This window comes from Balaenoptera borealis, assembly GCF_965194805.1.
Source record: "Balaenoptera borealis genome assembly, contig: HAP1_SCAFFOLD_339, whole genome shotgun sequence".
Taxonomy (NCBI): Eukaryota; Metazoa; Chordata; class Mammalia; order Artiodactyla; family Balaenopteridae; genus Balaenoptera; species Balaenoptera borealis.
Genome location: NW_028123853.1, coordinates 421,545 through 565,723, shown reverse-complemented (window position 1 = coordinate 565,723; position 144,179 = coordinate 421,545). Strand labels below are relative to the sequence as shown.

Genomic DNA, 144,179 nt, shown 5'->3' with positions numbered 1-144,179 from the left:
AAGGTGCTGATTCTCCAAGGAGGGAGATTGCTAGTAAAGCGGCTGGAATGACGAACCCGAGCACAAGGAGATGAGAAATGAGGTGCGTTTTAGAAACCTTTCCCGATCACACGGTGCACCATCTTCTGGGTTTCTCATGCATGTTTTCGAAGTAGGAAGATGCCCTTAAACCTGTAGATTTGGGACCCATGGGATGGGAACCACGCAGTATTACTTTAAAGGGTCTGCGTTTGCTCACCCAACCTCACCAAACCTCTCAGCCGCAAGAGTGTCCACCCTTATGTCTCTATCAGCTGTGGGTGTAGATATGGTCAATCCAGGTGGCATCACAGCCCCTGAACGAATTTCGTAAGAATTTCTCTATCTTTCACTGTCTTTGTTTCACGGGTTTTTAAAAGTGATTGATTTTTATAAAGGGGTTTAGCTGCTTTTCACTGCTGTGTTTATGCCGCTTTACACCCACTTGACTCACTTACAGAGAGATATCAATACATAGGTTTTAACATTCTTACTAGTCAGATATATTCTTGGGCGGGGAATAGGGGGTGTTGAGTCCAGTTCACTGAGCAAGGAGTAGGTCGTGTCTATTACATATTGGGTTTATGGAACGGTCTCTGAGCTAATTTGAAACCCTTCTTTTATGCATCACCCCACCTCACCTTTCCCGTTAAGCAGCCATAGTGTGTTTTCTAAACGTGTGACTCTGTTCTGTTTTGTAATTCAGTTCAAGGGTAGCGGTTTTTACATTCCCTCTATAAGTGATATCTTATGATAAGTGTCTTTTTCTGTGTGACTTATTTCACTTAGAATCGTCGTACCTAAATCCACTCATCATGCTGCTACCAGCCTTATGACGTTGATTTCATGGCTGAGTGATATTCCATTGTACATAAGGACCACAACTTCTTTATCCAGTTTTCTCTTTCCTGGGATATTTAGGGTGTAACGAAGTGGAGGTTCTTGTCAACAGAGCAGCCCTAAACTTTGGGGTGCCTGTGTCTTGCTGATTTTTAGTTTTCCCAATTTATACGCCCATGAGTGGAAGTGCCCTATGCTCTCTAAGCTGAGTTTTTTCGATGTTTCAGGACACACCGTACACTTCTCCAGAGTGGCTGTTGGCAATTTACATCCCGCCCATCAGCGTAGCAGGGCTCCCGTTTCTCCATGGCCTGTCCTGCATTTCTGGTTTTGACACTTTATTCAGCATGGCCCTTTTGACCGATGGGAAGCGAGACTTCTTTGTAGCGCTGATTTGCCTTTCCAGGTTGCTTGGTTGGCCAAAAAGGGCGTATGCGTTTTTTCCTGAATATATTCAGGAAAAAACGCATACGCCCTTTTTGGCCAAGGGCATCATTGTCGAGGTTTTGCCGCTTTTCCCATGCTATAAAAGCGATTCGAATCTACCTCCTGAAATCTGTTTCCTGCAATTCTGCCTTGCTTTCAAATCCTCTTCGTTGCCTTCCGTCAATATATTTGTGGACGAGAGTTATCATTTATATCTCTGCAGGTTTGTGAATTGCAGTGCCCCTGAGCTCCATTTTTCAACTTGCTTTCTTGGGAGCTGGCCGCAAAAGCGCAGGATTGCTTCAGGCACTATTCTGCTTCCGGGCGGAAGGCTGAGCCTGTGGTTAATTCTTCTTCCTGATGGGAAAATAGAGTGACCTGTGCCTGTCCCAACACCTAGAGCTAGTGTCTCATTGGTTCCCCCTCTTCCCGTTCATCCTCAGGACAAATTGCAACCTGTACGGAACAGGAGGTTAAAGGTGCTGATTCTCCAAGGAGGGAGATTGCTAGTAAAGTGGCTGGAATGGCGAACCCGAGCACAAGGAGATGAGAAATGAGGTGCGTTTTAGAAACCTTTCCCGATCACACGGTGCACCATCTTGTGGGTTTCTCATGCATGTTTTCGAAGTAGGAAGATGCCCTTGAACCTGGAGATTTGGGACCCATGGGATGGGAACCATGCAGTATTACTTTAACGGGTCTGCGTTTGCTCACCCAACCTCACCAAACCTCTCAGCCCCAAGAGTGTCCACCCTTATGTCTCAATCAGCTGTGAGTCTAGATATGGTCAATCCAGGTGGCATCACAGCCCCTGAACGAATTTAGTAAGAATTTCTCTCTCTTTCACTGTCTTTGTTTCACGGGTTTTTAAAAGTGATTGATTTTTATAAAGGGGTTTAGCTGCTTTTCACTGCTGTGTTTATGCCGCTTTACACCCACTTGACTCACTTACAGAGAGATATCAATACATAGGTTTTAAGATTCTTACTAGTCAGATATATTCTTGGGCGGTGAATAGGGGGTTTTGAGTCCAGATCACTGAGCAAGGAGTAGGTCTTGTCTATTACATATTGGGTTTATGGAACGGTCTCTGAGCTAATTTGAAACCCTTATTTTACGCATCACCCCACCTCCCCTTTCCCGTTAAGCAGCCATAGTGTGTTTTCTAAACGTGTGACTCTGTTCTGTTTTGTAATTCAGTTCAAGGGTAGCGGTTTTTACATTCCCACTATAAGTGATATCTTATGATAACTGTCCTTTTCTGTGTGACTTATTTCACTTAGAATCGTCGTACCTAAATCCACTCATCATTCTGCTACTAGCCTTATGACGTTGATTTCATGGCAGAGTGATATTCCATTGTACATAAGGACCACAACTTCTTTATCCATTTTTCTCTTTCCTGGGATATTTAAGGTGTAACGAAGTGGAGGTTCTTGTAAACAGAGCAGCCCTAAACTTTGGGGTGCCTGTGTCTTGCTGATTTTTAGTTTTTCCAATTTATACGCCCATGAGTGGAAGTGCCCTATGCTCTCTAAGCTGAGTTTTTTCGATGTTTCAGGACACACCGTACACTTCTCCAGAGGGGCTGTTGGCAATTTACATCCCGCCCATCAGCGTAGCAAGGCTCCCGTTTCTCCATGGCCTGTCCTGCATTTCTGGTTTTGACACTTTATTCAGCATGGCCCTTTTGACCGATGGGAAGCGAGACTTCTTTGTAGCGCTGATTTGCCTTTCCAGGTTGCTTGGTTGGCCAAAAAGGGCGTATGCGTTTTTTCCTGAATATATTCAGGAAAAAACGCATACGCCCTTTTTGGCCAAGGGCATCATTGTCGAGGTTTTGCCGCTTTTCCCGTGCTTTAAAGGCGATTCGAATCTACCTCCTGAAATCTGTTTCCTGCAATTCTGCCTTGCTTTCAAATCCTCTTCGTTGCCTGCCGTCAATATATTTGTGGACGAGAGTTATCATTTATAACTCTGCAGGTTTGTGAATTGCAGTGCCCCTGAGCTCCATTTTTCAACTCGCTTTCTTGGGAGCTGGCCGCAAAAGCGCAGGATTGCTTCAGGCCCTATTCTGGTTCCGGGCGGCAGGCTGAGCCTGTGGTTAATTCTTCTTTCTGATGGGAAAATAGAGTGACCTGTGCCTGTCCCAACACCTAGAGCTAGTGTCTCATTGGTTCCCCCTCTTCCCGTTCATCCTCAGGACAAATTGCAACCTGTACGGAACAGGAGGTTAAAGGTGCTGATTCTCCAAGGAGGGAGATTGCTAGTAAAGCGGCTGGAATGGCGAACCCGAGCACAGGGAGATGAGAAATGAGGTGCGTTTTAGAAACCTTTCCCGATCACACGGTGTACCATCTTCTGGGTTTCTCATGCATGTTTTCGAAGTAGGAAGATGCCCTTGAACCTGGAGATTTGGGACCCATGGGATGGGAACCACGCAATATTACTTTAAAGGGTCTGCGTTTGCTCACCCAACCTCACCAAACCTCTCAGGCCCAAGAGTGTCCACCCTTATGTCTCAATCAGCTGTGGGTCTAGATATGGTCAATCCAGGTGGCATCACAGCCCCTGAACGAATTTAGTAAGAATTTCTCTATCTTTCACTGTCTTTGTTTCACGGGTTTTTCAAAGTGATTGATTTTTATAAAGGGGTTTAGCTGCTTTTCACTGCTGTGTTTATGCCGCTTTACACCCACTTGACTCACTTACAGAGAGATATCAATACATAGGTTGTAAGATTCTTACTAGTCAGATATATTCTTGGGCGGTGAATAGGGGGTGTTGAGTCCAGTTCACTGAGCAAGGAGTAGGTCGTGTCTATTACATATTGGGTTTATGGAACGGTCTCTGAGCTAATTTGAAACCCTTCTTTTACGCATCACCCTACCTCACCTTTCCCGTTAAGCAGCCATAGTGTGTTTTGTAAACGTGTGACTCTGTTCTGTTTTGTAATTCAGTTCAAGGGTAGCGGTTTTTACATTCCCTCTATAAGTAATATCTTAGGATAAGTGTCTTTTTCTGTGTGACTTATTTCACTTAGAATCGTCGTACCTAAATCCACTCATCATGCTGCTACTAGCCTTATGACGTTGATTTCATGGCTGAGTGATATTCCATTGTACATAAGGACCACAACTTCTTTATCCATTTTTCTCTTTCCTGGGATATTTAAGGTGTAACGAAGTGGAGGTTCTTGTCAACAGAGCAGCCCTAAACTTTGGGGTGCCTGTGTCTTGCTGATTTGTAGTTTTCCCAATTTATACGCCCATGAGTGGAAGTGCCCTATGCTCTCTAAGCTGAGTTTTTTCGATGTTTCAGGACACACCGTACACTTCTCCAGAGTGGCTGTTGGCAATTTACATCCCACCCATCAGCGTAGCAAGGCTCCCGTTTCTCCATGGCCTGTCCTGCATATCTGGTTTTGACACTTTATTCAGCATGGCCCTTTTGACCGATGGGAAGCGAGACTTCTTTGTAGCGCTGATTTGCCTTTCCAGGTTGCTTGGTTGGCCAGAAAGGGCGTATGCGTTTTTTCCTGAATATATTCAGGAAAAAACGCATACGCCCTTTTTGGCCAAGGGCATCATTGTCGAGGTTTTGCCGCTTTTCCCGTGCTTTAAAGGCGATTCGAATCTACCTCCTGAAATCTGTTTCCTGCAATTCTGCCTTGCTTTCAAATCCTCTTCGTTGCCTGCCGTCAATATATTTGTGGACGAGAGTTATCATTTATAACTCTGCAGGTTTGTGAATTGCAGTGCCCCTGAGCTCCATTTTTCAACTCTCTTTCTTGGGAGCTGGCCGCAAAAGCGCAGGATTGCTTCAGGCACTATTCTGCTTCCGGGCGGAAGGCTGAGCCTGTGGTTAATTCTTCTTCCTGATGGGAAAATAGAGTGACCTGTGCCTGTCCCAACACCTAGAGCTAGTGTCTCATTGGTTCTCCCTCTTCCCGTTCATCCTCAGGACAAATTGCAACCTGTACGGAACAGGAGGTCAAAGGTGCTGATTCTCCAAGGAGCGAGTTTGTTAGTAAAGCGGCTGGAATGGCGAACCCGAGCACAAGGAGATGAGAAATGAGGTGCGTTTTAGAAACCTTTCTCGATCTCACGGTGTACCATCTTCTGGGTTTCTCATGCATGTTTTCGAAGTAGGAAGATGCCCTTGAACCTGGAGATTTGGGACCCATCGGATGGGAACCACGCAGTATTACTTTAAAGGGTCTGAGTTTGCTCATCCAACCTCACGAAACCTCTCAGCCCCAAGAGTGTCCACCCTTATGTCTCAATCAGCTGTGGGTCTAGATATGATCCATCCAGGTGGCATCACAGCCCTTGAATGAATTTTGTAAGAATTTCTCTCTCTTTCACTGTCTTTGTTTCACGGGTTTTTAAAAGTAATTGATTTTTATAAAGGGGTTTAGCTGTTTTTTACTGCTGTGTTTATGCCGCTTTACACCCACTTGACTCACATACAGAGAGACATCAATACATAGGTTTTAATATTCTTACTAGTCAGATATATTCTTGGGCGTTGAATAGGGGGTTTTGAGTCCAGATCACTGAGCAAGGAGTAGGTCTTGTCTATTACATATTGGGTTTATGGAACGGTGTCTGAGCTAATTTGAAACCCTTCTTTTACGCATCACCCCACCTCACCTTTCCCGTTAAGCAGCCATAGTGTGTTTTCTAAACGTGTGACTCTGTTCTGTTTTGTAATTCAGTTCAAGGGTAGCGGTTTTTACATTCCCTCTATAATTGATATCTTATGATAAGTGTCTTTTTCTGTGTGACTTATCTCACTTAGAATCGTCGTACCTAAATCCACTCATCATGCTGCTACTAGCCTTATGACGTTGATTTCATGGCTGAGTGATATTCCATTGTACATAAGGACCGCAACTTCTTTATCCATTTTTCTCTTTCCTGGGATATTTAAGGTGTAACGAAGTGGAGGTTCTTGTCAACAGAGCAGCCCTAAACGTTGGGGTGCCTGTGTGTTGCTGATTTGTAGGTTTCCCAATTTATATGCCCATGAGTGGAAGTGCCCTATGCTCTCTAAGCTGAGTTTTTTCGATGTTTCAGGACACACCGTACACTTCTCCAGAGTGGCTGTTGGCAATTTACATCCCGCCCATCAGCGTAGCAGGGCTCCCGTTTCTCCATGGCCTGTCCTGCATTTCTGGTTTTGACACTTTATTCAGCATGGCCCTTTTGACCGATGGGAAGCGAGACTTCTTTGTAGCGCTGATTTGCCTTTCCAGGTTGCTTGGTTGGCCAAAAAGGGCGTATGCGTTTTTTCCTGAATATATTCATGAAAAAACGCATACGCCCTTTTTGGCCAAGGGCATCATGGTCGAAGTTTTGCCGCTTTTCCCGTGCTTTAAAGGCGATTCGAATCTACCTCCTGAAATCTGTTTCCTGCAATTCTGCCTTGCTTTCAAATCCTCTTCGTTGCCTGCCGTCAATATATTTGTGGACGAGAGTTATCATTTATCACTCTGCAGGTTTGTGAATTGCAGTGCCCCTGAGCTCCATTTTTCAACTCGCTTTCTTGGGAGCTGGCCGCAAAAGCGCAGGATTGCTTCAGGCGCTATTCTGGTTCCGGGCGGAAGGCTGAGCCTGTGGTTAATTCTTCTTCCTGATGGGAAAATAGAGTGACCTGTGCCTGTCCCAACACCTAGAGCTAGTGTCTCATTGGTTCCCCCTCTTCCCGTTCATCCTCAGGACAAATTGCAACCTGTACGGAACAGGAGGTTAAAGGTGCTGATTCTCCAAGGAGGGAGATTGCTAGTAAAGCGGCTGGAATGGCGAACCCCAGCACAAGGAGATGAGAAATGAGGTGCGTTTTAGAAACCTTTCCCGATCACACGGTGTACCATCTTGTGGGTTTCTAATGCATGTTTTCGATGTAGGAAGATGCCCTTGAACCTGGAGATTTGGGACCCATGGGAGGGGAACAACGCAGTATTACTTTAAGGGGTCTGCGTTTGCTCACCCAACCTCACCAAACCTCTCATCCCCAAGAGGGTCCACCCTTATGTCTCAATCAGCTGTGGGTCTAGATATGGTCAATCCAGGTGGCATCACAGCCCCTGAACGAATTTAGTAAGAATTTCTCTCTCTTTCACTGTCTTTGTTTCACGGGTTTTTAAAAGTGATTGATTTTTATAAAGGGGTGTAGCTGCTTTTCACTGCTGTGTTTATGCCGATTTACACCCACTTGACTCACTTACAGAGAGATATCAATACATAGCTTTTAAGATTCTTACTAGTCAGATATATTCTTGGGCGGTGAATAGGGGGTGTTGAGTCCAGTTCACTGAGCAAGGAGTAGGTCGTGTCTATTACATATTGGGTTTATGGAACGGTCTCTGAGCTAATTTGAAACCCTTGTTTTATGCATCACCCCACCTCACCTTTCCTGTTAAGCAGCCATAGTGTGTTTTCTAAACGTGTGACTCTGTTCTGTTTTGTAATTCAGTTCAAGGGTAGCGGTTTTTACATTCCCTCCATAAGTGATATCTTATGATAAGTGTCTTTTTCTGTGTGACTTATTTCACTTAGAATTGTCGTACCTAAATCCACTCTTCATGCTGCTACTAGACTTATGACGTTGATTTCATGGCTGAGTGATATTCTATTGTACATAAGGACTACGACTTCTTTATCCATTTTTTTCTTTCCTGCGATATTTACGTTGTAACGAAGTGGAGGTTCTTGTCAACAGAGCAGCCCTAAATTTTGGGTTGCCTGTGTCTTGCTAATTTTTAGTTTTCCCAATTTATACGCCCATGGGTGGAAGTGCCCTATGCTCTCTAAGCTGAGTTTTTTAGTTGTTTCAGGACACACCGTACACTTCTCCAGAGGGGCTGTTGGCAATTTACATCCCGCCCATCAGCGTAGCAAGGCTCCCGTTTCTCCATGGCCTGTCCTGCATTTCTGGTTTTGACACTTTATTTAGCATTGCCCTTTTGACCGATGGGAAGCGAGACTTCTTTGTAGCGCTGATTTGCCTTTCCAGGTTGCTTGGTTGGCTAAAAAGGGCGTATGCCTTTTTTCCTGAATATATTCAGGATAAAACGCATACGCCCTTTTTGGCCAAGGGCATCATTGTCGAGGTTTTGCCGCTTTTCCTGTGCTTTAAAGGCGATTCGAATCTACCTCCTGAAATTTGTTTCCTGCAATTCTGACTTGCTTTCAAATCCTCTTCGTTGCCTTCCCTCAATATATTTGTGGACGAGAGTTATCATTTATAACCCTGCAGGTTTGTGAATTGCAGTGCACATGAGCTCCATGTTTCAACTCTCTTTCTTGGGAGCTGGCCGCAAAAGCGCAGGATTGCTTCAGGCCCTATTCTGGTCCCGGGCGGCAGGCTGAGACTGTGGTTAATTCTTCTTCCTGATGGGAAAATAGAGTGACCTATGCCTGTCCCACCACCTAGAGCTAGTCTCTCATTGGTTCCCCCTCTTCTCGTTCATCCTCAGGACAAATTGCAACCTGTACGGAACAGGAGGTTAAAGGTGCTGAGTCTCCAAGGAGGGAGATTGCTGGTAAAGCGTCTGGAATGGCGAACCCGAGCCCAAGGAGATGAGAAATGATTTGCGTTTTAGAAACCTTTCCCGATCACACGGTGTACCATCTTCTGGGTTTCTCATGCATGTTTTCGATGTAGGAAGATGCCCTTGAACCTGGAGATTTTGGACCCATGGGATGGGTACCGTGCAGTATTACTTTAAAGGGTCTGCGTTTGCTCACCCAACCTCACCAAACCTCTCAGCCCCAAGAGTGTCCACACTTATGTCTCAATCAACTGTGGTTCAAGATATGGTCAATCTAGGTGGCATCAAAGCCCTTGAACGAATTTTGTAAGAATTTCTCTCTGTTTCACTGTCTTTGTTTCACGGGTTTTTAAAAGTAATTGATTTTTATAAAGGGGTTTAGCTGTTTTTTACAGCTGTGTTTATGCCGCTTTACACCCACTTGACTCACTTTCAGAGAGACATCAATACATAGGTTTTAAGATTCTTACTAGTCAGATATATTCTTGGGCGGTGAATAGGGGGTTTTGAGTCCAGTTCACTGAGCAAGGAGTAGGTTGTGTGTATTAAATATTGGGTTTATAGAACGGTATGTGAGCTAATTTGAAACCTTTGTTTTATGCATCACCCCACCTCACCTTTCCCGTTAAGCAGCCATAGTGTGTTTTCTAAACGTGTGACTCTGTTCTGTTTTGTAATTCAGTTCAAGGGTAGCGGTTTTTACATTCCCTCTCTAAGTGATATCTTATGAGAAGTGTCTTTTTCTGTGTGACTTTTTTCACTTAGAATCGTCGTACCTAAATCCACTCATCATGCTGCTACTAGCCTTATGACGTTGATTTCATGGCTGAGTGATATTCCATTGTACATAAGGACCACAACTTCTTTATCCATTTTCCTCTTTCGTGGGATATTTAAGGTGTAACAAAGTGGAGGTTCTTCTCAACAGAGCAGCCCTAATCTTTGGGATGCCTGTGTCTTGCTGATTTTTAGTTTTCCCAATTTATACGCCCATGAGTGGAAGTGCCCTATGCTCTCTAAGCTGAGTTTTTTCGATGTTTCAGGACACACCGTACACTTCTCCAGAGTGGCTGTTGGCAATTTACATCCCGCCCATCAGTGTAGCAAGGCTCCCGTTTCTCCATGGCCTGTCCTGCATTTCTGGTTTTGACACTTTATTCAGCATGGCCCTTTTGGCCGATGGGAAGCGAGACTTCTTTGTAGCGCTGATTTGCCATTGCAGGTTGCTTGGTTGGCCAAAAAGGGCGTATGCGTTTTTTCCTGAATATATTCAGGAAAAAACGCATACGCCCTTTTTGGCCAAGGGCATCATTGTCGAGGTTTTGCCGCTTTTCCCGTGCTTTAAAGGCGATTCGAATCTACCTCCTGAAATCTGTTTCCTGCAATTCTGCCTTGCTTTCAAATCCTCTTCGTTGTCTTCCATCAATATATTTGAGGACGAGAGTTATGATTTATAACTCTGCAGGTTTGTGAATTGCAGTGCCCCTGAGCTCCATTTTTCAACTCGCTTTCTTGGGAGCTGGCCGCAAAAGCGCAGGATTGCTTCAGGCCCTATTCTGTTTCCGGGCGGAAGGCTGAGCCTGTGGTTAATTCTTCTTCCTGATGGGAAAATAGAGTGACCTGTGCCTGTCCCAACACCTAGAGCTAGTGTCTCATTGGTTCTCCCTCTTCCCGTTCATCCTCAGGACAAATTGCAACCTGTACGGAACAGGAGGTTAAAGGTGCTGATTCTCCAAGGAGGGAGATTGCTAGTAAAGCGGCTGCAATGGCGAACCCGAGCACAAGGAGATGAGAAATGAGGTGCGTTTTAGAAACCTTTCCCGATCACACGGTGCACCATCTTCTGGGTTTCTCATGCATGTTTTCTAAGTAGGAAGATGCCCTTGAACCTGGAGATTTGGGACCCATGGGATGGGACCCACGCAGTATTACTTTAAAGGGTCTGCGTTTGCTCACCCAACCTCACCAAACCTCTCAGCCCCAAGAGTGTCCACCCTTATGTCTCAATCAGCTGTGGGTCTAGGTATGGTCAATCCAGGTGGCATCACAGCCCCTGAACGAATTTAGTAAGAATTTCTCTGTCTTTCACTGTCTTTGTTTCACGGGTTTTTCAAAGTGATTGATTTTTATAAAGGGGTTTAGCTGCTTTTCACTGCTGTGTTTATGCCGCTTTACACCCACTTGACTCACTTACAGAGAGATATCAATACATAGGTTTTAAGATTCTTACTAGTCAGATATATTCTTGGGCGGTGAATAGGGGGTGTTGAGTCCAGTTCACTGAGCAAGGAGTAGGTCGTGTCTATTACATATTGGGTTTATGGAACGGTCTCTGAGCTAATTTGAAACCCTTCTTTTATGCATCACCCCACCTCACCTTTCCCGTTAAGCAGCCATAGTGTGTTTTCTAAACGTGTGACTCTGTTCTGTTTTGTAATTCAGTTCAAGGGTAGCGGTTTTTACATTCCCTCTATAAGTGATATCTTATGATAAGTGTCTTTTTCTGTGTGACTTATTTCACTTAGAATCGTCGTACCTAAATCCACTCATCATGCTGCTACTAGCCTTATGACGTTGATTTCATGGCTGAGTGATATGATTTATAACTGCAGGTTTATGAATTGCAGTGCCCCTGAGCTCCATTTTTCAACTCGCTTTCCTGGGAGCTGGCCGCAAAAGCGCAGGATTGCTTCAGGCCCTATTCTGTTTCCGGGCGGAAGGCTGAGCCTGTGGTTAATTCTTCTTCCTGATGGGAAAATAGAGTGACCTGTGCCTGTCCCAACACCTAGAGCTAGTGTCTCATTGGTTCCCCCTCTTCCCGTTCATCCTCAGGACAAATTGCAACCGGTACGGAACAGGAGGTTAAAGGTGCTGATTCTCCAAGGAGGGAGATTGCTAGTAAAGCGGCTGGAATGGCGAACCCGAGCACAAGGAGATGAGAAATGAGCTGCGTTTTAGAAACCTTTCCCGATCACACGGTGTACCATCTTCTGGGTTTCTCATGCATGTTTTCGATGAAGGAAGATGCCCTTGAACCTGGAGATTTGGGACCCATGGGATGGGTACCACGCAGTATTACTTTAAAGGGTCTGCGTTTGCTCACCCAACCTCACCAAACCTCTCAGCCCCAAGAGTGTCCACCCTTATGTCTCTATCAGCTGTGGGTCTAGATATGGTCAATCCAGGTGAGCAAGGAGTAGGTCGTGTCTATTACATATTGGGTTTATGGAACGGTCTCTGAGCTAATTTGAAACCCTTGTTTTATGCATCAACCCACCTCACCTTTCCCGTTAAGCAGCCATAGTGTGTTTTCTAAACGTGTGACTCTGCTCTGTTTTGTAATTCAGTTCAAGGGTAGCAATTTTTACATTCCCTCTATAAGTGATATCTTATGATAAGTGTCTTTTTCTGTGTGACTTATTTCACTTAGAATCGTCGTACCTAAATCCACTCATCGTGCTGCTACTAGCCTTATGACGTTGATTTCATGGCTGAGTGATATTCCATTGTACATAAGGACCACAACTTCTTTTTCCATTTTTCTCTTTCCTGGGATATTTAAGGTGTAACGAAGTGGAGGTTCTTGTCAACAAAGCAGCCCTAAACTTTGGGGTGCCTGTGTCTTGCTGATTTTTAGTTTTCCCAATTTATACGCCCATGAGTGGAAGTGCCCTATGCTCTCTAAGCTGAGTTTTTTCGATGTTTCAGGACACACCGTACACTTCTCCAGAGTGGCTGTTGGCAATTTACATCCCGCCCATCAGCGTAGCAAGGCTCCCGTTTCTCCATGGCCTGTCCTGCATTTCTGGTTTTGACACTTTATTCAGCATGGCCCTTTTGACCGATGGGAAGCGAGACTTCTTTGTAGCGCTGATTTGCATTTCCAGGTTGCTTGGTTGGCCAAAAAGGGCGTATGCGTTTTTTCCTGAATATATTCAGGAAAAAACGCATACGCCCTTTTTGGCCAAGGGCATCATTGTCGAGGTTTTGCCGCTTTTCCCGTGCTTTAAAGGCGATTTGAATCTACCTCCTGAAATCTGTTTCCTGCAATTCTGACTTGCTTTCAAATCCTCTTCGTTGCCTTCCCTCAATATATTTGTGGACGAGAGTTATCATTTATAACCCTGCAGGTTTGTGAATTGCAGTGCACATGAGCTCCATGTTTCAACTCTCTTTCTTGGGAGCTGGCCGCAAAAGCGCAGGATTGCTTCAGGCCCTATTCTGGTTCCGGGCGGCAGGCTGAGACTGTGGTTAATTCTTCTTCCTGATGGGAAAATAGAGTGACCTATGCCTGTCCCAACACCTAGAGCTAGTCTCTCATTGGTTCCCCCTCTTCTCGTTCATCCTCAGGACAAATTGCAACCTGTACGGAACAGGAGGTTAAAGGTGCTGAGTCTCCAAGGAGGGAGATTGCTAGTAAAGCGGCTGGAATGGCGAACCCGAGCCCAAGGAGATGAGAAATGATTTGCGTTTTAGAAACCTTTCCCGATCACACGGTGTACCATCTTCTGGGTTTCTCATGCATGTTTTCGATGTAGGAAGATGCCCTTGAACCTGGAGATTTTGGACCCATGGGATGGGTACCACGCAGTATTACTCTAAAGGGTCTGCGTTTGCTCACCCAACCTCACCAAACCTCTCAGCCCCAAGAGTGTCCACACTTATGTCTCAATCAACTGTGGTTCAAGATATGGTCAATCTAGGTGGCATCAAAGCCCTTGAACGAATTTTGTAAGAATTTCTCTCTCTTTCACTGTCTTCGTTTCACGGGTTTTTAAAAGTAATTGATTTTTATAAAGGGGTTTAGCTGTTTTTTACAGCTGTGTTTATGCCGCTTTACACCCACTTGACTCACTTTCAGAGAGACATCAATACATAGGTTTTAAGATTCTTACTAGTCAGATATATTCTTGGGCGGTTAATAGGGGGTTTTGAGTCCAGTTCACTGAGCAAGGAGTAGGTTGTGTGTATTAAATATTGGGTTTATGGAACGGTATGTGAGCTAATTTGAAACCTTTGTTTTATGCATCACCCCACCTCACCTTTCCCGTTAAGCAGCCATAGTGTGTTTTCTAAACGTGTGACTCTGTTCTGTTTTGTAATTCAGTTCAAGGGTAGCGGTTTTTACATTCCCTCTATAAGTGATATCTTATGATAAGTGTCTTTTTCTGTGTGACTTATTTCACTTAGAATCGTCGTACCTAAATCCACTCATCATGCTGCTACTAGCCTTATGACGTTGATTTCATGGCTGAGTGATATGATTTATAACTGCAGGTTTGTGAATTGCAGTGCCCCTGAGCTCCATTTTTCAACTCGCTTTCCTGGGAGCTGGCCGCAAAAGCGCAGGATTGCTTCAGGCCCTATTCTGTTTCCGGGCGGAAGGCTGAGCCTGTGGTTAATTCTTCTTCCTGATGGGAAAATAGAATGACCTGTGCCTGTCCCAACACCTAGAGCTAGTGTCTCATTGGTTCCCCCTCTTCCCGTTCATCCTCAGGACAAATTGCAACCGGTACGGAACAGGAGGTTAAAGGTGCTGATTCTCCAAGGAGGGAGATTGCTAGTAAAGCGGCTGGAATGGCGAACCCGAGCACAAGGAGATGAGAAATGAGCTGCGTTTTAGAAACCTTTCCCGATCACACGGTGTACCATCTTCTGGGTTTCTCATGCATGTTTTCGATGAAGGAAGATGCCCTTGAACCTGGAGATTTGGGACCCATGGGATGGGTACCACGCAGTATTACTTTAAAGGGTCTGCGTTTGCTCACCCAACCTCACCAAACCTCTCAGCCCCAAGAGTGTCCACCCTTATGTCTCTATCAGCTGTGGGTCTAGATATGGTCAATCCAGGTGAGCAAGGAGTAGGTCGTGTCTATTACATATTGGGTTTATGGAACGGTCTCTGAGCTAATTTGAAACCCTTGTTTTATGCATCAACCCACCTCACCTTTCCCGTTAAGCAGCCATAGTGTGTTTTCTAAACGTGTGACTCTGCTCTGTTTTGTAATTCAGTTCAAGGGTAGCAATTTTTACATTCCCTCTATAAGTGATATCTTATGATAAGTGTCTTTTTCTGTGTGACTTATTTCACTTAGAATCGTCGTACCTAAATCCACTCATCGTGCTGCTACTAGCCTTATGACGTTGATTTCATGGCTGAGTGATATTCCATTGTACATAAGGACCACAACTTCTTTTTCCATTTTTCTCTTTCCTGGGATATTTAAGGTGTAACGAAGTGGAGGTTCTTGTCAACAAAGCAGCCCTAAACTTTGGGGTGCCTGTGTCTTGCTGATTTTTAGTTTTCCCAATTTATACGCCCATGAGTGGAAGTGCCCTATGCTCTCTAAGCTGAGTTTTTTCGATGTTTCAGGACACACCGTACACTTCTCCAGAGTGGCTGTTGGCAATTTACATCCCGCCCATCAGCGTAGCAAGGCTCCCGTTTCTCCATGGCCTGTCCTGCATTTCTGGTTTTGACACTTTATTCAGCATGGCCCTTTTGACCGATGGGAAGCGAGACTTCTTTGTAGCGCTGATTTGCATTTCCAGGTTGCTTGGTTGGCCAAAAAGGGCGTATGCGTTTTTTCCTGAATATATTCAGGAAAAAACGCATACGCCCTTTTTGGCCAAGGGCATCATTGTCGAGGTTTTGCCGCTTTTCCCGTGCTTTAAAGGCGATTTGAATCTACCTCCTGAAATCTGTTTCCTGCAATTCTGACTTGCTTTCAAATCCTCTTCGTTGCCTTCCCTCAATATATTTGTGGACGAGAGTTATCATTTATAACCCTGCAGGTTTGTGAATTGCAGTGCACATGAGCTCCATGTTTCAACTCTCTTTCTTGGGAGCTGGCCGCAAAAGCGCAGGATTGCTTCAGGCCCTATTCTGGTTCCGGGCGGCAGGCTGAGACTGTGGTTAATTCTTCTTCCTGATGGGAAAATAGAGTGACCTATGCCTGTCCCAACACCTAGAGCTAGTCTCTCATTGGTTCCCCCTCTTCTCGTTCATCCTCAGGACAAATTGCAACCTGTACGGAACAGGAGGTTAAAGGTGCTGAGTCTCCAAGGAGGGAGATTGCTAGTAAAGCGGCTGGAATGGCGAACCCGAGCCCAAGGAGATGAGAAATGATTTGCGTTTTAGAAACCTTTCCCGATCACACGGTGTACCATCTTCTGGGTTTCTCATGCATGTTTTCGATGTAGGAAGATGCCCTTGAACCTGGAGATTTTGGACCCATGGGATGGGTACCACGCAGTATTACTCTAAAGGGTCTGCGTTTGCTCACCCAACCTCACCAAACCTCTCAGCCCCAAGAGTGTCCACACTTATGTCTCAATCAACTGTGGTTCAAGATATGGTCAATCTAGGTGGCATCAAAGCCCTTGAACGAATTTTGTAAGAATTTCTCTCTCTTTCACTGTCTTCGTTTCACGGGTTTTTAAAAGTAATTGATTTTTATAAAGGGGTTTAGCTGTTTTTTACAGCTGTGTTTATGCCGCTTTACACCCACTTGACTCACTTTCAGAGAGACATCAATACATAGGTTTTAAGATTCTTACTAGTCAGATATATTCTTGGGCGGTGAATAGGGGGTTTTGAGTCCAGTTCACTGAGCAAGGAGTAGGTTGTGTGTATTAAATATTGGGTTTATGGAACGGTATGTGAGCTAATTTGAAACCTTTGTTTTATGCATCACCCCACCTCACCTTTCCCGTTAAGCAGCCATAGTGTGTTTTCTAAACGTGTGACTCTGTTCTGTTTTGTAATTCAGTTCAAGGGTAGCGGTTTTTACATTCCCTCTATAAGTGATATCTTATGATAAGTGTCTTTTTCTGTGTGACTTATTTCACTTAGAATCGTCGTACCTAAATCCACTCATCATGCTGCTACTAGCCTTATGACGTTGATTTCATGGCTGAGTGATATGATTTATAACTGCAGGTTTGTGAATTGCAGTGCCCCTGAGCTCCATTTTTCAACTCGCTTTCCTGGGAGCTGGCCGCAAAAGCGCAGGATTGCTTCAGGCCCTATTCTGTTTCCGGGCGGAAGGCTGAGCCTGTGGTTAATTCTTCTTCCTGATGGGAAAATAGAATGACCTGTGCCTGTCCCAACACCTAGAGCTAGTGTCTCATTGGTTCCCCCTCTTCCCGTTCATCCTCAGGACAAATTGCAACCGGTACGGAACAGGAGGTTAAAGGTGCTGATTCTCCAAGGAGGGAGATTGCTAGTAAAGCGGCTGGAATGGCGAACCCGAGCACAAGGAGATGAGAAATGAGCTGCGTTTTAGAAACCTTTCCCGATCACACGGTGTACCATCTTCTGGGTTTCTCATGCATGTTTTCGATGAAGGAAGATGCCCTTGAACCTGGAGATTTGGGACCCATGGGATGGGAACCACGCAGTATTACTTTAAAGGGTCTGCGTTTGCTCACCCAACCTCACCAAACCTCTCAGCCCCAAGAGTGTCCACCCTTATGTCTCTATCAGCTGTGGGTCTAGATATGGTCAATCCAGGTGAGCAAGGAGTAGGTCGTGTCTATTACATATTGGGTTTATGGAACGGTCTCTGAGCTAATTTGAAACCCTTGTTTTATGCATCAACCCACCTCACCTTTCCCGTTAAGCAGCCATAGTGTGTTTTCTAAACGTGTGACTCTGCTCTGTTTTGTAATTCAGTTCAAGGGTAGCAATTTTTACATTCCCTCTATAAGTGATATCTTATGATAAGTGTCTTTTTCTGTGTGACTTATTTCACTTAGAATCGTCGTACCTAAATCCACTCATCGTGCTGCTACTAGCCTTATGACGTTGATTTCATGGCTGAGTGATATTCCATTGTACATAAGGACCACAACTTCTTTTTCCATTTTTCTCTTTCCTGGGATATTTAAGGTGTAACGAAGTGGAGGTTCTTGTCAACAAAGCAGCCCTAAACTTTGGGGTGCCTGTGTCTTGCTGATTTTTAGTTTTCCCAATTTATACGCCCATGAGTGGAAGTGCCCTATGCTCTCTAAGCTGAGTTTTTTCGATGTTTCAGGACACACCGTACACTTCTCCAGAGTGGCTGTTGGCAATTTACATCCCGCCCATCAGCGTAGCAAGGCTCCCGTTTCTCCATGGCCTGTCCTGCATTTCTGGTTTTGACACTTTATTCAGCATGGCCCTTTTGACCGATGGGAAGCGAGACTTCTTTGTAGCGCTGATTTGCCTTTCCAGGTTGCTTGGTTGGCCAAAAAGGGCGTATGCGTTTTTTCCTGAATATATTTAGGAAAAAACGCATACGCCCTTTTTGGCCAAGGGCATCATTGTCGAGGTTTTGCCGCTTTTCCCGTGCTTTAAAGGCGATTCGAATCTACCTCCTGAAATCTGTTTCCTGCAATTCTGCCTTGCTTTCAAATCCTCTTCGTTGTCTTCCATCAATATATTTGAGGACGAGAGTTATGATTTATAACTCTGCAGGTTTGTGAATTGCAGTGCCCCTGAGCTCCATTTTTCAACTCGCTTTCTTGGGAGCTGGCCGCAAAAGCTCAGGATTGCTTCAGGTCCTATTCTGGTTCCGGGCGGAAGGCTGAGCCTGTGGTTAATTCTTCTTCCTGATGGGAAAATAGAGTGACCTGTGCCTGTCTCAACACCTAGAGCTAGTCTCTCATTGGTTCCCCCTCTTCCCGTTCATCCTCAGGACAAATTGCAACCTGTACAGAGCAGGAGGTTAAAGGTGCTGATTCTCCAAGGAGGGAGATTGCTAGTAAAGCGGCTGCAATGGCGAACCCGAGCACAAGGAGATGAGAAATGAGGTGCGTTTTAGAAACCTTTCCCGATCACACGGTGTACCATCTTCTGGGTTTCTCATGCATGTTTTCGAAGTAGGAAGATGCCCTTGAACCTGAAGATTTGGGACCCATGGGATGGGAACCACACAGTATTACTTTAAAGGGTCTGCGTTTGCTCACCCAACCTCACCAAACCTCTCAGCCCCAAGAGTTTCCACCCTTATGTCTCAATCAGCTGTGGGTCTATATATGGTGAATCCAGTTGGCATCACAGCCCCTGAACGAATTTAGTAAGAATTTCTCTCTCTTTCACTGTCTTTGTTTCACGGGGTTTTAAAAGTGACTGATTTTTATAAAGGGGTTTAGCTGCTTTTCACTGCTGTGTTTATGCCACTTTACAGCCACTTGACTCACTTTCAGAGAGATATCAATACATAGGTTTGAAGATTCTTACTAGTCAGATATATTCTTGGGCGGTGAATAGGGGGTGTTGAGTCCAGTTCACTGAGCAAGGAGTAGGTCGTGTCTGTTACATATTGGGTTTATGGAACGGTATCTGAGCTAATTTGAAACCCTTCTTTTATGCATCACCCCACCTCACCTTTCCCGTTAAGCAGCCATAGTGTGTTTTCTAAACGTGTGACTCTGTTCTGTTTTGTAATTCAGTTCAAGGGTCGCGGTTTTTACATTCCCTCTATAAGTGATATCTTAGGATAAGTGTCTTTTTCTGTGTGACTTATTTCACTTAGAATCGTCGTACCTAAATCCACTCATCATGCTGCTACTAGCCTTATGACGTTGATTTCATGGCTGAGTGATATTCCATTGTACATAAGGACCACAACTTCTTTATCCATTTTTCTCTTTCCTGGGATATTTAGGGTGTAACGAAGTGGAGGTTCTTGTCAACAGAGCAGCCCTAAACTTTGGGGTGCCTGTGTCTTGCTGATTTTTAGTTTTCCCAATTTATACGCCCATGAGTGGAAGTGCCCTATGCTCTCTAAGCTGATTTTTTTCGATGTTTCAGGACACACCGTACACTTCTCCAGAGTGGCTGTTGGCAATTTACATCCCGCCCATCAGCGTAGCAAGGCTCCCGTTTCTCCATGGCCTGTCCTGCATTTCTGGTTTTGACACTTTATTCAGCATGGCCCTTTTGACCGATGGGAAGCGAGACTTCTTTGTAGCGCTGATTTGCCTTTCCAGGTTGCTTGGTTGGCCAAAAAGGGCGTATGCGTTTTTTCCTGAATATATTCAGGAAAAAACGCATACGCCCTTTTTGGCCAAGGGCATCATTGTCGAGGTTTTGCCGCTTTTCCCGTGCTTTAAAGGCGATTCGAATCTACCTCCTGAAATCTGTTTCCTGCAATTCTGCCTTGCTTTCAAATCCTCTTCGTTGTCTTCCATCAATATATTTGAGGACGAGAGTTATGATTTATAACTCTGCAGGTTCGTGAATTGCAGTGCCCCTGAGCTCCATTTTTCAACTCGCTTTCTTGGGAGCTGGCCGCAAAAGCGCAGGATTGCTTCAGGGCCTATTCTGTTTCCGGGCGGAAGGCTGAGCCTGTGGTTAATTCTTCTTACTGATGGGAAAATAGAGTGACCTGTGCCTGTCCCAACACCTAGAGCTAGTGTCTCATTGGTTCCCCCTCTTCCCGTTCATCCTCAGGACAAATTGCAACCTGTACGGAACAGGAGGTTAAAGGTGCTGATTCTCCAAGGAGGGAGATTGCTAGTAAAGCGGCTGGAATGGCGAACCCGAGCACAAGGAGATGAGAAATGAGGTGCGTTTTAGAAACCTTTCCCGATCACACGGTGCACCATCTTCTGGGTTTCTCATGCATGTTTTCGAAGTAGGAAGATGCCCTTGAACCTGGAGATTTGGGACCCATGGGATGGGAACCACGCAGTATTACTTTAAAGGGTCTGTGTTTGCTCACCCAACCTCACCAAACCTCTCAGCCCCAAGAGTGTCCACCCTTATGTCTCAATCAGCTGTGGGTCTAGATATGGTCAATCCAGGTGGCATCACAGCCCCTGAACGAATTTAGTAAGAATTTCTCTCTCTTTCACTGTCTTTGTTTCACGGGTGTTTAAAAGTGATTGATTTTTATAAAGGGGTTTAGCTGCTTTTCACTGCTGTGTTTATGCCGCTTTACACTCACTTGACTCACTTACAGAGAGATATCAATACATAGGTTTTAACATTCTTACTAGTCAGATATATTCTTGGGTGGTGAATAGGGGGTGTTGAGTCCAGTTCACTGAGCAAGGAGTAGGTCGTGTCTATTACATATTGGGTTTATGGAACGGTCTCTGAGCTAATTTGAAACCCTTCTTTTACGCATCACCCCACCTCACCTTTCCCGTTAAGCAGCCATAGTGTGTTTTCTAAACGTGTGACTCTGTTCTGTTTTGTAATTCAGTTCAAGGGTCGCGGTTTTTACATTCCCTTTATAAGTGATATCTTATGATAAGTGTCTTTTTCTGTGTGACCTATTTCACTTAGAATCGTCGTACCTAAATCCACTCATCATGCTGCTACTAGCCTTATGACGTTGATTTCATGGCTGAGTGATATTCCATTGTACATAAGGACCACAACTTCTTTATCCATTTTCTTCTTTCCTGGGATATTTAGGGTGTAATTAAGTGGAGGTTCCTGTCAACAGAGCAGCCCTAAACTTTGGGGTGCCTGTGTCTTGCTGATTTGTAGTTTTCCCAGTTTATACACCCATGAGTGGAAGTGCCCTATGCTCTCTAAGCTGAGTTTTTTCGATGTTTCAGGACACACCGTACACTTCTCCAGAGTGGCTGTTGGCAATTTACATCCCGCCCATCAGCGTAGCAAGGCTCCCGTTTCTCCATGGCCTGTCCTGCATTTCTGGTTTTGACACTTTATTCAGCATGGCCCTTTTGACCGATGGGAAGCGAGACTTCTTTGTAGCGCTGATTTGCCATTCCAGGTTTCTTGGTTGGCCAAAAAGGGCGTATGCGTTTTTTCCTGAATATATTCAGGAAAAAACGCATACGCCCTTTTTGGCCAAGGGCATCATTGTCAAGGTTTTGCCGCTTTTCTCGTGCTTTAAAGGCGATTTGAATCTACCTCCTGAAATCTGTTTCCTGCAATTCTACCGTGCTTTCAAATCCTCTTCGTTGCCTTCCCTCAATATATTTGAGGCCGAGAGTTATGATTTATAACTCTGCAGGTTTGTGAATTGCAGTGCCCCTGAGCTCCATTTTTCAACTCGCTTTCTTGTGAGCTGGCCGCAAAAGCGCAGGATTGCTTCAGGGCCTATTCTGTTTCCGGGCGGAAGGCTGAGCCTGTGGTTAATTCTTCTTCCTGATGGGAAAATAGAGTGACCTGTGCCTGTCCCAACACCTAGAAATAGTGTCTCATTGGTTCCCCCTCTTCCCGTTCATCCTCAGGACAAATTGCAACCTGTACGGAACAGGAAGTTAAAGGTGCTGATTCTCCAAGGAGGGAGATTGCTAGTAAAGCGGCTGGAATGGGGAACCCGAGCACAAGGAGATGAGAAATGAGGTGCGTTTTAGAAACCTTTCCCGATCACACGGTGTACCATCTTCTGGGTTTCTCATGCCTGTTTTCGATGTAGGAAGATGCCCTTGAATCTGGAGATTTGGGACCCATGGGATGTGTACCACGCAGTATTACTCTAAAGGGTATGCGTTTGCTCACCCAACCTCAACAAACCTCTCAGCCCCAAGAGTGTCCACCCTTATGTCTCAATCAGCTGTGGGTGTAGATATGGTCAATCCAGGTGGCATCACAGCCCCTGAACGAATTTAGTAAGAATATCTCTCTCTTTCACTGTCTTTGTTTCACGGGTTTTTAAAAGTGATTGATTTTTATAAAGGGGTTTAGCTGCTTTTCACTGCTGTGTTTATGCCGCTTTACACCCACTTGACTCACTTACAGAGTGATATCAATACATAGGTTTTAACATTCTTATTAGTCAGATATATTCTTGGGTGGTGAATAGGGGGTGTTGAGTCCAGTTCACTGAGCAAGGAGTAGGTCGTGTCTGTTACATATTGGGTTTATGGAACGGTATCTGAGCTAATTTGAAACCCTTCTTTTATGCATCACCCCACCTCACCATTCCCGTTAAGCAGCCATAGTGTGTTTTCTAAACGTGTGACTCTGTTGTGTTTTGTAATTCAGTTCAAGGGTTGCAATTTTTACATTCCCTCTATAAGTGATATCTTAGGATAAGTGTCTTTTTCTGTGTGACTTATTTCACTTAGAATCGTCGTACCTAAATCCACTCATCATGCTGCTACTAGCCTTATGACGTTGATTTCATGGCTGAGTGATATTCCATTGTACATAAGGACCACAACTTCTTTATCCAGTTTTCTCTTTCCTGGGATATTTAGGGTGTAACGAAGTGGAGGTTCTTGTCAACAGAGCAGCCCTAAACTTTGGGGTGCCTGTGTCTTGCTGATTTTTAGTTTTCCCAATTTATACGCCCATGAGTGGAAGTGCCCTATGCTCTCTAAGCTGAGTTTTTTCGATGTTTCAGGACACACCGTACACTTCTCCAGAGTGGCTGTTGGCAATTTACATCCCGCCCATCAGCGTAGCAAGGCTCCCGTTTCTCCATGGCCTGTCCTGCATTTCTGGTTTTGACACTTTATTCAGCATGGCCCTTTTGACCGATGGGAAGCGAGACTTCTTTGTAGCGCTGATTTGCCTTTCCAGGTTGCTTGGTTGGCCAAAAAGGGCGTATGCGTTTTTTCCTGAATATATTCAGGAAAAAACGCATACGCCCTTTTTGGCCAAGGGCATCATTGTCGAGGTTTTGCCGCTTTTCCCGTGCTTTAAAGGCGATTCGAATCTACCTCCTGAAATCTGTTTCCTGCAATTCTGCCTTGCTTTCAAATCCTCTTCGTTGTCTTCCATCAATATATTTGAGGACGAGAGTTATGATTTATAACTCTGCAGGTTCGTGAATTGCAGTGCCCCTGAGCTCCATTTTTCAACTCGCTTTCTTGGGAGCTGGCCGCAAAAGCGCAGGATTGCTTCAGGGCCTATTCTGTTTCCGGGCGGAAGGCTGAGCCTGTGGTTAATTCTTCTTCCTGATGGGAAAATAGAGTGACCTGTGCCTGTCCCAACACCTAGAGCTAGTGTCTCATTGGTTCCCCCTCTTCCCGTTCATCCTCAGGACAAATTGCAACCTGTACGGAACAGGAGGTTAAAGGTGCTGATTCTCCAAGGAGGGAGATTGCTAGTAAAGCGGCTGGAATGGCGAACCCGAGCACAAGGAGATGAGAAATGAGGTGCGTTTTAGAAACCTTTCCCGATCACACTGTGCACCATCTTCTGGGTTTCTCATGCATGTTTTCGAAGTAGGAAGATGCCCTTGAACCTGGAGATTTGGGACCCATGGGATGGGAACCACGCAGTATTACTTTAAAGGGTCTGTGTTTGCTCACCCAACCTCACCAAACCTCTCAGCCCCAAGAGTGTCCACCCTTATGTCTCAATCAGCTGTGGGTCTAGATATGGTCAATCCAGGTGGCATCACAGCCCCTGAACGAATTTAGTAAGAATTTCTGTCTCTTTCACTGTCTTTGTTTCACGGGTTTTTAAAAGTGATTGATTTTTATAAAGGGGTTTAGCTGCTTTTCACTGCTGTGTTTATGCCGCTTTACACTCACTTGACTCACTTACAGAGAGATATCAATACATAGGTTTTAACATTCTTACTAGTCAGATATATTCTTGGGTGGTGAATAGGGGGTGTTGAGTCCAGTTCACTGAGCAAGGAGTAGGTCGTGTCTATTACATATGGGATTTATGGAACGCTCTCTGAGCTAATTTGAAACCCTTGTTTTATGCATCACCCCACCTCACCTTTCCCGTTAAGCAGCCATAGTGTGTTTTCTAAACGTGTGACTCTGTTCTGTTTTGTAATTCAGTTCAAGGGTCGCGGTTTTTACATTCCCTCTATAAGTGATATCTTATGATAAGTGTCTTTTTCTGTGTGACTTATTTCACTTAGAATCGTCGTACCTAAATCCACTCATCATGCTGCTACTAGCCTTATGACGTTGATTTCATGGCTGAGTGATATTCCATTGTACATAAGGACCACAACTTCTTTATCCATTTTTCTCTTTCCTGGGATATTTAGGGTGTAATGAAGTGGAGGTTCCTGTCAACAGAGCAGCCCTAAACTTTGGGGTGCCTGTGTCTTGCTGATTTGTAGTTTTCCCAGTTTATACACCCATGAGTGGAAGTGCCCTATGCTCTCTAAGCTGAGTTTTTTCGATGTTTCAGGACACACCGTACACTTCTCCAGAGTGGCTGTTGGCAATTTACATCCCGCCCATCAGCGTAGCAAGGCTCCCGTTTCTCCATGGCCTGTCCTGCATTTCTGGTTTTGACACTTTATTCAGCATGGCCCTTTTGACCGATGGGAAGCGAGACTTCTTTGTAGCGCTGATTTGCCATTCCAGGTTTCTTGGTTGGCCAAAAAGGGCGTATGCGTTTTTTCCTGAATATATTCAGGAAAAAACGCATACGCCCTTTTTGGCCAAGGGCATCATTGTCAAGGTTTTGCCGCTTTTCTCGTGCTTTAAAGGCGATTTGAATCTACCTCCTGAAATCTGTTTCCTGCAATTCTACCGTGCTTTCAAATCCTCTTCGTTGCCTTCCCTCAATATATTTGAGGCCGAGAGTTATCATTTATAACTCTGCAGGTTTGTGAATTGCAGTGCCCCTGAGCTCCATTTTTCAACTCGCTTTCTTGGGAGCTGGCCGCAAAAGCGCAGGATTGCTTTAGGCCCTATTTTGGTCCCGGGCGGCAGGCTGAGCCTGTGGTTAATTCTTCTTCCTGATGGGAAAATAGAGTGACCTGTGCCTGTCCCAACACCTAGAGCTAGTGTCTCATTGGTTCCCCCTCTTCCCGTTCATCCTCAGGACAAATTGCAACCTGTACGGAACAGGAGGTTAAAGGTGCTGATTCTCCAAGGAGGGAGATTGCTAGTAAAGCGGCTGGAATGGCGAACCCGAGCACAAGGAGATGAGAAATGAGGTGCGTTTTAGAAACCTTTCCCGATCACACAGTGTACCATCTTCTGGGTTTCTCATGCATGTTTTCGATGTAGGAAGATGCCCTTGAACCTGGAGATTTGGGACCCATGGGATGGGAACCACGCAGTATTACTTTAAAGGGTCTGCGTTTGCTCACCCAACCTCACCAAACCTCTCAGCCCCAAGAGTGTCCACCCTTATGTCTCAATCAGCTGTGGGTCTAGATATGGTCAATCCAGGTGGCATCACAGCCCCTGAACGAATTTAGTAAGAATTTCTCTCTCTTTCACTGTCTTTGTTTCACGGGTTTTTAAAAGTGATTGATTTTTATAAAGGGGTTTAGCTGCTTTTCACTGCTGTGTTTATGCCGCTTTACACCCACTTGACTCACTTACAGAGAGATATCAATACATAGGTTTTAACATTCTTACTAGTCAGATATATTCATGGGCGGTGAATAGGGGGTGTTGAGTCCAGTTCACTGAGCAAGGAGTAGGTCGTGTCTATTACATATTGGGTTTATGGAACGGTCTCTGAGCTAATTTGAAACCCTTCTTTTATGCATCACCCCACCTCACCTTTCCCGTTAAGCAGCCATAGTGTGTTTTCTAAACGTGTGACTCTGTTCTGTTTTGTAATTCAGTTCAAGGGTAGCAATTTTTACATTCCCTCTATAAGTGATATCTTATGATAAGTGTCTTTTTCTGTGTGACTTATTTCACTTTAGAATCGTCGTACCTAAATCCACTCATCATGCTGCTACTAGCCTTATGACGTTGATTTCATGGCTGAGTGATATTCCATTGTACATAAGGACCACAACTTCTTTATCCAGTTTTCTCTTTCCTGGGATATTTAGGGTGTAACGAAGTGGAGGTTCTTGTCAACAGAGCAGCCCTAAACTTTGGGGTGCCTGTGTCTTGCTGATTTTTACTTTTCCCAATTTATACGCCCATGAGTGGAAGTGCCCTATGCTCACTAAGCTGAGTTTTTTCGATGTTTCAGGACACATCGTACACTTCTCCAGAGTGGCTGTTGGCAATTTACATCCCGCCCATCAGCGTAGCAAGGCTCCCGTTTCTCCATGGCCTGTCCTGCATTTCTGGTTTTGACACTTTATTCAGCATGGCCCTTTTGACCGATGGGAAGCGAGACTTCTTTGTAGCGCTGATTTGCCTTTCCAGGTTGCTTGGTTGGCCAAAAAGGGCGTATGCGTTTTTTCCTGAATATATTCAGGAAAAAACGCATACGCCCTTTTTGGCCAAGGGCATCATTGTCGAGGTTCTGCCGCTTTTCTCGTGCTTTAAAGGCGATTTGAATCTACCTCCTGAAATCTGTTTCCTGCAATTCTGCCGTGCTTTCAAATCCTCTTCGTTGCCTTCCCTCAATATATTTGAGGACGAGAGTTATCATTTATAACTCTGCAGGTTTGTGAATTGCAGTGCCCCTGAGCTCCATTTATCAACTCGCTTTCTTGGGAGCTGGCCGCAAAAGCGCAGGATTGCTTTAGGCCCTATTTTGGTCCCGGGCGGCAGGCTGAGCCTGTGGTTAATTCTTCTTCCTGATGGGAAAATAGAGTGACCTGTGCCTGTCCCAACACCTAGAGCTAGTGTCTCATTGGTTCCCCCTCTTCCCGTTCATCCTCAGGACAAATTGCAACCTGTACGGAACAGGAGGTTAAAGGTGCTGATTCTCCAAGGAGGGAGATTGCTATTAAAGCGGCTGGAATGGGAAACCCGAGCACAAGGAGATGAGAAATGAGGTGCGTTTTAGAAACCTTTCCCGATCACACGGTGTACCATCTTCTGGGTTTCTCATGCATGTTTTCGATGTAGGAAGATGCCCTTGAACCTGGAGATTTGGGACCCATGGGATGGGAACCACGCATTATTACTTTAAAGGGTCTGCGTTTGCTCACCCAACCTCACCAAACCTCTCAGCCCCAAGAGTGTCCACCCTTATGTCTCAATCAGCTGTGGGTCTAGATATGGTCAATCCAGGTGGCATCACAGCCCCTGAACGAATTTAGTAAGAATTTCTCTCTCTTTCACTGTCTTTGTTTCACGGGTTTTTAAAAGTGATTGATTTTTATAAAGGGGTTTAGCTGCTTTTCACTGCTGTGTTTATGCCGCTTTACACCCACTTGACTCACTTACAGAGAGATATCAATACATAGGTTTTAACATTCTTACTAGTCAGATATATTCATGGGCGGTGAATAGGGGGTGTTGAGTCCAGTTCACTGAGCAAGGAGTAGGTCGTGTCTATTACATATTGGGTTTATGGAACGGTCTCTGAGCTAATTTGAAACCCTTCTTTTATGCATCACCCCACCTCACCTTTCCCGTTAAGCAGCCATAGTGTGTTTTCTAAACGTGTGACTCTGTTCTGTTTTGTAATTCAGTTCAAGGGTAGCAATTTTTACATTCCCTCTATAAGTGATATCTTATGATAAGTGTCTTTTTCTGTGTGACTTATTTCACTTTAGAATCGTCGTACCTAAATCCACTCATCATGCTGCTACTAGCCTTATGACGTTGATTTCATGGCTGAGTGATATTCCATTGTACATAAGGACCACAACTTCTTTATCCAGTTTTCTCTTTCCTGGGATATTTAGGGTGTAACGAAGTGGAGGTTCTTGTCAACAGAGCAGCCCTAAACTTTGGGGTGCCTGTGTCTTGCTGATTTTTACTTTTCCCAATTTATACGCCCATGAGTGGAAGTGCCCTATGCTCACTAAGCTGAGTTTTTTCGATGTTTCAGGACACATCGTACACTTCTCCAGAGTGGCTGTTGGCAATTTACATCCCGCCCATCAGCGTAGCAAGGCTCCCGTTTCTCCATGGCCTGTCCTGCATTTCTGGTTTTGACACTTTATTCAGCATGGCCCTTTTGACCGATGGGAAGCGAGACTTCTTTGTAGCGCTGATTTGCCTTTCCAGGTTGCTTGGTTGGCCAAAAAGGGCGTATGCGTTTTTTCCTGAATATATTCAGGAAAAAACGCATACGCCCTTTTTGGCCAAGGGCATCATTGTCGAGGTTCTGCCGCTTTTCCCGTGCTTTAAAGGCGATTTGAATCTACCTCCTGAAATCTGTTTCCTGCAATTCTGCCGTGCTTTCAAATCCTCTTTGTTGCCTTCCCTCAATATATTTGAGGACGAGAGTTATCATTTATAACTCTGCAGGTTTGTGAATTGCAGTGCCCCTGAGCTCCATTTATCAACTCGCTTTCTTGGGAGCTGGCCGCAAAAGCGCAGGATTGCTTTAGGCCCTATTTTGGTCCCGGGCGGCAGGCTGAGCCTGTGGTTAATTCTTCTTCCTGATGGGAAAATAGAGTGACCTGTGCCTGTCCCAACACCTAGAGCTAGTGTCTCATTGGTTCCCCCTCTTCCCGTTCATCCTCAGGACAAATTGCAACCTGTACGGAACAGGAGGTTAAAGGTGCTGATTCTCCAAGGAGGGAGATTGCTATTAAAGCGGCTGGAATGGGGAACCCGAGCACAAGGAGATGAGAAATGAGGTGCGTTTTAGAAACCTTTCCCGATCACACGGTGTACTATCTTCTGGGTTGCTCATGCATGTTTTCGATGTAGGAAGATGCCCTTGAACCTGGAGATTTGGGACCCATGGGATGGGAACCACGCAGTATTACTTTAAAGGGTCTGCGTTTGCTCACCCAACCTCACCAAACCTCTCAGCCCCAAGAGTGTCCACCCTTATGTCTCAATCAGCTGTGGGTCTAGATATGGTCAATCCAGGTGGCATCACAGCCCCTGAACGAATTTAGTAAGAATTTCTCTCTCTTTCACTGTCTTTGTTTCACGGGTTTTTAAAAGTGATTGATTTTTATAAAGGGGTTTAGCTGCTTTTCACTGCTGTGTTTATGCCGCTTTACACCCACTTGACTCACTTACAGAGAGATATCAATACATAGGTTTTAACATTCTTACTAGTCAGATATATTCATGGGCGGTGAATAGGGGGTGTTGAGTCCAGTTCACTGAGCAAGGAGTAGGTCGTGTCTATTACATATTGGGTTTATGGAACGGTCTCTGAGCTAATTTGAAACCCTTCTTTTATGCATCACCCCACCTCACCTTTCCCGTTAAGCAGCCATAGTGTGTTTTCTAAACGTGTGACTCTGTTCTGTTTTGTAATTCAGTTCAAGGGTAGCAATTTTTACATTCCCTCTATAAGTGATATCTTATGATAAGTGTCTTTTTCTGTGTGACTTATTTCACTTTAGAATCGTCGTACCTAAATCCACTCATCATGCTGCTAGTAGCCTTATGACGTTGATTTCATGGCTGAGTGATATTCCATTGTACATAAGGACCACAACTTCTTTATCCAGTTTTCTCTTTCCTGGGATATTTAAGGTGTAACGAAGTGGAGGTTCTTGTCAACAGAGCAGCCCTAAACTTTGGGGTGCCTGGGTCTTGCTGATTTGTAGTTTTCCCAATTTATACGCCCATGAGTGGAAGTGCCCTGTGCTCTCTAAGCTGAGTTTTTTCGATGTTTCAGGACACACCGTACACTTCTCCAGAGTGGCTGTTGGCAATTTACATCCCGCCCATCAGCGTAGCAAGGCTCCCGTTTCTCCATGGCCTGTCCTGCATTTCTGGTTTTGACACTTTATTCAGCATGGCCCTTTTGACCGATGGGAAGCGAGACTTCTTTGTAGCGCTGATTTGCCTTTCCAGGTTGCCTGGTTGGCCAAAAAGGGCGTATGCGTTTTTTCCTGAATATATTCAGGAAAAAACGCATACGCCCTTTTTGGCCAAGGGCATCATTGTCGAGGTTTTGCCGCTTTTCCCGTGCTTTAAAGGCGATTTGAATCTACCTCCTGAAATCTGTTTCCTGCAATTCTGCCTTGCTTTCAAATCCTCTTCGTTGCCTTCCCTCAATATATTTGAGGACGAGAGTTATCATTTATAACTCTGCAGGTTTGTGAATTGCAGTGCCCCTGAGCTCCATTTTTCAACTCGCTTTCTTGGGAGCTGTCCGCAAAAGCGCAGGATTGCTTCAGGCCCTATTTTGGTCCCGGGCGGCAGGCTGAGCCTGTGGTTAATTCTTCTTCCTGATGGGAAAATAGAGTGACCTGTGCCTGTCCCAACACCTAGAGCTAGTGTCTCATTGGTTCCCCCTCTTCCCGTTCATCCTCAGGACAAATTGCAACCTGTACGGAACAGGAGGTTAAAGGTGCTGATTCTCCAAGGAGGGAGATTGCTAGTAAAGCGGCTGGAATGGCGAACCCAAGCACAAGGAGATGAGAAATGAGGTGCGTTTTAGAAACCTTTCCCGATCACACGGTGCACCATCTTCTGGGTTTCTCATGCATGTTTTCGAAGTAGGAAGATGCCCTTGAACCTGGAGATTTGGGACCCATGGGATGGGAACCACGCAGTATTACTTTAAAGGGTCTGCGTTTGCTCACCCAACCTCACCAAACCTCTCAGCCCCAAGAGTGTCCACCCTTATGTCTCAATCAGCTGTGGGTCTAGATATGGTCAATCCAGGTGGCATCACAGCCCCTGAACGAATTTAGTAAGAATTTCTCTATCTTTCACTGTCTTTGTTTCACGGGTTTTTAAAAGTGATTGATTTTTATAAAGGGGCTTAGCTGCTTTTCACTGCTGTGTTTATGCCGCTTTACAACCACTTGACTCACTTACAGGGAGATATCAATACATAGGTTTTAACATTCTTACTAGTCAGATATATTCTTGGGCGGTGAATAGGGGGTGTTGAGTCCAGTTCACTGAGCAAGGAGTAGGTCGTGTCTATTACATATTGGGTTTATGGAACGGTCTCTGAGCTAATTTGAAACCCTTCTTTTATGCATCACCCCACCTCACCTTTCCCGTTAAGCAGCCATAGTGTGTTTTCTAAACGTGTGACTCTGTTCTGTTTTGTAATTCAGTTCAAGGGTCGCGGTTTTTACATTCCCTCTATAAGTGATATCTTATGATAAGTGTCTTTTTCTGTGTGACTTATTTCACTTAGAATCGTCGTACCTAAATCCACTCATCATGCTGCTACTAGCCTTATGACGTTGATTTCATGGCTGAGTGATATTCCATTGTACATAAGGACCACAACTTCTTTATCCATTTTTCTCTTTCCTGGGATATTTAGGGTGTAATGAAGTGGAGGTTCTTGTCAACAGAGCAGCCCTAAACTTTGGGGTGCCTGTGTCTTGCTGATTTGTAGTTTTCCCAATTTATACGCCCATGAGTGGAAGTGCCCTATGCTCTCTAAGCTGAGTTTTTTCGATGTTTCAGGACACACCGTACACTTCTCCAGAGTGGCTGTTGGCAATTTACATCCCGCCCATCAGCGTAGCAAGGCTCCCGTTTCTCCATGGCCTGTCCTGCATTTCTGGTTTTGACACTTTATTCAGCATGGCCCTTTTGACCGATGGGAAGCGAGACTTCTTTGTAGCGCTGATTTGCCTTTCCAGGTTGCTTGGTTGGCCAAAAAGGGCGTATGCGTTTTTTCCTGAATATATTCAGGAAAAAACGCATACGCCCTTTTTGGCCAAGGGCATCATTGCCGAGGTTTTGCCGCTTTTCCCGTGCTTTAAAGGCGATTCGAATCTACCTCCTGAAATCTGTTTCCTGCAATTCTGCCTTGCTTTCAAATCCTCTTCGTTGTCTTCCATCAATATATTTGAGGACGAGACTTATGATTTATAACTCTGCAGGTTCGTGAATTGCAGTGCCCCTGAGCTCCATTTTTCAACTCGCTTTCTTGGGAGCTGGCCGCAAAAGCGCAGGATTGCTTCAGGGCCTATTCTGTTTCCGGGCGGAAGGCTGAGCCTGTGGTTAATTCTTCTTCCTGATGGGAAAATAGAGTGACCTGTGCCTGTCCCAACACCTAGAGCTAGTGTCTCATTGGTTCCCCCTCTTCCCGTTCATCCTCAGGACAAATTGCAACCTGTACGGAACAGGAGGTTAAAGGTGCTGATTCTCCAAGGAGGGAGATTGCTAGTAAAGCGGCTGGAATGGCGAACCCGAGCACAAGGAGATGAGAAATGAGGTGCGTTTTAGAAACCTTTCCCGATCACACGGTGCACCATCTTCTGGGTTTCTCATGCATGTTTTTGAAGTAGGAAGATGCCCTTGAACCTGGAGATTTGGGACCCATGGGATGGGAACCACGCAGTATTACTTTAAAGGGTCTGCGTTTGCTCACCCAACCTCACCAAACCTCTCAGCCCCAAGAGTGTCCACCCTTATGTCTCAATCAGCTGTGGGTCTAGATATGGTCAATCCAGGTGGCATCACAGCCCCTGAACGAATTTAGTAAGAATTTCTCTCTCTTTCACTGTCTTTTTTTCACGGGTTTTTAAAAGTGATTGATTTTTATAAAGGGGTTTAGCTGCTTTTCACTGCTGTGTTTATGCCGCTTTACACTCACTTGACTCACTTACATAGAGATATCAATACATAGGTTTTAACATTCTTACTAGTCAGATATATTCTTGGGTGGTGAATAGGGGGTGTTGAGTCCAGTTCACTGAGCAAGGAGTAGGTCGTGTGTATTACATATGGGATTTATGGAACGCTCTCTGAGCTAATTTGAAACCCTTGTTTTATGCATCACCCCACCTCACCTTTCCCGTTAAGCAGCCATAGTGTGTTTTCTAAACGTGTGACTCTGTTCTGTTTTGTAATTCAGTTCAAGGGTCGCGGTTTTTACATTCCCTCTATAAGTGATATCTTATGATAAGTGTCTTTTTCTGTGTGACTTATTTCACTTAGAATCGTCGTACCTAAATCCACTCATCATGCTGCTACTAGCCTTATGACGTTGATTTCATGGCTGAGTGATATTCCATTGTACATAAGGACCACAACTTCTTTATCCATTTTTCTCTTTCCTGGGATATTTAGGGTGTAATTAAGTGGAGGTTCCTGTAAACAGAGCAGCCCTAAACTTTGGGGTGCCTGTGTCTTGCTGATTTGTAGTTTTCCCAGTTTATACACCCATGAGTGGAAGTGCCCTATGCTCTCTAAGCTGAGTTTTTTCGATGTTTCAGGACACACCGTACACTTCTCCAGAGTGGCTGTTGGCAATTTACATCCCGCCCATCAGCGTAGCAAGGCTCCCGTTTCTCCATGGCCTGTCCTGCATTTCTGGTTTTGACACTTTATTCAGCATGGCCCTTTTGACCGATGGGAAGCGAGACTTCTTTGTAGCGCTGATTTGCCTTTCCAGGTTGCTTGGTTGGCCAAAAAGGGCGTATGCGTGTTTTCCTGAATATATTCAGGAAAAAACGCATACGCCCTTTTTGGCCAAGGGCATCATTGTCGAGGTTCTGCCGCTTTTCTCGTGCTTTAAAGGCGATTTGAATCTACCTCCTGAAATCTGTTTCCTGCAATTCTGCCGTGCTTTCAAATCCTCTTCGTTGCCTTCCCTCAATATATTTGAGGACGAGAGTTATCATTTATAAGTCTGCAGGTTTGTGAATTGCAGTGCCCCTGAGCTCCATTTATCAACTCGCTTTCTTGGGAGCTGGCCGCAAAAGCGCAGGATTGCTTTAGGCCCTATTTTGGTCCCGGGCGGCAGGCTGAGCCTGTGGTTAATTCTTCTTCCTGATGGGAAAATAGAGTGACCTGTGCCTGTCCCAACACCTAGAGCTAGTGTCTCATTGGTTCCCCCTCTTCCCGTTCATCCTCAGGACAAATTGCAACCTGTACGGAACAGGAGGTTAAAGGTGCTGATTCTCCAAGGAGGGAGATTGCTATTAAAGCGGCTGGAATGGGGAACCCGAGCACAAGGAGATGAGAAATGAGGTGCGTTTTAGAAACCTTTCCCGATCACACGGTGTACTATCTTCTGGGTTGCTCATGCATGTTTTCGATGTAGGAAGATGCCCTTGAACCTGGAGATTTGGGACCCATGGGATGGGAACCACGCAGTATTACTTTAAAGGGTCTGCGTTTGCTCACCCAACCTCACCAAACCTCTCAGCCCCAAGAGTGTCCACCCTTATGTCTCAATCAGCTGTGGGTCTAGATATGGTCAATCCAGGTGGCATCACAGCCCCTGAACGAATTTAGTAAGAATTTCTCTCTCTTTCACTGTCTTTGTTTCACGGGTTTTTAAAAGTGATTGATTTTTATAAAGGGGTTTAGCTGCTTTTCACTGCTGTGTTTATGCCGCTTTACACCCACTTGACTCACTTACAGAGAGATATCAATACATAGGTTTTAACATTCTTACTAGTCAGATATATTCATGGGCGGTGAATAGGGGGTGTTGAGTCCAGTTCACTGAGCAAGGAGTAGGTCGTGTCTATTACATATTGGGTTTATGGAACGGTCTCTGAGCTAATTTGAAACCCTTCTTTTATGCATCACCCCACCTCACCTTTCCCGTTAAGCAGCCATAGTGTGTTTTCTAAACGTGTGACTCTGTTCTGTTTTGTAATTCAGTTCAAGGGTAGCAATTTTTACATTCCCTCTATAAGTGATATCTTATGATAAGTGTCTTTTTCTGTGTGACTTATTTCACTTTAGAATCGTCGTACCTAAATCCACTCATCATGCTGCTAGTAGCCTTATGACGTTGATTTCATGGCTGAGTGATATTCCATTGTACATAAGGACCACAACTTCTTTATCCAGTTTTCTCTTTCCTGGGATATTTAAGGTGTAACGAAGTGGAGGTTCTTGTCAACAGAGCAGCCCTAAACTTTGGGGTGCCTGGGTCTTGCTGATTTGTAGTTTTCCCAATTTATACGCCCATGAGTGGAAGTGCCCTGTGCTCTCTAAGCTGAGTTTTTTCGATGTTTCAGGACACACCGTACACTTCTCCAGAGTGGCTGTTGGCAATTTACATCCCGCCCATCAGCGTAGCAAGGCTCCCGTTTCTCCATGGCCTGTCCTGCATTTCTGGTTTTGACACTTTATTCAGCATGGCCCTTTTGACCGATGGGAAGCGAGACTTCTTTGTAGCGCTGATTTGCCTTTCCAGGTTGCCTGGTTGGCCAAAAAGGGCGTATGCGTTTTTTCCTGAATATATTCAGGAAAAAACGCATACGCCCTTTTTGGCCAAGGGCATCATTGTCGAGGTTTTGCCGCTTTTCCCGTGCTTTAAAGGCGATTTGAATCTACCTCCTGAAATCTGTTTCCTGCAATTCTGCCTTGCTTTCAAATCCTCTTCGTTGCCTTCCCTCAATATATTTGAGGACGAGAGTTATCATTTATAACTCTGCAGGTTTGTGAATTGCAGTGCCCCTGAGCTCCATTTTTCAACTCGCTTTCTTGGGAGCTGTCCGCAAAAGCGCAGGATTGCTTCAGGCCCTATTTTGGTCCCGGGCGGCAGGCTGAGCCTGTGGTTAATTCTTCTTCCTGATGGGAAAATAGAGTGACCTGTGCCTGTCCCAACACCTAGAGCTAGTGTCTCATTGGTTCCCCCTCTTCCCGTTCATCCTCAGGACAAATTGCAACCTGTACGGAACAGGAGGTTAAAGGTGCTGATTCTCCAAGGAGGGAGATTGCTAGTAAAGCGGCTGGAATGGCGAACCCAAGCACAAGGAGATGAGAAATGAGGTGCGTTTTAGAAACCTTTCCCGATCACACGGTGCACCATCTTCTGGGTTTCTCATGCATGTTTTCGAAGTAGGAAGATGCCCTTGAACCTGGAGATTTGGGACCCATGGGATGGGAACCACGCAGTATTACTTTAAAGGGTCTGCGTTTGCTCACCCAACCTCACCAAACCTCTCAGCCCCAAGAGTGTCCACCCTTATGTCTCAATCAGCTGTGGGTCTAGATATGGTCAATCCAGGTGGCATCACAGCCCCTGAACGAATTTAGTAAGAATTTCTCTATCTTTCACTGTCTTTGTTTCACGGGTTTTTAAAAGTGATTGATTTTTATAAAGGGGCTTAGCTGCTTTTCACTGCTGTGTTTATGCCGCTTTACAACCACTTGACTCACTTACAGGGAGATATCAATACATAGGTTTTAACATTCTTACTAGTCAGATATATTCTTGGGCGGTGAATAGGGGGTGTTGAGTCCAGTTCACTGAGCAAGGAGTAGGTCGTGTCTATTACATATTGGGTTTATGGAACGGTCTCTGAGCTAATTTGAAACCCTTCTTTTATGCATCACCCCACCTCACCTTTCCCGTTAAGCAGCCATAGTGTGTTTTCTAAACGTGTGACTCTGTTCTGTTTTGTAATTCAGTTCAAGGGTCGCGGTTTTTACATTCCCTCTATAAGTGATATCTTATGATAAGTGTCTTTTTCTGTGTGACTTATTTCACTTAGAATCGTCGTACCTAAATCCACTCATCATGCTGCTACTAGCCTTATGACGTTGATTTCATGGCTGAGTGATATTCCATTGTACATAAGGACCACAACTTCTTTATCCATTTTTCTCTTTCCTGGGATATTTAGGGTGTAATGAAGTGGAGGTTCTTGTCAACAGAGCAGCCCTAAACTTTGGGGTGCCTGTGTCTTGCTGATTTGTAGTTTTCCCAATTTATACGCCCATGAGTGGAAGTGCCCTATGCTCTCTAAGCTGAGTTTTTTCGATGTTTCAGGACACACCGTACACTTCTCCAGAGTGGCTGTTGGCAATTTACATCCCGCCCATCAGCGTAGCAAGGCTCCCGTTTCTCCATGGCCTGTCCTGCATTTCTGGTTTTGACACTTTATTCAGCATGGCCCTTTTGACCGATGGGAAGCGAGACTTCTTTGTAGCGCTGATTTGCCTTTCCAGGTTGCTTGGTTGGCCAAAAAGGGCGTATGCGTTTTTTCCTGAATATATTCAGGAAAAAACGCATACGCCCTTTTTGGCCAAGGGCATCATTGCCGAGGTTTTGCCGCTTTTCCCGTGCTTTAAAGGCGATTCGAATCTACCTCCTGAAATCTGTTTCCTGCAATTCTGCCTTGCTTTCAAATCCTCTTCGTAGTCTTCCATCAATATATTTGAGGACGAGACTTATGATTTATAACTCTGCAGGTTCGTGAATTGCAGTGCCCCTGAGCTCCATTTTTCAACTCGCTTTCTTGGGAGCTGGCCGCAAAAGCGCAGGATTGCTTCAGGGCCTATTCTGTTTCCGGGCGGAAGGCTGAGCCTGTGGTTAATTCTTCTTCCTGATGGGAAAATAGAGTGACCTGTGCCTGTCCCAACACCTAGAGCTAGTGTCTCATTGGTTCCCCCTCTTCCCGTTCATCCTCAGGACAAATTGCAACCTGTACGGAACAGGAGGTTAAAGGTGCTGATTCTCCAAGGAGGGAGATTGCTAGTAAAGCGGCTGGAATGGCGAACCCGAGCACAAGGAGATGAGAAATGAGGTGCGTTTTAGAAACCTTTCCCGATCACACGGTGCACCATCTTCTGGGTTTCTCATGCATGTTTTTGAAGTAGGAAGATGCCCTTGAACCTGGAGATTTGGGACCCATGGGATGGGAACCACGCAGTATTACTTTAAAGGGTCTGCGTTTGCTCACCCAACCTCACCAAACCTCTCAGGCCCAAGAGTGTCCACCCTTATGTCTCAATCAGCTGTGGGTCTAGATATGGTCAATCCAGGTGGCATCACAGCCCCTGAACGAATTTAGTAAGAATTTCTGTCTCTTTCACTGTCTTTTTTTCACGGGTTTTTAAAAGTGATTGATTTTTATAAAGGGGTTTAGCTGCTTTTCACTGCTGTGTTTATGCCGCTTTACACTCACTTGACTCACTTACATAGAGATATCAATACATAGGTTTTAACATTCTTACTAGTCAGATATATTCTTGGGTGGTGAATAGGGGGTGTTGAGTCCAGTTCACTGAGCAAGGAGTAGGTCGTGTGTATTACATATGGGATTTATGGAACGCTCTCTGAGCTAATTTGAAACCCTTGTTTTATGCATCACCCCACCTCACCTTTCCCGTTAAGCAGCCATAGTGTGTTTTCTAAACGTGTGACTCTGTTCTGTTTTGTAATTCAGTTCAAGGGTCGCGGTTTTTACATTCCCTCTATAAGTGATATCTTATGATAAGTGTCTTTTTCTGTGTGACTTATTTCACTTAGAATCGTCGTACCTAAATCCACTCATCATGCTGCTACTAGCCTTATGACGTTGATTTCATGGCTGAGTGATATTCCATTGTACATAAGGACCACAACTTCTTTATCCATTTTTCTCTTTCCTGGGATATTTAGGGTGTAATTAAGTGGAGGTTCCTGTAAACAGAGCAGCCCTAAACTTTGGGGTGCCTGTGTCTTGCTGATTTGTAGTTTTCCCAGTTTATACACCCATGAGTGGAAGTGCCCTATGCTCTCTAAGCTGAGTTTTTTCGATGTTTCAGGACACACCGTACACTTCTCCAGAGTGGCTGTTGGCAATTTACATCCCGCCCATCAGCGTAGCAAGGCTCCCGTTTCTCCATGGCCTGTCCTGCATTTCTGGTTTTGACACTTTATTCAGCATGGCCCTTTTGACCGATGGGAAGCGAGACTTCTTTGTAGCGCTGATTTGCCTTTCCAGGTTGCTTGGTTGGCCAAAAAGGGCGTATGCGTGTTTTCCTGAATATATTCAGGAAAAAACGCATACGCCCTTTTTGGCCAAGGGCATCATTGTCGAGGTTCTGCCGCTTTTCTCGTGCTTTAAAGGCGATTTGAATCTACCTCCTGAAATCTGTTTCCTGCAATTCTGCCGTGCTTTCAAATCCTCTTCGTTGCCTTCCCTCAATATATTTGAGGACGAGAGTTATCATTTATAAGTCTGCAGGTTTGTGAATTGCAGTGCCCCTGAGCTCCATTTATCAACTCGCTTTCTTGGGAGCTGGCCGCAAAAGCGCAGGATTGCTTTAGGCCCTATTTTGGTCCCGGGCGGCAGGCTGAGCCTGTGGTTAATTCTTCTTCCTGATGGGAAAATAGAGTGACCTGTGCCTGTCCCAACACCTAGAGCTAGTGTCTCATTGGTTCCCCCTCTTCCCGTTCATCCTCAGGACAAATTGCAACCTGTACGGAACAGGAGGTTAAAGGTGCTGATTCTCCAAGGAGGGAGATTGCTATTAAAGCGGCTGGAATGGGGAACCCGAGCACAAGGAGATGAGAAATGAGGTGCGTTTTAGAAACCTTTCCCGATCACACGGTGTACTATCTTCTGGGTTGCTCATGCATGTTTTCGATGTAGGAAGATGCCCTTGAACCTGGAGATTTGGGACCCATGGGATGGGAACCACGCAGTATTACTTTAAAGGGTCTGCGTTTGCTCACCCAACCTCACCAAACCTCTCAGCCCCAAGAGTGTCCACCCTTATGTCTCAATCAGCTGTGGGTCTAGATATGGTCAATCCAGGTGGCATCACAGCCCCTGAACGAATTTAGTAAGAATTTCTCTCTCTTTCACTGTCTTTGTTTCACGGGTTTTTAAAAGTGATTGATTTTTATAAAGGGGTTTAGCTGCTTTTCACTGCTGTGTTTATGCCGCTTTACACCCACTTGACTCACTTACAGAGAGATATCAATACATAGGTTTTAACATTCTTACTAGTCAGATATATTCATGGGCGGTGAATAGGGGGTGTTGAGTCCAGTTCACTGAGCAAGGAGTAGGTCGTGTCTATTACATATTGGGTTTATGGAACGGTCTCTGAGCTAATTTGAAACCCTTCTTTTATGCATCACCCCACCTCACCTTTCCCGTTAAGCAGCCATAGTGTGTTTTCTAAACGTGTGACTCTGTTCTGTTTTGTAATTCAGTTCAAGGGTAGCAATTTTTACATTCCCTCTATAAGTGATATCTTATGATAAGTGTCTTTTTCTGTGTGACTTATTTCACTTTAGAATCGTCGTACCTAAATCCACTCATCATGCTGCTAGTAGCCTTATGACGTTGATTTCATGGCTGAGTGATATTCCATTGTACATAAGGACCACAACTTCTTTATCCAGTTTTCTCTTTCCTGGGATATTTAAGGTGTAACGAAGTGGAGGTTCTTGTCAACAGAGCAGCCCTAAACTTTGGGGTGCCTGGGTCTTGCTGATTTGTAGTTTTCCCAATTTATACGCCCATGAGTGGAAGTGCCCTGTGCTCTCTAAGCTGAGTTTTTTCGATGTTTCAGGACACACCGTACACTTCTCCAGAGTGGCTGTTGGCAATTTACATCCCGCCCATCAGCGTAGCAAGGCTCCCGTTTCTCCATGGCCTGTCCTGCATTTCTGGTTTTGACACTTTATTCAGCATGGCCCTTTTGACCGATGGGAAGCGAGACTTCTTTGTAGCGCTGATTTGCCTTTCCAGGTTGCCTGGTTGGCCAAAAAGGGCGTATGCGTTTTTTCCTGAATATATTCAGGAAAAAACGCATACGCCCTTTTTGGCCAAGGGCATCATTGTCGAGGTTTTGCCGCTTTTCCCGTGCTTTAAAGGCGATTTGAATCTACCTCCTGAAATCTGTTTCCTGCAATTCTGCCTTGCTTTCAAATCCTCTTCGTTGCCTTCCCTCAATATATTTGAGGACGAGAGTTATCATTTATAACTCTGCAGGTTTGTGAATTGCAGTGCCCCTGAGCTCCATTTTTCAACTCGCTTTCTTGGGAGCTGTCCGCAAAAGCGCAGGATTGCTTCAGGCCCTATTTTGGTCCCGGGCGGCAGGCTGAGCCTGTGGTTAATTCTTCTTCCTGATGGGAAAATAGAGTGACCTGTGCCTGTCCCAACACCTAGAGCTAGTGTCTCATTGGTTCCCCCTCTTCCCGTTCATCCTCAGGACAAATTGCAACCTGTACGGAACAGGAGGTTAAAGGTGCTGATTCTCCAAGGAGGGAGATTGCTAGTAAAGCGGCTGGAATGGCGAACCCAAGCACAAGGAGATGAGAAATGAGGTGCGTTTTAGAAACCTTTCCCGATCACACGGTGCACCATCTTCTGGGTTTCTCATGCATGTTTTCGAAGTAGGAAGATGCCCTTGAACCTGGAGATTTGGGACCCATGGGATGGGAACCACGCAGTATTACTTTAAAGGGTCTGCGTTTGCTCACCCAACCTCACCAAACCTCTCAGCCCCAAGAGTGTCCACCCTTATGTCTCAATCAGCTGTGGGTCTAGATATGGTCAATCCAGGTGGCATCACAGCCCCTGAACGAATTTAGTAAGAATTTCTCTATCTTTCACTGTCTTTGTTTCACGGGTTTTTAAAAGTGATTGATTTTTATAAAGGGGCTTAGCTGCTTTTCACTGCTGTGTTTATGCCGCTTTACAACCACTTGACTCACTTACAGGGAGATATCAATACATAGGTTTTAACATTCTTACTAGTCAGATATATTCTTGGGCGGTGAATAGGGGGTGTTGAGTCCAGTTCACTGAGCAAGGAGTAGGTCGTGTCTATTACATATTGGGTTTATGGAACGGTCTCTGAGCTAATTTGAAACCCTTCTTTTATGCATCACCCCACCTCACCTTTCCCGTTAAGCAGCCATAGTGTGTTTTCTAAACGTGTGACTCTGTTCTGTTTTGTAATTCAGTTCAAGGGTCGCGGTTTTTACATTCCCTCTATAAGTGATATCTTATGATAAGTGTCTTTTTCTGTGTGACTTATTTCACTTAGAATCGTCGTACCTAAATCCACTCATCATGCTGCTACTAGCCTTATGACGTTGATTTCATGGCTGAGTGATATTCCATTGTACATAAGGACCACAACTTCTTTATCCATTTTTCTCTTTCCTGGGATATTTAGGGTGTAATGAAGTGGAGGTTCTTGTCAACAGAGCAGCCCTAAACTTTGGGGTGCCTGTGTCTTGCTGATTTGTAGTTTTCCCAATTTATACGCCCATGAGTGGAAGTGCCCTATGCTCTCTAAGCTGAGTTTTTTCGATGTTTCAGGACACACCGTACACTTCTCCAGAGTGGCTGTTGGCAATTTACATCCCGCCCATCAGCGTAGCAAGGCTCCCGTTTCTCCATGGCCTGTCCTGCATTTCTGGTTTTGACACTTTATTCAGCATGGCCCTTTTGACCGATGGGAAGCGAGACTTCTTTGTAGCGCTGATTTGCCTTTCCAGGTTGCTTGGTTGGCCAAAAAGGGCGTATGCGTTTTTTCCTGAATATATTCAGGAAAAAACGCATACGCCCTTTTTGGCCAAGGGCATCATTGCCGAGGTTTTGCCGCTTTTCCCGTGCTTTAAAGGCGATTCGAATCTACCTCCTGAAATCTGTTTCCTGCAATTCTGCCTTGCTTTCAAATCCTCTTCGTAGTCTTCCATCAATATATTTGAGGACGAGACTTATGATTTATAACTCTGCAGGTTCGTGAATTGCAGTGCCCCTGAGCTCCATTTTTCAACTCGCTTTCTTGGGAGCTGGCCGCAAAAGCGCAGGATTGCTTCAGGGCCTATTCTGTTTCCGGGCGGAAGGCTGAGCCTGTGGTTAATTCTTCTTCCTGATGGGAAAATAGAGTGACCTGTGCCTGTCCCAACACCTAGAGCTAGTGTCTCATTGGTTCCCCCTCTTCCCGTTCATCCTCAGGACAAATTGCAACCTGTACGGAACAGGAGGTTAAAGGTGCTGATTCTCCAAGGAGGGAGATTGCTAGTAAAGCGGCTGGAATGGCGAACCCGAGCACAAGGAGATGAGAAATGAGGTGCGTTTTAGAAACCTTTCCCGATCACACGGTGCACCATCTTCTGGGTTTCTCATGCATGTTTTTGAAGTAGGAAGATGCCCTTGAACCTGGAGATTTGGGACCCATGGGATGGGAACCACGCAGTATTACTTTAAAGGGTCTGCGTTTGCTCACCCAACCTCACCAAACCTCTCAGGCCCAAGAGTGTCCACCCTTATGTCTCAATCAGCTGTGGGTCTAGATATGGTCAATCCAGGTGGCATCACAGCCCCTGAACGAATTTAGTAAGAATTTCTGTCTCTTTCACTGTCTTTTTTTCACGGGTTTTTAAAAGTGATTGATTTTTATAAAGGGGTTTAGCTGCTTTTCACTGCTGTGTTTATGCCGCTTTACACTCACTTGACTCACTTACATAGAGATATCAATACATAGGTTTTAACATTCTTACTAGTCAGATATATTCTTGGGTGGTGAATAGGGGGTGTTGAGTCCAGTTCACTGAGCAAGGAGTAGGTCGTGTGTATTACATATGGGATTTATGGAACGCTCTCTGAGCTAATTTGAAACCCTTGTTTTATGCATCACCCCACCTCACCTTTCCCGTTAAGCAGCCATAGTGTGTTTTCTAAACGTGTGACTCTGTTCTGTTTTGTAATTCAGTTCAAGGGTCGCGGTTTTTACATTCCCTCTATAAGTGATATCTTATGATAAGTGTCTTTTTCTGTGTGACTTATTTCACTTAGAATCGTCGTACCTAAATCCACTCATCATGCTGCTACTAGCCTTATGACGTTGATTTCATGGCTGAGTGATATTCCATTGTACATAAGGACCACAACTTCTTTATCCATTTTTCTCTTTCCTGGGATATTTAGGGTGTAATTAAGTGGAGGTTCCTGTAAACAGAGCAGCCCTAAACTTTGGGGTGCCTGTGTCTTGCTGATTTGTAGTTTTCCCAGTTTATACACCCATGAGTGGAAGTGCCCTATGCTCTCTAAGCTGAGTTTTTTCGATGTTTCAGGACACACCGTACACTTCTCCAGAGTGGCTGTTGGCAATTTACATCCCGCCCATCAGCGTAGCAAGGCTCCCGTTTCTCCATGGCCTGTCCTGCATTTCTGGTTTTGACACTTTATTCAGCATGGCCCTTTTGACCGATGGGAAGCGAGACTTCTTTGTAGCGCTGATTTGCCTTTCCAGGTTGCTTGGTTGGCCAAAAAGGGCGTATGCGTTTTTTCCTGAATATATTCAGGAAAAAACGCATACGCCCTTTTTGGCCAAGGGCATCATTGTCGAGGTTCTGCCGCTTTTCTCGTGCTTTAAAGGCGATTTGAATCTACCTCCTGAAATCTGTTTCCTGCAATTCTGCCTTGCTTTCAAATCCTCTTCGTGGCCTTCCCTCAATATATTTGAGGACGAGAGTTATCATTTATAAGTCTGCAGGTTTGTGAATTGCAGTGCCCCTGAGCTCCATTTATCAACTCGCTTTCTTGGGAGCTGGCCGCAAAAGCGCAGGATTGCTTTAGGCCCTATTTTGGTCCCGGGCGGCAGGCTGAGCCTGTGGTTAATTCTTCTTCCTGATGGGAAAATAGAGTGACCTGTGCCTGTCCCAACACCTAGAGCTAGTGTCTCATTGGTTCCCCCTCTTCCCGTTCATCCTCAGGACAAATTGCAACCTGTACGGAACAGGAGGTTAAAGGTGCTGATTCTCCAAGGAGGGAGATTGCTAGTAAAGCGGCTGGAATGGCGAACCCGAGCACAAGGAGATGAGAAATGAGGTGCGTTTTAGAAACCTTTCCCGATCACACGGTGCATCATCTTCTGGGTTTCTCATGCATGTTTTCGAAGTAGGAAGATGCCCTTGAACCTGGAGATTTGGGACCCATGGGATGGGAACCACGCAGTATTACTTTAAAGGGTCTGCGTTTGCTCACCCAACCTCACCAAACCTCTCAGCCCCAAGAGTGTCCACCCTTATGTCTCTATCAGCTGTGGGTCTAGATATGGTCAATCCAGATGGCATCACAGCCCCTGAACGAATTTAGTAAGAATTTCTCTCTCTTTCACTGTCTTTGTTTCACGGGTTTTTAAAAGTGATTGATTTTTATAAAGGGGTTTAGCTGCTTTTCACTGCTGTGTTTATGCCACTTTACACCCACTTGACTCACTTACAGAGTGATATCAATACATAGGTTTTAACATTCTTATTAGTCAGATATATTCTTGTGTGGTGAATAGGGGGTGTTGAGTCCAGTTCACTGAGCAAGGAGTAGGTCGTGTCTGTTACATATTGGGTTTATGGAATGGTCTCTGAGCTAATTTGAACCCCTTCTTTTATGCATCACCCCACCTCACCTTTCCCGTTAAGCAGCCATAGTGTGTTTTCTAAACGTGTGACTCTGTTCTGTTTTGTAATTCAGTTCAAGGGTAGCAATTTTTACATTCCCTCTATAAGTGATATCTTAGGATAAGTGTCTTTTTCTGTGTGACTTATTTCACTTAGAATCGTCGTACCTAAATCCACTCATCATGCTGCTACTAGCCTTATGACGTTGATTTCCTGGCTGAGTGATATTCCATTGTACATAAGGACCACAACTTCTTTATCCAGTTTTCTCTTTCCTGGGATATTTAGGGTGTAACGAAGTGGAGGTTCTTGTCAACAGAGCAGCCCTAAACTTTGGGGTGCCTGTGTCTTGCTGATGTTTAGTTTTCCCAATTTATACGCCCATGAGTGGAAGTGCCCTATGCTCTCTAAGCTGAGTTTTTTCGATGTTTCAGGACACATCGTACACTTCTCCAGAGTGGCTGTTGGCAATTTACATCCCGCCCATCAGCGTAGCAAGGCTCCCGTTTCTCCATGGCCTGTCCTGCATTTCTGGTTTTGACACTTTATTCAGCATGGCCCTTTTGACCGATGGGAAGCGAGACTTCTTTGTAGCGCTGATTTGCCTTTCCAGGTTGCTTGGTTGGCCAAAAAGTGCGTATGCGTTTTTTCCTGAATATATTCAGGAAAAAACGCATACGCCCTTTTTGGCCAAGGGCATCATTGTCGAGGTTTTGCCGCTTTTCCCGTGCTTTAAAGGCGATTTGAATCTACCTCCTGAAATCTGTTTCCTGCAATTCTGCCTTGCTTTCAAATCCTCTTCGTGGCCTTCCCTCAATATATTTGAGGACGAGAGTTATCATTTATAACTCTGCAGGTTTGTGAATTGCAGTGCCCCTGAGCTCCATTTTTCAACTCGCTTTCTTGGGAGCTCGCCGCAAAAGCGCAGGATTGCTTCAGGCCCTATTTTGGTCCCGGGCGGCAGGCTGAGCCTGTGGTTAATTCTTCTTACTGATGGGAAAATAGAGTGACCTGTGCCTGTCCCAACACCTAGAGCTAGTGTCTCATTGGTTCCCCCTCTTCCCGTTCATCCTCAGGACAAATTGCAACCTGTACGGAACAGGAGGTTAAAGGTGCTGATTCTCCAAGGAGGGAGATTGCTAGTAAAGCGGCTGGAATGGCGAACCCAAGCACAAGGAGATGAGAAATGAGGTGCGTTTTAGAAACCTTTCCCGATCACACGGTGCACCATCTTCTGGGTTTCTCATGCATGTTTTCGAAGTGGGAAGATGCCCTTGAACCTGGAGATTTGGGACCCATGAGATGGGAACCACGCAGTATTACTTTAAAGGGTCTGCGTTTCCTCTCCCAACCTCACCAAACCTCTCAGCCCCAAGAGTGTCTGTCCACCCTTATGTCTCAATCAGCTGTGGGTCTAGATATGGTCAATCCAGGTGGCATCACAGCCCCTGAACGAATTTAGTAAGAATTTCTCTCTCTTTCACTGTCTTTGTTTCACGGGTTTTTAAAAGTGACTGATTTTTATAAAGGGGTTTAGCTGCTTTTCACTGCTGTGTTTATGCCGCTGTACACCCACTTGACTCACTTACAGAGTGATATCAATACATAGGTTTTAACATTCTTATTAGTCAGATATATTCTTTGGTGGTGAATAGGGGGTGTTCAGTCCAGTTCACTGAGCAAGGATTAGGTCGTGTCTGTTACATATTGGGTTTATGGAACGGTATCTGAGCTAATTTGAACCCCTTCTTTTATGCATCACCCCACCTCACCTTTCCCGTTAAGCAGCCATAGTGTGTTTTCTAAACGTGTGACTCTGTTCTGTTTTGTAATTCAGTTCAAGGGTAGCAATTTTTACATTCCCTCTATAAGTGATATCTTAGGATAAGTGTCTTTTTCTGTGTGACTTATTTCACTTAGAATCGTCGTACCTAAATCCACTCATCATGCTGCTACTAGCCTTATGACGTTGATTTCCTGGCTGAGTGATATTCCATTGTACATAAGGACCACAACTTCTTTATCCAGTTTTCTCTTTCCTGGGATATTTAGGGTGTAACGAAGTGGAGGTTCTTGTCAACAGAGCAGCCCTAAACTTTGGGGTGCCTGTGTCTTGCTGATTTTTAGTTTTCCCAATTTATACGCCCATGAGGGGAAGTGCCCTATGCTCTCTAAGCTGAGTTTTTTCGATGTTTCAGGACACACCGTACACTTCTCCAGAGTGGCTGTTGGCAATTTACATCCCGCCCATCAGCGTAGCAAGGCTCCCGTTTCTCCATGGCGTGTCCTGCATTTCTGGTTTTGACACTTTATTCAGCATGGCCCTTTTGACCGATGGGAAGCGAGACTTCTTTGTAGCGCTGATTTGCCTTTCCAGGTTGCTTGGTTGGCCAAAAAGGGCGTATGTGTTTTTTTCTGAATATATTCAGGAAAAAACGCATACGCCCTTTTTGGCCAAGGGCATCATTGTCGAGGTTTTGCTGCTTTTCCCGTGCTTTAAAGGCGATTCGAATCTACCTCCTGAAATTTGTTTTCTGCAATTCTGCCTTGATTTCAAATCCTCTTCGTGGCCTTCCCTCAATATATTTGAGGACGAGAGTTATGATTTATAACTCTGCAGGTTTGTGAATTGCAGTGCCCCTGAGCTCCATTTTTCAACTCGCTTTCTTGGGAGCTGTCCGCAAAAGCGCAGGATTGCTTCAGGCCCTATTCTGGTTCCGGGTGGAAGGCTGAGCCTGTGGTTAATTCTTCTTCCTGATGGGAAAATAGAGTGACCTGTGCCTGTCCCAACACCTAGAGCTAGTGTCTCATTGGTTCCCCCTCTTCCCGTTCATCCTCAGGACAAATTGCAACCTGTACGGAACAGGAGGTTAAAGGTGCTGATTCTCCAAGGAGGGAGATTGCTAGTAAAGCGGCTGGAATGGCGAACCCGAGCACAAGGAGATGAGAAATGAGGTGCGTTTTAGAAACCTTTCCCGATCACACGGTGTACCATCTTCTGGGTTTCTCATGCATGTTTTCGATGTAGGAAGATGCCCTTGAATCTGGAGATTTGGGACCCATGGGATGGGAACCACGCAGTATTACTCTAAAGGGTCTGCGTTTGCTCACCCAACCTCACCAAAACTCTCAGCCCGAAGAGTGTCCACCCTTATGTCTCAATCAGCTGTGGGTCTAGATATGGTCAATCCAGGTGGCATCACAGCCCCTGAACGAATTTAGTAAGAATTTCTCTATCTTTCACTGTCTTTGTTTCACGGGTTTTTAAAAGTGATTGATTTTTATAAAGGGGCTTAGCTGCTTTTCACTGCTGTGTTTATGCCGCTTTACAACCACTTGACTCACTTACAGGGAGATATCAATACATAGCTTTTAACATTCTTACTAGTCAGATATATTCTTGGGCGGTGAATAGGGGGTGTTGAGTCCAGTTCACTGAGCAAGGAGTAGGTCGTGTCTATTACATATTGGGTTTATGGAACGGTCTCTGAGCTAATTTGAAACCCTTCTTTTATGCATCACCCCACCTCACCTTTCCCGTTAAGCAGCCATAGTGTGTTTTCTAAACGTGTGACTCTGTTCTGTTTTGTAATTCAGTTCAAGGGTCGCGGTTTTTACATTCCCTCTATAAGTGATATCTTATGATAAGTGTCTTTTTCTGTGTGACTTATTTCACTTAGAATCGTCGTACCTAAATCCACTCATCATGCTGCTACTAGCCTTATGACGTTGATTTCATGGCTGAGTGATATTCCATTGTACATAAGGACCACAACTTCTTTATCCATTTTTCTCTTTCCTGGGATATTTAGGGTGTAATGAAGTGGAGGTTCTTGTCAACAGAGCAGCCCTAAACTTTGGGGTGCCTGTGTCTTGCTGATTTGTAGTTTTCCCAATTTATACGCCCATGAGTGGAAGTGCCCTATGCTCTCTAAGCTGAGTTTTTTCGATGTTTCAGGACACACCGTACACTTCTCCAGAGTGGCTGTTGGCAATTTACATCCCGCCCATCAGCGTAGCAAGGCTCCCGTTTCTCCATGGCCTGTCCTGCATTTCTGGTTTTGACACTTTATTCAGCATGGCCCTTTTGACCGATGGGAAGCGAGACTTCTTTGTAGCGCTGATTTGCCTTTCCAGGTTGCTTGGTTGGCCAAAAAGGGCGTATGCGTTTTTTCCTGAATATATTCAGGAAAAAACGCATACGCCCTTTTTGGCCAAGGGCATCATTGCCGAGGTTTTGCCGCTTTTCCCGTGCTTTAAAGGCGATTCGAATCTACCTCCTGAAATCTGTTTCCTGCAATTCTGCCTTGCTTTCAAATCCTCTTCGTTGTCTTCCATCAATATATTTGAGGACGAGACTTATGATTTATAACTCTGCAGGTTCGTGAATTGCAGTGCCCCTGAGCTCCATTTTTCAACTCGCTTTCTTGGGAGCTGGCCGCAAAAGCGCAGGATTGCTTCAGGGCCTATTCTGTTTCCGGGCGGAAGGCTGAGCCTGTGGTTAATTCTTCTTCCTGATGGGAAAATAGAGTGACCTGTGCCTGTCCCAACACCTAGAGCTAGTGTCTCATTGGTTCCCCCTCTTCCCGTTCATCCTCAGGACAAATTGCAACCTGTACGGAACAGGAGGTTAAAGGTGCTGATTCTCCAAGGAGGGAGATTGCTAGTAAAGCGGCTGGAATGGCGAACCCGAGCACAAGGAGATGAGAAATGAGGTGCGTTTTAGAAACCTTTCCCGATCACACGGTGCACCATCTTCTGGGTTTCTCATGCATGTTTTTGAAGTAGGAAGATGCCCTTGAACCTGGAGATTTGGGACCCATGGGATGGGAACCACGCAGTATTACTTTAAAGGGTCTGCGTTTGCTCACCCAACCTCACCAAACCTCTCAGCCCCAAGAGTGTCCACCCTTATGTCTCAATCAGCTGTGGGTCTAGATATGGTCAATCCAGGTGGCATCACAGCCCCTGAACGAATTTAGTAAGAATTTCTGTCTCTTTCACTGTCTTTGTTTCACGGGTTTTTAAAAGTGATTGATTTTTATAAAGGGGTTTAGCTGCTTTTCACTGCTGTGTTTATGCCGCTTTACACTCACTTGACTCACTTACATAGAGATATCAATACATAGGTTTTAACATTCTTACTAGTCAGATATATTCTTGGGTGGTGAATAGGGGGTGTTGAGTCCAGTTCACTGAGCAAGGAGTAGGTCGTGTGTATTACATATGGGATTTATGGAACGCTCTCTGAGCTAATTTGAAACCCTTGTTTTATGCATCACCCCACCTCACCTTTCCCGTTAAGCAGCCATAGTGTGTTTTCTAAACGTGTGACTCTGTTCTGTTTTGTAATTCAGTTCAAGGGTCGCGGTTTTTACATTCCCTCTATAAGTGATATCTTATGATAAGTGTCTTTTTCTGTGTGACTTATTTCACTTAGAATCGTCGTACCTAAATCCACTCATCATGCTGCTACTAGCCTTATGACGTTGATTTCATGGCTGAGTGATATTCCATTGTACATAAGGACCACAACTTCTTTATCCAGTTTTCTCTTTCCTGGGATATTTAGGGTGTAATTAAGTGGAGGTTCCTGTAAACAGAGCAGCCCTAAACTTTGGGGTGCCTGTGTCTTGCTGATTTGTAGTTTTCCCAGTTTATACACCCATGAGTGGAAGTGCCCTATGCTCTCTAAGCTGAGTTTTTTCGATGTTTCAGGACACACCGTACACTTCTCCAGAGTGGCTGTTGGCAATTTACATCCCGCCCATCAGCGTAGCAAGGCTCCCGTTTCTCCATGGCCTGTCCTGCATTTCTGGTTTTGACACTTTATTCAGCATGGCCCTTTTGACCGATGGGAAGCGAGACTTCTTTGTAGCGCTGATTTGCCTTTCCAGGTTGCTTGGTTGGCCAAAAAGGGCGTATGCGTGTTTTCCTGAATATATTCAGGAAAAAACGCATACGCCCTTTTTGGCCAAGGGCATCATTGTCGAGGTTCTGCCGCTTTTCTCGTGCTTTAAAGGCGATTTGAATCTACCTCCTGAAATCTGTTTCCTGCAATTCTGCCGTGCTTTCAAATCCTCTTCGTTGCCTTCCCTCAATATATTTGAGGACGAGAGTTATCATTTATAAGTCTGCAGGTTTGTGAATTGCAGTGCCCCTGAGCTCCATTTATCAACTCGCTTTCTTGGGAGCTGGCCGCAAAAGCGCAGGATTGCTTTAGGCCCTATTTTGGTCCCGGGCGGCAGGCTGAGCCTGTGGTTAATTCTTCTTCCTGATGGGAAAATAGAGTGACCTGTGCCTGTCCCAACACCTAGAGCTAGTGTCTCATTGGTTCCCCCTCTTCCCGTTCATCCTCAGGACAAATTGCAACCTGTACGGAACAGGAGGTTAAAGGTGCTGATTCTCCAAGGAGGGAGATTGCTAGTAAAGCGGCTGGAATGGCGAACCCGAGCACAAGGAGATGAGAAATGAGGTGCGTTTTAGAAACCTTTCCCGATCACACGGTGCATCATCTTCTGGGTTTCTCATGCATGTTTTCGAAGTAGGAAGATGCCCTTGAACCTGGAGATTTGGGACCCATGGGATGGGAACCACGCAGTATTACTTTAAAGGGTCTGCGTTTGCTCACCCAACCTCACCAAACCTCTCAGCCCCAAGAGTGTCCACCCTTATGTCTCTATCAGCTGTGGGTCTAGATATGGTCAATCCAGATGGCATCACAGCCCCTGAACGAATTTAGTAAGAATTTCTCTCTCTTTCACTGTCTTTGTTTCACGGGTTTTTAAAAGTGATTGATTTTTATAAAGGGGTTTAGCTGCTTTTCACTGCTGTGTTTATGCCACTTTACACCCACTTGACTCACTTACAGAGTGATATCAATACATAGGTTTTAACATTCTTATTAGTCAGATATATTCTTGTGTGGTGAATAGGGGGTATTGAGTCCAGTTCACTGAGCAAGGAGTAGGTCGTGTCTGTTACATATTGGGTTTATGGAATGGTCTCTGAGCTAATTTGAACCCCTTCTTTTATGCATCACCCCACCTCACCTTTCCCGTTAAGCAGCCATAGTGTGTTTTCTAAACGTGTGACTCTGTTCTGTTTTGTAATTCAGTTCAAGGGTAGCAATTTTTACATTCCCTCTATAAGTGATATCTTAGGATAAGTGTCTTTTTCTGTGTGACTTATTTCACTTAGAATCGTCGTACCTAAATCCACTCATCATGCTGCTACTAGCCTTATGACGTTGATTTCCTGGCTGAGTGATATTCCATTGTACATAAGGACCACAACTTCTTTATCCAGTTTTCTCTTTCCTGGGATATTTAGGGTGTAACGAAGTGGAGGTTCTTGTCAACAGAGCAGCCCTAAACTTTGGGGTGCCTGTGTCTTGCTGATGTTTAGTTTTCCCAATTTATACGCCCATGAGTGGAAGTGCCCTATGCTCTCTAAGCTGAGTTTTTTCGATGTTTCAGGACACATCGTACACTTCTCCAGAGTGGCTGTTGGCAATTTACATCCCGCCCATCAGCGTAGCAAGGCTCCCGTTTCTCCATGGCCTGTCCTGCATTTCTGGTTTTGACACTTTATTCAGCATGGCCCTTTTGACCGATGGGAAGCGAGACTTCTTTGTAGCGCTGATTTGCCTTTCCAGGTTGCTTGGTTGGCCAAAAAGTGCGTATGCGTTTTTTCCTGAATATATTCAGGAAAAAACGCATACGCCCTTTTTGGCCAAGGGCATCATTGTCGAGGTTTTGCCGCTTTTCCCGTGCTTTAAAGGCGATTTGAATCTACCTCCTGAAATCTGTTTCCTGCAATTCTGCCTTGCTTTCAAATCCTCTTCGTGGCCTTCCCTCAATATATTTGAGGACGAGAGTTATCATTTATAACTCTGCAGGTTTGTGAATTGCAGTGCCCCTGAGCTCCATTTTTCAACTCGCTTTCTTGGGAGCTCGCCGCAAAAGCGCAGGATTGCTTCAGGCCCTATTTTGGTCCCGGGCGGCAGGCTGAGCCTGTGGTTAATTCTTCTTCCTGATGGGAAAATAGAGTGACCTGTGCCTGTCCCAACACCTAGAGCTAGTGTCTCATTGGTTCCCCCTCTTCCCGTTCATCCTCAGGACAAATTGCAACCTGTACGGAACAGGAGGTTAAAGGTGCTGATTCTCCAAGGAGGGAGATTGCTAGTAAAGCGGCTGGAATGGCGAACCCAAGCACAAGGAGATGAGAAATGAGGTGCGTTTTAGAAACCTTTCCCGATCACACGGTGCACCATCTTCTGGGTTTCTCATGCATGTTTTCGAAGTGGGAAGATGCCCTTGAACCTGGAGATTTGGGACCCATGAGATGGGAACCACGCAGTATTACTTTAAAGGGTCTGCGTTTCCTCTCCCAACCTCACCAAACCTCTCAGCCCCAAGAGTGTCTGTCCACCCTTATGTCTCAATCAGCTGTGGGTCTAGATATGGTCAATCCAGGTGGCATCACAGCCCCTGAACGAATTTAGTAAGAATTTCTCTCTCTTTCACTGTCTTTGTTTCACGGGTTTTTAAAAGTGACTGATTTTTATAAAGGGGTTTAGCTGCTTTTCACTGCTGTGTTTATGCCGCTGTACACCCACTTGACTCACTTACAGAGTGATATCAATACATAGGTTTTAACATTCTTATTAGTCAGATATATTCTTTGGTGGTGAATAGGGGGTGTTCAGTCCAGTTCACTGAGCAAGGATTAGGTCGTGTCTGTTACATATTGGGTTTATGGAACGGTATCTGAGCTAATTTGAACCCCTTCTTTTATGCATCACCCCACCTCACCTTTCCCGTTAAGCAGCCATAGTGTGTTTTCTAAACGTGTGACTCTGTTCTGTTTTGTAATTCAGTTCAAGGGTAGCAATTTTTACATTCCCTCTATAAGTGATATCTTAGGATAAGTGTCTTTTTCTGTGTGACTTATTTCACTTAGAATCGTCGTACCTAAATCCACTCATCATGCTGCTACTAGCCTTATGACGTTGATTTCCTGGCTGAGTGATATTCCATTGTACATAAGGACCACAACTTCTTTATCCAGTTTTCTCTTTCCTGGGATATTTAGGGTGTAACGAAGTGGAGGTTCTTGTCAACAGAGCAGCCCTAAACTTTGGGGTGCCTGTGTCTTGCTGATTTTTAGTTTTCCCAATTTATACGCCCATGAGGGGAAGTGCCCTATGCTCTCTAAGCTGAGTTTTTTCGATGTTTCAGGACACACCGTACACTTCTCCAGAGTGGCTGTTGGCAATTTACATCCCGCCCATCAGCGTAGCAAGGCTCCCGTTTCTCCATGGCGTGTCCTGCATTTCTGGTTTTGACACTTTATTCAGCATGGCCCTTTTGACCGATGGGAAGCGAGACTTCTTTGTAGCGCTGATTTGCCTTTCCAGGTTGCTTGGTTGGCCAAAAAGGGCGTATGTGTTTTTTTCTGAATATATTCAGGAAAAAACGCATACGCCCTTTTTGGCCAAGGGCATCATTGTCGAGGTTTTGCTGCTTTTCCCGTGCTTTAAAGGCGATTCGAATCTACCTCCTGAAATTTGTTTTCTGCAATTCTGCCTTGATTTCAAATCCTCTTCGTGGCCTTCCCTCAATATATTTGAGGACGAGAGTTATGATTTATAACTCTGCAGGTTTGTGAATTGCAGTGCCCCTGAGCTCCATTTTTCAACTCGCTTTCTTGGGAGCTGTCCGCAAAAGCGCAGGATTGCTTCAGGCCCTATTCTGGTTCCGGGTGGAAGGCTGAGCCTGTGGTTAATTCTTCTTCCTGATGGGAAAATAGAGTGACCTGTGCCTGTCCCAACACCTAGAGCTAGTGTCTCATTGGTTCCCCCTCTTCCCGTTCATCCTCAGGACAAATTGCAACCTGTACGGAACAGGAGGTTAAAGGTGCTGATTCTCCAAGGAGGGAGATTGCTAGTAAAGCGGCTGGAATGGCGAACCCGAGCACAAGGAGATGAGAAATGAGGTGCGTTTTAGAAACCTTTCCCGATCACACGGTGTACCATCTTCTGGGTTTCTCATGCATGTTTTCGATGTAGGAAGATGCCCTTGAATCTGGAGATTTGGGACCCATGGGATGGGAACCACGCAGTATTACTCTAAAGGGTCTGCGTTTGCTCACCCAACCTCACCAAAACTCTCAGCCCGAAGAGTGTCCACCCTTATGTCTCAATCAGCTGTGGGTCTAGATATGGTCAATCCAGGTGGCATCACAGCCCCTGAACGAATTTAGTAAGAATTTCTCTCTCTTTCACTGTCTTTGTTTCACGGGTTTTTAAAAGTGATTGATTTTTATAAAGGGGTTTAGCTGCTTTTCACTGCTGTGTGTATGCCGCTTTACACCCACATGACTCACTTACAGAGTGATATCAATACATAGGTTTTAACATTCTTACTAGTCAGATATATTCTCGGGTGGTGAATAGGGGGTGTTGAGTCCAGTTCACTGAGCAAGGAGTAGGTCGTGTCTGTTACATATTGGGTTTATGGAACGGTCTCTGAGCTAATTTGAACCCCTTCTTTTATGCATCACCCCACCTCACCTTCCCCGTTAAGCAGCCATAGTGTGTTTTCTAAACGTGTGACTCTGTTCTGTTTTGTAATTCAGTTCAAGGGTAGCAATTTTTACATTCCCTCTATAAGTGATATCTTAGGATAAGTGTCTTTTTCTGTGTGACTTATTTCACTTAGAATCGTCGTACCTAAATCCACTCATCATGCTGCTACTAGCCTTATGACGTTGATTTCATGGCTGAGTGATATTCCATTGTACATAAGGACCACAACTTCTTTATCCAGTTTTCTCTTTCCTGGGATATTTAGGGTGTAACGAAGTGGAGGTTCTTGTCAACAGAGCAGCCCTAAACTTTGGGGTGCCTGTGTCTTGCTGATTTTTAGTTTTCCCAATTTATACGCCCATGAGTGGAAGTGCCCTATGCTCTCTAAGCTGAGTTTTTTCGATGTTTCAGGACACACCGTACACTTCTCCAGAGTGGCTGTTGGCAATTTACATCCCGCCCATCAGCGTAGCAAGGCTCCCGTTTCTCCATGGCCTGTCCTGCATTTCTGGTTTTGACACTTTATTCAGCATGGCCCTTTTGACCGATGGGAAGCGAGACTTCTTTGTAGCGCTGATTTGCCTTTCCAGGTTGCTTGGTTGGCCAAAAAGGGCGTATGCGTTTTTTCCTGAATATATTCAGGAAAAAACGCATACGCCCTTTTTGGCCAAGGGCATCATTGTCGAGGTTTTGCCGCTTTTCCCGTGCTTTAAAGGCGATTTGAATCTACCTCCTGAAATCTGTTTCCTGCAATTCTGCCTTGCTTTCAAATCCTCTTCGTGGCCTTCCCTCAATATATTTGAGGACGAGAGTTATCATTTATAACTCTGAAGGTTTGTGAATTGCAGTGCCCCTGAGCTCCATTTTTCAACTCGCTTTCTTGGGAGCTCGCCGCAAAAGCGCAGGATTGCTTCAGGCCCTATTTTGGTCCCGGGCGGCAGGCTGAGCCTGTGGTTAATTCTTCTTCCTGATGGGAAAATAGAGTGACCTGTGCCTGTCCCAACACCTAGAGCTAGTGTCTCATTGGTTCCCCCTCTTCCCGTTCATCCTCAGGACAAATTGCAACCTGTACGGAACAGGAGGTTAAAGGTGCTGATTCTCCAAGGAGGGAGATTGCTAGTAAAGCGGCTGGAATGGCGAACCCGAGCACAAGGAGATGAGAAATGAGGTGCGTTTTAGAAACCTTTCCCGATCACGCAGTGCACCATCTTCTGGGTTTCTCATGCATGTTTTCGAAGTAGGAAGATGCCCTTGAACCTGGAGATTTGGGACCCATGGGATGGGAACCACGCAGTATTACTTTAAAGGGTCTGCGTTTGCTCACCCAACCTCACCAAACCTCTCAGCCCCAAGAGTGTCCACCCTTATGTCTCTATCAGCTGTGGGTCTAGATATGGTCAATCCAGGTGGCATCACAGCCCCTGAACGAATTTAGTAAGAATTTCTCTCTCTTTCACTGTCTTTGTTTCACGGGTTTTTAAAAGTGATTGATTTTTAAAAAGGGGTTTAGCTGCTTTTCACTGCTGTGTTTATGCAACTTTACACCCACTTGACTCACTTACAGAGTGATATCAATACATAGGTTTTAACATTCTTATTAGTCAGATATATTCTTGTGTGGTGAATAGGGGGTGTTGAGTCCAGTTCACTGAGCAAGGAGTAGGTCGTGTCTGTTACATATTGGGTTTATGGAACGGTCTCTGAGCTAATTTGAACCCCTTCTTTTATGCATCACCCCACCTCACCTTTCCCGTTAAGCAGCCATAGTGTGTTTTCTAAACGTGTGACTCTGTTCTGTTTTGTAATTCAGTTCAAGGGTAGCAATTTTTACATTCCCTCTATAAGTGATATCTTAGGATAAGTGTCTTTTTCTGTGTGACTTATTTCACTTAGAATCGTCGTACCTAAATCCACTCATCATGCTGCTACTAGCCTTATGACGTTGATTTCCTGGCTGAGTGATATTCCATTGTACATAAGGACCACAACTTCTTTATCCAGTTTTCTCTTTCCTGGGATATTTAGGGTGTAACGAAGTGGAGGTTCTTGTCAACAGAGCAGCCCTAAACTTTGGGGTGCCTGTGTCTTGCTGATGTTTAGTTTTCCCAATTTATACGCCCATGAGTGGAAGTGCCCTATGCTCTCTAAGCTGAGTTTTTTCGATGTTTCAGGACACACCGTACACTTCTCCAGAGTGGCTGTTGGCAATTTACATCCCGCCCATCAGCGTAGCAAGGCTCCCGTTTCTCCATGGCGTGTCCTGCATTTCTGGTTTTGACACTTTATTCAGCATGGCCCTTTTGACCGATGGGAAGCGAGACTTCTTTGTAGCGCTGATTTGCCTTTCCAGGTTGCTTGGTTGGCCAAAAAGGGCGTATGCGTTTTTTCCTGAATATATTCAGGAAAAAACGCATACGCCCTTTTTGGCCAAGGGCATCATTGTCGAGGTTCTGCCGCTTTTCTCGTGCTTTAAAGGCGATTTGAATCTACCTCCTGAAATCTGTTTCCTTCAATTCTGCCGTGATTTCAAATCCTCTTCGTTGCCTTCCCTCAATATATTTGAGGACGAGAGTTATCATTTATAACTCTGCAGGTTTGTGAATTGCAGTGCCCCTGAGCTCCATTTTTCAACTCGCTTTCTTGGGAGCTGGCCGCAAAAGCGCAGGATTGCTTCAGGCCCTATTTTGGTCCCGGGCGGCAGGCTGAGCCTGTGGTTAATTCTTCTTCCTGATGGGAAAATAGAGTGACCTGTGCCTGTCCCAACACCTAGAGCTAGTGTCTCATTGGTTCCCCCTCTTCCCGTTCATCCTCAGGACAAATTGCAACCTGTACGGAACAGGAGGTTAAAGGTGCTGATTCTCCAAGGAGGGAGATTGCTAGTAAAGCGGCTGGAATGGCGACCCCGAGCACAAGGAGATGAGAAATGTGGTGCGTTTTAGAAACCTTTACCGATCACACGGTGCACCATCTTCTGGGTTTCTCATGCATGTTTTCGAAGTGGGAAGATGCCCTTGAACCTGGAGATTTGGGACCCATGGGATGGGAACCACGCAGTATTACTTTAAAGGGTCTGCGTTTGCTCACCCAACCTCACCAAACCTCTCAGCCCCAAGAGCGTCCACCCTTATGTCTCTATCAGCTGTGGGTCTAGATATGGTCAATCCAGGTGGCATCACAGCCCCTGAACGAATTTAGTAAGAATTTCTCTCTCTTTCACTGTCTTTGTTTCACGGGTTTTTAAAAGTGATTGATTTTTATAAAGGGGTTTAGCTGCTTTTCACTGCTGTGTGTATGCCGCTTTACACCCACTTGACTCACTTACAGGGAGATATCAATACATAGGTTTTAAGATTCTTACTAGTCAGATATATTCTTGAGCGGTGAATAGGGGGTGTTGAGTCCAGTTCACTGAGCAAGGAGTAGGTCGTGTCTATTATATATTGGGTTTATGGAACGGTCTCTGAGCTAATTTGAAACCCTTGTTTTATGCATCACCCCACCTCACCTTTCCCGTTAAGCAGCCATAGTGTGTTTTCTAAACGTGTGACTCTGTTCTGTTTTGTAATTCAGTTCAAGGTCGCGGTTTTTACATTCCCTCTATAAGTGATATCTTATGATAAGTGTCTTTTTCTGTGTGACTTATTTCACTTAGAATCGTCGTACCTAAATGCACTCATCATGCTGCTACTAGCCTTATGACGTTGATTTCATGGCTGAGTGATATTCCATTGTACATAAGGACCACAACTTCTTTATCCATTTTTCTCTTTCCTGGGATATATAGGGTGTAACGAAGTGGAGGTTCTTGTCAACAGAGCAGCCCTAAACTTTGGGGTGCCTGTGTCTTGCTGATTTTTAGTTTTCCCAATTTATACGCCCATGATTGGAAGTGCCCTATGCTGTGTAAGCTGAGTTTTTTCGATGTTTCAGGACACACCGTACACTTCTCCAGAGTGGCTGTTGGCAATTTACATCCCGCCCATCAGCGTAGCAAGGCTCCCGTTTCTCCATGGCCTGTCCTGCATTTCTGGTTTTGACACTTTATTCAGCATGGCCCTTTTGACCGATGGGAAGCGAGACTTCTTTGTAGAGCTGATTTGCCTTTCCAGGTTGCTTGGTTGGCCAAAAAGGGCGTATGCGTTTTTTCCTGAATATATTCAGGAAAAAACGCATACGCCCTTTTTGGCCAAGGGCATCATTGTCGAGGTTTTGCTGCTTTTCCCGTGCTTTAAAGGCGATTCGAATCTACCTCCTGAAATTTGTTTTCTGCAATTCTGCCTTGCTTTCAAATCCTCTTCGTGGCCTTCCCTCAATATATTTGAGGACGAGAGTTATGATTTATAACTCTGCAGGTTTGTGAATTGCAGTGCCCCTGAGCTCCATTTTTCAACTCGCTTTCTTGGGAGCTGGCCGCAAAAGCGCAGGATTGCTTCAGGCCCTATTCTGGTTCCGGGTGGAAGGCTGAGCCTGTGGTTAATTCTTCTTCCTGATGGGAAAATAGAGTGACCTGTGCCTGTCCCAACACCTAGAGCTAGTGTCTCATTGGTTCCCCCTCTTCCCGTTCATCCTCAGGACAAATTGCAACCTGTACGGAACAGGAGGTTAAAGGTGCTGATTCTCCAAGGAGGGAGATTGCTAGTAAAGCGGCTGGAATGGCGAACCCGAGCACAAGGAGATGAGAAATGAGGTGCGTTTTAGAAACCTTTCCCGATCACACGGTGTACCATCTTCTGGGTTTCTCATGCATGTTTTCGATGTAGGAAGATGCCCTTGAATCTGGAGATTTGGGACCCATGGGATGGGAACCACGCAGTATTACTCTAAAGGGTCTGCGTTTGCTCACCCAACCTCACCAAACCTCTCAGCCCGAAGAGTGTCCACCCTTATGTCTCAATCAGCTGTGGGTCTAGATATGGTCAATCCAGGTGGCATCACAGCCCCTGAACGAATTTAGTAAGAATTTCTCTCTCTTTCACTGTCTTTGTTTCACGGGTTTTTAAAAGTGATTGATTTTTATAAAGGGGTTTAGCTGCTTTTCACTGCTGTGTGTATGCCGCTTTACACCCACATGACTCACTTACAGAGTGATATCAATACATAGGTTTTAACATTCTTACTAGTCAGATATATTCTTGGGTGGTGAATAGGGGGTGTTGAGTCCAGTTCACTGAGCAAGGAGTAGGTCGTGTCTGTTACATATTGGGTTTATGGAACGGTCTCTGAGCTAATTTGAACCCCTTCTTTTATGCATCACCCCACCTCACCTTCCCCGTTAAGCAGCCATAGTGTGTTTTCTAAACGTGTGACTCTGTTCTGTTTTGTAATTCAGTTCAAGGGTCGCGGTTTTTACATTCCCTCTATAAGTGATATCTTATGATAAGTGTCTTTTTCTGTGTGACTTATTTCACTTAGAATCGTCGTACCTAAATCCACTCATCATGCTGCTACTAGCCTTATGACGTTGATTTCATGGCTGAGTGATATTCCATTGTACACAAGGACCACAACTTCTTTATCCAGTTTTCTCTTTCCTGGGATATTTAGGGTGTAACGAAGTGGAGGTTCTTGTCAACAGAGCAGCCCTAAACTTTGGGGTGCCTGTGTCTTGCTGATGTTTAGTTTTCCCAATTTATACGCCCATGAGTGGAAGTGCCCTATGCTCTCTAAGCTGAGTTTTTTCGATGTTTCAGGACACATCGTACACTTCTCCAGAGTGGCTGTTGGCAATTTACATCCCGCCCATCAGCGTAGCAAGGCTCCCGTTTCTCCATGGCCTGTCCTGCATTTCTGGTTTTGACACTTTATTCAGCATGGCCCTTTTGACCGATGGGAAGCGAGACTTCTTTGTAGCGCTGATTTGCCTTTCCAGGTTGCTTGGTTGGCCAAAAAGGGCGTATGCATTTTTTCCTGAATATATTCAGGAAAAAACGCATACGCCCTTTTTGGCCAAGGGCATCATTGTCGAGGTTTTGCCGCTTTTCCCGTGCTTTAAAGGCGATTTGAATCTACCTCCTGAAATCTGTTTCCTGCAATTCTGCCTTGCTTTCAAATCCTCTTCGTGGCCTTCCCTCAATATATTTTTTTTTTTTTTTTTTTTTTTTTTTTTTTTAATTTTTTTTTATAGCTACTTTATTTATTTATTTATTTTTGGCTGTGTTGGGTCTTCAGTTCGTGCGAGGGCTTTCTCTAGTTGCGGCAAGCGGGGGCCACTCTTCATCGCGGTGCGGGGACCGCTCTTCATCGCGGTGCGCGGGCCTTTCACTATCGCGGCCCCTCCCGTTGCGGGGCACAGGCTCCAGATGCGCAGGCTCAGTAGTTGTGGCTCACGGGCCCAGCTGCTCCGTGGCATGTGGGATCTTCCCAGACCAGGGCTCGAACCCGTGTCCCCTGCATTAGCAGGCAGATTCTCAACCACTGCGCCACCAGGGAAGCCCTCCCTCAATATATTTGAGGACGAGAGTTATCATTTATAACTCTGCAGGTTTGTGAATTGCAGTGCCCCTGAGCTCCATTTTTCAACTCGCTTTCTTGGGAGCTCGCCGCAAAAGCGCAGGATTGCTTCAGGCCCTATTTTGGTCCCGGGCGGCAGGCTGAGCCTGTGGTTAATTCTTCTTCCTGATGGGAAAATAGAGTGACCTGTGCCTGTCCCAACACCTAGAGCTAGTGTCTCATTGGTTCCCCCTCTTCCCGTTCATCCTCAGGACAAATTGCAACCTGTACGGAACAGGAGGTTAAAGGTGCTGATTCTCCAAGGAGGGAGATTGCTAGTAAAGCGGCTGGAATGGCGAACCCAAGCACAAGGAGATGAGAAATGAGGTGCGTTTTAGAAACCTTTGCCGATCACACGGTGCACCATCTTCTGGGTTTCTCATGCATGTTTTCGAAGTGGGAAGATGCCCTTGAACCTGGAGATTTGGGACCCATGAGATGGGAACCACGCAGTATTACTTTAAAGGGTCTGCGTTTCCTCTCCCAACCTCACCAAACCTCTCAGCCCCAAGAGTGTCTGTCCACCCTTATGTCTCAATCAGCTGTGGGTCTAGATATGGTCAATCCAGGTGGCATCACAGCCCCTGAACGAATTTAGTAAGAATTTCTCTCTCTTTCACTGTCTTTGTTTCACGGGTTTTTAAAAGTGACTGATTTTTATAAAGGGGTTTAGCTGCTTTTCACTGCTGTGTTTATGCCGCTTTACACCCACTTGACTCACTTACAGAGTGATATCAATACATAGGTTTTAACATTCTTACTAGTCAGATATATTCTTGGGTGGTGAATAGGGGGTGTTGAGTCCAGTTCACTGAGCAAGGAGTAGGTCGTGTCTGTTACATATTGGGTTTATGGAACGGTATCTGAGCTAATTTGAACCCCTTCTTTTATGCATCACCCCACCTCACCTTTCCCGTTAAGCAGCCATAGTGTGTTTTCTAAACGTGTGACTCAGTTCTGTTTTGTAATTCAGTTCAAGGGTAGCAATTTTTACATTCCCTCTGTAAGTTATATGTTATGATATGTGTCTTTTTCTGTGTGACTTATTTCACTTAGAATCGTCGTACCTAAATCCACTCATCATGCTGCTACTAGCCTTATGACGTTGATTTCATGGCTGAGTGATATTCCATTGTACATAAGGACCACAACTTCTTTATCCAGTTTTCTCTTTCCTGGGATATTTAGGGTGTAACGAAGTGGAGGTTCTTGTCAACAGAGCAGCCCTAAACTTTGGGGTGCCTGTGTCTTGCTGATTTTTAGTTTTCCCAATTTATACGCCCATGAGTGGAAGTGCCCTATGCTCTCTAAGCTGAGTTTTTTCGATGTTTCAGGACACACCGTACACTTCTCCAGAGTGTCTGTTGGCAATTTACATTCCGCCCATCAGCGTAGCAAGGCTCCCGTTTCTCCATGGCCTGTCCTGCATTTCTGGTTTTGACACTTTATTCAGCATGGCCCTTTTGACCGATGGGAAGCGAGACTTCTTTGTAGCGCTGATTGGCTTTCCAGGTTGCTTGGTTGGCCAAAAAGGGCGTATGCGTTTTTTCCTGAATATATTCAGGAAAAAACGCATACGCCCTTTTTGGCCAAGGGCATCATTGTCGAGGTTTTGCTGCTTTTCCCGTGCTTTAAAGGCGATTCGAATCTTCCCCCTGAAATCTGTTTCCTGCAATTCTGCCTTGCTTTCAAATCCTCTTCGTGGCCTTCCCTCAATATATTTGAGGACGAGAGTTATCATTTATAACTCTGCAGGTTTGTGAATTGCAGTGCCCCTGCGCTCCATTTTTCAAGTCGCTTTCTTGGGAGCTGGCCGCAAAAGCGCAGGATTGCTTCAGGCCCTATTCTGGTTCCGGGCGGAAGGCTGAGCCTGTGGTTAATTCTTCTTCCTGATGGGAAAATAGAGTGACTTGTGCCTGTCCCAACACGTAGAGCTAGTGTCTCATTGGTTCCCCCTCTTCCCGTTCATCCTCAGGACAAATTGCAACCTGTACGGAACAGGAGGTTAAAGGTGCTGATTCTCCAAGGAGGGAGATTGCTAGTAAAGCAGCTGGAATGGCGAACCCGAGCACAAGGAGATGAGAAATGAGGTGCGTTTTAGAAACCTTTCCCGATCACACGGTGCACCATCTTCTGGGTTTCTCATGCATGTTTTCGAAGTAGGAAGATGCCCTTGAACCTGGAGATTTGGGACCCATGGGATGGGAACCACGCAGTATTACTTTAAAGGGTCTGCGTTTGCTCACCCAACCTCACCAAACCTCTCAGCCCCAAGAGTGTCCACCCTTATGTCTCTATCAGCTGTGGGTCTAGATATGGTCAATCCAGGTGGCATCACAGCCCCTGAACGAATTTAGTAATAATTTCTCTCTCTTTCACTGTCTTTGTTTCACGGGTTTTTAAAAGTGATTGATTTTTATAAAGGGGTTTAGCTGCTTTTCACTGCTGTGTTTATGCCGCTTTACACCCACTTGACTCACTTACAGAGAGATATCAATACATAGGTTTTAACATTCTTACTAGTCAGATATATTCTTGGGCGGTGAATAGGGGGTGTTGAGTCCAGTTCACTGAGCAAGGAGTAGGTCGTGTCTATTACATATTGGGTTTATGGAACGGTCTCTGAGCTAATTTGAAACCCTTCTTTTATGCATCACCCCACCTCACCTTTCCCGTTAAGCAGCCATAGTGTGTTTTCTAAACGTGTGACTCTGTTCTGTTTTGTAATTCAGTTCAAGTGTCGCGGTTTTTACATTCCCTCTATAAGTGATATCTTATGATAAGTGTCTTTTTCTGTGTGACTTATTTCACTTAGAATCGTCGTACCTAAATCCACTCATCATGCTGCTACTAGCCTTATGACGTTGATTTCATGGCTGAGTGATATTCCATTGTACATAAGGACCACAACTTCTTTATCCATTTTTCTCTTTCCTGGGATATTTAGGGTGTAACGAAGTGGAGGTTCTTGTCAACAGAGCAGCCCTAAACTTTGGGGTGCCTCTGTCTTGCTGATTTTTAGTTTTCCCAATTTATACGCCCATGAGTGGAAGTGCCCTATGCTCTCTAAGCTGAGTTTTTTCGATGTTTCAGGACACACCGTACACTTCTCCAGAGTGGCTGTTGGCAATTTACATCCCGCCCATCAGCGTAGCAAGGCTCCCGTTTCTCCATGGCCTGTCCTGCATTTCTGGTTTTGACACTTTATTCAGCATGGCCCTTTTGACCGATGGGAAGCGAGACTTCTTTGTAGCGCTGATTTGCCTTTCCAGGTTGCTTGGTTGGCCAAAAAGGGCGTATGCGTTTTTTCCTGAATATATTCAGGAAAAAACGCATACGCCCTTTTTGGCCAAGGGCATCATTGTCGAGGTTCTGCCGCTTTTCTCGTGCTTTAAAGGCGATTTGAATCTACCTCCTGAAATCTGTTTCCTGCAATTCTGCCGTGCTTTCAAATCCTCTTCGTTGCCTTCCCTCAATATATTTGAGGACGAGAGTTATCATTTATAACTCTGCAGGTTTGTGAATTGCAGTGCCCCTGAGCTCCATTTATCAACTCGCTTTCTTGGGAGCTGGCCGCAAAAGCGCAGGATTGCTTTAGGCCCTATTTTGGTCCCGGGCGGCAGGCTGAGCCTGTGGTTAATTCTTCTTCCTGATGGGAAAATAGAGTGACCTGTGCCTGTCCCAACACCTAGAGCTAGTGTCTCATTGGTTCCCCCTCTTCCCGTTCATCCTCAGGACAAATTGCAACCTGTACGGAACAGGAGGTTAAAGGTGCTGATTCTCCAAGGAGGGAGATTGCTAGTAAAGCGGCTGGAATGGCGAACCCGAGCACAAGGAGATGAGAAATGAGGTGCGTTTTAGAAACCTTTCCCGATCACACGGTGTACCATCTTCTGGGTTTCTCATGCATGTTTTCGATGTAGGAAGATGCCCTTGAATCTGGAGATTTGGGACCCATGGGATGGGTACCACACAGTATTACTCTAAAGGGTCTGCGTTTGCTCACCCAACCTCACCAAACCTCTCAGCCCCAAGAGTGTCCACCCTTATGTCTCAATCAGCTGTGGGTCTAGATATGGTCAATCCAGGTGGCATCACAGCCACTGAACGAATTTAGTAAGAATTTCTCTCTCTTTCACTGTCTTTGTTTCACGGGTTTTTAAAAGTGATTGATTTTTATAAAGGGGTTTAGCTGCTTTTCTCTGCTGTGTTTATGCCACTTTACACCCACTTGACTCACTTACAGAGTGATATCAATACATAGGTTTTAACATTCTTACTAGTCAGATATATTCTTGTGTGGTGAATAGGGGGTGTTGAGTCCAGTTCACTGAGCAAGGAGTAGGTCGTGTCTGTTACATATTGGGTTTATGGAACGGTCTCTGAGCTAATTTGAACCCCTTCTTTTATGCATCACCCCACCTCACCTTTCCCGTTAAGCAGCCATAGTGTGTTTTCTAAACGTGTGACTCTGTTCTGTTTTGTAATTCAGTTCAAGGGTAGCAATTTTTACATTCCCTCTATAAGTGATATCTTATGATAAGTGTCTTTTTCTGTGTGACTTATTTCACTTAGAATCGTCGTACCTAAATCCACTCATCATGCTGCTACTAGCCTTATGACGTTGATTTCATGGCTGAGTGATATTCCATTGTACATAAGGACCACAACTTCTTTATCCATTTTTCTCTTTCCTGGGATATTTAAGGTGTAACGAAGTGGAGGTTCTTGTCAACAAAGCAGCCCTAAACTTTGGGGTGCCTGTGTCTTCCTGATTTTTAATTTTCCCAATTTATACGCCCATGAGTGGAAGTGCCCTATGCTCACTAAGCTGAGTTTTTTCGATGTTTCAGGACACATCGTACACTTCTCCAGAGTGGCTGTTGGCAATTTACATCCCGCCCATCAGCGTAGCAAGGCTCCCGTTTCTCCATGGCCTGTCCTGCATTTCTGGTTTTGACACTTTATTCAGCATGGCCCTTTTGACCGATGGGAAGCGAGACTTCTTTGTAGCGCTGAATTGCCTTTCCAGGTTGCTTGGTTGGCCAAAAAGGGCGTATGCGTTTTTTCCTGAATATATTCAGGAAAAAACGCATACGCCCTTTTTGGCCAAGGGCATCATTGTCGAGGTTTTGCCGCTTTTCCCGTGCTTTAAAGGCGATTCGAATCTACCTCCTGAAATCTCTTTCCAGCAATTCTGCCGTGCTTTCAAATCCTCTTCGTTGCCTTCTCTCAATATATTTGAGGACGAGAGTTATCATTTATAACTCTGCAGGTTTGTGAATTGCAGTGCCCCTGAGCTCCATTTTTCAACTCGCTTTCTTGGGAGCTGGCCGCAAAAGCGCAGGATTGCTTTAGGCCCTATTTTGGTCCCGGGCGGCAGGCTGAGCCTGTGGTTAATTCTTCTTCCTGATGGGAAAATAGAGTGACCTGTGCCTGTCCCAACACCTAGAGCTAGTGTCTCATTGGTTCCCCCTCTTCCCGTTCATCTTCAGGACAAATTGCAACCTGTACGGAACAGGAGGTTAAAGGTGCTGATTCTCCAAGGAGGGAGATTGCTAGTAAAGCGGCTGGAATGGCGAACCCAAGCACAAGGAGATGAGAAATGAGGTGCGTTTTAGAAACCTTTCCCGATCACACGGTGCACCATCTTCTGGGTTTCTCATGCATGTTTTCGAAGTAGGAAGATGCCCTTGAACCTGGAGATTTGGGACCCATGGGATGGGAACCACGCAGTATTACTTTAAAGGGTCTGCGTTTGCTCACCCAACCTCACCAAACCTCTCAGCCCCAAGACTGTCCACCCTTATGTCTCTATCAGCTGTGGGTCTAGATATGGTCAATCCAGGTGGCATCACAGCCCCTGAACGAATTTAGTAAGAATTTCTCTCTCTTTCACTGTCTTTGTTTCACGGGTTTTTAAAAGTGATTGATTTTTATAAAGGGGTTTAGCTGCTTTTCACTGCTGTGTGTATGCCGCTTTACACCCACTTGACTCACTTACAGAGAGATATCAATACATAGGTTTTAACATTCTTACTAGTCAGATATATTCTTGGGCGGTGAATAGGGGGTGTTGAGTCCAGTTCACTGAGCAAGGAGTAGGTCGTGTCTATTACATATTGGGTTTATGGAACGGTCTCTGAGCTAATTTGAAACCCTTCTTTTATGGATCACCCCACCTCACCTTTCCCGTTAAGCAGCCATAGTGTGTTTTCTAAACGTGTGACTCTGTTCTGTTTTGTAATTCAGTTCAAGGGTCGCGGTTTTTACATTCCCTCTATAAGTGATATCTTATGATAAGTGTCTTTTTCTGTGTGACTTATTTCACTTAGAATCGTCGTACCTAAATCCACTCATCATGCTGCTACTAGCCTTATGACGTTGATTTCATGGCTGAGTGATATTCCATTGTACATAAGGACCACAACTTCTTTATCCATTTTTCTCTTTCCTGGGATATTTAGGGTGTAACGAAGTGGAGGTTCTTGTCAACAGAGCAGCCCTAAACTTTGGGGTGCCTGTGTCTTGCTGATTTTTAGTTTTCCCAATTTATACGCCCATGAGTGGAAGTGCCCTATGCTCTCTAAGCTGAGTTTTTTCGATGTTTCAGGACACACCGTACACTTCTCCAGAGTGGCTGTTGGCAATTTACATCCCGCCCATCAGCGTAGCAAGGCTCCCGTTTCTCCATGGCCTGTCCTGCATTTCTGGTTTTGACACTTTATTCAGCATGGCCCTTTTGACCGATGGGAAGCGAGACTTCTTTGTAGCGCTGATTTGCCTTTCCAGGTTGCTTGGTTGGCCAAAAAGGGCGCATGCGTTTTTTCCTGAATATATTCAGGAAAAAACGCATACGCCCTTTTTGGCCAAGGGCATCATTGTCGAGGTTTTGCCGCTTTTCCCGTGCTTTAAAGGCGATTTGAATCTACCTCCTGAAATCTGTTTCCTGCAATTCTGCCTTGCTTTCAAATCCTCTTCGTTGCCTTCCCTCAATATATTTGAGGACGAGAGTTATCATTTATAACTCTGCAGGTTTGTGAATTGCAGTGCCCCTGAGATCCATTTTTCAACTCGCTTTCTTGGGAGCTGGCCGCAAAAGCGCAGGATTGCTTCAGGCCCTATTTTGGTCCCGGGCGGCAGGCTGAGCCTGTGGTTAATTCTTCTTCCTGATGGGAAAATAGAGTGACCTGTGCCTGTCCCAACACCTAGAGCTAGTGTCTCATTGGTTCCCCCTCTTCCCGTTCATCCTCAGGACAAATTGCAACCTGTACGGAACAAGAGGTTAAAGGTGCTGATTCTCCAAGGAGGGAGATTGCTAGTAAAGCGGCTGGAATGGCGAACCCAAGCACAAGGAGATGAGAAATGAGGTGCGTTTTAGAAACCTTTCCCGATCACACGGTGCACCATCTTCTGGGTTTCTCATGCATGTTTTCGAAGTAGGAAGATGCCCTTGAACCTGGAGATTTGGGACCCATGGGATGGGAACCACGCAGTATTACTTTAAAGGGTCTGCGTTTGCTCACCCAACCTCACCAAACCTCTCAGCCCCAAGACTGTCCACCCTTATGTCTCTATCAGCTGTGGGTCTAGATATGGTCAATCCAGGTGGCATCACAGCCCCTGAACGAATTTAGTAAGAATTTCTCTCTCTTTCACTGTCTTTGTTTCACGGGTTTTTAAAAGTGATTGATTTTTATAAAGGGGTTTAGCTGCTTTTCACTGCTGTGTGTATGCCGCTTTACACCCACTTGACTCACTTACAGAGAGATATCAATACATAGGTTTTAACATTCTTACTAGTCAGATATATTCTTGGGCGGTGAATAGGGGGTGTTGAGTCCAGTTCACTGAGCAAGGAGTAGGTCGTGTCTATTACATATTGGGTTTATGGAACGGTCTCTGAGCTAATTTGAAACCCTTCTTTTATGGATCACCCCACCTCACCTTTCCCGTTAAGCAGCCATAGTGTGTTTTCTAAACGTGTGACTCTGTTCTGTTTTGTAATTCAGTTCAAGGGTCGCGGTTTTTACATTCCCTCTATAAGTGATATCTTATGATAAGTGTCTTTTTCTGTGTGACTTATTTCACTTAGAATCGTCGTACCTAAATCCACTCATCATGCTGCTACTAGCCTTATGACGTTGATTTCATGGCTGAGTGATATTCCATTGTACATAAGGACCACAACTTCTTTATCCATTTTTCTCTTTCCTGGGATATTTAGGGTGTAACGAAGTGGAGGTTCTTGTCAACAGAGCAGCCCTAAACTTTGGGGTGCCTGTGTCTTGCTGATTTTTAGTTTTCCCAATTTATACGCCCATGAGTGGAAGTGCCCTATGCTCTCTAAGCTGAGTTTTTTCGATGTTTCAGGACACACCGTACACTTCTCCAGAGTGGCTGTTGGCAATTTACATCCCGCCCATCAGCGTAGCAAGGCTCCCGTTTCTCCATGGCCTGTCCTGCATTTCTGGTTTTGACACTTTATTCAGCATGGCCCTTTTGACCGATGGGAAGCGAGACTTCTTTGTAGCGCTGATTTGCCTTTCCAGGTTGCTTGGTTGGCCAAAAAGGGCGCATGCGTTTTTTCCTGAATATATTCAGGAAAAAACGCATACGCCCTTTTTGGCCAAGGGCATCATTGTCGAGGTTTTGCCGCTTTTCCCGTGCTTTAAAGGCGATTTGAATCTACCTCCTGAAATCTGTTTCCTGCAATTCTGCCTTGCTTTCAAATCCTCTTCGTTGCCTTCCCTCAATATATTTGAGGACGAGAGTTATCATTTATAACTCTGCAGGTTTGTGAATTGCAGTGCCCCTGAGATCCATTTTTCAACTCGCTTTCTTGGGAGCTGGCCGCAAAAGCGCAGGATTGCTTCAGGCCCTATTTTGGTCCCGGGCGGCAGGCTGAGCCTGTGGTTAATTCTTCTTCCTGATGGGAAAATAGAGTGACCTGTGCCTGTCCCAACACCTAGAGCTAGTGTCTCATTGGTTCCCCCTCTTCCCGTTCATCCTCAGGACAAATTGCAACCTGTACGGAACAGGAGGTTAAAGGTGCTGATTCTCCAAGGAGGGAGATTGCTAGTAAAGCGGCTGGAATGGGGAACCCGAGCACAAGGAGATGAGAAATGAGGTGCGTTTTAGAAACCTTTCCCGATCACACGGTGTACCATCTTCTGGGTTTCTCATGCATGTTTTCGAAGTAGGAAGATGCCCTTGAACCTGGAGATTTGGGACCCATGGGATGGGTACCACGCAGTATTACTCTAAAGGGTCTGCGTTTGCTCACCCAACCTCACCAAACCTCTCAGCCCCAAGAGTGTCCACCCTTATGTCTCAATCAGCTGTGGGTCTAGATATGGTCAATCCAGGTGGCATCACAGCCCCTGAACGAATTTAGTAAGAATTTCTCTCTCTTTCACTGTCTTTGTTTCACGGGTTTTTAAAAGTGATTGATTTTTATAAAGGGGTTTAGCTGCTTTTCACTGCTGTGTTTATGCCGCTTTACACCCACTTGACTCACTTACAGAGAGATATCAATACATAGGTTTTAACATTCTTACTAGTCAGATATATTCTTGGGCGGTGAATAGGGGGTGTTGAGTCCAGTTCACTGAGCAAGGAGTAGGTCGTGTCTGTTACATATTGGGTTTATGGAACGGTCTCTGAGCTAATTTGAAACCCTTCTTTTATGCATCACCCCACCTCACCTTTCCCGTTAAGCAGCCATAGTGTGTTTTCTAAACGTGTGACTCTGTTCTGTTTTGTAATTCAGTTCAAGGGTCGCGGTTTTTACATTCCCTCTATAAGTGATATCTTATGATAAGTGTCTTTTTCTGTGTGACTTATTTCACTTAGAATCGTCGTACCTAAATCCACTCATCATGCTGCTACTAGCCTTATGACGTTGATTTCCTGGCTGAGTGATATTCCATTGTACATAAGGACCACAACTTCTTTATCCAGTTTTCTCTTTCCTGGGATATTTAGGGTGTAACGAAGTGGAGGTTCTTGTCAACAGAGCAGCCCTAAACTTTGGGGTGCCTGTGTCTTGCTGATGTTTAGTTTTCCCAATTTATACGCCCATGAGTGGAAGTGCCCTATGCTCTCTAAGCTGAGTTTTTTCGATGTTTCAGGACACATCGTACACTTCTCCAGAGTGGCTGTTGGCAATTTACATCCCGCCCATCAGCGTAGCAAGGCTCCCGTTTCTCCATGGCCTGTCCTGCATTTCTGGTTTTGACACTTTATTCAGCATGGCCCTTTTGACCGATGGGAAGCGAGACTTCTTTGTAGCGCTGATTGGCTTTCCAGGTTGCTTGGTTGGCCAAAAAGGGCGTATGCGTTTTTTCCTGAATATATTCAGGAAAAAACGCATACGCCCTTTTTGGCCAAGGGCATCATTGTCGAGGTTTTGCTGCTTTTCCCGTGCTTTAAAGGCGATTCGAATCTTCCCCCTGAAATCTGTTTCCTGCAATTCTGCCTTGCTTTCAAATCCTCTTCGTGGCCTTCCCTCAATATATTTGAGGACGAGAGTTATCATTTATAACTCTGCAGGTTTGTGAATTGCAGTGCCCCTGCGCTCCATTTTTCAAGTCGCTTTCTTGGGAGCTGGCCGCAAAAGCGCAGGATTGCTTCAGGCCCTATTCTGGTTCCGGGCGGAAGGCTGAGCCTGTGGTTAATTCTTCTTCCTGATGGGAAAATAGAGTGACTTGTGCCTGTCCCAACACGTAGAGCTAGTGTCTCATTGGTTCCCCCTCTTCCCGTTCATCCTCAGGACAAATTGCAACCTGTACGGAACAGGAGGTTAAAGGTGCTGATTCTCCAAGGAGGGAGATTGCTAGTAAAGCAGCTGGAATGGCGAACCCGAGCACAAGGAGATGAGAAATGAGGTGCGTTTTAGAAACCTTTCCCGATCACACGGTGCACCATCTTCTGGGTTTCTCATGCATGTTTTCGAAGTAGGAAGATGCCCTTGAACCTGGAGATTTGGGACCCATGGGATGGGAACCACGCAGTATTACTTTAAAGGGTCTGCGTTTGCTCACCCAACCTCACCAAACCTCTCAGCCCCAAGAGTGTCCACCCTTATGTCTCTATCAGCTGTGGGTCTAGATATGGTCAATCCAGGTGGCATCACAGCCCCTGAACGAATTTAGTAATAATTTCTCTCTCTTTCACTGTCTTTGTTTCACGGGTTTTTAAAAGTGATTGATTTTTATAAAGGGGTTTAGCTGCTTTTCACTGCTGTGTTTATGCCGCTTTACACCCACTTGACTCACTTACAGAGAGATATCAATACATAGGTTTTAACATTCTTACTAGTCAGATATATTCTTGGGCGGTGAATAGGGGGTGTTGAGTCCAGTTCACTGAGCAAGGAGTAGGTCGTGTCTATTACATATTGGGTTTATGGAACGGTCTCTGAGCTAATTTGAAACCCTTCTTTTATGCATCACCCCACCTCACCTTTCCCGTTAAGCAGCCATAGTGTGTTTTCTAAACGTGTGACTCTGTTCTGTTTTGTAATTCAGTTCAAGTGTCGCGGTTTTTACATTCCCTCTATAAGTGATATCTTATGATAAGTGTCTTTTTCTGTGTGACTTATTTCACTTAGAATCGTCGTACCTAAATCCACTCATCATGCTGCTACTAGCCTTATGACGTTGATTTCATGGCTGAGTGATATTCCATTGTACATAAGGACCACAACTTCTTTATCCATTTTTCTCTTTCCTGGGATATTTAGGGTGTAACGAAGTGGAGGTTCTTGTCAACAGAGCAGCCCTAAACTTTGGGGTGCCTCTGTCTTGCTGATTTTTAGTTTTCCCAATTTATACGCCCATGAGTGGAAGTGCCCTATGCTCTCTAAGCTGAGTTTTTTCGATGTTTCAGGACACACCGTACACTTCTCCAGAGTGGCTGTTGGCAATTTACATCCCGCCCATCAGCGTAGCAAGGCTCCCGTTTCTCCATGGCCTGTCCTGCATTTCTGGTTTTGACACTTTATTCAGCATGGCCCTTTTGACCGATGGGAAGCGAGACTTCTTTGTAGCGCTGATTTGCCTTTCCAGGTTGCTTGGTTGGCCAAAAAGGGCGTATGCGTTTTTTCCTGAATATATTCAGGAAAAAACGCATACGCCCTTTTTGGCCAAGGGCATCATTGTCGAGGTTCTGCCGCTTTTCTCGTGCTTTAAAGGCGATTTGAATCTACCTCCTGAAATCTGTTTCCTGCAATTCTGCCGTGCTTTCAAATCCTCTTCGTTGCCTTCCCTCAATATATTTGAGGACGAGAGTTATCATTTATAACTCTGCAGGTTTGTGAATTGCAGTGCCCCTGAGCTCCATTTATCAACTCGCTTTCTTGGGAGCTGGCCGCAAAAGCGCAGGATTGCTTTAGGCCCTATTTTGGTCCCGGGCGGCAGGCTGAGCCTGTGGTTAATTCTTCTTCCTGATGGGAAAATAGAGTGACCTGTGCCTGTCCCAACACCTAGAGCTAGTGTCTCATTGGTTCCCCCTCTTCCCGTTCATCCTCAGGACAAATTGCAACCTGTACGGAACAGGAGGTTAAAGGTGCTGATTCTCCAAGGAGGGAGATTGCTAGTAAAGCGGCTGGAATGGCGAACCCGAGCACAAGGAGATGAGAAATGAGGTGCGTTTTAGAAACCTTTCCCGATCACACGGTGTACCATCTTCTGGGTTTCTCATGCATGTTTTCGATGTAGGAAGATGCCCTTGAATCTGGAGATTTGGGACCCATGGGATGGGTACCACACAGTATTACTCTAAAGGGTCTGCGTTTGCTCACCCAACCTCACCAAACCTCTCAGCCCCAAGAGTGTCCACCCTTATGTCTCAATCAGCTGTGGGTCTAGATATGGTCAATCCAGGTGGCATCACAGCCACTGAACGAATTTAGTAAGAATTTCTCTCTCTTTCACTGTCTTTGTTTCACGGGTTTTTAAAAGTGATTGATTTTTATAAAGGGGTTTAGCTGCTTTTCTCTGCTGTGTTTATGCCACTTTACACCCACTTGACTCACTTACAGAGTGATATCAATACATAGGTTTTAACATTCTTACTAGTCAGATATATTCTTGTGTGGTGAATAGGGGGTGTTGAGTCCAGTTCACTGAGCAAGGAGTAGGTCGTGTCTGTTACATATTGGGTTTATGGAACGGTCTCTGAGCTAATTTGAACCCCTTCTTTTATGCATCACCCCACCTCACCTTTCCCGTTAAGCAGCCATAGTGTGTTTTCTAAACGTGTGACTCTGTTCTGTTTTGTAATTCAGTTCAAGGGTAGCAATTTTTACATTCCCTCTATAAGTGATATCTTATGATAAGTGTCTTTTTCTGTGTGACTTATTTCACTTAGAATCGTCGTACCTAAATCCACTCATCATGCTGCTACTAGCCTTATGACGTTGATTTCATGGCTGAGTGATATTCCATTGTACATAAGGACCACAACTTCTTTATCCATTTTTCTCTTTCCTGGGATATTTAAGGTGTAACGAAGTGGAGGTTCTTGTCAACAAAGCAGCCCTAAACTTTGGGGTGCCTGTGTCTTCCTGATTTTTAATTTTCCCAATTTATACGCCCATGAGTGGAAGTGCCCTATGCTCACTAAGCTGAGTTTTTTCGATGTTTCAGGACACATCGTACACTTCTCCAGAGTGGCTGTTGGCAATTTACATCCCGCCCATCAGCGTAGCAAGGCTCCCGTTTCTCCATGGCCTGTCCTGCATTTCTGGTTTTGACACTTTATTCAGCATGGCCCTTTTGACCGATGGGAAGCGAGACTTCTTTGTAGCGCTGAATTGCCTTTCCAGGTTGCTTGGTTGGCCAAAAAGGGCGTATGCGTTTTTTCCTGAATATATTCAGGAAAAAACGCATACGCCCTTTTTGGCCAAGGGCATCATTGTCGAGGTTTTGCCGCTTTTCCCGTGCTTTAAAGGCGATTCGAATCTACCTCCTGAAATCTCTTTCCAGCAATTCTGCCGTGCTTTCAAATCCTCTTCGTTGCCTTCTCTCAATATATTTGAGGACGAGAGTTATCATTTATAACTCTGCAGGTTTGTGAATTGCAGTGCCCCTGAGCTCCATTTTTCAACTCGCTTTCTTGGGAGCTGGCCGCAAAAGCGCAGGATTGCTTTAGGCCCTATTTTGGTCCCGGGCGGCAGGCTGAGCCTGTGGTTAATTCTTCTTCCTGATGGGAAAATAGAGTGACCTGTGCCTGTCCCAACACCTAGAGCTAGTGTCTCATTGGTTCCCCCTCTTCCCGTTCATCTTCAGGACAAATTGCAACCTGTACGGAACAGGAGGTTAAAGGTGCTGATTCTCCAAGGAGGGAGATTGCTAGTAAAGCGGCTGGAATGGCGAACCCAAGCACAAGGAGATGAGAAATGAGGTGCGTTTTAGAAACCTTTCCCGATCACACGGTGCACCATCTTCTGGGTTTCTCATGCATGTTTTCGAAGTAGGAAGATGCCCTTGAACCTGGAGATTTGGGACCCATGGGATGGGAACCACGCAGTATTACTTTAAAGGGTCTGCGTTTGCTCACCCAACCTCACCAAACCTCTCAGCCCCAAGACTGTCCACCCTTATGTCTCTATCAGCTGTGGGTCTAGATATGGTCAATCCAGGTGGCATCACAGCCCCTGAACGAATTTAGTAAGAATTTCTCTCTCTTTCACTGTCTTTGTTTCACGGGTTTTTAAAAGTGATTGATTTTTATAAAGGGGTTTAGCTGCTTTTCACTGCTGTGTGTATGCCGCTTTACACCCACTTGACTCACTTACAGAGAGATATCAATACATAGGTTTTAACATTCTTACTAGTCAGATATATTCTTGGGCGGTGAATAGGGGGTGTTGAGTCCAGTTCACTGAGCAAGGAGTAGGTCGTGTCTATTACATATTGGGTTTATGGAACGGTCTCTGAGCTAATTTGAAACCCTTCTTTTATGGATCACCCCACCTCACCTTTCCCGTTAAGCAGCCATAGTGTGTTTTCTAAACGTGTGACTCTGTTCTGTTTTGTAATTCAGTTCAAGGGTCGCGGTTTTTACATTCCCTCTATAAGTGATATCTTATGATAAGTGTCTTTTTCTGTGTGACTTATTTCACTTAGAATCGTCGTACCTAAATCCACTCATCATGCTGCTACTAGCCTTATGACGTTGATTTCATGGCTGAGTGATATTCCATTGTACATAAGGACCACAACTTCTTTATCCATTTTTCTCTTTCCTGGGATATTTAGGGTGTAACGAAGTGGAGGTTCTTGTCAACAGAGCAGCCCTAAACTTTGGGGTGCCTGTGTCTTGCTGATTTTTAGTTTTCCCAATTTATACGCCCATGAGTGGAAGTGCCCTATGCTCTCTAAGCTGAGTTTTTTCGATGTTTCAGGACACACCGTACACTTCTCCAGAGTGGCTGTTGGCAATTTACATCCCGCCCATCAGCGTAGCAAGGCTCCCGTTTCTCCATGGCCTGTCCTGCATTTCTGGTTTTGACACTTTATTCAGCATGGCCCTTTTGACCGATGGGAAGCGAGACTTCTTTGTAGCGCTGATTTGCCTTTCCAGGTTGCTTGGTTGGCCAAAAAGGGCGCATGCGTTTTTTCCTGAATATATTCAGGAAAAAACGCATACGCCCTTTTTGGCCAAGGGCATCATTGTCGAGGTTTTGCCGCTTTTCCCGTGCTTTAAAGGCGATTTGAATCTACCTCCTGAAATCTGTTTCCTGCAATTCTGCCTTGCTTTCAAATCCTCTTCGTTGCCTTCCCTCAATATATTTGAGGACGAGAGTTATCATTTATAACTCTGCAGGTTTGTGAATTGCAGTGCCCCTGAGATCCATTTTTCAACTCGCTTTCTTGGGAGCTGGCCGCAAAAGCGCAGGATTGCTTCAGGCCCTATTTTGGTCCCGGGCGGCAGGCTGAGCCTGTGGTTAATTCTTCTTCCTGATGGGAAAATAGAGTGACCTGTGCCTGTCCCAACACCTAGAGCTAGTGTCTCATTGGTTCCCCCTCTTCCCGTTCATCCTCAGGACAAATTGCAACCTGTACGGAACAGGAGGTTAAAGGTGCTGATTCTCCAAGGAGGGAGATTGCTAGTAAAGCGGCTGGAATGGCGAACCCAAGCACAAGGAGATGAGAAATGAGGTGCGTTTTAGAAACCTTTCCCGATCACACGGTGCACCATCTTCTGGGTTTCTCATGCATGTTTTCGAAGTAGGAAGATGCCCTTGAACCTGGAGATTTGGGACCCATGGGATGGGAACCACGCAGTATTACTTTAAAGGGTCTGCGTTTGCTCACCCAACCTCACCAAACCTCTCAGCCCCAAGACTGTCCACCCTTATGTCTCTATCAGCTGTGGGTCTAGATATGGTCAATCCAGGTGGCATCACAGCCCCTGAACGAATTTAGTAAGAATTTCTCTCTCTTTCACTGTCTTTGTTTCACGGGTTTTTAAAAGTGATTGATTTTTATAAAGGGGTTTAGCTGCTTTTCACTGCTGTGTGTATGCCGCTTTACACCCACTTGACTCACTTACAGAGAGATATCAATACATAGGTTTTAACATTCTTACTAGTCAGATATATTCTTGGGCGGTGAATAGGGGGTGTTGAGTCCAGTTCACTGAGCAAGGAGTAGGTCGTGTCTATTACATATTGGGTTTATGGAACGGTCTCTGAGCTAATTTGAAACCCTTCTTTTATGGATCACCCCACCTCACCTTTCCCGTTAAGCAGCCATAGTGTGTTTTCTAAACGTGTGACTCTGTTCTGTTTTGTAATTCAGTTCAAGGGTCGCGGTTTTTACATTCCCTCTATAAGTGATATCTTATGATAAGTGTCTTTTTCTGTGTGACTTATTTCACTTAGAATCGTCGTACCTAAATCCACTCATCATGCTGCTACTAGCCTTATGACGTTGATTTCATGGCTGAGTGATATTCCATTGTACATAAGGACCACAACTTCTTTATCCATTTTTCTCTTTCCTGGGATATTTAGGGTGTAACGAAGTGGAGGTTCTTGTCAACAGAGCAGCCCTAAACTTTGGGGTGCCTGTGTCTTGCTGATTTTTAGTTTTCCCAATTTATACGCCCATGAGTGGAAGTGCCCTATGCTCTCTAAGCTGAGTTTTTTCGATGTTTCAGGACACACCGTACACTTCTCCAGAGTGGCTGTTGGCAATTTACATCCCGCCCATCAGCGTAGCAAGGCTCCCGTTTCTCCATGGCCTGTCCTGCATTTCTGGTTTTGACACTTTATTCAGCATGGCCCTTTTGACCGATGGGAAGCGAGACTTCTTTGTAGCGCTGATTTGCCTTTCCAGGTTGCTTGGTTGGCCAAAAAGGGCGCATGCGTTTTTTCCTGAATATATTCAGGAAAAAACGCATACGCCCTTTTTGGCCAAGGGCATCATTGTCGAGGTTTTGCCGCTTTTCCCGTGCTTTAAAGGCGATTTGAATCTACCTCCTGAAATCTGTTTCCTGCAATTCTGCCTTGCTTTCAAATCCTCTTCGTTGCCTTCCCTCAATATATTTGAGGACGAGAGTTATCATTTATAACTCTGCAGGTTTGTGAATTGCAGTGCCCCTGAGATCCATTTTTCAACTCGCTTTCTTGGGAGCTGGCCGCAAAAGCGCAGGATTGCTTCAGGCCCTATTTTGGTCCCGGGCGGCAGGCTGAGCCTGTGGTTAATTCTTCTTCCTGATGGGAAAATAGAGTGACCTGTGCCTGTCCCAACACCTAGAGCTAGTGTCTCATTGGTTCCCCCTCTTCCCGTTCATCCTCAGGACAAATTGCAACCTGTACGGAACAGGAGGTTAAAGGTGCTGATTCTCCAAGGAGGGAGATTGCTAGTAAAGCGGCTGGAATGGGGAACCCGAGCACAAGGAGATGAGAAATGAGGTGCGTTTTAGAAACCTTTCCCGATCACACGGTGTACCATCTTCTGGGTTTCTCATGCATGTTTTCGAAGTAGGAAGATGCCCTTGAACCTGGAGATTTGGGACCCATGGGATGGGTACCACGCAGTATTACTCTAAAGGGTCTGCGTTTGCTCACCCAACCTCACCAAACCTCTCAGCCCCAAGAGTGTCCACCCTTATGTCTCAATCAGCTGTGGGTCTAGATATGGTCAATCCAGGTGGCATCACAGCCCCTGAACGAATTTAGTAAGAATTTCTCTCTCTTTCACTGTCTTTGTTTCACGGGTTTTTAAAAGTGATTGATTTTTATAAAGGGGTTTAGCTGCTTTTCACTGCTGTGTTTATGCCGCTTTACACCCACTTGACTCACTTACAGAGAGATATCAATACATAGGTTTTAACATTCTTACTAGTCAGATATATTCTTGGGCGGTGAATAGGGGGTGTTGAGTCCAGTTCACTGAGCAAGGAGTAGGTCGTGTCTGTTACATATTGGGTTTATGGAACGGTCTCTGAGCTAATTTGAAACCCTTCTTTTATGCATCACCCCACCTCACCTTTCCCGTTAAGCAGCCATAGTGTGTTTTCTAAACGTGTGACTCTGTTCTGTTTTGTAATTCAGTTCAAGGGTCGCGGTTTTTACATTCCCTCTATAAGTGATATCTTATGATAAGTGTCTTTTTCTGTGTGACTTATTTCACTTAGAATCGTCGTACCTAAATCCACTCATCATGCTGCTACTAGCCTTATGACGTTGATTTCCTGGCTGAGTGATATTCCATTGTACATAAGGACCACAACTTCTTTATCCAGTTTTCTCTTTCCTGGGATATTTAGGGTGTAACGAAGTGGAGGTTCTTGTCAACAGAGCAGCCCTAAACTTTGGGGTGCCTGTGTCTTGCTGATGTTTAGTTTTCCCAATTTATACGCCCATGAGTGGAAGTGCCCTATGCTCTCTAAGCTGAGTTTTTTCGATGTTTCAGGACACATCGTACACTTCTCCAGAGTGGCTGTTGGCAATTTACATCCCGCCCATCAGCGTAGCAAGGCTCCCGTTTCTCCATGGCCTGTCCTGCATTTCTGGTTTTGACACTTTATTCAGCATGGCCCTTTTGACCGATGGGAAGCGAGACTTCTTTGTAGCGCTGATTTGCCTTTCCAGGTTGCTTGGTTGGCCAAAAAGTGCGTATGCGTTTTTTCCTGAATATATTCAGGAAAAAACGCATACGCCCTTTTTGGCCAAGGGCATCATTGTCGAGGTTTTGCCGCTTTTCCCGTGCTTTAAAGGCGATTTGAATCTACCTCCTGAAATCTGTTTCCTGCAATTCTGCCTTGCTTTCAAATCCTCTTCGTGGCCTTCCCTCAATATATTTGAGGACGAGAGTTATCATTTATAACTCTGCAGGTTTGTGAATTGCAGTGCCCCTGAGCTCCATTTTTCAACTCGCTTTCTTGGGAGCTCGCCGCAAAAGCGCAGGATTGCTTCAGGCCCTATTTTGGTCCCGGGCGGCAGGCTGAGCCTGTGGTTAATTCTTCTTACTGATGGGAAAATAGAGTGACCTGTGCCTGTCCCAACACCTAGAGCTAGTGTCTCATTGGTTCCCCCTCTTCCCGTTCATCCTCAGGACAAATTGCAACCTGTACGGAACAGGAGGTTAAAGGTGCTGATTCTCCAAGGAGGGAGATTGCTAGTAAAGCGGCTGGAATGGCGAACCCAAGCACAAGGAGATGAGAAATGAGGTGCGTTTTAGAAACCTTTCCCGATCACACGGTGCACCATCTTCTGGGTTTCTCATGCATGTTTTCGAAGTGGGAAGATGCCCTTGAACCTGGAGATTTGGGACCCATGAGATGGGAACCACGCAGTATTACTTTAAAGGGTCTGCGTTTCCTCTCCCAACCTCACCAAACCTCTCAGCCCCAAGAGTGTCTGTCCACCCTTATGTCTCAATCAGCTGTGGGTCTAGATATGGTCAATCCAGGTGGCATCACAGCCCCTGAACGAATTTAGTAAGAATTTCTCTCTCTTTCACTGTCTTTGTTTCACGGGTTTTTAAAAGTGACTGATTTTTATAAAGGGGTTTAGCTGCTTTTCACTGCTGTGTTTATGCCGCTGTACACCCACTTGACTCACTTACAGAGTGATATCAATACATAGGTTTTAACATTCTTATTAGTCAGATATATTCTTTGGTGGTGAATAGGGGGTGTTCAGTCCAGTTCACTGAGCAAGGATTAGGTCGTGTCTGTTACATATTGGGTTTATGGAACGGTATCTGAGCTAATTTGAACCCCTTCTTTTATGCATCACCCCACCTCACCTTTCCCGTTAAGCAGCCATAGTGTGTTTTCTAAACGTGTGACTCTGTTCTGTTTTGTAATTCAGTTCAAGGGTAGCAATTTTTACATTCCCTCTATAAGTGATATCTTAGGATAAGTGTCTTTTTCTGTGTGACTTATTTCACTTAGAATCGTCGTACCTAAATCCACTCATCATGCTGCTACTAGCCTTATGACGTTGATTTCCTGGCTGAGTGATATTCCATTGTACATAAGGACCACAACTTCTTTATCCAGTTTTCTCTTTCCTGGGATATTTAGGGTGTAACGAAGTGGAGGTTCTTGTCAACAGAGCAGCCCTAAACTTTGGGGTGCCTGTGTCTTGCTGATTTTTAGTTTTCCCAATTTATACGCCCATGAGGGGAAGTGCCCTATGCTCTCTAAGCTGAGTTTTTTCGATGTTTCAGGACACACCGTACACTTCTCCAGAGTGGCTGTTGGCAATTTACATCCCGCCCATCAGCGTAGCAAGGCTCCCGTTTCTCCATGGCGTGTCCTGCATTTCTGGTTTTGACACTTTATTCAGCATGGCCCTTTTGACCGATGGGAAGCGAGACTTCTTTGTAGCGCTGATTTGCCTTTCCAGGTTGCTTGGTTGGCCAAAAAGGGCGTATGTGTTTTTTTCTGAATATATTCAGGAAAAAACGCATACGCCCTTTTTGGCCAAGGGCATCATTGTCGAGGTTTTGCTGCTTTTCCCGTGCTTTAAAGGCGATTCGAATCTACCTCCTGAAATTTGTTTTCTGCAATTCTGCCTTGATTTCAAATCCTCTTCGTGGCCTTCCCTCAATATATTTGAGGACGAGAGTTATGATTTATAACTCTGCAGGTTTGTGAATTGCAGTGCCCCTGAGCTCCATTTTTCAACTCGCTTTCTTGGGAGCTGTCCGCAAAAGCGCAGGATTGCTTCAGGCCCTATTCTGGTTCCGGGTGGAAGGCTGAGCCTGTGGTTAATTCTTCTTCCTGATGGGAAAATAGAGTGACCTGTGCCTGTCCCAACACCTAGAGCTAGTGTCTCATTGGTTCCCCCCTTCCCGTTCATCCTCAGGACAAATTGCAACCTGTACGGAACAGGAGGTTAAAGGTGCTGATTCTCCAAGGAGGGAGATTGCTAGTAAAGCGGCTGGAATGGCGAACCCGAGCACAAGGAGATGAGAAATGAGGTGCGTTTTAGAAACCTTTCCCGATCACACGGTGTACCATCTTCTGGGTTTCTCATGCATGTTTTCGATGTAGGAAGATGCCCTTGAATCTGGAGATTTGGGACCCATGGGATGGGAACCACGCAGTATTACTCTAAAGGGTCTGCGTTTGCTCACCCAACCTCACCAAAACTCTCAGCCCGAAGAGTGTCCACCCTTATGTCTCAATCAGCTGTGGGTCTAGATATGGTCAATCCAGGTGGCATCACAGCCCCTGAACGAATTTAGTAAGAATTTCTCTCTCTTTCACTGTCTTTGTTTCACGGGTTTTTAAAAGTGATTGATTTTTATAAAGGGGTTTAGCTGCTTTTCACTGCTGTGTGTATGCCGCTTTACACCCACATGACTCACTTACAGAGTGATATCAATACATAGGTTTTAACATTCTTACTAGTCAGATATATTCTCGGGTGGTGAATAGGGGGTGTTGAGTCCAGTTCACTGAGCAAGGAGTAGGTCGTGTCTGTTACATATTGGGTTTATGGAACGGTCTCTGAGCTAATTTTAACCCCTTCTTTTATGCATCACCCCACCTCACCTTCCCCGTTAAGCAGCCATAGTGTGTTTTCTAAACGTGTGACTCTGTTCTGTTTTGTAATTCAGTTCAAGGGTAGCAATTTTTACATTCCCTCTATAAGTGATATCTTAGGATAAGTGTCTTTTTCTGTGTGACTTATTTCACTTAGAATCGTCGTACCTAAATCCACTCATCATGCTGCTACTAGCCTTATGACGTTGATTTCATGGCTGAGTGATATTCCATTGTACATAAGGACCACAACTTCTTTATCCAGTTTTCTCTTTCCTGGGATATTTAGGGTGTAACGAAGTGGAGGTTCTTGTCAACAGAGCAGCCCTAAACTTTGGGGTGCCTGTGTCTTGCTGATTTTTAGTTTTCCCAATTTATACGCCCATGAGTGGAAGTGCCCTATGCTCTCTAAGCTGAGTTTTTTCGATGTTTCAGGACACACCGTACACTTCTCCAGAGTGGCTGTTGGCAATTTACATCCCGCCCATCAGCGTAGCAAGGCTCCCGTTTCTCCATGGCCTGTCCTGCATTTCTGGTTTTGACACTTTATTCAGCATGGCCCTTTTGACCGATGGGAAGCGAGACTTCTTTGTAGCGCTGATTTGCCTTTCCAGGTTGCTTGGTTGGCCAAAAAGGGCGTATGCGTTTTTTCCTGAATATATTCAGGAAAAAACGCATACGCCCTTTTTGGCCAAGGGCATCATTGTCGAGGTTTTGCCGCTTTTCCCGTGCTTTAAAGGCGATTTGAATCTACCTCCTGAAATCTGTTTCCTGCAATTCTGCCTTGCTTTCAAATCCTCTTCGTGGCCTTCCCTCAATATATTTGAGGACGAGAGTTATCATTTATAACTCTGAAGGTTTGTGAATTGCAGTGCCCCTGAGCTCCATTTTTCAACTCGCTTTCTTGGGAGCTCGCCGCAAAAGCGCAGGATTGCTTCAGGCCCTATTTTGGTCCCGGGCGGCAGGCTGAGCCTGTGGTTAATTCTTCTTCCTGATGGGAAAATAGAGTGACCTGTGCCTGTCCCAACACCTAGAGCTAGTGTCTCATTGGTTCCCCCTCTTCCCGTTCATCCTCAGGACAAATTGCAACCTGTACGGAACAGGAGGTTAAAGGTGCTGATTCTCCAAGGAGGGAGATTGCTAGTAAAGCGGCTGGAATGGCGAACCCGAGCACAAGGAGATGAGAAATGAGGTGCGTTTTAGAAACCTTTCCCGATCACGCAGTGCACCATCTTCTGGGTTTCTCATGCATGTTTTCGAAGTAGGAAGATGCCCTTGAACCTGGAGATTTGGGACCCATGGGATGGGAACCACGCAGTATTACTTTAAAGGGTCTGCGTTTGCTCACCCAACCTCACCAAACCTCTCAGCCCCAAGAGTGTCCACCCTTATGTCTCTATCAGCTGTGGGTCTAGATATGGTCAATCCAGGTGGCATCACAGCCCCTGAACGAATTTAGTAAGAATTTCTCTCTCTTTCACTGTCTTTGTTTCACGGGTTTTTAAAAGTGATTGATTTTTAAAAAGGGGTTTAGCTGCTTTTCACTGCTGTGTTTATGCAACTTTACACCCACTTGACTCACTTACAGAGTGATATCAATACATAGGTTTTAACATTCTTATTAGTCAGATATATTCTTGTGTGGTGAATAGGGGGTGTTGAGTCCAGTTCACTGAGCAAGGAGTAGGTCGTGTCTGTTACATATTGGGTTTATGGAACGGTCTCTGAGCTAATTTGAACCCCTTCTTTTATGCATCACCCCACCTCACCTTTCCCGTTAAGCAGCCATAGTGTGTTTTCTAAACGTGTGACTCTGTTCTGTTTTGTAATTCAGTTCAAGGGTAGCAATTTTTACATTCCCTCTATAAGTGATATCTTAGGATAAGTGTCTTTTTCTGTGTGACTTATTTCACTTAGAATCGTCGTACCTAAATCCACTCATCATGCTGCTACTAGCCTTATGACGTTGATTTCCTGGCTGAGTGATATTCCATTGTACATAAGGACCACAACTTCTTTATCCAGTTTTCTCTTTCCTGGGATATTTAGGGTGTAACGAAGTGGAGGTTCTTGTCAACAGAGCAGCCCTAAACTTTGGGGTGCCTGTGTCTTGCTGATGTTTAGTTTTCCCAATTTATACGCCCATGAGTGGAAGTGCCCTATGCTCTCTAAGCTGAGTTTTTTCGATGTTTCAGGACACACCGTACACTTCTCCAGAGTGGCTGTTGGCAATTTACATCCCGCCCATCAGCGTAGCAAGGCTCCCGTTTCTCCATGGCGTGTCCTGCATTTCTGGTTTTGACACTTTATTCAGCATGGCCCTTTTGACCGATGGGAAGCGAGACTTCTTTGTAGCGCTGATTTGCCTTTCCAGGTTGCTTGGTTGGCCAAAAAGGGCGTATGCGTTTTTTCCTGAATATATTCAGGAAAAAACGCATACGCCCTTTTTGGCCAAGGGCATCATTGTCGAGGTTCTGCCGCTTTTCTCGTGCTTTAAAGGCGATTTGAATCTACCTCCTGAAATCTGTTTCCTTCAATTCTGCCGTGATTTCAAATCCTCTTCGTTGCCTTCCCTCAATATATTTGAGGACGAGAGTTATCATTTATAACTCTGCAGGTTTGTGAATTGCAGTGCCCCTGAGCTCCATTTTTCAACTCGCTTTCTTGGGAGCTGGCCGCAAAAGCGCAGGATTGCTTCAGGCCCTATTTTGGTCCCGGGCGGCAGGCTGAGCCTGTGGTTAATTCTTCTTCCTGATGGGAAAATAGAGTGACCTGTGCCTGTCCCAACACCTAGAGCTAGTGTCTCATTGGTTCCCCCTCTTCCCGTTCATCCTCAGGACAAATTGCAACCTGTACGGAACAGGAGGTTAAAGGTGCTGATTCTCCAAGGAGGGAGATTGCTAGTAAAGCGGCTGGAATGGCGACCCCGAGCACAAGGAGATGAGAAATGTGGTGCGTTTTAGAAACCTTTACCGATCACACGGTGCACCATCTTCTGGGTTTCTCATGCATGTTTTCGAAGTGGGAAGATGCCCTTGAACCTGGAGATTTGGGACCCATGGGATGGGAACCACGCAGTATTACTTTAAAGGGTCTGCGTTTGCTCACCCAACCTCACCAAACCTCTCAGCCCCAAGAGCGTCCACCCTTATGTCTCTATCAGCTGTGGGTCTAGATATGGTCAATCCAGGTGGCATCACAGCCCCTGAACGAATTTAGTAAGAATTTCTCTCTCTTTCACTGTCTTTGTTTCACGGGTTTTTAAAAGTGATTGATTTTTATAAAGGGGTTTAGCTGCTTTTCACTGCTGTGTGTATGCCGCTTTACACCCACTTGACTCACTTACAGGGAGATATCAATACATAGGTTTTAAGATTCTTACTAGTCAGATATATTCTTGAGCGGTGAATAGGGGGTGTTGAGTCCAGTTCACTGAGCAAGGAGTAGGTCGTGTCTATTATATATTGGGTTTATGGAACGGTCTCTGAGCTAATTTGAAACCCTTGTTTTATGCATCACCCCACCTCACCTTTCCCGTTAAGCAGCCATAGTGTGTTTTCTAAACGTGTGACTCTGTTCTGTTTTGTAATTCAGTTCAAGGTCGCGGTTTTTACATTCCCTCTATAAGTGATATCTTATGATAAGTGTCTTTTTCTGTGTGACTTATTTCACTTAGAATCGTCGTACCTAAATGCACTCATCATGCTGCTACTAGCCTTATGACGTTGATTTCATGGCTGAGTGATATTCCATTGTACATAAGGACCACAACTTCTTTATCCATTTTTCTCTTTCCTGGGATATATAGGGTGTAACGAAGTGGAGGTTCTTGTCAACAGAGCAGCCCTAAACTTTGGGGTGCCTGTGTCTTGCTGATTTTTAGTTTTCCCAATTTATACGCCCATGATTGGAAGTGCCCTATGCTGTGTAAGCTGAGTTTTTTCGATGTTTCAGGACACACCGTACACTTCTCCAGAGTGGCTGTTGGCAATTTACATCCCGCCCATCAGCGTAGCAAGGCTCCCGTTTCTCCATGGCCTGTCCTGCATTTCTGGTTTTGACACTTTATTCAGCATGGCCCTTTTGACCGATGGGAAGCGAGACTTCTTTGTAGAGCTGATTTGCCTTTCCAGGTTGCTTGGTTGGCCAAAAAGGGCGTATGCGTTTTTTCCTGAATATATTCAGGAAAAAACGCATACGCCCTTTTTGGCCAAGGGCATCATTGTCGAGGTTTTGCTGCTTTTCCCGTGCTTTAAAGGCGATTCGAATCTACCTCCTGAAATTTGTTTTCTGCAATTCTGCCTTGATTTCAAATCCTCTTCGTGGCCTTCCCTCAATATATTTGAGGACGAGAGTTATGATTTATAACTCTGCAGGTTTGTGAATTGCAGTGCCCCTGAGCTCCATTTTTCAACTCGCTTTCTTGGGAGCTGGCCGCAAAAGCGCAGGATTGCTTCAGGCCCTATTCTGGTTCCGGGTGGAAGGCTGAGCCTGTGGTTAATTCTTCTTCCTGATGGGAAAATAGAGTGACCTGTGCCTGTCCCAACACCTAGAGCTAGTGTCTCATTGGTTCCCCCTCTTCCCGTTCATCCTCAGGACAAATTGCAACCTGTACGGAACAGGAGGTTAAAGGTGCTGATTCTCCAAGGAGGGAGATTGCTAGTAAAGCGGCTGGAATGGCGAACCCGAGCACAAGGAGATGAGAAATGAGGTGCGTTTTAGAAACCTTTCCCGATCACACGGTGTACCATCTTCTGGGTTTCTCATGCATGTTTTCGATGTAGGAAGATGCCCTTGAATCTGGAGATTTGGGACCCATGGGATGGGAACCACGCAGTATTACTCTAAAGGGTCTGCGTTTGCTCACCCAACCTCACCAAACCTCTCAGCCCGAAGAGTGTCCACCCTTATGTCTCAATCAGCTGTGGGTCTAGATATGGTCAATCCAGGTGGCATCACAGCCCCTGAACGAATTTAGTAAGAATTTCTCTCTCTTTCACTGTCTTTGTTTCACGGGTTTTTAAAAGTGATTGATTTTTATAAAGGGGTTTAGCTGCTTTTCACTGCTGTGTGTATGCCGCTTTACACCCACATGACTCACTTACAGAGTGATATCAATACATAGGTTTTAACATTCTTACTAGTCAGATATATTCTTGGGTGGTGAATAGGGGGTGTTGAGTCCAGTTCACTGAGCAAGGAGTAGGTCGTGTCTGTTACATATTGGGTTTATGGAACGGTCTCTGAGCTAATTTGAACCCCTTCTTTTATGCATCACCCCACCTCACCTTCCCCGTTAAGCAGCCATAGTGTGTTTTCTAAACGTGTGACTCTGTTCTGTTTTGTAATTCAGTTCAAGGGTCGCGGTTTTTACATTCCCTCTATAAGTGATATCTTATGATAAGTGTCTTTTTCTGTGTGACTTATTTCACTTAGAATCGTCGTACCTAAATCCACTCATCATGCTGCTACTAGCCTTATGACGTTGATTTCATGGCTGAGTGATATTCCATTGTACACAAGGACCACAACTTCTTTATCCAGTTTTCTCTTTCCTGGGATATTTAGGGTGTAACGAAGTGGAGGTTCTTGTCAACAGAGCAGCCCTAAACTTTGGGGTGCCTGTGTCTTGCTGATGTTTAGTTTTCCCAATTTATACGCCCATGAGTGGAAGTGCCCTATGCTCTCTAAGCTGAGTTTTTTCGATGTTTCAGGACACATCGTACACTTCTCCAGAGTGGCTGTTGGCAATTTACATCCCGCCCATCAGCGTAGCAAGGCTCCCGTTTCTCCATGGCCTGTCCTGCATTTCTGGTTTTGACACTTTATTCAGCATGGCCCTTTTGACCGATGGGAAGCGAGACTTCTTTGTAGCGCTGATTTGCCTTTCCAGGTTGCTTGGTTGGCCAAAAAGGGCGTATGCATTTTTTCCTGAATATATTCAGGAAAAAACGCATACGCCCTTTTTGGCCAAGGGCATCATTGTCGAGGTTTTGCCGCTTTTCCCGTGCTTTAAAGGCGATTTGAATCTACCTCCTGAAATCTGTTTCCTGCAATTCTGCCTTGCTTTCAAATCCTCTTCGTGGCCTTCCCTCAATATATTTTTTTTTTTTTTTTTTTTTTTTTTTTTTTTTTAATTTTTTTTTATAGCTACTTTATTTATTTATTTATTTTTGGCTGTGTTGGGTCTTCAGTTCGTGCGAGGGCTTTCTCTAGTTGCGGCAAGCGGGGGCCACTCTTCATCGCGGTGCGGGGACCGCTCTTCATCGCGGTGCGCGGGCCTTTCACTATCGCGGCCCCTCCCGTTGCGGGGCACAGGCTCCAGATGCGCAGGCTCAGTAGTTGTGGCTCACGGGCCCAGCTGCTCCGTGGCATGTGGGATCTTCCCAGACCAGGGCTCGAACCCGTGTCCCCTGCATTAGCAGGCAGATTCTCAACCACTGCGCCACCAGGGAAGCCCTCCCTCAATATATTTGAGGACGAGAGTTATCATTTATAACTCTGCAGGTTTGTGAATTGCAGTGCCCCTGAGCTCCATTTTTCAACTCGCTTTCTTGGGAGCTCGCCGCAAAAGCGCAGGATTGCTTCAGGCCCTATTTTGGTCCCGGGCGGCAGGCTGAGCCTGTGGTTAATTCTTCTTCCTGATGGGAAAATAGAGTGACCTGTGCCTGTCCCAACACCTAGAGCTAGTGTCTCATTGGTTCCCCCTCTTCCCGTTCATCCTCAGGACAAATTGCAACCTGTACGGAACAGGAGGTTAAAGGTGCTGATTCTCCAAGGAGGGAGATTGCTAGTAAAGCGGCTGGAATGGCGAACCCAAGCACAAGGAGATGAGAAATGAGGTGCGTTTTAGAAACCTTTGCCGATCACACGGTGCACCATCTTCTGGGTTTCTCATGCATGTTTTCGAAGTGGGAAGATGCCCTTGAACCTGGAGATTTGGGACCCATGAGATGGGAACCACGCAGTATTACTTTAAAGGGTCTGCGTTTCCTCTCCCAACCTCACCAAACCTCTCAGCCCCAAGAGTGTCTGTCCACCCTTATGTCTCAATCAGCTGTGGGTCTAGATATGGTCAATCCAGGTGGCATCACAGCCCCTGAACGAATTTAGTAAGAATTTCTCTCTCTTTCACTGTCTTTGTTTCACGGGTTTTTAAAAGTGACTGATTTTTATAAAGGGGTTTAGCTGCTTTTCACTGCTGTGTTTATGCCGCTTTACACCCACTTGACTCACTTACAGAGTGATATCAATACATAGGTTTTAACATTCTTACTAGTCAGATATATTCTTGGGTGGTGAATAGGGGGTGTTGAGTCCAGTTCACTGAGCAAGGAGTAGGTCGTGTCTGTTACATATTGGGTTTATGGAACGGTATCTGAGCTAATTTGAACCCCTTCTTTTATGCATCACCCCACCTCACCTTTCCCGTTAAGCAGCCATAGTGTGTTTTCTAAACGTGTGACTCAGTTCTGTTTTGTAATTCAGTTCAAGGGTAGCAATTTTTACATTCCCTCTGTAAGTTATATGTTATGATAAGTGTCTTTTTCTGTGTGACTTATTTCACTTAGAATCGTCGTACCTAAATCCACTCATCATGCTGCTACTAGCCTTATGACGTTGATTTCATGGCTGAGTGATATTCCATTGTACATAAGGACCACAACTTCTTTATCCAGTTTTCTCTTTCCTGGGATATTTAGGGTGTAACGAAGTGGAGGTTCTTGTCAACAGAGCAGCCCTAAACTTTGGGGTGCCTGTGTCTTGCTGATTTTTAGTTTTCCCAATTTATACGCCCATGAGTGGAAGTGCCCTATGCTCTCTAAGCTGAGTTTTTTCGATGTTTCAGGACACACCGTACACTTCTCCAGAGTGTCTGTTGGCAATTTACATTCCGCCCATCAGCGTAGCAAGGCTCCCGTTTCTCCATGGCCTGTCCTGCATTTCTGGTTTTGACACTTTATTCAGCATGGCCCTTTTGACCGATGGGAAGCGAGACTTCTTTGTAGCGCTGATTGGCTTTCCAGGTTGCTTGGTTGGCCAAAAAGGGCGTATGCGTTTTTTCCTGAATATATTCAGGAAAAAACGCATACGCCCTTTTTGGCCAAGGGCATCATTGTCGAGGTTTTGCTGCTTTTCCCGTGCTTTAAAGGCGATTCGAATCTTCCCCCTGAAATCTGTTTCCTGCAATTCTGCCTTGCTTTCAAATCCTCTTCGTGGCCTTCCCTCAATATATTTGAGGACGAGAGTTATCATTTATAACTCTGCAGGTTTGTGAATTGCAGTGCCCCTGCGCTCCATTTTTCAAGTCGCTTTCTTGGGAGCTGGCCGCAAAAGCGCAGGATTGCTTCAGGCCCTATTCTGGTTCCGGGCGGAAGGCTGAGCCTGTGGTTAATTCTTCTTCCTGATGGGAAAATAGAGTGACTTGTGCCTGTCCCAACACGTAGAGCTAGTGTCTCATTGGTTCCCCCTCTTCCCGTTCATCCTCAGGACAAATTGCAACCTGTACGGAACAGGAGGTTAAAGGTGCTGATTCTCCAAGGAGGGAGATTGCTAGTAAAGCAGCTGGAATGGCGAACCCGAGCACAAGGAGATGAGAAATGAGGTGCGTTTTAGAAACCTTTCCCGATCACACGGTGCACCATCTTCTGGGTTTCTCATGCATGTTTTCGAAGTAGGAAGATGCCCTTGAACCTGGAGATTTGGGACCCATGGGATGGGAACCACGCAGTATTACTTTAAAGGGTCTGCGTTTGCTCACCCAACCTCACCAAACCTCTCAGCCCCAAGAGTGTCCACCCTTATGTCTCTATCAGCTGTGGGTCTAGATATGGTCAATCCAGGTGGCATCACAGCCCCTGAACGAATTTAGTAATAATTTCTCTCTCTTTCACTGTCTTTGTTTCACGGGTTTTTAAAAGTGATTGATTTTTATAAAGGGGTTTAGCTGCTTTTCACTGCTGTGTTTATGCCGCTTTACACCCACTTGACTCACTTACAGAGAGATATCAATACATAGGTTTTAACATTCTTACTAGTCAGATATATTCTTGGGCGGTGAATAGGGGGTGTTGAGTCCAGTTCACTGAGCAAGGAGTAGGTCGTGTCTATTACATATTGGGTTTATGGAACGGTCTCTGAGCTAATTTGAAACCCTTCTTTTATGCATCACCCCACCTCACCTTTCCCGTTAAGCAGCCATAGTGTGTTTTCTAAACGTGTGACTCTGTTCTGTTTTGTAATTCAGTTCAAGTGTCGCGGTTTTTACATTCCCTCTATAAGTGATATCTTAGGATAAGTGTCTTTTTCTGTGTGACTTATTTCACTTAGAATCGTCGTACCTAAATCCACTCATCATGCTGCTACTAGCCTTATGACGTTGATTTCCTGGCTGAGTGATATTCCATTGTACATAAGGACCACAACTTCTTTATCCAGTTTTCTCTTTCCTGGGATATTTAGGGTGTAACGAAGTGGAGGTTCTTGTCAACAGAGCAGCCCTAAACTTTGGGGTGCCTGTGTCTTGCTGATGTTTAGTTTTCCCAATTTATACGCCCATGAGTGGAAGTGCCCTATGCTCTCTAAGCTGAGTTTTTTCGATGTTTCAGGACACACCGTACACTTCTCCAGAGTGGCTGTTGGCAATTTACATCCCGCCCATCAGCGTAGCAAGGCTCCCGTTTCTCCATGGCGTGTCCTGCATTTCTGGTTTTGACACTTTATTCAGCATGGCCCTTTTGACCGATGGGAAGCGAGACTTCTTTGTAGCGCTGATTTGCCTTTCCAGGTTGCTTGGTTGGCCAAAAAGGGCGTATGCGTTTTTTCCTGAATATATTCAGGAAAAAACGCATACGCCCTTTTTGGCCAAGGGCATCATTGTCGAGGTTCTGCCGCTTTTCTCGTGCTTTAAAGGCGATTTGAATCTACCTCCTGAAATCTGTTTCCTTCAATTCTGCCGTGATTTCAAATCCTCTTCGTTGCCTTCCCTCAATATATTTGAGGACGAGAGTTATCATTTATAACTCTGCAGGTTTGTGAATTGCAGTGCCCCTGAGCTCCATTTTTCAACTCGCTTTCTTGGGAGCTGGCCGCAAAAGCGCAGGATTGCTTCAGGCCCTATTTTGGTCCCGGGCGGCAGGCTGAGCCTGTGGTTAATTCTTCTTCCTGATGGGAAAATAGAGTGACCTGTGCCTGTCCCAACACCTAGAGCTAGTGTCTCATTGGTTCCCCCTCTTCCCGTTCATCCTCAGGACAAATTGCAACCTGTACGGAACAGGAGGTTAAAGGTGCTGATTCTCCAAGGAGGGAGATTGCTAGTAAAGCGGCTGGAATGGCGACCCCGAGCACAAGGAGATGAGAAATGTGGTGCGTTTTAGAAACCTTTACCGATCACACGGTGCACCATCTTCTGGGTTTCTCATGCATGTTTTCGAAGTGGGAAGATGCCCTTGAACCTGGAGATTTGGGACCCATGGGATGGGAACCACGCAGTATTACTTTAAAGGGTCTGCGTTTGCTCACCCAACCTCACCAAACCTCTCAGCCCCAAGAGCGTCCACCCTTATGTCTCTATCAGCTGTGGGTCTAGATATGGTCAATCCAGGTGGCATCACAGCCCCTGAACGAATTTAGTAAGAATTTCTCTCTCTTTCACTGTCTTTGTTTCACGGGTTTTTAAAAGTGATTGATTTTTATAAAGGGGTTTAGCTGCTTTTCACTGCTGTGTGTATGCCGCTTTACACCCACTTGACTCACTTACAGGGAGATATCAATACATAGGTTTTAAGATTCTTACTAGTCAGATATATTCTTGAGCGGTGAATAGGGGGTGTTGAGTCCAGTTCACTGAGCAAGGAGTAGGTCGTGTCTATTATATATTGGGTTTATGGAACGGTCTCTGAGCTAATTTGAAACCCTTGTTTTATGCATCACCCCACCTCACCTTTCCCGTTAAGCAGCCATAGTGTGTTTTCTAAACGTGTGACTCTGTTCTGTTTTGTAATTCAGTTCAAGGTCGCGGTTTTTACATTCCCTCTATAAGTGATATCTTATGATAAGTGTCTTTTTCTGTGTGACTTATTTCACTTAGAATCGTCGTACCTAAATGCACTCATCATGCTGCTACTAGCCTTATGACGTTGATTTCATGGCTGAGTGATATTCCATTGTACATAAGGACCACAACTTCTTTATCCATTTTTCTCTTTCCTGGGATATATAGGGTGTAACGAAGTGGAGGTTCTTGTCAACAGAGCAGCCCTAAACTTTGGGGTGCCTGTGTCTTGCTGATTTTTAGTTTTCCCAATTTATACGCCCATGATTGGAAGTGCCCTATGCTGTGTAAGCTGAGTTTTTTCGATGTTTCAGGACACACCGTACACTTCTCCAGAGTGGCTGTTGGCAATTTACATCCCGCCCATCAGCGTAGCAAGGCTCCCGTTTCTCCATGGCCTGTCCTGCATTTCTGGTTTTGACACTTTATTCAGCATGGCCCTTTTGACCGATGGGAAGCGAGACTTCTTTGTAGAGCTGATTTGCCTTTCCAGGTTGCTTGGTTGGCCAAAAAGGGCGTATGCGTTTTTTCCTGAATATATTCAGGAAAAAACGCATACGCCCTTTTTGGCCAAGGGCATCATTGTCGAGGTTTTGCTGCTTTTCCCGTGCTTTAAAGGCGATTCGAATCTACCTCCTGAAATTTGTTTTCTGCAATTCTGCCTTGCTTTCAAATCCTCTTCGTGGCCTTCCCTCAATATATTTGAGGACGAGAGTTATGATTTATAACTCTGCAGGTTTGTGAATTGCAGTGCCCCTGAGCTCCATTTTTCAACTCGCTTTCTTGGGAGCTGGCCGCAAAAGCGCAGGATTGCTTCAGGCCCTATTCTGGTTCCGGGTGGAAGGCTGAGCCTGTGGTTAATTCTTCTTCCTGATGGGAAAATAGAGTGACCTGTGCCTGTCCCAACACCTAGAGCTAGTGTCTCATTGGTTCCCCCTCTTCCCGTTCATCCTCAGGACAAATTGCAACCTGTACGGAACAGGAGGTTAAAGGTGCTGATTCTCCAAGGAGGGAGATTGCTAGTAAAGCGGCTGGAATGGCGAACCCGAGCACAAGGAGATGAGAAATGAGGTGCGTTTTAGAAACCTTTCCCGATCACACGGTGTACCATCTTCTGGGTTTCTCATGCATGTTTTCGATGTAGGAAGATGCCCTTGAATCTGGAGATTTGGGACCCATGGGATGGGAACCACGCAGTATTACTCTAAAGGGTCTGCGTTTGCTCACCCAACCTCACCAAACCTCTCAGCCCGAAGAGTGTCCACCCTTATGTCTCAATCAGCTGTGGGTCTAGATATGGTCAATCCAGGTGGCATCACAGCCCCTGAACGAATTTAGTAAGAATTTCTCTCTCTTTCACTGTCTTTGTTTCACGGGTTTTTAAAAGTGATTGATTTTTATAAAGGGGTTTAGCTGCTTTTCACTGCTGTGTGTATGCCGCTTTACACCCACATGACTCACTTACAGAGTGATATCAATACATAGGTTTTAACATTCTTACTAGTCAGATATATTCTTGGGTGGTGAATAGGGGGTGTTGAGTCCAGTTCACTGAGCAAGGAGTAGGTCGTGTCTGTTACATATTGGGTTTATGGAACGGTCTCTGAGCTAATTTGAACCCCTTCTTTTATGCATCACCCCACCTCACCTTCCCCGTTAAGCAGCCATAGTGTGTTTTCTAAACGTGTGACTCTGTTCTGTTTTGTAATTCAGTTCAAGGGTCGCGGTTTTTACATTCCCTCTATAAGTGATATCTTATGATAAGTGTCTTTTTCTGTGTGACTTATTTCACTTAGAATCGTCGTACCTAAATCCACTCATCATGCTGCTACTAGCCTTATGACGTTGATTTCATGGCTGAGTGATATTCCATTGTACACAAGGACCACAACTTCTTTATCCAGTTTTCTCTTTCCTGGGATATTTAGGGTGTAACGAAGTGGAGGTTCTTGTCAACAGAGCAGCCCTAAACTTTGGGGTGCCTGTGTCTTGCTGATGTTTAGTTTTCCCAATTTATACGCCCATGAGTGGAAGTGCCCTATGCTCTCTAAGCTGAGTTTTTTCGATGTTTCAGGACACATCGTACACTTCTCCAGAGTGGCTGTTGGCAATTTACATCCCGCCCATCAGCGTAGCAAGGCTCCCGTTTCTCCATGGCCTGTCCTGCATTTCTGGTTTTGACACTTTATTCAGCATGGCCCTTTTGACCGATGGGAAGCGAGACTTCTTTGTAGCGCTGATTTGCCTTTCCAGGTTGCTTGGTTGGCCAAAAAGGGCGTATGCATTTTTTCCTGAATATATTCAGGAAAAAACGCATACGCCCTTTTTGGCCAAGGGCATCATTGTCGAGGTTTTGCCGCTTTTCCCGTGCTTTAAAGGCGATTTGAATCTACCTCCTGAAATCTGTTTCCTGCAATTCTGCCTTGCTTTCAAATCCTCTTCGTGGCCTTCCCTCAATATATTTTTTTTTTTTTTTTTTTTTTTTTTTTTTAATTTTTTTTTATAGCTACTTTATTTATTTATTTATTTTTGGCTGTGTTGGGTCTTCAGTTCGTGCGAGGGCTTTCTCTAGTTGCGGCAAGCGGGGGCCACTCTTCATCGCGGTGCGGGGACCGCTCTTCATCGCGGTGCGCGGGCCTTTCACTATCGCGGCCCCTCCCGTTGCGGGGCACAGGCTCCAGATGCGCAGGCTCAGTAGTTGTGGCTCACGGGCCCAGCTGCTCCGTGGCATGTGGGATCTTCCCAGACCAGGGCTCGAACCCGTGTCCCCTGCATTAGCAGGCAGATTCTCAACCACTGCGCCACCAGGGAAGCCCTCCCTCAATATATTTGAGGACGAGAGTTATCATTTATAACTCTGCAGGTTTGTGAATTGCAGTGCCCCTGAGCTCCATTTTTCAACTCGCTTTCTTGGGAGCTCGCCGCAAAAGCGCAGGATTGCTTCAGGCCCTATTTTGGTCCCGGGCGGCAGGCTGAGCCTGTGGTTAATTCTTCTTCCTGATGGGAAAATAGAGTGACCTGTGCCTGTCCCAACACCTAGAGCTAGTGTCTCATTGGTTCCCCCTCTTCCCGTTCATCCTCAGGACAAATTGCAACCTGTACGGAACAGGAGGTTAAAGGTGCTGATTCTCCAAGGAGGGAGATTGCTAGTAAAGCGGCTGGAATGGCGAACCCAAGCACAAGGAGATGAGAAATGAGGTGCGTTTTAGAAACCTTTGCCGATCACACGGTGCACCATCTTCTGGGTTTCTCATGCATGTTTTCGAAGTGGGAAGATGCCCTTGAACCTGGAGATTTGGGACCCATGAGATGGGAACCACGCAGTATTACTTTAAAGGGTCTGCGTTTCCTCTCCCAACCTCACCAAACCTCTCAGCCCCAAGAGTGTCTGTCCACCCTTATGTCTCAATCAGCTGTGGGTCTAGATATGGTCAATCCAGGTGGCATCACAGCCCCTGAACGAATTTAGTAAGAATTTCTCTCTCTTTCACTGTCTTTGTTTCACGGGTTTTTAAAAGTGACTGATTTTTATAAAGGGGTTTAGCTGCTTTTCACTGCTGTGTTTATGCCGCTTTACACCCACTTGACTCACTTACAGAGTGATATCAATACATAGGTTTTAACATTCTTACTAGTCAGATATATTCTTGGGTGGTGAATAGGGGGTGTTGAGTCCAGTTCACTGAGCAAGGAGTAGGTCGTGTCTGTTACATATTGGGTTTATGGAACGGTATCTGAGCTAATTTGAACCCCTTCTTTTATGCATCACCCCACCTCACCTTTCCCGTTAAGCAGCCATAGTGTGTTTTCTAAACGTGTGACTCAGTTCTGTTTTGTAATTCAGTTCAAGGGTAGCAATTTTTACATTCCCTCTGTAAGTTATATGTTATGATAAGTGTCTTTTTCTGTGTGACTTATTTCACTTAGAATCGTCGTACCTAAATCCACTCATCATGCTGCTACTAGCCTTATGACGTTGATTTCATGGCTGAGTGATATTCCATTGTACATAAGGACCACAACTTCTTTATCCAGTTTTCTCTTTCCTGGGATATTTAGGGTGTAACGAAGTGGAGGTTCTTGTCAACAGAGCAGCCCTAAACTTTGGGGTGCCTGTGTCTTGCTGATTTTTAGTTTTCCCAATTTATACGCCCATGAGTGGAAGTGCCCTATGCTCTCTAAGCTGAGTTTTTTCGATGTTTCAGGACACACCGTACACTTCTCCAGAGTGTCTGTTGGCAATTTACATTCCGCCCATCAGCGTAGCAAGGCTCCCGTTTCTCCATGGCCTGTCCTGCATTTCTGGTTTTGACACTTTATTCAGCATGGCCCTTTTGACCGATGGGAAGCGAGACTTCTTTGTAGCGCTGATTGGCTTTCCAGGTTGCTTGGTTGGCCAAAAAGGGCGTATGCGTTTTTTCCTGAATATATTCAGGAAAAAACGCATACGCCCTTTTTGGCCAAGGGCATCATTGTCGAGGTTTTGCTGCTTTTCCCGTGCTTTAAAGGCGATTCGAATCTTCCCCCTGAAATCTGTTTCCTGCAATTCTGCCTTGCTTTCAAATCCTCTTCGTGGCCTTCCCTCAATATATTTGAGGACGAGAGTTATCATTTATAACTCTGCAGGTTTGTGAATTGCAGTGCCCCTGCGCTCCATTTTTCAAGTCGCTTTCTTGGGAGCTGGCCGCAAAAGCGCAGGATTGCTTCAGGCCCTATTCTGGTTCCGGGCGGAAGGCTGAGCCTGTGGTTAATTCTTCTTCCTGATGGGAAAATAGAGTGACTTGTGCCTGTCCCAACACGTAGAGCTAGTGTCTCATTGGTTCCCCCTCTTCCCGTTCATCCTCAGGACAAATTGCAACCTGTACGGAACAGGAGGTTAAAGGTGCTGATTCTCCAAGGAGGGAGATTGCTAGTAAAGCAGCTGGAATGGCGAACCCGAGCACAAGGAGATGAGAAATGAGGTGCGTTTTAGAAACCTTTCCCGATCACACGGTGCACCATCTTCTGGGTTTCTCATGCATGTTTTCGAAGTAGGAAGATGCCCTTGAACCTGGAGATTTGGGACCCATGGGATGGGAACCACGCAGTATTACTTTAAAGGGTCTGCGTTTGCTCACCCAACCTCACCAAACCTCTCAGCCCCAAGAGTGTCCACCCTTATGTCTCTATCAGCTGTGGGTCTAGATATGGTCAATCCAGGTGGCATCACAGCCCCTGAACGAATTTAGTAATAATTTCTCTCTCTTTCACTGTCTTTGTTTCACGGGTTTTTAAAAGTGATTGATTTTTATAAAGGGGTTTAGCTGCTTTTCACTGCTGTGTTTATGCCGCTTTACACCCACTTGACTCACTTACAGAGAGATATCAATACATAGGTTTTAACATTCTTACTAGTCAGATATATTCTTGGGCGGTGAATAGGGGGTGTTGAGTCCAGTTCACTGAGCAAGGAGTAGGTCGTGTCTATTACATATTGGGTTTATGGAACGGTCTCTGAGCTAATTTGAAACCCTTCTTTTATGCATCACCCCACCTCACCTTTCCCGTTAAGCAGCCATAGTGTGTTTTCTAAACGTGTGACTCTGTTCTGTTTTGTAATTCAGTTCAAGTGTCGCGGTTTTTACATTCCCTCTATAAGTGATATCTTATGATAAGTGTCTTTTTCTGTGTGACTTATTTCACTTAGAATCGTCGTACCTAAATCCACTCATCATGCTGCTACTAGCCTTATGACGTTGATTTCATGGCTGAGTGATATTCCATTGTACATAAGGACCACAACTTCTTTATCCATTTTTCTCTTTCCTGGGATATTTAGGGTGTAACGAAGTGGAGGTTCTTGTCAACAGAGCAGCCCTAAACTTTGGGGTGCCTCTGTCTTGCTGATTTTTAGTTTTCCCAATTTATACGCCCATGAGTGGAAGTGCCCTATGCTCTCTAAGCTGAGTTTTTTCGATGTTTCAGGACACACCGTACACTTCTCCAGAGTGGCTGTTGGCAATTTACATCCCGCCCATCAGCGTAGCAAGGCTCCCGTTTCTCCATGGCCTGTCCTGCATTTCTGGTTTTGACACTTTATTCAGCATGGCCCTTTTGACCGATGGGAAGCGAGACTTCTTTGTAGCGCTGATTTGCCTTTCCAGGTTGCTTGGTTGGCCAAAAAGGGCGTATGCGTTTTTTCCTGAATATATTCAGGAAAAAACGCATACGCCCTTTTTGGCCAAGGGCATCATTGTCGAGGTTCTGCCGCTTTTCTCGTGCTTTAAAGGCGATTTGAATCTACCTCCTGAAATCTGTTTCCTGCAATTCTGCCGTGCTTTCAAATCCTCTTCGTTGCCTTCCCTCAATATATTTGAGGACGAGAGTTATCATTTATAACTCTGCAGGTTTGTGAATTGCAGTGCCCCTGAGCTCCATTTATCAACTCGCTTTCTTGGGAGCTGGCCGCAAAAGCGCAGGATTGCTTTAGGCCCTATTTTGGTCCCGGGCGGCAGGCTGAGCCTGTGGTTAATTCTTCTTCCTGATGGGAAAATAGAGTGACCTGTGCCTGTCCCAACACCTAGAGCTAGTGTCTCATTGGTTCCCCCTCTTCCCGTTCATCCTCAGGACAAATTGCAACCTGTACGGAACAGGAGGTTAAAGGTGCTGATTCTCCAAGGAGGGAGATTGCTAGTAAAGCGGCTGGAATGGCGAACCCGAGCACAAGGAGATGAGAAATGAGGTGCGTTTTAGAAACCTTTCCCGATCACACGGTGTACCATCTTCTGGGTTTCTCATGCATGTTTTCGATGTAGGAAGATGCCCTTGAATCTGGAGATTTGGGACCCATGGGATGGGTACCACACAGTATTACTCTAAAGGGTCTGCGTTTGCTCACCCAACCTCACCAAACCTCTCAGCCCCAAGAGTGTCCACCCTTATGTCTCAATCAGCTGTGGGTCTAGATATGGTCAATCCAGGTGGCATCACAGCCACTGAACGAATTTAGTAAGAATTTCTCTCTCTTTCACTGTCTTTGTTTCACGGGTTTTTAAAAGTGATTGATTTTTATAAAGGGGTTTAGCTGCTTTTCTCTGCTGTGTTTATGCCACTTTACACCCACTTGACTCACTTACAGAGTGATATCAATACATAGGTTTTAACATTCTTACTAGTCAGATATATTCTTGTGTGGTGAATAGGGGGTGTTGAGTCCAGTTCACTGAGCAAGGAGTAGGTCGTGTCTGTTACATATTGGGTTTATGGAACGGTCTCTGAGCTAATTTGAACCCCTTCTTTTATGCATCACCCCACCTCACCTTTCCCGTTAAGCAGCCATAGTGTGTTTTCTAAACGTGTGACTCTGTTCTGTTTTGTAATTCAGTTCAAGGGTAGCAATTTTTACATTCCCTCTATAAGTGATATCTTATGATAAGTGTCTTTTTCTGTGTGACTTATTTCACTTAGAATCGTCGTACCTAAATCCACTCATCATGCTGCTACTAGCCTTATGACGTTGATTTCATGGCTGAGTGATATTCCATTGTACATAAGGACCACAACTTCTTTATCCATTTTTCTCTTTCCTGGGATATTTAAGGTGTAACGAAGTGGAGGTTCTTGTCAACAAAGCAGCCCTAAACTTTGGGGTGCCTGTGTCTTCCTGATTTTTAGTTTTCCCAATTTATACGCCCATGAGTGGAAGTGCCCTATGCTCACTAAGCTGAGTTTTTTCGATGTTTCAGGACACATCGTACACTTCTCCAGAGTGGCTGTTGGCAATTTACATCCCGCCCATCAGCGTAGCAAGGCTCCCGTTTCTCCATGGCCTGTCCTGCATTTCTGGTTTTGACACTTTATTCAGCATGGCCCTTTTGACCGATGGGAAGCGAGACTTCTTTGTAGCGCTGAATTGCCTTTCCAGGTTGCTTGGTTGGCCAAAAAGGGCGTATGCGTTTTTTCCTGAATATATTCAGGAAAAAACGCATACGCCCTTTTTGGCCAAGGGCATCATTGTCGAGGATTTGCCGCTTTTCCCGTGCTTTAAAGGCGATTTGAATCTACCTCCTGAAATCTGTTTCCTGCAATTCTGCCGTGCTTTCAAATCCTCTTCGTTTCCTTCCCTCAATATATTTGAGGACGAGAGTTATCATTTATAACTCTGCAGGTTTGTGAATTGCAGTGCCCTTGAGCTCCATTTTTCAACTCGCTTTCTTGGGAGCTGGCCGCAAAAGCGCAGGATTGCTTTAGGCCCTATTTTGGTCCCGGGCGGCAGGCTGAGCCTGTGGTTAATTCTTCTTCCTGATGGGAAAATAGAGTGACCTGTGCCTGTCCCAACACCTAGAGCTAGTGTCTCATTGGTTCCCCCTCTTCCCGTTCATCCTCAGGACAAATTGCAACCTGTACGGAACAGGAGGTTAAAGGTGCTGATTCTCCAAGGAGGGAGATTGCTAGTAAAGCGGCTGGAATGGCGAACCCGAGCACAAGGAGATGAGAAATGAGGTGCGTTTTAGAAACCTTTCCCGATCACACGGTGCACCATCTTCTGGGTTTCTCATGCATGTTTTCGAAGTAGGAAGATGCCCTTGAACCTGGAGATTTGGGACCCATGGGATGGGAACCACGCAGTATTACTTTAAAGGGTCTGCGTTTGCTCACCCAACCTCACCAAACCTCTCAGCCCCAAGACTGTCCACCCTTATGTCTCTATCAGCTGTGGGTCTAGATATGGTCAATCCAGGTGGCATCACAGCCCCTGAACGAATTTAGTAAGAATTTCTCTCTCTTTCACTGTCTTTGTTTCACGGGTTTTTAAAAGTGATTGATTTTTATAAAGGGGTTTAGCTGCTTTTCACTGCTGTGTGTATGCCGCTTTACACCCACTTGACTCACTTACAGAGAGATATCAATACATAGGTTTTAACATTCTTACTAGTCAGATATATTCTTGGGCGGTGAATAGGGGGTGTTGAGTCCAGTTCACTGAGCAAGGAGTAGGTCGTGTCTATTACATATTGGGTTTATGGAACGGTCTCTGAGCTAATTTGAAACCCTTCTTTTATGGATCACCCCACCTCACCTTTCCCGTTAAGCAGCCATAGTGTGTTTTCTAAACGTGTGACTCTGTTCTGTTTTGTAATTCAGTTCAAGGGTCGCGGTTTTTACATTCCCTCTATAAGTGATATCTTATGATAAGTGTCTTTTTCTGTGTGACTTATTTCACTTAGAATCGTCGTACCTAAATCCACTTATCATGCTGCTACTAGCCTTATGACGTTGATTTCATGGCTGAGTGATATTCCATTGTACATAAGGACCACAACTTCTTTATCCATTTTTCTCTTTCCTGGGATATTTAGGGTGTAACGAAGTGGAGGTTCTTGTCAACAGAGCAGCCCTAAACTTTGGGGTGCCTGTGTCTTGCTGATTTTTAGTTTTCCCAATTTATACGCCCATGAGTGGAAGTGCCCTATGCTCTCTAAGCTGAGTTTTTTCGATGTTTCAGGACACACCGTACACTTCTCCAGAGTGGCTGTTGGCAATTTACATCCCGCCCATCAGCGTAGCAAGGCTCCCGTTTCTCCATGGCCTGTCCTGCATTTCTGGTTTTGACACTTTATTCAGCATGGCCCTTTTGACCGATGGGAAGCGAGACTTCTTTGTAGCGCTGATTTGCCTTTCCAGGTTGCTTGGTTGGCCAAAAAGGGCGCATGCGTTTTTTCCTGAATATATTCAGGAAAAAACGCATACGCCCTTTTTGGCCAAGGGCATCATTGTCGAGGTTTTGCCGCTTTTCCCGTGCTTTAAAGGCGATTTGAATCTACCTCCTGAAATCTGTTTCCTGCAATTCTGCCTTGCTTTCAAATCCTCTTCGTTGCCTTCCCTCAATATATTTGAGGACGAGAGTTATCATTTATAACTCTGCAGGTTTGTGAATTGCAGTGCCCCTGAGATCCATTTTTCAACTCGCTTTCTTGGGAGCTGGCCGCAAAAGCGCAGGATTGCTTCAGGCCCTATTTTGGTCCCGGGCGGCAGGCTGAGCCTGTGGTTAATTCTTCTTCCTGATGGGAAAATAGAGTGACCTGTGCCTGTCCCAACACCTAGAGCTAGTGTCTCATTGGTTCCCCCTCTTCCCGTTCATCCTCAGGACAAATTGCAACCTGTACGGAACAGGAGGTTAAAGGTGCTGATTCTCCAAGGAGGGAGATTGCTAGTAAAGCGGCTGGAATGGCGAACCCAAGCACAAGGAGATGAGAAATGAGGTGCGTTTTAGAAACCTTTCCCGATCACACGGTGCACCATCTTCTGGGTTTCTCATGCATGTTTTCGAAGTAGGAAGATGCCCTTGAACCTGGAGATTTGGGACCCATGGGATGGGAACCACGCAGTATTACTTTAAAGGGTCTGCGTTTGCTCACCCAACCTCACCAAACCTCTCAGCCCCAAGACTGTCCACCCTTATGTCTCTATCAGCTGTGGGTCTAGATATGGTCAATCCAGGTGGCATCACAGCCCCTGAACGAATTTAGTAAGAATTTCTCTCTCTTTCACTGTCTTTGTTTCACGGGTTTTTAAAAGTGATTGATTTTTATAAAGGGGTTTAGCTGCTTTTCACTGCTGTGTGTATGCCGCTTTACACCCACTTGACTCACTTACAGAGAGATATCAATACATAGGTTTTAACATTCTTACTAGTCAGATATATTCTTGGGCGGTGAATAGGGGGTGTTGAGTCCAGTTCACTGAGCAAGGAGTAGGTCGTGTCTATTACATATTGGGTTTATGGAACGGTCTCTGAGCTAATTTGAAACCCTTCTTTTATGGATCACCCCACCTCACCTTTCCCGTTAAGCAGCCATAGTGTGTTTTCTAAACGTGTGACTCTGTTCTGTTTTGTAATTCAGTTCAAGGGTCGCGGTTTTTACATTCCCTCTATAAGTGATATCTTATGATAAGTGTCTTTTTCTGTGTGACTTATTTCACTTAGAATCGTCGTACCTAAATCCACTCATCATGCTGCTACTAGCCTTATGACGTTGATTTCATGGCTGAGTGATATTCCATTGTACATAAGGACCACAACTTCTTTATCCATTTTTCTCTTTCCTGGGATATTTAGGGTGTAACGAAGTGGAGGTTCTTGTCAACAGAGCAGCCCTAAACTTTGGGGTGCCTGTGTCTTGCTGATTTTTAGTTTTCCCAATTTATACGCCCATGAGTGGAAGTGCCCTATGCTCTCTAAGCTGAGTTTTTTCGATGTTTCAGGACACACCGTACACTTCTCCAGAGTGGCTGTTGGCAATTTACATCCCGCCCATCAGCGTAGCAAGGCTCCCGTTTCTCCATGGCCTGTCCTGCATTTCTGGTTTTGACACTTTATTCAGCATGGCCCTTTTGACCGATGGGAAGCGAGACTTCTTTGTAGCGCTGATTTGCCTTTCCAGGTTGCTTGGTTGGCCAAAAAGGGCGCATGCGTTTTTTCCTGAATATATTCAGGAAAAAACGCATACGCCCTTTTTGGCCAAGGGCATCATTGTCGAGGTTTTGCCGCTTTTCCCGTGCTTTAAAGGCGATTTGAATCTACCTCCTGAAATCTGTTTCCTGCAATTCTGCCTTGCTTTCAAATCCTCTTCGTTGCCTTCCCTCAATATATTTGAGGACGAGAGTTATCATTTATAACTCTGCAGGTTTGTGAATTGCAGTGCCCCTGAGATCCATTTTTCAACTCGCTTTCTTGGGAGCTGGCCGCAAAAGCGCAGGATTGCTTCAGGCCCTATTTTGGTCCCGGGCGGCAGGCTGAGCCTGTGGTTAATTCTTCTTCCTGATGGGAAAATAGAGTGACCTGTGCCTGTCCCAACACCTAGAGCTAGTGTCTCATTGGTTCCCCCTCTTCCCGTTCATCCTCAGGACAAATTGCAACCTGTACGGAACAGGAGGTTAAAGGTGCTGATTCTCCAAGGAGGGAGATTGCTAGTAAAGCGGCTGGAATGGCGAACCCGAGCACAAGGAGATGAGAAATGAGGTGCGTTTTAGAAACCTTTCCCGATCACACGGTGTACCATCTTCTGGGTTTCTCATGCATGTTTTCGAAGTAGGAAGATGCCCTTGAACCTGGAGATTTGGGACCCATGGGATGGGTACCACGCAGTATTACTCTAAAGGGTCTGCGTTTGCTCACCCAACCTCACCAAACCTCTCAGCCCCAAGAGTGTCCACCCTTATGTCTCAATCAGCTGTGGGTCTAGATATGGTCAATCCAGGTGGCATCACAGCCCCTGAACGAATTTAGTAAGAATTTCTCTCTCTTTCACTGTCTTTGTTTCACGGGTTTTTAAAAGTGATTGATTTTTATAAAGGGGTTTAGCTGCTTTTCACTGCTGTGTTTATGCCGCTTTACACCCACTTGACTCACTTACAGAGAGATATCAATACATAGGTTTTAACATTCTTACTAGTCAGATATATTCTTGGGCGGTGAATAGGGGGTGTTGAGTCCAGTTCACTGAGCAAGGAGTAGGTCGTGTCTGTTACATATTGGGTTTATGGAACGGTCTCTGAGCTAATTTGAAACCCTTCTTTTATGCATCACCCCACCTCACCTTTCCCGTTAAGCAGCCATAGTGTGTTTTCTAAACGTGTGACTCTGTTCTGTTTTGTAATTCAGTTCAAGGGTCGCGGTTTTTACATTCCCTCTATAAGTGATATCTTATGATAAGTGTCTTTTTCTGTGTGACTTATTTCACTTAGAATCGTCGTACCTAAATCCACTCATAATGCTGCTACTAGCCTTATGACAGTGATTTCATGGCTGAGTGATATTCCATTGTACGTAAGGACCACAACTTCTTTATCCAGTTTTCTCTTTCCTGGGATATTTAGGGTGTAACGAAGTGGAGGTTCTTGTCAACAGAGCAGCCCTAAACTTTGGGGTGCCTGTGTCTTGCTGATTTTTAGTTTTCCCAATTTATACGCCCATGAGTGGAAGTGCCCTATGCTCTCTAAGCTGAGTTTTTTCGATGTTTCAGGACACACCGTACACTTCTCCAGAATGGCTGTTGGCAATTTACATCCCGCCCATCAGCGTAGCAAGTCTCCCGTTTCTCCATGGCCTGTCCTGCATTTCTGGTTTTGACACTTTATTCAGCATGGCCCTTTTGACCGATGGGAAGCGAGACTTCTTTGTAGCGCTGATTTGCCTTTCCAGGTTGCTTGGTTGGCCAAAAAGGGCGTATGCGTTTTTTCCTGAATATATTCAGGAAAAAACGCATACGCCCTTTTTGGCCAAGGGCATCATTGTCGAGGTTTTGCTGCTTTTCCCGTGCTTTAAAGGCGATTCAAATCTACCTCCTGAAATCTGTTTCCTGCAATTCTGCCTTGCTTTCAAATCCTCTTCGTGGCCTTCCCTCAATATATTTGAGGACGAGAGTTATGATTTATAACTCTGCAGGTTTGTGAATTGCAGTGCCCCTGAGCTCCATTTTTCAACTCGCTTTCTTGGGAGCTGGCCGCAAAAGCGCAGGATTGCTTCAGGCCCTATTCTGGTTCCGGGCGGAAGGCTGAGCCTGTGGTTAATTCTTCTTCCTGATGGGAAAATAGAGTGACCTGTGCCTGTCCCAACACCTAGAGCTAGTGTCTCATTGGTTCCCCCTCTTCCCGTTCATCCTCAGGACAATTTGCAACCTGTAAGGAACAGGAGGTTAAAGGTGCTGATTCTCCAAGGAGGGAGATTGCTAGTAAAGCGGCTGGAATGGCGAACCCGAGCACAAGGAGATGAGAAATGAGGTGCGTTTTAGAAACCTTTCCCGATCACACGGTGCACCATCTTCTGGGTTTCTCATGCATGTTTTCGAAGTAGGAAGATGCCCTTGAACCTGGAGATTTGGGACCCATGGGATGGGAACCACGCAGTATTACTTTAAAGGGTCTGCGTTTGCTCACCCAACCTCACCAAACCTCTCAGCCCCAAGACTGTCCACCCTTATGTCTCTATCAGCTGTGGGTCTAGATATGGTCAATCCAGGTGGCATCACAGCCCCTGAACGAATTTAGTAAGAATTTCTCTCTCTTTCACTGTCTTTGTTTCACGGGTTTTTAAAAGTGATTGATTTTTATAAAGGGGTTTAGCTGCTTTTCACTGCTGTGTTTATGCCGCTTTACACCCACTTGACTCACTTACAGAGAGATATCAATACATAGGTTTTAAAATTCTTACTAGTCAGATATATTCTTGGGCGGGGAATAGGGGGTGTTGAGTCCAGTTCACTGAGCAAGGAGTAGGTCGTGTCTATTACATATTGGGTTTATGGAACGGTCTCTGAGCTAATTTGAAACCCTTCTTTTATGCATCACCCCACCTCACCTTTCCCGTTAAGCAGCCATAGTGTGTTTTCTAAACGTGTGACTCTGTTCTGTTTTGTAATTCAGTTCAAGGGTCGCGGTTTTTACATTCCCTCTATAAGTGATATCTTATGATAAGTGTCTTTTTCTGTGTGACTTATTTCACTTAGAATCGTCGTACCTAAATCCACTCATCATGCTGCTACTAGCCTTATGACAGTGATTTCCTGGCTGAGTGATATTCCATTGTACATAAGGACCACAACTTCTTTATCCAGTTTTCTCTTTCCTGGGATATTTAGGGTGTAACGAAGTGGAGGTTCTTGTCAACAGAGCAGCCCTAAACTTTGGGGTGCCTGTGTCTTGCTGATTTTTAGTTTTCCCAATTTATACGCCCATGAGTGGAAGTGCCCTATGCTCTCTAAGCTGAGTTTTTTCGATGTTTCAGGACACACCGTACACTTCTCCAGAGTGGCTGTTGGCAATTTACATCCCGCCCATCAGCGTAGCAAGGCTCCCGTTTCTCCATGGCCTGTCCTGCATTTCTGGTTTTGACACTTAATTCAGCATGGCCCTTTTGACCGATGGGAAGCGAGACTTCTTTGTAGCGCTGATTTGCCTTTCCAGGTTGCTTGGTTGGCCAAAAAGGGCGTATGCGTTTTTTCCTGAATATATTCAGGAAAAAACGCATACGCCCTTTTTGGCCAAGGGCATCATTGTCGAGGATTTGCCGCTTTTCCCGTGCTTTAAAGGCGATTTGAATCTACCTCCTGAAATCTGTTTCCTGCAATTCTGCCGTGCTTTCAAATCCTCTTCGTTTCCTTCCCTCAATATATTTGAGGACGAGAGTTATCATTTATAACTCTGCAGGTTTGTGAATTGCAGTGCCCTTGAGCTCCATTTTTCAACTCGCTTTCTTGGGAGCTAGCCGCAAAAGCGCAGGATTGCTTTAGGCCCTATTTTGGTCCCGGGCGGCAGGCTGAGCCTGTGGTTAATTCTTCTTCCTGATGGGAAAATAGAGTGACCTGTGCCTGTCCCAACACCTAGAGCTAGTGTCTCATTGGTTCCCCCTCTTCCCGTTCATCCTCAGGACAAATTGCAACCTGTACGGAACAGGAGGTTAAAGGTGCTGATTCTCCAAGGAGGGAGATTGCTAGTAAAGCGGCTGGAATGGCGAACCCGAGCACAAGGAGATGAGAAATGAGGTGCGTTTTAGAAACCTTTCCCGATCACACGGTGCACCATCTTCTGGGTTTCTCATGCATGTTTTCGAAGTAGGAAGATGCCCTTGAACCTGGAGATTTGGGACCCATGGGATGGGAACCACGCAGTATTACTTTAAAGGGTCTGCGTTTGCTCACCCAACCTCACCAAACCTCTCAGCCCCAAGACTGTCCACCCTTATGTCTCTATCAGCTGTGGGTCTAGATATGGTCAATCCAGGTGGCATCACAGCCCCTGAACGAATTTAGTAAGAATTTCTCTCTCTTTCACTGTCTTTGTTTCACGGGTTTTTAAAAGTGATTGATTTTTATAAAGGGGTTTAGCTGCTTTTCACTGCTGTGTGTATGCCGCTTTACACCCACTTGACTCACTTACAGAGAGATATCAATACATAGGTTTTAACATTCTTACTAGTCAGATATATTCTTGGGCGGTGAATAGGGGGTGTTGAGTCCAGTTCACTGAGCAAGGAGTAGGTCGTGTCTATTACATATTGGGTTTATGGAACGGTCTCTGAGCTAATTTGAAACCCTTCTTTTATGGATCACCCCACCTCACCTTTCCCGTTAAGCAGCCATAGTGTGTTTTCTAAACGTGTGACTCTGTTCTGTTTTGTAATTCAGTTCAAGGGTCGCGGTTTTTACATTCCCTCTATAAGTGATATCTTATGATAAGTGTCTTTTTCTGTGTGACTTATTTCACTTAGAATCGTCGTACCTAAATCCACTCATCATGCTGCTACTAGCCTTATGACGTTGATTTCATGGCTGAGTGATATTCCATTGTACATAAGGACCACAACTTCTTTATCCATTTTTCTCTTTCCTGGGATATTTAGGGTGTAACGAAGTGGAGGTTCTTGTCAACAGAGCAGCCCTAAACTTTGGGGTGCCTGTGTCTTGCTGATTTTTAGTTTTCCCAATTTATACGCCCATGAGTGGAAGTGCCCTATGCTCTCTAAGCTGAGTTTTTTCGATGTTTCAGGACACACCGTACACTTCTCCAGAGTGGCTGTTGGCAATTTACATCCCGCCCATCAGCGTAGCAAGGCTCCCGTTTCTCCATGGCCTGTCCTGCATTTCTGGTTTTGACACTTTATTCAGCATGGCCCTTTTGACCGATGGGAAGCGAGACTTCTTTGTAGCGCTGATTTGCCTTTCCAGGTTGCTTGGTTGGCCAAAAAGGGCGCATGCGTTTTTTCCTGAATATATTCAGGAAAAAACGCATACGCCCTTTTTGGCCAAGGGCATCATTGTCGAGGTTTTGCCGCTTTTCCCGTGCTTTAAAGGCGATTTGAATCTACCTCCTGAAATCTGTTTCCTGCAATTCTGCCTTGCTTTCAAATCCTCTTCGTTGCCTTCCCTCAATATATTTGAGGACGAGAGTTATCATTTATAACTCTGCAGGTTTGTGAATTGCAGTGCCCCTGAGATCCATTTTTCAACTCGCTTTCTTGGGAGCTGGCCGCAAAAGCGCAGGATTGCTTCAGGCCCTATTTTGGTCCCGGGCGGCAGGCTGAGCCTGTGGTTAATTCTTCTTCCTGATGGGAAAATAGAGTGACCTGTGCCTGTCCCAACACCTAGAGCTAGTGTCTCATTGGTTCCCCCTCTTCCCGTTCATCCTCAGGACAAATTGCAACCTGTACGGAACAGGAGGTTAAAGGTGCTGATTCTCCAAGGAGGGAGATTGCTAGTAAAGCGGCTGGAATGGCGAACCCAAGCACAAGGAGATGAGAAATGAGGTGCGTTTTAGAAACCTTTCCCGATCACACGGTGCACCATCTTCTGGGTTTCTCATGCATGTTTTCGAAGTAGGAAGATGCCCTTGAACCTGGAGATTTGGGACCCATGGGATGGGAACCACGCAGTATTACTTTAAAGGGTCTGCGTTTGCTCACCCAACCTCACCAAACCTCTCAGCCCCAAGACTGTCCACCCTTATGTCTCTATCAGCTGTGGGTCTAGATATGGTCAATCCAGGTGGCATCACAGCCCCTGAACGAATTTAGTAAGAATTTCTCTCTCTTTCACTGTCTTTGTTTCACGGGTTTTTAAAAGTGATTGATTTTTATAAAGGGGTTTAGCTGCTTTTCACTGCTGTGTGTATGCCGCTTTACACCCACTTGACTCACTTACAGAGAGATATCAATACATAGGTTTTAACATTCTTACTAGTCAGATATATTCTTGGGCGGTGAATAGGGGGTGTTGAGTCCAGTTCACTGAGCAAGGAGTAGGTCGTGTCTATTACATATTGGGTTTATGGAACGGTCTCTGAGCTAATTTGAAACCCTTCTTTTATGGATCACCCCACCTCACCTTTCCCGTTAAGCAGCCATAGTGTGTTTTCTAAACGTGTGACTCTGTTCTGTTTTGTAATTCAGTTCAAGGGTCGCGGTTTTTACATTCCCTCTATAAGTGATATCTTATGATAAGTGTCTTTTTCTGTGTGACTTATTTCACTTAGAATCGTCGTACCTAAATCCACTCATCATGCTGCTACTAGCCTTATGACGTTGATTTCATGGCTGAGTGATATTCCATTGTACATAAGGACCACAACTTCTTTATCCATTTTTCTCTTTCCTGGGATATTTAGGGTGTAACGAAGTGGAGGTTCTTGTCAACAGAGCAGCCCTAAACTTTGGGGTGCCTGTGTCTTGCTGATTTTTAGTTTTCCCAATTTATACGCCCATGAGTGGAAGTGCCCTATGCTCTCTAAGCTGAGTTTTTTCGATGTTTCAGGACACACCGTACACTTCTCCAGAGTGGCTGTTGGCAATTTACATCCCGCCCATCAGCGTAGCAAGGCTCCCGTTTCTCCATGGCCTGTCCTGCATTTCTGGTTTTGACACTTTATTCAGCATGGCCCTTTTGACCGATGGGAAGCGAGACTTCTTTGTAGCGCTGATTTGCCTTTCCAGGTTGCTTGGTTGGCCAAAAAGGGCGCATGCGTTTTTTCCTGAATATATTCAGGAAAAAACGCATACGCCCTTTTTGGCCAAGGGCATCATTGTCGAGGTTTTGCCGCTTTTCCCGTGCTTTAAAGGCGATTTGAATCTACCTCCTGAAATCTGTTTCCTGCAATTCTGCCTTGCTTTCAAATCCTCTTCGTTGCCTTCCCTCAATATATTTGAGGACGAGAGTTATCATTTATAACTCTGCAGGTTTGTGAATTGCAGTGCCCCTGAGATCCATTTTTCAACTCGCTTTCTTGGGAGCTGGCCGCAAAAGCGCAGGATTGCTTCAGGCCCTATTTTGGTCCCGGGCGGCAGGCTGAGCCTGTGGTTAATTCTTCTTCCTGATGGGAAAATAGAGTGACCTGTGCCTGTCCCAACACCTAGAGCTAGTGTCTCATTGGTTCCCCCTCTTCCCGTTCATCCTCAGGACAAATTGCAACCTGTACGGAACAGGAGGTTAAAGGTGCTGATTCTCCAAGGAGGGAGATTGCTAGTAAAGCGGCTGGAATGGGGAACCCGAGCACAAGGAGATGAGAAATGAGGTGCGTTTTAGAAACCTTTCCCGATCACACGGTGTACCATCTTCTGGGTTTCTCATGCATGTTTTCGAAGTAGGAAGATGCCCTTGAACCTGGAGATTTGGGACCCATGGGATGGGTACCACGCAGTATTACTCTAAAGGGTCTGCGTTTGCTCACCCAACCTCACCAAACCTCTCAGCCCCAAGAGTGTCCACCCTTATGTCTCAATCAGCTGTGGGTCTAGATATGGTCAATCCAGGTGGCATCACAGCCCCTGAACGAATTTAGTAAGAATTTCTCTCTCTTTCACTGTCTTTGTTTCACGGGTTTTTAAAAGTGATTGATTTTTATAAAGGGGTTTAGCTGCTTTTCACTGCTGTGTTTATGCCGCTTTACACCCACTTGACTCACTTACAGAGAGATATCAATACATAGGTTTTAACATTCTTACTAGTCAGATATATTCTTGGGCGGTGAATAGGGGGTGTTGAGTCCAGTTCACTGAGCAAGGAGTAGGTCGTGTCTGTTACATATTGGGTTTATGGAACGGTCTCTGAGCTAATTTGAAACCCTTCTTTTATGCATCACCCCACCTCACCTTTCCCGTTAAGCAGCCATAGTGTGTTTTCTAAACGTGTGACTCTGTTCTGTTTTGTAATTCAGTTCAAGGGTCGCGGTTTTTACATTCCCTCTATAAGTGATATCTTATGATAAGTGTCTTTTTCTGTGTGACTTATTTCACTTAGAATCGTCGTACCTAAATCCACTCATAATGCTGCTACTAGCCTTATGACAGTGATTTCATGGCTGAGTGATATTCCATTGTACGTAAGGACCACAACTTCTTTATCCAGTTTTCTCTTTCCTGGGATATTTAGGGTGTAACGAAGTGGAGGTTCTTGTCAACAGAGCAGCCCTAAACTTTGGGGTGCCTGTGTCTTGCTGATTTTTAGTTTTCCCAATTTATACGCCCATGAGTGGAAGTGCCCTATGCTCTCTAAGCTGAGTTTTTTCGATGTTTCAGGACACACCGTACACTTCTCCAGAATGGCTGTTGGCAATTTACATCCCGCCCATCAGCGTAGCAAGTCTCCCGTTTCTCCATGGCCTGTCCTGCATTTCTGGTTTTGACACTTTATTCAGCATGGCCCTTTTGACCGATGGGAAGCGAGACTTCTTTGTAGCGCTGATTTGCCTTTCCAGGTTGCTTGGTTGGCCAAAAAGGGCGTATGCGTTTTTTCCTGAATATATTCAGGAAAAAACGCATACGCCCTTTTTGGCCAAGGGCATCATTGTCGAGGTTTTGCTGCTTTTCCCGTGCTTTAAAGGCGATTCAAATCTACCTCCTGAAATCTGTTTCCTGCAATTCTGCCTTGCTTTCAAATCCTCTTCGTGGCCTTCCCTCAATATATTTGAGGACGAGAGTTATGATTTATAACTCTGCAGGTTTGTGAATTGCAGTGCCCCTGAGCTCCATTTTTCAACTCGCTTTCTTGGGAGCTGGCCGCAAAAGCGCAGGATTGCTTCAGGCCCTATTCTGGTTCCGGGCGGAAGGCTGAGCCTGTGGTTAATTCTTCTTCCTGATGGGAAAATAGAGTGACCTGTGCCTGTCCCAACACCTAGAGCTAGTGTCTCATTGGTTCCCCCTCTTCCCGTTCATCCTCAGGACAATTTGCAACCTGTAAGGAACAGGAGGTTAAAGGTGCTGATTCTCCAAGGAGGGAGATTGCTAGTAAAGCGGCTGGAATGGCGAACCCGAGCACAAGGAGATGAGAAATGAGGTGCGTTTTAGAAACCTTTCCCGATCACACGGTGCACCATCTTCTGGGTTTCTCATGCATGTTTTCGAAGTAGGAAGATGCCCTTGAACCTGGAGATTTGGGACCCATGGGATGGGAACCACGCAGTATTACTTTAAAGGGTCTGCGTTTGCTCACCCAACCTCACCAAACCTCTCAGCCCCAAGACTGTCCACCCTTATGTCTCTATCAGCTGTGGGTCTAGATATGGTCAATCCAGGTGGCATCACAGCCCCTGAACGAATTTAGTAAGAATTTCTCTCTCTTTCACTGTCTTTGTTTCACGGGTTTTTAAAAGTGATTGATTTTTATAAAGGGGTTTAGCTGCTTTTCACTGCTGTGTTTATGCCGCTTTACACCCACTTGACTCACTTACAGAGAGATATCAATACATAGGTTTTAAAATTCTTACTAGTCAGATATATTCTTGGGCGGGGAATAGGGGGTGTTGAGTCCAGTTCACTGAGCAAGGAGTAGGTCGTGTCTATTACATATTGGGTTTATGGAACGGTCTCTGAGCTAATTTGAAACCCTTCTTTTATGCATCACCCCACCTCACCTTTCCCGTTAAGCAGCCATAGTGTGTTTTCTAAACGTGTGACTCTGTTCTGTTTTGTAATTCAGTTCAAGGGTCGCGGTTTTTACATTCCCTCTATAAGTGATATCTTATGATAAGTGTCTTTTTCTGTGTGACTTATTTCACTTAGAATCGTCGTACCTAAATCCACTCATCATGCTGCTACTAGCCTTATGACAGTGATTTCCTGGCTGAGTGATATTCCATTGTACATAAGGACCACAACTTCTTTATCCAGTTTTCTCTTTCCTGGGATATTTAGGGTGTAACGAAGTGGAGGTTCTTGTCAACAGAGCAGCCCTAAACTTTGGGGTGCCTGTGTCTTGCTGATTTTTAGTTTTCCCAATTTATACGCCCATGAGTGGAAGTGCCCTATGCTCTCTAAGCTGAGTTTTTTCGATGTTTCAGGACACACCGTACACTTCTCCAGAGTGGCTGTTGGCAATTTACATCCCGCCCATCAGCGTAGCAAGGCTCCCGTTTCTCCATGGCCTGTCCTGCATTTCTGGTTTTGACACTTTATTCAGCATGGCCCTTTTGACCGATGGGAAGCGAGACTTCTTTGTAGCGCTGATTTGCCTTTCCAGGTTGCTTGGTTGGCCAAAAAGGGCGTATGCGTTTTTTCCTGAATATATTCAGGAAAAAACGCATACGCCCTTTTTGGCCAAGGGCATCATTGTCGAGGATTTGCCGCTTTTCCCGTGCTTTAAAGGCGATTTGAATCTACCTCCTGAAATCTGTTTCCTGCAATTCTGCCGTGCTTTCAAATCCTCTTCGTTTCCTTCCCTCAATATATTTGAGGACGAGAGTTATCATTTATAACTCTGCAGGTTTGTGAATTGCAGTGCCCTTGAGCTCCATTTTTCAACTCGCTTTCTTGGGAGCTAGCCGCAAAAGCGCAGGATTGCTTTAGGCCCTATTTTGGTCCCGGGCGGCAGGCTGAGCCTGTGGTTAATTCTTCTTCCTGATGGGAAAATAGAGTGACCTGTGCCTGTCCCAACACCTAGAGCTAGTGTCTCATTGGTTCCCCCTCTTCCCGTTCATCCTCAGGACAAATTGCAACCTGTACGGAACAGGAGGTTAAAGGTGCTGATTCTCCAAGGAGGGAGATTGCTAGTAAAGCGGCTGGAATGGGGAACCCGAGCACAAGGAGATGAGAAATGAGGTGCGTTTTAGAAACCTTTCCCGATCACACGGTGTACCATCTTCTGGGTTTCTCATGCATGTTTTCGATGTAGGAAGATGCCCTTGAATGTGGAGATTTGGGACCCATGGGATGGGTACCACGCAGTATTACTCTAAAGGGTCTGCGTTTGCTCACCCAACCTCACCAAACCTCTCAGCCCCAAGAGTGTCCACCCTTATGTCTCAATCAGCTGTGGGTCTAGATATGGTCAATCCAGGTGGCATCACAGCCCCTAAACGAATTTAGTAAGAATTTCTCTCTCTTTCACTGACTTTGTTTCACGGGTTTTTAAAAGTGATTGATTTTTATAAAGGGGTTTAGCTGCTTTTCACTGCTGTGTTTATGCCACTTTACACCCACTTGACTCACTTACAGAGTGATATCAATACATAGGTTTTAACATTCTTACTAGTCAGATATATTCTTGGGTGGTGAATAGGGGGTGTTGAGTCCAGTTCACTGAGCAAGGAGTAGGTCGTGTCTGTTACATATTGGGTTTATGGAACGGTCTCTGAGCTAATTTGAACCCCTTCTTTTATGCATCACCCCACCTCACCTTTCCCGTTAAGCAGCCATAGTGTGTTTTCTAAACGTGTGACTCTGTTCTGTTTTGTAATTCAGTTCAAGGGTCGCGGTTTTTACATTCCCTCTATAAGTGATATCTTATGATAAGTGTCTTTTTCTGTGTGACTTATTTCACTTAGAATCGTCGTACCTAAATCCACTCATCATGCTGCTACTAGCCTTATGACGTTGATTTCATGGCTGAGTGATATTCCATTGTACATAAGGACCACAACTTCTTTATCCATTTTTCTCTTTCCTGGGATATTTAGGGTGTAACGAAGTGGAGGTTCTTGTCAACAGAGCAGCCCTAAACTTTGGGGTGCCTGTGTCTTGCTGATTTTTAGTTTTCCCAATTTATACGCCCATGAGTGGAAGTGCCCTATGCTCTCTAAGCTGAGTTTTTTCGATGTTTCAGGACACACCGTACACTTCTCCAGAGTGGCTGTTGGCAATTTACATCCCGCCCATCAGCGTAGCAAGGCTCCCGTTTCTCCATGGGCTGTCCTGCATTTCTGGGTTTGACACTTTATTCAGCATGGCCCTTTTGACCGATGGGAAGCGAGACTTCTTTGTAGCGCTGATTTGCCTTTCCAGGTTGCTTGGTTGGCCAAAAAGGGCGTATGCGTTTTTCCCTGAATATATTCAGGAAAAAACGCATACGCCCTTTTTGGCCAAGGGCATCATTGTCGAGGTTTTGCTGCTTTTCCCGTGCTTTAAAGGCGATTCGAATCTACCTCCTGAAATCTGTTTCCTGCAATTCTGCCTTGCTTTCAAATCGTCTTCGTGGCCTTCCCTCAATATATTTGAGGACGAGAGTTATGATTTATAACTCTGCAGGTTTGTGAATTGCAGTGCCCCTGAGCTCCATTTTTCAACTCGCTTTCTTGGGAGCTGGCCGCAAAAGCGCAGGATTGCTTCAGGCCCTATTCTGGTTCCGGGCGGAAGGCTGAGCCTGTGGTTAATTCTTCTTCCTGATGGGAAAATAGAGTGACCTGTGCCTGTCCCAACACATAGAGCTAGTGTCTCATTGGTTCCCCCTCTTCCCGTTCATCCTCAGGACAAATTGCAACCTGTACGGAACAGGAGGTTAAAGGTGCTGATTCTCCAAGGAGGGAGATTGCTAGTAAAGCGGCTGGAATGGCGAACCCGAGCACAAGGAGATGAGAAATGAGGTGCGTTTTGGAAACCTTTCCCGATCACACGGTGCACCATCTTCTGGGTTTCTCATGCATGTTTTCGAAGTAGGAAGATGCCCTTGAACCTGGAGATTTGGGACCCATGGGATGGGAACCACGCAGTATTACTTTAAAGGGTCTGCGTTTTCTCACCCAACCTCACCAAACCTCTCAGCCCCAAGAGTGTCCACCCTTATGTCTCTATCAGCTGTGGGTCTAGATATGGTCAATCCAGGTGGCATCACAGCCCCTGAACGAATTTAGTAAGAATTTCTCTCTCTTTCACTGTCTTTGTTTCACGGGTTTTTAAAAGTGATTGATTTTTAAAAAGGGGTTTAGCTGCTTTTCACTGCTGTGTTTATGCCGCTTTACACCCACTTGACTCACTTACAGAGAGATATCAATACATAGGTTTTAAAATTCTTACTAGTCAGATATATTCTTGGGCGGGGAATAGGGGGTGTTGAGTCCAGTTCACTGAGCAAGGAGTAGGTCGTGTCTATTACATATTGGGTTTATGGAACGGTCTCTGAGCTAATTTGAAACCCTTCTTTTATGCATCACCCCACCTCACCTTTCCCGTTAAGCAGCCATAGTGTGTTTTCTAAACGTGTGACTCTGTTCTGTTTTGTAATTCAGTTCAAGGGTCGCGGTTTTTACATTCCCTCTATAAGTGATATCTTATGATAAGTGTCTTTTTCTGTGTGACTTATTTCACTTAGAATCGTCGTACCTAAATCCACTCATCATGCTGCTACTAGCCTTATGACAGTGATTTCCTGGCTGAGTGATATTCCATTGTACATAAGGACCACAACTTCTTTATCCAGTTTTCTCTTTCCTGGGATATTTAGGGTGTAACGAAGTGGAGGTTCTTGTCAACAGAGCAGCCCTAAACTTTGGGGTGCCTGTGTCTTGCTGATTTTTAGTTTTCCCAATTTATACGCCCATGAGTGGAAGTGCCCTATGCTCTCTAAGCTGAGTTTTTTCGATGTTTCAGGACACACCGTACACTTCTCCAGAGTGGCTGTTGGCAATTTACATCCCGCCCATCAGCGTAGCAAGGCTCCCGTTTCTCCATGGCCTGTCCTGCATTTCTGGTTTTGACACTTTATTCAGCATGGCCCTTTTGACCGATGTGAAGCGAGACTTCTTTGTAGCGCTGATTTGCCTTTCCAGGTTGCTTGGTTGGCCAAAAAGGGCGCATGCGTTTTTTCCTGAATATATTCAGGAAAAAACGCATACGCCCTTTTTGGCCAAGGGCATCATTGTCGAGGTTTTGCCGATTTTCCCGTGCTTTAAAGGCGATTTGAATCTACCTCCTGAAATCTGTTTCCTGCAATTCTGCCTTGCTTTCAAATCCTCTTCGTTGCCTTCCCTCAATATATTTGAGGACGAGAGCTTTCATTTATAACTCTGCAGGTTTGTGAATTGCAGTGCCCCTGAGATCCATTTTTCAACTCGCTTTCTTGGGAGCTGGCCGCAAAAGCGCAGGATTGCTTCAGGCCCTATTTTGGTCCCGGGCGGCAGGCTGAGCCTGTGGTTAATTCTTCTTCCTGATGGGAAAATAGAGTGACCTGTGCCTGTCCCAACACCTAGAGCTAGTGTCTCATTGGTTCCCCCTCTTCCCGTTCATCCTCAGGACAAATTGCAACCTGTACGGAACAGGAGGTTAAAGGTGCTGATTCTCCAAGGAGGGAGATTGCTAGTAAAGCGGCTGGAATGGGGAACCCGAGCACAAGGAGATGAGAAATGAGGTGCGTTTTAGAAACCTTTCCCGATCACACGGTGTACCATCTTCTGGGTTTCTCATGCATGTTTTCGATGTAGGAAGATGCCCTTGAACCTGGAGATTTGGGACCCATGGGATGGGTACCACGCAGTATTACTCTAAAGGGTCTGCGTTTGCTCACCCAACCTCACCAAACCTCTCAGCCCCAAGAGTGTCCACCCTTATGTCTCAATCAGCTGTGGGTCTAGATATGGTCAATCCAGGTGGCATCACAGCCCCTGAACGAATTTAGTAAGAATTTCTCTCTCTTTCACTGTCTTTGTTTCACGGGTTTTTAAAAGTGATTGATTTTTATAAAGGGGTTTAGCTGCTTTTCACTGCTGTGTTTATGCCGCTTTACACCCACTTGACTCACTTACAGAGAGATATCAATACATAGGTTTTAACATTCTTACTAGTCAGATATATTCTTGGGCGGGGAATAGGGGGTGTTGAGTCCAGTTCACTGAGCAAGGAGTAGGTCGTGTCTGTTACATATTGGGTTTATGGAACGGTCTCTGAGCTAATTTGAAACCCTTCTTTTATGCATCACCCCACCTCACCTTTCCCGTTAAGCAGCCATAGTGTGTTTTCTAAACGTGTGACTCTGTTCTGTTTTGTAATTCAGTTCAAGGGTCGCGGTTTTTACATTCCCTCTATAAGTGATATCTTATGATAAGTGTCTTTTTCTGTGTGACTTATTTCACTTAGAATCGTCGTACCTAAATCCACTCATCATGCTGCTACTAGCCTTATGACGTTGATTTCATGGCTGAGTGATATTCCATTGTACGTAAGGACCACAACTTCTTTATCCAGTTTTCTCTTTCCTGGGATATTTAGGGTGTAACGAAGTGGAGGTTCTTGTCAACAGAGCAGCCCTAATCTTTGGGGTGCCTGTGTCTTGCTGATTTTTAGTTTTCCCAATTTATACGCCCATGAGTGGAAGTGCCCTATGCTCTCTAAGCTGAGTTTTTTCGATGTTTCAGGACACACCGTACACTTCTCCAGAATGGCTGTTGGCAATTTACATCCCGCCCATCAGCGTAGCAAGGCTCCCGTTTCTCCATGGCCTGTCCTGCATTTCTGGTTTTGACACTTTATTCAGCATGGCCCTTTTGACCGATGGGAAGCGAGACTTCTTTGTAGCGCTGATTTGCCTTTCCAGGTTGCTTGGTTGGCCAAAAAGGGCGTATGCGTTTTTTCCTGAATATATTCAGGAAAAAACGCATACGCCCTTTTTGGCCAAGGGCATCATTGTCGAGGTTTTGCTGCTTTTCCCGTGCTTTAAAGGCGATTCAAATCTACCTCCTGAAATCTGTTTCCTGCAATTCTGCCTTGCTTTCAAATCGTCTTCGTGGCCTTCCCTCAATATATTTGAGGACGAGAGTTATGATTTATAACTCTGCAGGTTTGTGAATTGCAGTGCCCCTGAGCTCCATTTTTCAACTCGCTTTCTTGGGAGCTGGCCGCAAAAGCGCAGGATTGCTTCAGGCCCTATTCTGGTTCCGGGCGGAAGGCTGAGCCTGTGGTTAATTCTTCTTCCTGATGGGAAAATAGAGTGACCTGTGCCTGTCCCAACACCTAGAGCTAGTGTCTCATTGGTTCCCCCTCTTCCCGTTCATCCTCAGGACAAATTGCAACCTGTAAGGAACAGGAGGTTAAAGGTGCTGATTCTCCAAGGAGGGAGATTGCTAGTAAAGCGGCTGGAATGGCGAACCCGAGCACAAGGAGATGAGAAATGAGGTGCGTTTTAGAAACCTTTCCCGATCACACGGTGCACCATCTTCTGGGATTCTCATGCATGTTTTCGAAGTAGGAAGATGCCCTTGAACCTGGAGATTTGGGACCCATGGGATGGGAACCACGCAGTATTACTTTAAAGGGTCTGCGTTTGCTCACCCAACCTCACCAAACCTCTCAGCCCCAAGACTGTCCACCCTTATGTCTCTATCAGCTGTGGGTCTAGATATGGTCAATCCAGGTGGCATCACAGCCCCTGAACGAATTTAGTAAGAATTTCTCTCTCTTTCACTGTCTTTGTTTCACGGGTTTTTAAAAGTGATTGATTTTTATAAAGGGGTTTAGCTGCTTTTCACTGCTGTGTTTATGCCGCTTTACACCCACTTGACTCACTTACAGAGAGATATCAATACATAGGTTTTAAAATTCTTACTAGTCAGATATATTCTTGGGCGGGGAATAGGGGGTGTTGAGTCCAGTTCACTGAGCAAGGAGTAGGTCGTGTCTATTACATATTGGGTTTATGGAACGGTCTCTGAGCTAATTTGAAACCCTTCTTTTATGCATCACCCCACCTCACCTTTCCCGTTAAGCAGCCATAGTGTGTTTTCTAAACGTGTGACTCTGTTCTGTTTTGTAATTCAGTTCAAGGGTCGCGGTTTTTACATTCCCTCTATAAGTGATATCTTATGATAAGTGTCTTTTTCTGTGTGACTTATTTCACTTAGAATCGTCGTACCTAAATCCACTCATCATGCTGCTACTAGCCTTATGACAGTGATTTCCTGGCTGAGTGATATTCCATTGTACATAAGGACCACAACTTCTTTATCCAGTTTTCTCTTTCCTGGGATATTTAGGGTGTAACGAAGTGGAGGTTCTTGTCAACAGAGCAGCCCTAAACTTTGGGGTGCCTGTGTCTTGCTGATTTTTAGTTTTCCCAATTTATACGCCCATGAGTGGAAGTGCCCTATGCTCTCTAAGCTGAGTTTTTTCGATGTTTCAGGACACACCGTACACTTCTCCAGAGTGGCTGTTGGCAATTTACATCCCGCCCATCAGCGTAGCAAGACTCCCGTTTCTCCATGGCCTGTCCTGCATTTCTGGTTTTGACACTTTATTCAGCATGGCCCTTTTGACCGATGGGAAGCGAGACTTCTTTGTAGCGCTGATTTGCCTTTCCAGGTTGCTTGGTTGGCCAAAAAGGGCGTATGCGTTTTTTCCTGAATATATTCAGGAAAAAACGCATACGCCCTTTTTGGCCAAGGGCATCATTGTCGAGGATTTGCCGCTTTTCCCGTGCTTTAAAGGCGATTTGAATCTACCTCCTGAAATCTGTTTCCTGCAATTCTGCCGTGCTTTCAAATCCTCTTCGTTTCCTTCCCTCAATATATTTGAGGACGAGAGTTATCATTTATAACTCTGCAGGTTTGTGAATTGCAGTGCCCTTGAGCTCCATTTTTCAACTCGCTTTCTTGGGAGCTAGCCGCAAAAGCGCAGGATTGCTTTAGGCCCTATTTTGGTCCCGGGCGGCAGGCTGAGCCTGTGGTTAATTCTTCTTCCTGATGGGAAAATAGAGTGACCTGTGCCTGTCCCAACACCTAGAGCTAGTGTCTCATTGGTTCCCCCTCTTCCCGTTCATCCTCAGGACAAATTGCAACCTGTACGGAACAGGAGGTTAAAGGTGCTGATTCTCCAAGGAGGGAGATTGCTAGTAAAGCGGCTGGAATGGGGAACCCGAGCACAAGGAGATGAGAAATGAGGTGCGTTTTAGAAACCTTTCCCGATCACACGGTGTACCATCTTCTGGGTTTCTCATGCATGTTTTCGATGTAGGAAGATGCCCTTGAATGTGGAGATTTGGGACCCATGGGATGGGTACCACGCAGTATTACTCTAAAGGGTCTGCGTTTGCTCACCCAACCTCACCAAACCTCTCAGCCCCAAGAGTGTCCACCCTTATGTCTCAATCAGCTGTGGGTCTAGATATGGTCAATCCAGGTGGCATCACAGCCCCTAAATGAATTTAGTAAGAATTTCTCTCTCTTTCACTGACTTTGTTTCACGGGTTTTTAAAAGTGATTGATTTTTATAAAGGGGTTTAGCTGCTTTTCACTGCTGTGTTTATGCCACTTTACACCCACTTGACTCACTTACAGAGTGATATCAATACATAGGTTTTAACATTCTTACTAGTCAGATATATTCTTGGGTGGTGAATAGGGGGTGTTGAGTCCAGTTCACTGAGCAAGGAGTAGGTCGTGTCTGTTACATATTGGGTTTATGGAACGGTATCTGAGCTAATTTGAACCCCTTCTTTTATGCATCACCCCACCTCACCTTTCCCGTTAAGCAGCCATAGTGTGTTTTCTAAACGTGTGACTCTGTTCTGTTTTGTAATTCAGTTCAAGGGTCGCGGTTTTTACATTCCCTCTATAAGTGATATCTTAGGATAAGTGTCTTTTTCTGTGTGACTTATTTCACTTAGAATCGTCGTACCTAAATCCACTCATCATGCTGCTACTAGCCTTATGACGTTGATTTCATGGCTGAGTGATATTCCATTGTACATAAGGACCACAACTTCTTTATCCATTTTTCTCTTTCCTGGGATATTTAGGGTGTAACGAAGTGGAGGTTCTTGTCAACAGAGCAGCCCTAAACTTTGGGGTGCCTGTGTCTTGCTGATTTTTAGTTTTCCCAATTTATACGCCCATGAGTGGAAGTGCCCTATGCTCTCTAAGCTGAGTTTTTTCGATGTTTCAGGACACACCGTACACTTCTCCAGAGTGGCTGTTGGCAATTTACATCCCGCCCATCAGCGTAGCAAGGCTCCCGTTTCTCCATGGCCTGTCCTGCATTTCTGCTTTTGACACTTTATTCAGCATGGCCCTTTTGACCGATGGGAAGCGAGACTTCTTTGTAGCGCTGATTTGCCTTTCCAGGTTGCTTGGTTGGCCAAAAAGGGCGTATGCGTTTTTCCCTGAATATATTCAGGAAAAAACGCATACGCCCTTTTTGGCCAAGGGCATCATTGTCGAGGTTTTGCTGCTTTTCCCGTGCTTTAAAGGCGATTCGAATCTACCTCCTGAAATCTGTTTCCTGCAATTCTGCCTTGCTTTCAAATCGTCTTCGTGGCCTTCCCTCAATATATTTGAGGACGAGAGTTATGATTTATAACTCTGCAGGTTTGTGAATTGCAGTGCCCCTGAGCTCCATTTTTCAACTCGCTTTCTTGGGAGCTGGCCGCAAAAGCGCAGGATTGCTTCAGGCCCTATTCTGGTTCCGGGCGGAAGGCTGAGCCTGTGGTTAATTCTTCTTCCTGATGGGAAAATAGAGTGACCTGTGCCTGTCCCAACACCTAGAGCTAGTGTCTCATTGGTTCCCCCTCTTCCCGTTCATCCTCAGGACAAATTGCAACCTGTACGGAACAGGAGGTTAAAGGTGCTGATTCTCCAAGGAGGGAGATTGCTAGTAAAGCGGCTGGAATGGCGAACCCGAGCACAAGGAGATGAGAAATGAGGTGCGTTTTGGAAACCTTTCCCGATCACACGGTGCACCATCTTCTGGGTTTCTCATGCATGTTTTCGAAGTAGGAAGATGCCCTTGAACCTGGAGATTTGGGACCCATGGGATGGGAACCACGCAGTATTACTTTAAAGGGTCTGCGTTTTCTCACCCAACCTCACCAAACCTCTCAGCCCCAAGAGTGTCCACCCTTATGTCTCTATCAGCTGTGGGTCTAGATATGGTCAATCCAGGTGGCATCACAGCCCCTGAACGAATTTAGTAAGAATTTCTCTCTCTTTCACTGTCTTTGTTTCACGGGTTTTTAAAAGTGATTGATTTTTAAAAAGGGGTTTAGCTGCTTTTCACTGCTGTGTTTATGCCGCTTTACACCCACTTGACTCACTTACAGAGAGATATCAATACATAGGTTTTAAAATTCTTACTAGTCAGATATATTCTTGGGCGGGGAATAGGGGGTGTTGAGTCCAGTTCACTGAGCAAGGAGTAGGTCGTGTCTATTACATATTGGGTTTATGGAACGGTCTCTGAGCTAATTTGAAACCCTTCTTTTATGCATCACCCCACCTCACCTTTCCCGTTAAGCAGCCATAGTGTGTTTTCTAAACGTGTGACTCTGTTCTGTTTTGTAATTCAGTTCAAGGGTCGCGGTTTTTACATTCCCTCTATAAGTGATATCTTATGATAAGTGTCTTTTTCTGTGTGACTTATTTCACTTAGAATCGTCGTACCTAAATCCACTCATCATGCTGCTACTAGCCTTATGACAGTGATTTCCTGGCTGAGTGATATTCCATTGTACATAAGGACCACAACTTCTTTATCCAGTTTTCTCTTTCCTGGGATATTTAGGGTGTAACGAAGTGGAGGTTCTTGTCAACAGAGCAGCCCTAAACTTTGGGGTGCCTGTGTCTTGCTGATTTTTAGTTTTCCCAATTTATACGCCCATGAGTGGAAGTGCCCTATGCTCTCTAAGCTGAGTTTTTTCGATGTTTCAGGACACACCGTACACTTCTCCAGAGTGGCTGTTGGCAATTTACATCCCGCCCATCAGCGTAGCAAGGCTCCCGTTTCTCCATGGCCTGTCCTGCATTTCTGGTTTTGACACTTTATTCAGCATGGCCCTTTTGACCGATGTGAAGCGAGACTTCTTTGTAGCGCTGATTTGCCTTTCCAGGTTGCTTGGTTGGCCAAAAAGGGCGCATGCGTTTTTTCCTGAATATATTCAGGAAAAAACGCATACGCCCTTTTTGGCCAAGGGCATCATTGTCGAGGTTTTGCCGATTTTCCCGTGCTTTAAAGGCGATTTGAATCTACCTCCTGAAATCTGTTTCCTGCAATTCTGCCTTGCTTTCAAATCCTCTTCGTTGCCTTCCCTCAATATATTTGAGGACGAGAGCTTTCATTTATAACTCTGCAGGTTTGTGAATTGCAGTGCCCCTGAGATCCATTTTTCAACTCGCTTTCTTGGGAGCTGGCCGCAAAAGCGCAGGATTGCTTCAGGCCCTATTTTGGTCCCGGGCGGCAGGCTGAGCCTGTGGTTAATTCTTCTTCCTGATGGGAAAATAGAGTGACCTGTGCCTGTCCCAACACCTAGAGCTAGTGTCTCATTGGTTCCCCCTCTTCCCGTTCATCCTCAGGACAAATTGCAACCTGTACGGAACAGGAGGTTAAAGGTGCTGATTCTCCAAGGAGGGAGATTGCTAGTAAAGCGGCTGGAATGGCGAACCCAAGCACAAGGAGATGAGAAATGAGGTGCGTTTTAGAAACCTTTGCCGATTACACGGTGCACCATCTTCTGGGTTTCTCATGCATGTTTTCGAAGTGGGAAGATGCCCTTGAACCTGGAGATTTGGGACCCATGAGATGGGAACCACGCAGTATTACTTTAAAGGGTCTGCGTTTCCTCTCCCAACCTCACCAAACCTCTCAGCCCCAAGAGTGTCTGTCCACCCTTATGTCTCAATCAGCTGTGGGTCTAGATATGGTCAATCCAGGTGGCATCACAGCCCCTGAACGAATTTAGTAAGAATTTCTCTCTCTTTCACTGTCTTTGTTTCACGGGTTTTTAAAAGTGACTGATTTTTATAAAGGGGTTTAGCTGCTTTTCACTGCTGTGTTTATGCCGCTTTACACCCACTTGACTCACTTACAGAGTGATATCAATACATAGGTTTTAACATTCTTACTAGTCAGATATATTCTTGGGTGGTGAATAGGGGGTGTTGAGTCCAGTTCACTGAGCAAGGAGTAGGTCGTGTCTGTTACATATTGGGTTTATGGAACGGTATCTGAGCTAATTTGAACCCCTTCTTTTATGCATCACCCCACCTCACCTTTCCCGTTAAGCAGCCATAGTGTGTTTTCTAAACGTGTGACTCAGTTCTGTTTTGTAATTCAGTTCAAGGGTAGCAATTTTTACATTCCCTCTGTAAGTTATATGTTATGATAAGTGTCTTTTTCTGTGTGACTTATTTCACTTAGAATCGTCGTACCTAAATCCACTCATCATGCTGCTACTAGCCTTATGACGTTGATTTCATGGCTGAGTGATATTCCATTGTACATAAGGACCACAACTTCTTTATCCAGTTTTCTCTTTCCTGGGATATTTAGGGTGTAACGAAGTGGAGGTTCTTGTCAACAGAGCAGCCCTAAACTTTGGGGTGCCTGTGTCTTGCTGATTTTTAGTTTTCCCAATTTATACGCCCATGAGTGGAAGTGCCCTATGCTCTCTAAGCTGAGTTTTTTCGATGTTTCAGGACACACCGTACACTTCTCCAGAGTGTCTGTTGGCAATTTACATTCCGCCCATCAGCGTAGCAAGGCTCCCGTTTCTCCATGGCCTGTCCTGCATTTCTGGTTTTGACACTTTATTCAGCATGGCCCTTTTGACCGATGGGAAGCGAGACTTCTTTGTAGCGCTGATTGGCTTTCCAGGTTGCTTGGTTGGCCAAAAAGGGCGTATGCGTTTTTTCCTGAATATATTCAGGAAAAAACGCATACGCCCTTTTTGGCCAAGGGCATCATTGTCGAGGTTTTGCTGCTTTTCCCGTGCTTTAAAGGCGATTCGAATCTTCCCCCTGAAATCTGTTTCCTGCAATTCTGCCTTGCTTTCAAATCCTCTTCGTGGCCTTCCCTCAATATATTTGAGGACGAGAGTTATCATTTATAACTCTGCAGGTTTGTGAATTGCAGTGCCCCTGCGCTCCATTTTTCAAGTCGCTTTCTTGGGAGCTGGCCGCAAAAGCGCAGGATTGCTTCAGGCCCTATTCTGGTTCCGGGCGGAAGGCTGAGCCTGTGGTTAATTCTTCTTCCTGATGGGAAAATAGAGTGACTTGTGCCTGTCCCAACACGTAGAGCTAGTGTCTCATTGGTTCCCCCTCTTCCCGTTCATCCTCAGGACAAATTGCAACCTGTACGGAACAGGAGGTTAAAGGTGCTGATTCTCCAAGGAGGGAGATTGCTAGTAAAGCAGCTGGAATGGCGAACCCGAGCACAAGGAGATGAGAAATTAGGTGCGTTTTAGAAACCTTTCCCGATCACACGGTGCACCATCTTCTGGGTTTCTCATGCATGTTTTCGAAGTAGGAAGATGCCCTTGAACCTGGAGATTTGGGACCCATGGGATGGGAACCACGCAGTATTACTTTAAAGGGTCTGCGTTTGCTCACCCAACCTCACCAAACCTCTCAGCCCCAAGAGTGTCCACCCTTATGTCTCTATCAGCTGTGGGTCTAGATATGGTCAATCCAGGTGGCATCACAGCCCCTGAACGAATTTAGTAATAATTTCTCTCTCTTTCACTGTCTTTGTTTCACGGGTTTTTAAAAGTGATTGATTTTTATAAAGGGGTTTAGCTGCTTTTCACTGCTGTGTTTATGCCGCTTTACACCCACTTGACTCACTTACAGAGAGATATCAATACATAGGTTTTAACATTCTTACTAGTCAGATATATTCTTGGGCGGTGAATAGGGGGTGTTGAGTCCAGTTCACTGAGCAAGGAGTAGGTCGTGTCTATTACATATTGGGTTTATGGAACGGTCTCTGAGCTAATTTGAAACCCTTCTTTTATGCATCACCCCACCTCACCTTTCCCGTTAAGCAGCCATAGTGTGTTTTCTAAACGTGTGACTCTGTTCTGTTTTGTAATTCAGTTCAAGTGTCGCGGTTTTTACATTCCCTCTATAAGTGATATCTTATGATAAGTGTCTTTTTCTGTGTGACTTATTTCACTTAGAATCGTCGTACCTAAATCCACTCATCATGCTGCTACTAGCCTTATGACGTTGATTTCATGGCTGAGTGATATTCCATTGTACATAAGGACCACAACTTCTTTATCCATTTTTCTCTTTCCTGGGATATTTAGGGTGTAACGAAGTGGAGGTTCTTGTCAACAGAGCAGCCCTAAACTTTGGGGTGCCTCTGTCTTGCTGATTTTTAGTTTTCCCAATTTATACGCCCATGAGTGGAAGTGCCCTATGCTCTCTAAGCTGAGTTTTTTCGATGTTTCAGGACACACCGTACACTTCTCCAGAGTGGCTGTTGGCAATTTACATCCCGCCCATCAGCGTAGCAAGGCTCCCGTTTCTCCATGGCCTGTCCTGCATTTCTGGTTTTGACACTTTATTCAGCATGGCCCTTTTGACCGATGGGAAGCGAGACTTCTTTGTAGCGCTGATTTGCCTTTCCAGGTTGCTTGGTTGGCCAAAAAGGGCGTATGCGTTTTTTCCTGAATATATTCAGGAAAAAACGCATACGCCCTTTTTGGCCAAGGGCATCATTGTCGAGGTTCTGCCGCTTTTCTCGTGCTTTAAAGGCGATTTGAATCTACCTCCTGAAATCTGTTTCCTGCAATTCTGCCGTGCTTTCAAATCCTCTTCGTTGCCTTCCCTCAATATATTTGAGGACGAGAGTTATCATTTATAACTCTGCAGGTTTGTGAATTGCAGTGCCCCTGAGCTCCATTTATCAACTCGCTTTCTTGGGAGCTGGCCGCAAAAGCGCAGGATTGCTTTAGGCCCTATTTTGGTCCCGGGCGGCAGGCTGAGCCTGTGGTTAATTCTTCTTCCTGATGGGAAAATAGAGTGACCTGTGCCTGTCCCAACACCTAGAGCTAGTGTCTCATTGGTTCCCCCTCTTCCCGTTCATCCTCAGGACAAATTGCAACCTGTACGGAACAGGAGGTTAAAGGTGCTGATTCTCCAAGGAGGGAGATTGCTAGTAAAGCGGCTGGAATGGCGAACCCGAGCACAAGGAGATGAGAAATGAGGTGCGTTTTAGAAACCTTTCCCGATCACACGGTGTACCATCTTCTGGGTTTCTCATGCATGTTTTCGATGTAGGAAGATGCCCTTGAATCTGGAGATTTGGGACCCATGGGATGGGTACCACACAGTATTACTCTAAAGGGTCTGCGTTTGCTCACCCAACCTCACCAAACCTCTCAGCCCCAAGAGTGTCCACCCTTATGTCTCAATCAGCTGTGGGTCTAGATATGGTCAATCCAGGTGGCATCACAGCCACTGAACGAATTTAGTAAGAATTTCTCTCTCTTTCACTGTCTTTGTTTCACGGGTTTTTAAAAGTGATTGATTTTTATAAAGGGGTTTAGCTGCTTTTCTCTGCTGTGTTTATGCCACTTTACACCCACTTGACTCACTTACAGAGTGATATCAATACATAGGTTTTAACATTCTTACTAGTCAGATATATTCTTGTGTGGTGAATAGGGGGTGTTGAGTCCAGTTCACTGAGCAAGGAGTAGGTCGTGTCTGTTACATATTGGGTTTATGGAACGGTCTCTGAGCTAATTTGAACCCCTTCTTTTATGCATCACCCCACCTCACCTTTCCCGTTAAGCAGCCATAGTGTGTTTTCTAAACGTGTGACTCTGTTCTGTTTTGTAATTCAGTTCAAGGGTAGCAATTTTTACATTCCCTCTATAAGTGATATCTTATGATAAGTGTCTTTTTCTGTGTGACTTATTTCACTTAGAATCGTCGTACCTAAATCCACTCATCATGCTGCTACTAGCCTTATGACGTTGATTTCATGGCTGAGTGATATTCCATTGTACATAAGGACCACAACTTCTTTATCCATTTTTCTCTTTCCTGGGATATTTAAGGTGTAACGAAGTGGAGGTTCTTGTCAACAAAGCAGCCCTAAACTTTGGGGTGCCTGTGTCTTGCTGATTTTTAATTTTCCCAATTTATACGCCCATGAGTGGAAGTGCCCTATGCTCACTAAGCTGAGTTTTTTCGATGTTTCAGGACACATCGTACACTTCTCCAGAGTGGCTGTTGGCAATTTACATCCCGCCCATCAGCGTAGCAAGGCTCCCGTTTCTCCATGGCCTGTCCTGCATTTCTGGTTTTGACACTTTATTCAGCATGGCCCTTTTGACCGATGGGAAGCGAGACTTCTTTGTAGCGCTGAATTGCCTTTCCAGGTTGCTTGGTTGGCCAAAAAGGGCGTATGCGTTTTTTCCTGAATATATTCAGGAAAAAACGCATACGCCCTTTTTGGCCAAGGGCATCATTGTCGAGGTTTTGCCGCTTTTCCCGTGCTTTAAAGGCGATTCGAATCTACCTCCTGAAATCTCTTTCCAGCAATTCTGCCGTGCTTTCAAATCCTCTTCGTTGCCTTCTCTCAATATATTTGAGGACGAGAGTTATCATTTATAACTCTGCAGGTTTGTGAATTGCAGTGCCCCTGAGCTCCATTTTTCAACTCGCTTTCTTGGGAGCTGGCCGCAAAAGCGCAGGATTGCTTTAGGCCCTATTTTGGTCCCGGGCGGCAGGCTGAGCCTGTGGTTAATTCTTCTTCCTGATGGGAAAATAGAGTGACCTGTGCCTGTCCCAACACCTAGAGCTAGTGTCTCATTGGTTCCCCCTCTTCCCGTTCATCCTCAGGACAAATTGCAACCTGTACGGAACAGGAGGTTAAAGGTGCTGATTCTCCAAGGAGGGAGATTGCTAGTAAAGCGGCTGGAATGGCGAACCCAAGCACAAGGAGATGAGAAATGAGGTGCGTTTTAGAAACCTTTCCCGATCACACGGTGCACCATCTTCTGGGTTTCTCATGCATGTTTTCGAAGTAGGAAGATGCCCTTGAACCTGGAGATTTGGGACCCATGGGATGGGAACCACGCAGTATTACTTTAAAGGGTCTGCGTTTGCTCACCCAACCTCACCAAACCTCTCAGCCCCAAGACTGTCCACCCTTATGTCTCTATCAGCTGTGGGTCTAGATATGGTCAATCCAGGTGGCATCACAGCCCCTGAACGAATTTAGTAAGAATTTCTCTCTCTTTCACTGTCTTTGTTTCACGGGTTTTTAAAAGTGATTGATTTTTATAAAGGGGTTTAGCTGCTTTTCACTGCTGTGTGTATGCCGCTTTACACCCACTTGACTCACTTACAGAGAGATATCAATACATAGGTTTTAACATTCTTACTAGTCAGATATATTCTTGGGCGGTGAATAGGGGGTGTTGAGTCCAGTTCACTGAGCAAGGAGTAGGTCGTGTCTATTACATATTGGGTTTATGGAACGGTCTCTGAGCTAATTTGAAACCCTTCTTTTATGGATCACCCCACCTCACCTTTCCCGTTAAGCAGCCATAGTGTGTTTTCTAAACGTGTGACTCTGTTCTGTTTTGTAATTCAGTTCAAGGGTCGCGGTTTTTACATTCCCTCTATAAGTGATATCTTATGATAAGTGTCTTTTTCTGTGTGACTTATTTCACTTAGAATCGTCGTACCTAAATCCACTCATCATGCTGCTACTAGCCTTATGACGTTGATTTCATGGCTGAGTGATATTCCATTGTACATAAGGACCACAACTTCTTTATCCATTTTTCTCTTTCCTGGGATATTTAGGGTGTAACGAAGTGGAGGTTCTTGTCAACAGAGCAGCCCTAAACTTTGGGGTGCCTGTGTCTTGCTGATTTTTAGTTTTCCCAATTTATACGCCCATGAGTGGAAGTGCCCTATGCTCTCTAAGCTGAGTTTTTTCGATGTTTCAGGACACACCGTACACTTCTCCAGAGTGGCTGTTGGCAATTTACATCCCGCCCATCAGCGTAGCAAGGCTCCCGTTTCTCCATGGCCTGTCCTGCATTTCTGGTTTTGACACTTTATTCAGCATGGCCCTTTTGACCGATGGGAAGCGAGACTTCTTTGTAGCGCTGATTTGCCTTTCCAGGTTGCTTGGTTGGCCAAAAAGGGCGCATGCGTTTTTTCCTGAATATATTCAGGAAAAAACGCATACGCCCTTTTTGGCCAAGGGCATCATTGTCGAGGTTTTGCCGCTTTTCCCGTGCTTTAAAGGCGATTTGAATCTACCTCCTGAAATCTGTTTCCTGCAATTCTGCCTTGCTTTCAAATCCTCTTCGTTGCCTTCCCTCAATATATTTGAGGACGAGAGTTATCATTTATAACTCTGCAGGTTTGTGAATTGCAGTGCCCCTGAGATCCATTTTTCAACTCGCTTTCTTGGGAGCTGGCCGCAAAAGCGCAGGATTGCTTCAGGCCCTATTTTGGTCCCGGGCGGCAGGCTGAGCCTGTGGTTAATTCTTCTTCCTGATGGGAAAATAGAGTGACCTGTGCCTGTCCCAACACCTAGAGCTAGTGTCTCATTGGTTCCCCCTCTTCCCGTTCATCCTCAGGACAAATTGCAACCTGTACGGAACAGGAGGTTAAAGGTGCTGATTCTCCAAGGAGGGAGATTGCTAGTAAAGCGGCTGGAATGGCGAACCCAAGCACAAGGAGATGAGAAATGAGGTGCGTTTTAGAAACCTTTCCCGATCACACGGTGCACCATCTTCTGGGTTTCTCATGCATGTTTTCGAAGTAGGAAGATGCCCTTGAACCTGGAGATTTGGGACCCATGGGATGGGAACCACGCAGTATTACTTTAAAGGGTCTGCGTTTGCTCACCCAACCTCACCAAACCTCTCAGCCCCAAGACTGTCCACCCTTATGTCTCTATCAGCTGTGGGTCTAGATATGGTCAATCCAGGTGGCATCACAGCCCCTGAACGAATTTAGTAAGAATTTCTCTCTCTTTCACTGTCTTTGTTTCACGGGTTTTTAAAAGTGATTGATTTTTATAAAGGGGTTTAGCTGCTTTTCACTGCTGTGTGTATGCCGCTTTACACCCACTTGACTCACTTACAGAGAGATATCAATACATAGGTTTTAACATTCTTACTAGTCAGATATATTCTTGGGCGGTGAATAGGGGGTGTTGAGTCCAGTTCACTGAGCAAGGAGTAGGTCGTGTCTATTACATATTGGGTTTATGGAACGGTCTCTGAGCTAATTTGAAACCCTTCTTTTATGGATCACCCCACCTCACCTTTCCCGTTAAGCAGCCATAGTGTGTTTTCTAAACGTGTGACTCTGTTCTGTTTTGTAATTCAGTTCAAGGGTCGCGGTTTTTACATTCCCTCTATAAGTGATATCTTATGATAAGTGTCTTTTTCTGTGTGACTTATTTCACTTAGAATCGTCGTACCTAAATCCACTCATCATGCTGCTACTAGCCTTATGACGTTGATTTCATGGCTGAGTGATATTCCATTGTACATAAGGACCACAACTTCTTTATCCATTTTTCTCTTTCCTGGGATATTTAGGGTGTAACGAAGTGGAGGTTCTTGTCAACAGAGCAGCCCTAAACTTTGGGGTGCCTGTGTCTTGCTGATTTTTAGTTTTCCCAATTTATACGCCCATGAGTGGAAGTGCCCTATGCTCTCTAAGCTGAGTTTTTTCGATGTTTCAGGACACACCGTACACTTCTCCAGAGTGGCTGTTGGCAATTTACATCCCGCCCATCAGCGTAGCAAGGCTCCCGTTTCTCCATGGCCTGTCCTGCATTTCTGGTTTTGACACTTTATTCAGCATGGCCCTTTTGACCGATGGGAAGCGAGACTTCTTTGTAGCGCTGATTTGCCTTTCCAGGTTGCTTGGTTGGCCAAAAAGGGCGCATGCGTTTTTTCCTGAATATATTCAGGAAAAAACGCATACGCCCTTTTTGGCCAAGGGCATCATTGTCGAGGTTTTGCCGCTTTTCCCGTGCTTTAAAGGCGATTTGAATCTACCTCCTGAAATCTGTTTCCTGCAATTCTGCCTTGCTTTCAAATCCTCTTCGTTGCCTTCCCTCAATATATTTGAGGACGAGAGTTATCATTTATAACTCTGCAGGTTTGTGAATTGCAGTGCCCCTGAGATCCATTTTTCAACTCGCTTTCTTGGGAGCTGGCCGCAAAAGCGCAGGATTGCTTCAGGCCCTATTTTGGTCCCGGGCGGCAGGCTGAGCCTGTGGTTAATTCTTCTTCCTGATGGGAAAATAGAGTGACCTGTGCCTGTCCCAACACCTAGAGCTAGTGTCTCATTGGTTCCCCCTCTTCCCGTTCATCCTCAGGACAAATTGCAACCTGTACGGAACAGGAGGTTAAAGGTGCTGATTCTCCAAGGAGGGAGATTGCTAGTAAAGCGGCTGGAATGGGGAACCCGAGCACAAGGAGATGAGAAATGAGGTGCGTTTTAGAAACCTTTCCCGATCACACGGTGTACCATCTTCTGGGTTTCTCATGCATGTTTTCGAAGTAGGAAGATGCCCTTGAACCTGGAGATTTGGGACCCATGGGATGGGTACCACGCAGTATTACTCTAAAGGGTCTGCGTTTGCTCACCCAACCTCACCAAACCTCTCAGCCCCAAGAGTGTCCACCCTTATGTCTCAATCAGCTGTGGGTCTAGATATGGTCAATCCAGGTGGCATCACAGCCCCTGAACGAATTTAGTAAGAATTTCTCTCTCTTTCACTGTCTTTGTTTCACGGGTTTTTAAAAGTGATTGATTTTTATAAAGGGGTTTAGCTGCTTTTCACTGCTGTGTTTATGCCGCTTTACACCCACTTGACTCACTTACAGAGAGATATCAATACATAGGTTTTAACATTCTTACTAGTCAGATATATTCTTGGGCGGTGAATAGGGGGTGTTGAGTCCAGTTCACTGAGCAAGGAGTAGGTCGTGTCTGTTACATATTGGGTTTATGGAACGGTCTCTGAGCTAATTTGAAACCCTTCTTTTATGCATCACCCCACCTCACCTTTCCCGTTAAGCAGCCATAGTGTGTTTTCTAAACGTGTGACTCTGTTCTGTTTTGTAATTCAGTTCAAGGGTCGCGGTTTTTACATTCCCTCTATAAGTGATATCTTATGATAAGTGTCTTTTTCTGTGTGACTTATTTCACTTAGAATCGTCGTACCTAAATCCACTCATAATGCTGCTACTAGCCTTATGACAGTGATTTCATGGCTGAGTGATATTCCATTGTACGTAAGGAACACAACTTCTTTATCCAGTTTTCGCTTTCCTGGGATATTTAGGGTGTAACGAAGTGGAGGTTCTTGTCAACAGAGCAGCCCTAAACTTTGGGGTGCCTGTGTCTTGCTGATTTTTAGTTTTCCCAATTTATACGCCCATGAGTGGAAGTGCCCTATGCTCTCTAAGCTGAGTTTTTTCGATGTTTCAGGACACACCGTACACTTCTCCAGAATGGCTGTTGGCAATTTACATCCCGCCCATCAGCGTAGCAAGTCTCCCGTTTCTCCATGGCCTGTCCTGCATTTCTGGTTTTGACACTTTATTCAGCATGGCCCTTTTGACCGATGGGAAGCGAGACTTCTTTGTAGCGCTGATTTGCCTTTCCAGGTTGCTTGGTTGGCCAAAAAGGGCGTATGCGTTTTTTCCTGAATATATTCAGGAAAAAACGCATACGCCCTTTTTGGCCAAGGGCATCATTGTCGAGGTTTTGCTGCTTTTCCCGTGCTTTAAAGGCGATTCAAATCTACCTCCTGAAATCTGTTTCCTGCAATTCTGCCTTGCTTTCAAATCCTCTTCGTGGCCTTCCCTCAATATATTTGAGGACGAGAGTTATGATTTATAACTCTGCAGGTTTGTGAATTGCAGTGCCCCTGAGCTCCATTTTTCAACTCGCTTTCTTGGGAGCTGGCCGCAAAAGCGCAGGATTGCTTCAGGCCCTATTCTGGTTCCGGGCGGAAGGCTGAGCCTGTGGTTAATTCTTCTTCCTGATGGGAAAATAGAGTGACCTGTGCCTGTCCCAACACCTAGAGCTAGTGTCTCATTGGTTCCCCCTCTTCCCGTTCATCCTCAGGACAATTTGCAACCTGTAAGGAACAGGAGGTTAAAGGTGCTGATTCTCCAAGGAGGGAGATTGCTAGTAAAGCGGCTGGAATGGCGAACCCGAGCACAAGGAGATGAGAAATGAGGTGCGTTTTAGAAACCTTTCCCGATCACACGGTGCACCATCTTCTGGGTTTCTCATGCATGTTTTCGAAGTAGGAAGATGCCCTTGAACCTGGAGATTTGGGACCCATGGGATGGGAACCACGCAGTATTACTTTAAAGGGTCTGCGTTTGCTCACCCAACCTCACCAAACCTCTCAGCCCCAAGACTGTCCACCCTTATGTCTCTATCAGCTGTGGGTCTAGATATGGTCAATCCAGGTGGCATCACAGCCCCTGAACGAATTTAGTAAGAATTTCTCTCTCTTTCACTGTCTTTGTTTCACGGGTTTTTAAAAGTGATTGATTTTTATAAAGGGGTTTAGCTGCTTTTCACTGCTGTGTTTATGCCGCTTTACACCCACTTGACTCACTTACAGAGAGATATCAATACATAGGTTTTAAAATTCTTACTAGTCAGATATATTCTTGGGCGGGGAATAGGGGGTGTTGAGTCCAGTTCACTGAGCAAGGAGTAGGTCGTGTCTATTACATATTGGGTTTATGGAACGGTCTCTGAGCTAATTTGAAACCCTTCTTTTATGCATCACCCCACCTCACCTTTCCCGTTAAGCAGCCATAGTGTGTTTTCTAAACGTGTGACTCTGTTCTGTTTTGTAATTCAGTTCAAGGGTCGCGGTTTTTACATTCCCTCTATAAGTGATATCTTATGATAAGTGTCTTTTTCTGTGTGACTTATTTCACTTAGAATCGTCGTACCTAAATCCACTCATCATGCTGCTACTAGCCTTATGACAGTGATTTCCTGGCTGAGTGTTATTCCATTGTACATAAGGACCACAACTTCTTTATCCAGTTTTCTCTTTCCTGGGATATTTAGGGTGTAACGAAGTGGAGGTTCTTGTCAACAGAGCAGCCCTAAACTTTGGGGTGCCTGTGTCTTGCTGATTTTTAGTTTTCCCAATTTATACGCCCATGAGTGGAAGTGCCCTATGCTCTCTAAGCTGATTTTTTTCGATGTTTCAGGACACACCGTACACTTCTCCAGAGTGGCTGTTGGCAATTTACATCCCGCCCATCAGCGTAGCAAGGCTCCCGTTTCTCCATGGCCTGTCCTGCATTTCTGGTTTTGACACTTTATTCAGCATGGCCCTTTTGACCGATGGGAAGCGAGACTTCTTTGTAGCGCTGATTTGCCTTTCCAGGTTGCTTGGTTGGCCAAAAAGGGCGTATGCGTTTTTTCCTGAATATATTCAGGAAAAAACGCATACGCCCTTTTTGGCCAAGGGCATCATTGTCGAGGATTTGCCGCTTTTCCCGTGCTTTAAAGGCGATTTGAATCTACCTCCTGAAATCTGTTTCCTGCAATTCTGCCGTGCTTTCAAATCCTCTTCGTTTCCTTCCCTCAATATATTTGAGGACGAGAGTTATCATTTATAACTCTGCAGGTTTGTGAATTGCAGTGCCCTTGAGCTCCATTTTTCAACTCGCTTTCTTGGGAGCTAGCCGCAAAAGCGCAGGATTGCTTTAGGCCCTATTTTGGTCCCGGGCGGCAGGCTGAGCCTGTGGTTAATTCTTCTTCCTGATGGGAAAATAGAGTGACCTGTGCCTGTCCCAACACCTAGAGCTAGTGTCTCATTGGTTCCCCCTCTTCCCGTTCATCCTCAGGACAAATTGCAACCTGTACGGAACAGGAGGTTAAAGGTGCTGATTCTCCAAGGAGGGAGATTGCTAGTAAAGCGGCTGGAATGGGGAACCCGAGCACAAGGAGATGAGAAATGAGGTGCGTTTTAGAAACCTTTCCCGATCACACGGTGTACCATCTTCTGGGTTTCTCATGCATGTTTTCGATGTAGGAAGATGCCCTTGAATGTGGAGATTTGGGACCCATGGGATGGGTACCACGCAGTATTACTCTAAAGGGTCTGCGTTTGCTCACCCAACCTCACCAAACCTCTCAGCCCCAAGAGTGTCCACCCTTATGTCTCAATCAGCTGTGGGTCTAGATATGGTCAATCCAGGTGGCATCACAGCCCCTAAACGAATTTAGTAAGAATTTCTCTCTCTTTCACTGACTTTGTTTCACGGGTTTTTAAAAGTGATTGATTTTTATAAAGGGGTTTAGCTGCTTTTCACTGCTGTGTTTATGCCACTTTACACCCACTTGACTCACTTACAGAGTGATATCAATACATAGGTTTTAACATTCTTACTAGTCAGATATATTCTTGGGTGGTGAATAGGGGGTGTTGAGTCCAGTTCACTGAGCAAGGAGTAGGTCGTGTCTGTTACATATTGGGTTTATGGAACGGTCTCTGAGCTAATTTGAACCCCTTCTTTTATGCATCACCCCACCTCACCTTTCCCGTTAAGCAGCCATAGTGTGTTTTCTAAACGTGTGACTCTGTTCTGTTTTGTAATTCAGTTCAAGGGTCGCGGTTTTTACATTCCCTCTATAAGTGATATCTTATGATAAGTGTCTTTTTCTGTGTGACTTATTTCACTTAGAATCGTCGTACCTAAATCCACTCATCATGCTGCTACTAGCCTTATGACGTTGATTTCATGGCTGAGTGATATTCCATTGTACATAAGGACCACAACTTCTTTATCCATTTTTCTCTTTCCTGGGATATTTAGGGTGTAACGAAGTGGAGGTTCTTGTCAACAGAGCAGCCCTAAACTTTGGGGTGCCTGTGTCTTGCTGATTTTTAGTTTTCCCAATTTATACGCCCATGAGTGGAAGTGCCCTATGCTCTCTAAGCTGAGTTTTTTCGATGTTTCAGGACACACCGTACACTTCTCCAGAGTGGCTGTTGGCAATTTACATCCCGCCCATCAGCGTAGCAAGGCTCCCGTTTCTCCATGGCCTGTCCTGCATTTCTGGTTTTGACACTTTATTCAGCATGGCCCTTTTGACCGATGGGAAGCGAGACTTCTTTGTAGCGCTGATTTGCCTTTCCAGGTTGCTTGGTTGGCCAAAAAGGGCGCATGCGTTTTTTCCTGAATATATTCAGGAAAAAACGCATACGCCCTTTTTGGCCAAGGGCATCATTGTCGAGGTTTTGCCGCTTTTCCCGTGCTTTAAAGGCGATTTGAATCTACCTCCTGAAATCTGTTTCCTGCAATTCTGCCTTGCTTTCAAATCCTCTTCGTTGCCTTCCCTCAATATATTTGAGGACGAGAGTTATCATTTATAACTCTGCAGGTTTGTGAATTGCAGTGCCCCTGAGATCCATTTTTCAACTCGCTTTCTTGGGAGCTGGCCGCAAAAGCGCAGGATTGCTTCAGGCCCTATTTTGGTCCCGGGCGGCAGGCTGAGCCTGTGGTTAATTCTTCTTCCTGATGGGAAAATAGAGTGACCTGTGCCTGTCCCAACACCTAGAGCTAGTGTCTCATTGGTTCCCCCTCTTCCCGTTCATCCTCAGGACAAATTGCAACCTGTACGGAACAGGAGGTTAAAGGTGCTGATTCTCCAAGGAGGGAGATTGCTAGTAAAGCGGCTGGAATGGGGAACCCGAGCACAAGGAGATGAGAAATGAGGTGCGTTTTAGAAACCTTTCCCGATCACACGGTGTACCATCTTCTGGGTTTCTCATGCATGTTTTCGAAGTAGGAAGATGCCCTTGAACCTGGAGATTTGGGACCCATGGGATGGGTACCACGCAGTATTACTCTAAAGGGTCTGCGTTTGCTCACCCAACCTCACCAAACCTCTCAGCCCCAAGAGTGTCCACCCTTATGTCTCAATCAGCTGTGGGTCTAGATATGGTCAATCCAGGTGGCATCACAGCCCCTGAACGAATTTAGTAAGAATTTCTCTCTCTTTCACTGTCTTTGTTTCACGGGTTTTTAAAAGTGATTGATTTTTATAAAGGGGTTTAGCTGCTTTTCACTGCTGTGTTTATGCCGCTTTACACCCACTTGACTCACTTACAGAGAGATATCAATACATAGGTTTTAACATTCTTACTAGTCAGATATATTCTTGGGCGGTGAATAGGGGGTGTTGAGTCCAGTTCACTGAGCAAGGAGTAGGTCGTGTCTGTTACATATTGGGTTTATGGAACGGTCTCTGAGCTAATTTGAAACCCTTCTTTTATGCATCACCCCACCTCACCTTTCCCGTTAAGCAGCCATAGTGTGTTTTCTAAACGTGTGACTCTGTTCTGTTTTGTAATTCAGTTCAAGGGTCGCGGTTTTTACATTCCCTCTATAAGTGATATCTTATGATAAGTGTCTTTTTCTGTGTGACTTATTTCACTTAGAATCGTCGTACCTAAATCCACTCATAATGCTGCTACTAGCCTTATGACAGTGATTTCATGGCTGAGTGATATTCCATTGTACGTAAGGACCACAACTTCTTTATCCAGTTTTCTCTTTCCTGGGATATTTAGGGTGTAACGAAGTGGAGGTTCTTGTCAACAGAGCAGCCCTAAACTTTGGGGTGCCTGTGTCTTGCTGATTTTTAGTTTTCCCAATTTATACGCCCATGAGTGGAAGTGCCCTATGCTCTCTAAGCTGAGTTTTTTCGATGTTTCAGGACACACCGTACACTTCTCCAGAATGGCTGTTGGCAATTTACATCCCGCCCATCAGCGTAGCAAGTCTCCCGTTTCTCCATGGCCTGTCCTGCATTTCTGGTTTTGACACTTTATTCAGCATGGCCCTTTTGACCGATGGGAAGCGAGACTTCTTTGTAGCGCTGATTTGCCTTTCCAGGTTGCTTGGTTGGCCAAAAAGGGCGTATG

At 45.3% G+C, this 144,179-nt stretch overlaps 1 long non-coding RNA gene across 1 annotated transcript; it reads left to right on the top strand.

Annotated features, from left to right (window-relative positions):
• The first annotated feature begins 59,015 nt into the window (after positions 1-59,015).
• LOC309621356 lies at positions 59,016-95,357 on the top strand. Its single transcript, XR_014239961.1, has 3 exons — positions 59,016-59,130; positions 87,549-87,663; positions 94,962-95,357. It is a non-coding gene; the product is annotated as an uncharacterized lncRNA (long non-coding RNA).
• Positions 95,358-144,179: the final 48,822 nt, after the last annotated feature.